The sequence below is a fragment of the Lactuca virosa genome, chromosome 4 (assembly GCF_052849685.1).
Source record: "Lactuca virosa cultivar CGN04683 chromosome 4, Lactuca_virosa_CGN04683_v6, whole genome shotgun sequence".
Lineage (NCBI taxonomy): Eukaryota > Viridiplantae > Streptophyta > Magnoliopsida > Asterales > Asteraceae > Lactuca > Lactuca virosa.
This window is the reverse complement of record NC_136429.1, coordinates 176273009-176417187: the sequence shown is the minus strand read 5'-3', so window position 1 is coordinate 176417187 and position 144179 is coordinate 176273009.

Sequence of the window (144179 nt, the reverse complement as noted above, 5' to 3'; positions counted from 1 at the left end):
ACATGAGCCTAAAGGGTAATAAGGACTTTCATGAAGGACAAAAGGTGCTACTCTTTAATTCAAGGTTAAAGCTTTTTTCGAGCAAGCTGAAAACAAGGTGGGATGGGCCTTTTGTGACATCCCCATTTTTAAGGCCAGAAAAGACCGATTTCGTTTATGCTTTTTAATAAAGATCAGAGTAACTTCTTAAGAAAAGTATTTCGGAATTTGTTCCCAAATCAAAATATGATATAAATTTATCAAAGCATTTCTTAAAGAAATGTATTTTCATTACATTACAAAAACTCGGGATGTCAATCATTGATACAGACCATAAGCATAAACCAAAAAGAAATAAACATCTTAGGCCACAAAACATAATCTGTCCTCAATTCCATAATCTCTCGTCAAGTCATCCAACTATGCTTTTGCCACTACTTGTAATACAAGAAACTGAGTGGGTCAGGCTGGGGAGCCTGTTGAGCATATAGGGTTTTCAACCCACAATAAATAAGTTTATTATTTTCGGATGGTGGTGCATGGCTCATTTTGGTCCACAGAAGGCAGTTGTATGATGCACGTAGTTACGTCGTACGCAGGGCGTACCTCGGTGCGCTTGGCGTCCGAAGCTACGCTGGGCGTACCTTCCTCGCACAGCTTCGTGATTTCCCACTCCAACTTCAAAAATTCATATATTTCACATCCGAGCTCCGTTTTCGACGTTATTTATGTCCACGCGTAGGCGGGAACGTACTCTACAACTTTCATTTAGACTCCGTCGGCTATTTTTGACTTTATTTTAAAAGTTATATTTTTAACAGGCCGGGACATGATTGGTCCGTTAAAAATTCATAACTCCTTCATCTGACGTCCGTTTTCGTCTGTATTTTTACCGTTGAGCTTCTATTGATGAGATCTTCGATTCTCGTTTAGGTTGTGTCGGCTGAAAATCATTCGATCTACAATTCGAACTCCGGGCTGTGCACTGCCGATCCGAAAATTAGCAAAATCATAACTTCCTCATACGAAGTCAGCTTTGGGCATTCTTTTTATGCACGCTCTCGGTTTACGAACACTACGGCTTCATGTAGATCACCAAGGCTAAAAATTCCTCTATCATAAATTCACCATTTACGTCACGCAGTGTCGTGCCGGTTCTGTCGTGAAACTTCGACATGCCATAACTTCTTCGTTATAACTCGGATTTCGGCGCTCTTTATATGTACGGAATCCTTGTCACGACCACTACAACTTTCTTCATAGATATCGTGTTTATCTAACATTTTATTTTTGACGCTTATTTTTATCCTTTATTTATTATATTGTTATAAACAAGTAATAAGCACACAAAAACACATAATTCACATAATATTCAAGTAATTCATCTTTATTACTTTAAAGTGGGTTACAATGGTTGCCCTAGACTATTACATCATCGCATCAATGCTTAGCCTCGAAACACGGGCGTTACACCTTTTGTGGTTAAACAAGTTTTCCCATATCGAGCTATCGAGCTTTTATCGAAAGATGGAACCCCTTTCAAGGTTAATGGGCATCGGGTGAACATATATGAAGAAGGAATCCCAATAGGCGAAGGACTTGAAGAAAGGCTCGATTTGGAGGAAAGCACTGCAACGTAGCACGGGAAGGAGTCCAGCTAATGACTCCTTAAAAAGAAGCGCTTTCGGGAGGCAACCCGATTTTAGAGTTTGCTTTCTTTTTACCTTTCTATTTCATTTTATTTTCATTTTTTTAGGATTTGTCTTTTTCAGTCTTCTTCTTTGCATAAAATGATTGCTTGAGGGCAAGCGAATCTCAAGTGTGGGGTATGGTGGCATAAAATTTAAGAACTCAATTTTTTTTCAAACATAATGAAAAACTCGTCGAGTCCAAGTACCTATTCGGCGAGTCCATTTGAAAAATCGCGATAATTCGTAGATTTGCGTATCTACTCAGCGAGTAGGTACCCCTAATCGACGAGTCCATGTATTAACCCGAAAAAAAAATAAATCATTTTTACATTCTGTAAATTAGCGTTTTCACCCTAATTGGTAAAACACAAGTGTAGCCACCAGTCGCTCGGCGAGCAAGTTCTCTCTCAAGCTCTCGTCTCGAATTTCGTGTGATTTCTTCCAATCTCACAAAAAAGGTAACATTTTTCACTTATAATCTCGTTCAAGTTTCCATCTTTGGAAGACTCATGACCCTAAATTGTGGAAATCCCGCTTTTGAACTTGACTTGGATTTCTAGGGTTTTGATTTTGGGCAAATTAGGTTGTCATAGACAAATTTTTTTTGTGGATTAATGCTTAATAGACGTACCTAGACAAACCCCTGGACTAAGTTATGGCTTTGGATGGATAATTTTGTCTAATTCAGAAGTTGCACTCGCACAGTTCATGCGACTCGCCGAATCGGTTCGTCTACTCGGCGAGTCCATGATGGAGTTAACATATTTTTTTGAATTTTGATGTTCTATGGTATTTTGGTGTGTTCTATTTTGTGATGTTTTGCATAAAAATGTCAAGGAGAGGTCAAAGTTCCAGAGGAAGTGGTCATGGGGACGTCCTATGGTTAAACTTCCCACAAATTACTTCAAGATCCTCATTAGCACGTCCTAACAACAAGCTGGAAACACTTAAGAGAAAGGAGATCTATGTTCCTAACGAGATTGATTGGCCTTGGATTGGCCAGGTGGGACTGGAGGAGGAACTAACCCCGTACTTGGTCAAGACCTTTGAGCAAAATGGGGTGACAATCCATTGTGATGGGTGGTACCGGCTATTTAAAACTCAAGAACCGGTCTATCAGGAATTGAGCTGGGAATTCTTCTCTACCATCTCCTTCCGAGGTGGTAGTGATTATTATGATACAAGTATCATAACTTTTTGTCTTGGAGGGGAGTTCTGCCAGTGCAGCATAGCTGAGCTTGCATGGAGGATAGGGATATATGACCAGAATGTGGTCATGTCTGAAGATTTCGATTCCTTCCGTGGACATTGCCACAAATACTTGCCTGAGGAAGTGGTTGCTGCTACCTGGTGGAACACTATCGCCAACCGGGTTTACGTTCCTTCGTCTGCTGAAGAGGGAATGATCCATTCTCATATTCATCGTTTGATCCACCGTCTTATTGCAAGCACCATTAATATATGGAAGGACGATGACAAAGTCCCGACCCTCGACATTTTCTACATGTGGAGCATCATTACCCCCGATGTTTTTTTGCAATTTGCCTTATTGTTTGGCAAAATACTTGGCGGAAGGGGCAGTCAAGGAGAGGACCACTTCCAAAATTAATGGCGGGATGTTTGTGACCAAGCTGGCTAGGACATATGGGATTTTGGAACGAGGGGCTGGAAATTTTTTGACAATGGTTCCTACCCCTCCTTTTAGCATTACACTATTTAGGAGGGCAAAAATCATTGAGGACTATGGTGGGGTGCCATATTGGTATTCCACATGCGGATGAGGTTTTGGTACCCGAGGAGCCGGGAAGGCGGGTGATACAACGAAGGGAACATGTCCGAGAAGACCCACCAGTCATTCCGGTGGACAACGAGCTACCATTGGACTGGTATAATGTGGAGATGAGAAGGTACCAAGATGATCTTGGAAAGAGCATGAATTACTACCATGGGTCATTTGTTTACTTACTTGAACAAATGAATATTGCGCCAAGACCCGGGCCCGAATATCCTTATGTCCAAACTTGAGAAGAGAGGGTGAATCAAAGAAGGAATCAAGCGAGTGGTAGCGGAGTTAGAGGAGATGAAGATTGAGTATCCAGTGATTTTTGTTTGTTTGGTTGTTTAAAGACTAATTTTATTTGTTTTTTTTTGTGTGTGTTTTGGTTGGTTCTTGAACTTAAAGTAATTAGGTTTAAGTAGGACTTTTTATTGTTATCTATCACTTGTGGTTGTCTTTTCATTTTGAAGCTTAGGATGCATGCAAGAGTCTAGAGTCAAACTAACCCAATGAGAAATCGAGTCTAGGCGAGAGAGAAAATGAAGTTTGAGTCGTATTATGAGTCCGACCGAGAGAAGAAGTATTGAGTGATTATTTTCTGGAGCAAAATAAGGGAAAATATTAGTCTAACATCACTCACATACCTCAAAATTGGACATGGACAGAATTCCCATTTTTTCCACTCAGCGATCTACTCGCCGAGTGCACTTTATGGACTCGGTGAGTCCAAGTGAAAAACCGAGACTTTTCTTACAATTGGACTACAAATCGGCGAGTCTACATACCTACTTGACGAGTTGCTCATTCTTTCACTTTCAAGCCTATGATTTTATGACATTTGATATGGGCATTGGTTATTTGCTTTGAAGATCATTTTCCGAGCATATTTTTTTAGACCATTTCCCTGCATATTTGGAGCTGTACCACATGAGATATGACTCCCAAGGAATGGATGAGCTGTTCCCATGTCTAAAGTCAATTGAAGATGGAGCTTAAAATAGAGAAATATCAACCTCGCCACTACTATCCTAGGGGAGTTTGTTCCAATTCCCTCTCTATTTTGTCATTTTCTTTATCATGCATAATATGCAATGAGGGCATAAATTAAGTGTGGGGTAGGAGGTTGATTAAGTGTGGGGTAGGAGGTTGATTTAGTTACATTAGAATCTTAACTTAGGTAAAAAATTCGAAAAATTTTCATTAAAATTGCTAGGAATAATTTAGAAAATTTTGGTAAAAGTAGGATTCCATGTTAGTATTATGTTTGATGATTGCATGAAGACCCAAATGTTTAGTTGAGCCTATATACTTTCTAGTGCATTTGTGGCCCCCTTTATTCTAGTGAAATCATGGGACAAAAACACAACCTCACTTAGTTTGAGGGATGTAATATGTTTAGCATCGTGTACTTGAAATGTATCCAGGAAAAATTAATATCTTTAACCAATAAAGGTTGAAGTTGAGCGCCCCTGCTTAAGCATGTAGGTATTGAGTGAAAAAAAATAGAGAATTACAAGAAAAGTTGTAAGAATTTTGGAGCAATCAAAGTGGAAATCAAAAGATTAAAATTCAAAAAGTTGAAGATACCAAAAAAATCAAACAACAAGGTGGTGAATTTAAAGAAATCAAAGATCAATTATCAAAGAAATGAAGAATTCTAAAAAGCTCCATAGTGGTATTAAAAAGTTGTAATTGTCTAGATTATGTATGCTTGGGTTGCTCAACCAAAAATACCTTGAGGTTAGGAAGTTTTATGCAGATGGATTCAGAGCGATGCATAAAATGAGCATTGTTAAAAAGAAGTGGGCGAGTGTTTATGAGGATTGTTAGTATTTAGAATTGAGGGGGGTCCTTAGGAAAAATTTTAGACACAAATGCATGCGTTGAGGTCTTGGCATAATGTCTGGGTTGGATTGGGATTGTTTTATGTGATGCTAGTATGATTAAAATTCAGTTTTTCTTGGGGGCAAGCAAAAGTCAAGTGTGGGGTATTTTGATTTGTGCATAGTTAGCTATATATTTCGATTAGAATTTTATTATTTTCTAGCAAATTTATTGTAATTTATGGACAAAAGGTACTTAATTATGTTTAAATTGTATTTTCAGTCTAAAAGATGAGCTCGGAAGCAAGTGGAAGCAAGAGGAAGCAGGGAATGCGATCGGGAACTCGAGAATTGAAGAAAGAAGAAAAGAGAAGAAAAGAGTTAAAATCCTGAAGGACTCGGTGAGTTGCATCGACTACTCGACGAGTCCCCACGAATGTTCGTGAAGAAAAATACAAAGTCCTTGCCGTATACAGATTCTTAAAGGGGACTCGGCGAGTTGGTTATCTACTCGGCGAGTAGCCCCTATTTTCTGAAAACTATAAATAGAAGCCAAATTGTTGAATTAAAACCTCTCTATGGAACTCTTGGGGATTAATCTGCGATTAAGGTGTTGCTGGAGCTTTGGAGTTCGTGAAGACAACCCTATACTTCAATTTTAAGGAGATTAAAGGAAAATTTAGTATAGTCTTTACTTTATCTTTTATTTGAACCATGTTTGAGTTATTAGACATTGTTTGTGAGCTACTATCTGCTGTGATTATGAGCTAAACTTTTCATCTTCTGTTTAGGGTAGATAAATTTACAACTATGGATTTATTTATGGTTGGATTAATTGTTTATTGGTGAATTATGTTTTATTAAGCTGCTTGAATGTCACACCCCGGCCGTCGGCGGAAACACCGGGCGGTGTAACGTCATTTCTTGTATCATAGTTATCAACATCCTGAAAACGCATGCAATTTAAAAGGTACGTCAACATCAAGTTGGTGATTCCATAGGTTTTGACTCCAAATAAAAATAATACATTTTCCAAGTTCAAAAGTATAGTTTTGAAAGTATTATTTTGATTCTCCAACGTTTAGTATATATATCCTAGGTATAATGGTTTACTTACCAAATAAGTATATACCTATAAGTCTCATATATTATAAATATAAATGTTTGTAATTCCATACAAACTAAGTTGCTACGTATAAATCTTATTTCAATTCTATACGAGTAAAACCGCTACGTATAAATTATTTCAATTCTATACGAGTATGTGTGTTAGGTATAATTATCTACTTAATATACAAGTAGTACCTAGGGTATAAGTAGGGGAAAACTTATACTTAACAGTAATACTTGTATAACGACGAAGTATAATGCTTTTAAAACGTTGCTACCATGAGTCTGTAACCACTGCTTGACAACAAAACCTCTGACAAAAACACACTCATGATTTACCATGAGAAACAATACACTCATGATTTACCATGAAAAACAACACCGCGCGCTTCATCGACGTCGGGCTAAACAATAAAAGGAACGGATCGTCACTCGCTTATCTTGGGTTGTAATTCACAACCACGAGTGAGGTTGTAATTAACTTCCACTAAGATCCCCAATCTTAGTTGATGAATGAGGTAGCTCATGTAGACTTTGACGGCGTTCTATAGTCCTAACAACAAAATCATTTTCGTGTCTAAAACCCTAAGTTATTAGACTATGCTTTTAAACATTACTCCTAACTTCATAACATTTAGGCAGTATAACAGCTATAACTTGAGGTAAAACCAGGTTTTATCTTAACATAAAACCAACAATAACAACATATAACGTTCCTAGTTTTATCTTGACATAAAACCAACAATAACAACGTACCTATCAATTAACATATAGAACTTCCGAATATAACTTCGGAATTATATCGCACACAACATATATATAGAATCCTAAGTATAACTCAAGATCTACATTAGTATACTACTATAACAATAACATGCTAACAAATTTACGATAGTTGTATATTTTCAAAATATTATATTTAAACAACTATCCCGGTTATTATAACTATTTACGTTGATACTAATATACTATCGTATAGACATAATAATAACATATATATATAATATTTAGCATGCATTTTACCCTGAAATATTAGAAAGTGGGGTTGTGAAACTCACCTTAGTAGCGTGATTTTATGTAATCTAAGCTGAAACGGTCAGCGTACGAGGTCGTCGGGGCTCGGGATGCAACAGGGCTTCAGCAAAGGAGAGAGGAGAAAGGGAAATGGTGTAAGGAATACATGAAGTCGGACCTGCTATTTATAGTAAGGATTTTTGACCCTCACGACGTGAGTTTTATAAGGCTCGCGTCGTGAGTTTCGAGCTTATCTCTTCGTAGACTTGCCATCCGTTTTCTAGCTTCCGAAGGTGGCCATATGACTCCTCACGTCGTGAAATATCAATGTTCACGTCGTGAGTTTGGATCTTATCACTTCGTAGCTTTGTCACGCACCTTCTAGATCTGAAATGTGGCAAAATGACTCCTCACGTCGTGAATTTTTGTGCTCACGTCGTGAGTTCAGTCAAATTAGGGCTTCTGACAGCTAAATCTTCGGAAGGTCGTAACTTTCGCATACGAACTCCGTTTTTGACGTTCTTTATATCCACACGTAGGTATTCACGAGTACTACAACACTCTTTTAGACTCCAATAGATAATTATAAGTCTATTTTTAATTCCTCTTATTATAGAGATTTATAGTGTTCGGTTTATCATAACTTCTTCACGCGAAGTCAGATTCAGACGTTCTCTATATTTTTGGAATCGTATGGACGTATACTTTGAGTTGTATCATAAATTATGTATGAAAGTTCATACTTTAACATGAATTACATAGTAAGTTTATCACATTACTAGTTTAACAAAAATCACATTACGTGATTGGCATAAACACATGTGATTGTTATTGACCTAATTTTGACTAGTGTTACATTCTCCCCCCGTTAGAATAATTTCGTCCTGAAATTTATCTTGTGGATGGGGTTTTGTTAAATAGTTGGGGGTATTTTTGTTTCATCTGATATTCACATTCTCAAGTAAATTCAGGTCCTCGTAAAGAGTTCCATCGAACTTTCACTATGGGAATACGACTTTGTTTTAATCGTTTGGAGTATCGATCCATGATTTCGACAGGTTCTTCTACAAAGTTGATTTTGGTATTGACTTGTATCTCATCGATAGGTACAACAATAGTGTCATCGAATAGACATCTTTTGAGATTTGACACGTGAAAAACATCGTGTACATTGCTTAGCTCTTGAGGTAACTCGAGTTGGTATGCGACATAACCAATTCTTGCTAGAAAAAGGTCCTATATACCGTGGGTTTAGTTTTCCTTGTTTCCTGAATCGAATTACGGCTTTCCAAGGAGAGACCTTCAATATTACTTTATCTCCAACTTGGAATTCTAAAGGCTTACGTCTTACGTCAGCATAGCTCTTCTGACGATCACGTGCTGCCTTGAATCGATCCTTAATTTGCACGATCTTTTGAGTTTGTCTCGTGGATTATTTCTGGCTTGGCACATAAGGTATCAGCTATACGTTCTTTGACCAATTGTGTGTCTCCAACTTCTCAATGCAAAAACTACAGCTCCCAATTCAAGGTCATGGGTAGCGTAATTATTCTCATGCACCTTAAGTTGTCGTGATGCGTAGGCGATAACTTTTCCTCCTTGCATCAACACACATCCCAATCCTTGATTTGATGCGTCGTAGTATACGACTAAATCTTCTGTCAAATCTGGGAGGGATAGGATTGGTGCAATACACAACATTTGCTTTAGTTTCTGAAAAGCAGCTTCTTGTTTGACTTCCCAATTGAACTTCATATCCTTCTGGGTTAGTGTTGTAAGCGGCTTGGCTATTTTGGAGAAATTCTATATGAATCTACGGTAATAGACAGCAAGTCCTAAGAATTGACGTACTTCTGTTGGCGTCTTTGGTGCTTCCCAATTCTTAGTTGCTTTAATCTTGGAGGGTTCGACATGAATCCCTTTGTTACTAACTACATGTTCTAAAAATTTGTATTTCTTTAATCCAAAATTCACATTCGGAGAATTTGGCATACAACTTTTCTTTTCATAGTAGTTCCAAGATTATTTGCAAGTGTTGATCATGTTCTTCCTTGGTTTGTGAATATATCAATATATCATTGCTAACCACTATCACAAATTTATCCAAGTACGGTTTGAAAACACTATTCATGAGGTCCTTGAACATTGTTGGAGCGTTGGTCAATCCAAAGGCTTAACTAGGAACTCACAATGACTATACCGAGTCCCAAATGTTTTTTTTTTCGGAACATCGTCTTCTTGTACTCCGAGTTGATGGTATCCTGATCTGAGATCTATCTTGAATCTCCTAAAATCTTCAGGTGTTTTAGTCTATCAACCACCGTATCCAAGATTAGTTGTGCATCGGTCTGACCATAATTAAACATAAGTGATCAGTCTACGTTTAGTTGTGGTTCGGCCCATGTACAATAAAACTCGACTAAGGAGTTTGACCTGAAACCTTGCGTTGAATTCTTATCGAGGGTTTCGGTTTTCTATATTTTTGGGTTATACATGTGTTCTCATCGCGGGACTGAGTTCATACATAACTCTATATCTTTGTGTTCGTTGTATTCACGGGTATTATTAATTATTGTTTGTTACTTCAGGTCTAGCTGATAAGGCACCGGCCAGTCATGACAGTCGGTGGGCAAGATCATTTTAGCATATAGCCGTTCTAAAATCCATCAACCCAAATCGACATGTCTATCCTTGTCACCGCTCCCGTAAGTAGTCCTTTAGTAGTATAATTTAATAATACTTTTTATTTGTAGGTTAAAGGATATACCTAAACCTAACAGAGTAAGCCCTAAACTATAGTCGTGCTTTCCTAAGAAAGTACTAATTCACTATAGTTAATAGCTCTGATACCAATCTGTCACACCCCGGCCGTCGGCGGAAACGCCGGGCGGTGTAACGTCATTTCTTGTATCATAGTTATCAACATCCTGAAAACACATGCAATTTAAAATACGTCAACATAAAGTTGGTGAGTCCACATGTTTTGGACTCCAAATAAAAATAATACATTTTCCAAGTTCAAAAGTATAGTTTTGAAAGTATTATTTTGACTCTCCAACGTTTAGTATATATATCCTAGGTATAATGGTTTTAATTACCAAATAAGTATATACCTATAAGTCTCATATATTATAAATATAAATGTTTGTAATTCCATACAAACTAAGTTGCTATGTATAAATCTTATTTCAATTCTATACGAGTAAAACCGCTACGTATAAATTATTTCAATTCTATACGAGTATGTGTGTTAGGTATAATTATCTACTTAATATACAAGTAGTACCTAGGGTATAAGTAGGGGAAACTTATACTTAACATTAATACTTGTATAACGACGAAGTATAATGCTTCTAAAAAGTTGCTAACATGAGTTTGTAACCGCTGCGTGACAACAAAACCTCTGACAAAAACACACTCATGATTTACCATGAGAAACAATACACTCATGATTTACCATGAGAAACAACGTCGCACACTTCATCGATGCCGGAATAACAAATAAAAGGAACGGATCGTCACTCGCTTGTCCTGGGTTGTAATTAACAACCACGAGTGGGGTCGTCAACCCATATCTTATTCATACACGACTTCCTCACTCACACGGGACTAACCGTTACAGGTCAGTCGACTTTCACTAAGATCCCCAATCTTAGTTTATGAATGAGGTAGCTCATGTAGACTTTGACAGCGTTCTATAGTCCTAACACCAAAAGCATTTTCGTGTCTAAAACCCTAAGTTATTAGACTATGCTTTTAAACATTACTCCTAACTTCATAACATTTAGGCAGTATAACAGCTATAACTTGAGGTAAAACCAGGTTTTATCTTAACATAAAACCAACAATAACAACATATAACGTTCCTAGTTTTATCTTGACATAAAACCAACAATAACAACGTACCTATCAATTAACATATAGAACTTCCGAATATAACTCCGGAATTATATCGCACACAACATATATATAGAATCCTAAGTATAACTCAAGATCTACATTAGTATACTACAATAACAATAACATGCTAACAACTTTACGATAGTTGTATATTTTCAAAATATTAAATTTAAACAACTATATCCCGATTATTATAACTATCTACATTGATACTAATATACTATCGTATAGACATAATAATAACGTATATATAATATTTAGCATGTGTTTTCCCCCGAAATATTAGAAAGTGGGCCGTGAAACTCACCTTAGTAGCGTGATTTTATGTAATCTAAGCAGAAACGGTCAGCGTACGAGGTCGTCGGGGCTCGGGATGCAAGAGGGCTTCAACAAAGGAGAGAGGAGAAAGGGAAATGGTGTAAGGAATAGCTGAAGTCGGACCTGCTATTTATAGTAAGGATTTTGGACCCTCACGACGTGAGTTTTATAAGGCTCACGTCGTGAGTTTTGAGCTTATCTCTTCGTAGACTTGCCATCCGTCTTCCAGCTTCAGAAGGTGGCCATATGACTCCTCACGTCGTGAAATATCAATGTTCACGTTGTGAGTTTGGATCTTATCACTTCGTAGCCTCGTCACGCACCTTCTAGATCTGAAATGTGGCAAAATGACTCCTCACGTCGTGAATTTCTGTGCTCACGTCGTGAGTTCAGTCAAATTAGGGTTTTTGACAGCTAAATCTTCGGAAGGTCGTAACTTTCGCATACCAACTCCTTTTTTGACGTTCTTTATATCCACGCGTAGGTATTCACGAGCACTAAAACTCTATTTTAGACTCCAATAGCTAATTATAAGTCTATTTTTAATTCCTCTTATTATAGAGATTTATAGTGTTCGGTTTATCATAACTTCTTCACGCGAAGTCAGCTTCAGACGTTCTCTATATTTTTGGAATCGTATGGACGTATACTTTGAGTTGTATCATAAATTATGTATGAAAGTTAATACTTTAACATGAATTACATAGTAAGTTTATCACATTACTAGTTTAACAAAAATCACATTACGTGATTGGCATAATCACATGTGATTGTTATTGACCTAATTTTGACTAGTGTTACGTTGAACATCTCTTAATTACTTATCTCATATGATTTGTGTGAAAAAATTGTTATGTGCCTAGGAATAGCGAATGTGAAACTAGGATTAACCAGAAAATGGGTAAATTAATGTGTGAGCTTGTGTGATAAACCATCAACAAGAAGTTAATTGAATTCGTAATTTGATTAGCTAATTACAAGTCATATTTAACCCGAAAAAATTAACTAGGAAATTCATTAGTTTAATCACTTGGTCACTGCTTAAATTAATCTGTTTTCTAAGGATTGGTTATAACGAATGTGAACCTAATCACTTTAATCGGTAGCCAATAACAATTAATCCATTACACTTGCCATAAAATCAACCATAGGAGTAAATGAATCGAACCTAAAAAGAAGTTTTATTATCATTGAATTTAGTTGGTCTTTACTTGCTTTAGCTGTTAGTTACTTAATTAGCATTTTAGTTACTTAATTAGCATTTTAGTTAGTTGTTTAAGTTTCTAGTCTTGCAAAACTATAGAAAACCCTTACTTTTATTACTTGCTTTAGTTAACTCTAGTTATTAGTTTAATTATCGTTCCCTGTGTTCTATACCCTGCTTATTCAACTATACCACCAATTGACAGGTCCACTGCCTTTGTGTGTCTAAATTATATCTTAAAAGTAGGACTAAAACTAGTGCATTTATATACACATCAACAAGTAATAAATGATATTAGAAAATCCTTTTCTTGAAATGATTATTGAAGGTTTCTATCGAACAGATACACTTAAAATATAAAAACGAAAGTAAAACTTAATCAAGGAGAATAAATAGTAGAAAGTAAATAACATAGAAAGTTCTTCAAATTGTTCTTTAACCAAGAAAGGGTTTTGTTTTCACCAAGAAGACGATTTATCACAAAGACGGTCACAAAGAAGAACACAACATTAGGGTTTACCCTAATATTGATTATATAATAATCTATACAAGTATATCCCTTGATTGAAGGAACTGCGTCTAATCTATTCTAAGAACTGATCTTGACACAAATATACTGGATCGGTGATATATTCTATACTTATCTATATCATTACCTAATATACAAAAGTTTACATAGAATAACTATACTAAGTGCTGACACTAAGAAGCTTTATACGCTAGCGCTGGTTGTTGTAACACCCTATTCAGGTATTGGCTGGAAAGTTGACAATTTGGAGAGGTTCATGCATGGACTCGGCGAGTTGGAGGACCAACTCGTCGAGTAGATTCGGGTATCTGGAACGCGGGACGGAGGCGACTCGGCGAGTCGGAAGGGTCGACTCGGCGAGTCCGATCTGTTTAAAGAAAACCCTAATCTTGGGGTTTGCCCCCTATATAAACATCATTATCCGCCCTAGTGGCCTCCCTTAGCACCTTAGAAGAACGTTTACGGCCACACACCCTCTTGTGAGTGAAGTAAGATCAATTGGGAGCTTAACCTTGAGATTTTGGGGAGGATTCCAAGCTTGACGAAGAAGTATCAAGGGGAAAACACTAGATCAAGCATCTAGCTCGTCTTGGGCATTGATTTGAGGTATGAATCTGTTACCTTAAGCATAAATTCTATTTGAGGGTTGTGACCAACTTTGAGGAAATGGAAGCAAGCCTAGATCTGGACCTATCACAAGGATATGGTTCCAGATCTGGACCTTCATAGGTGCCAATTATCATAAAGTTGCACCTTTTAGTAAGCTCATTCCCTCCCCATGCATGGAAACCTTGTTGAAGGTTAGTTTTGGTGATTATGGCCATGAGAGGCCTTGCATGCACGCAAAGTTTGCAGCTTTACCTGTATTCCACACTAGTAGAGTATAGATCTGAAGTTTGGGACCTTGAGTCCCACTGGAAGAGGCCGTAAACACAATGGACTAATAGGGACTCGACGAGTCGTGCAAAAGACTCGGCGAGTCGAAAGGGTTAACGGCCAAGGGTTTACGGCCAAGGGTGTACGACCAAGGGTTTATGGTTGGTGGTTTACGGCCGTAAACAACCAGGACTCGACGAGTCCTGCGGATGAGTTAAGCAGGGAACCCGACGAGTGAATGATTGTACTCGACGAGTCAAGGTCAATATGGACTGTTGACCTTGACTATAGACTTTGACTTTGACCAGGGTTGACCCTCGGGGTATTTGTCACACCCCAAAATGTGAACGGCGGAAACGTTCGGGGGCGGAGGACGTTATGTACAGTATCACAACAATACATAATAGTAAAACAAGCAACAACATCATCCATTGCATTAATAGTATAATTTAATACAAGTGTGTTCTGTATAGTTTATAAGACACCAAAAATATAAATCAAAATAAGAGATGAGTCTTGAACGTGCTCCATCATCTCAAAAACCTGACATCGGTACCTGTCTACAGATGACCTGAGAATACAAGTTATTTTGAAAGTATAGATCAGCATTAAAGCTGGTGAGTTCATAAGTATTTTAGTGTCAATGATTTTATGAAAGTGTTTGTAAATTTTCAATGTAAATGTTTGTAATTGTTTGTAGTAAATGTTTGTAAATGTTTGTATCTCCTAGAAAATCCTATATTTTCTACAAAAAGTAGCCTTCTACCAAGGCCCGAATGTTCTGTATGTTGTTTGTTTGTAAAAGTGTGTAACTTTCCCCAAAGACAGACTATCATTTACCAGAAATATAGTTTAGATTACCGTTTATGTGAGAAGATCACATTTTGAATGTAATGGGAAGTGATCACTATCTTTCTGTTTCTCATAATAGTAATTTCTTTCTGTTTCTCATAATAGTAAGTTCGTATTGACTCATGAATGAACTGACTCTTGTATGTTTCATTGTACTAGAAATAGTGAGTAGTGACTTCCTAAACTATACCTATTATAGCTTACTAGTAATGTTGTTTGTATAAATGAACATGTTTGTACACCTTTGCTACCAAAAGGTATTGAACTGAATGTAGAACTTTAATATCTATATACATACACATAATATATAACTAAGATTCAAACGACCTTCGGACAAACAACAGATACCCTAAGTCCACAACCAAACAAGGAAAAGGAAATAAGGCGAGTTATCAGTCCTAAGTCCTTTCAATCCTATTTATATAACTATATCTATATAGACATGATTTTGACAAAATATAAGTTTGAAAGAGTTTAATAAGGATTTTTGCATATCAAGGAGTTTGTAAAACGATTTGAAGCAGTTTGTTTGATAACACAGTTTGAAGTATAATAAATCTGTCTGTTTGATAGTTATTAATCACATGTGATTGATATAACAACTATAATGTTTCTACTTGTATTTCCCCCCCCCCCCCACAAAAGCATTTAAAATCATTTAAAAGCTAAGTTAAGGGGTATGAACTCACCTGCAGTGAGTGATACGAATGAAAGATCGATTTGTAGGATGCTAAGTGTCAAGTGAAGACTTGAGTACAACGGATCCTAATAAGCATATAATGACACATATATGTATATAATTAGTGTTTAAAGAACTAATGATGTAAGGAAAAACACCCTAGGACATAAGAACCACTTAGATTGAAGTGTTAAAAGTACCAAGGGTTTCATATAAAGGGTGTATGACCACACATTGGTGTGTACGGCCAGAATGGTATGTTTCATGTGTGTGTACGGCCAGAGTGTACGGCCCAAATGGGTTTGCGGCCGCACAATCATGGTGAAACATGCCAATGAGTGTTTTAAAGTCCTATTAAGTATCTAGGAAGTGTGTTTTGACCAATGCTTAGCCTTGATGGAAGTTTATTACCATTTTGGACCTCAAAAAGGGTGTGTACGGCCACACAAGGAGTGTACGGTCATACACCCTTGATGATCTGTATAAATGGTCTATTTCATGGTGAACATTAAGAGTTTCTAGTATGTAACAAGTTATGGAAAGAGTACTCACGTTTTAGAAGCTTGAAAGGGTGTTTAAGGTCCAAAAACTTAGTAGGTGTTCTTGGTGTTCTTGGTGAAAATGAAGAACACTTGAAGATCTAAACAAAAGGAGTAATTTCATGGATGAAATCATGGATCCTTACTAGATAGTGTAATGAATCATCAAATCAAAGGAAGAACACTTACAACTTGAAGATCTAGATGAAAAATCGGATGATACTTGAGAGAGAAGTCGATTTCTTGGCTTAGGAGTGTGAAAAGAGGTAAATGAAGGCTAAGTCTCTCATTTATACATGAGAGTGTACGGCCAGAAGGGGGTGTACGGCTGCACACCCAAGTGTACGACCGTACACTCCTCATGTTGGAGTGTTTGGCCATTTTGGGAAGTGGTGAACTTGAGGAACCCAATTCTATACCCTAACTTTGAAGGTACTAGGCTTAGAACACTCTAATTGACTCTAAACAATGCTAGAAGATAGCAAAATGAGTCTGACCTTGATTGATTTGAATAACAATACAAGGTAGAAATTTCGGGTTGTCACAGTATTTATTGGGTTATGCTGAGTTAATTACTCATTGATTATAGGCAGTTGGGAAGAGCATCATAGGACACACATCAATTCAGTTGCCAATTCGGCCTTGTGAGGTGAGTTTTCTCACCATACCAATGAGTGTAAGGCACCAAGCCGGCCCATCTTGTGATAGTTGGTTTACTTGTTATGTAGAGGTGTGATATGTATGTGTGTATGATATGTGGTAGAGATAGCCTTTGTGGCTAACGGTAGAGATGGCCTTATGGATAATGGTAGAGATAGCCTTAGAGCTAATGGTAGAGACAGTCTTTATGGCTGATGGTAGAGATAGCCTTTGTGGCTAACGGTAGAGATAGTTTCATGGCTAATTGACATGTGAAATGTGGTAGAGATAGCTTTATAGCTAATGTGAAATGTGGTTTGTGTGGGGTATGCTCTGGGGGACTTACTAAGCTTTTAGCTTACCGTTTGTGGATTTGTTTCAGGTACTTCAGAGTCCAAGGGAAAAGGAAAGACGTGATGATGCGGCGTGCACTCTATCTCTCTTTTCCGATATAGTTTAGGGGACACTCTGATGTTTTGAAAATAATAATGATGTAATGTTGATGATTTTGAAAACAATTATTGGGATCTTCATGTTTTATGAAATATGGTCGATTAATTAAAAATGAAAATTTTCTTTGAAAAAATTGGGTCGTTACAAGTTGGTATCAGAGCCTTGGTTTGAGGGATTCGGGCATACCCTCGGGTGTGTCAGGACTCAAACTAAGGAAAGGGTAAATTGTTTTCAAAAATAAAATAACAAGATTTTTGAAAGAAGGAAAAAATGGGAGTGCAACGTGCGTGATCAGCCGAGCCAAGTAAGTATATCCCCAATATGCTAGTCATGCTATTACGATATTTGAACTTGGATGATCGTATGGAATATGCTATGTGTATGCTTTTAAAAATATATACGGTTAGGAGCTTATAGCCTTAGAATGATCGATTTGGCCTTATTTCCTATTCCTTGTTTGGTTGTGGTCCTAGGGTAGAATCTTTTATTCGAAATTCTATTTGATCCTCTTCTGTATATATAATTTGCATGCATAAAGGCAACCTGTTATGATTGGTCTGTTTGATGTGGGTAGAGGAAATCTTAGAACAGCCTAGGATGTGGGTTATGCGATGGTTGGTAGCATATGGTTTATTTGGGATGAATAGGAATTATCAGGTCGAGTCGTGGGGAAAGGTGAAGGTAGGTGTAGAAGGTGGTATTGGGCCCGTACTACTAGAAACATAGGAGTTGTACCCGTGTGAATGTTAGATCTGACAATTTCGAGGAGGCCCGGTGTGGAGAGATTCGTTTTATGAAAATCCTGATCGCTATGATTTATGACATTCCAGTTCAGCATGGTAGTGACACATTTCGGGAGGGGAGGATCAGGATCGGGATCTGGATCCGGGAATGGATCGGGTGACACCAAAAACGGCATAGATGAGAGGTTGCGCGAGCTTATTGCAGCCGAGGTTACCAGGGGCATCCTTGACGCTACCCCAGTCATTTTTGGGACGGTCAAGGAGGGCATAATGGAGATCATGGAGGAGAGACTTAGATCATTGAGGATTGAGATTGTTGCGGGCCAGTTGGGGGCCCGAACTCCCTCGTTCTGGGAGTTCAAGGCGTGTGGGGCGACAGAGTTTTTCGGGGTCAGGGACCCTATTGTCAGCCGACACTGGGTGACGGATATCGAAAACGCCCAGCGCACGAGTTCTTGCCCATATGTGGTAAAGGTTGGGTTTGCTTCTTGTATGTTGAGAGACAGAGATGGGGATTGGTGGGGTGAGGTTACTAGACAAATGGGACCAGCCGGGGTGGCTGAGATGACGTGGGCCGAGTTTGTTCGGTGATTTGATCTAGCGTTCGCACCATCCATTGAGGTGCAACATTTAGTGCGAGAGTTTCATGATTTGCAGCAGACCACCGAGACTGTGGCGGAAATCACCGCCAAGTTTCGGGAACGAGCTTTGTTGATTCCATAATATGCTACCGATGAGGAAATGAGGCGGACCCGATATCATTCCATGCTAAGGGACGATATTCGGGAGTTTGTGAGCTTTACGGGGTGTAAGACCCTGAATGAAATGGTGGAGAAGGCCCGGGAACGGGAAATGGAGATGGAGTCCCGCACGAAGCCGAAGCCTGAGCAGGCTCAGGCAGCGGTAGCATAGGCTAAGAAGCCTAAGACGTCAGACACTACCAGCAAGGGTCAGCAGGGTCGGGGCCGATGTCCCAAGTGTAGCCGGGTACACAATGGAGCTTGCCGTATCGCAGGATCGGGATGTTATGCATGTGACCAACAGGGCCATATGAGTAGGGACTGCCCCGCGAAGGGCTTAATCTGTTTTCACAGCAACCAGACCGGCCATAAGCGGGTCAACTGTCTGAAGCTGCAGGGAGGAGGGGGAGCATTGGCGGCACCCGCGCCCGCCACAATGTGGATTACCGACGGTCGCCCTCCTAAGGCGGAAGCTCCAGCAGTGAGGAGTCGTGCATTTCAGCTAACTACCGAGGAGGCACGGGCAGCGCCAGACGTAGTAGCTGGTAGGTATTCATTCTTCCCTACTCTATGTAGTTGTTTCGCTTATGTATACTATATGCTTGTATAGGGACCTTTTTGGTCAATGGTATGTCTGCTCATGTCTTGTTTGATTCGGGTTCTACCCGATCGTTCGTATCTCTTGCGCTTAGCAAGAAGTTCCGGGACACGCTGGGAACTTTGGATTCCCCGCTAGAGGTGGAGATTGCGGATGACGACACCGTTAGTGCTACGAAGGTGTATCGGGACTGTGTCCTGAATGGACTTGGTGAGAGATTTCGAGTTGACCTAGTCCCGATACCGCTGCGAGGGCTGAAGGTGATTATAGGAATGGATTGGTTGGGAGCCAACGGGGCCATGATTGACTGCGAGCATCAGTTGGCGAGGGTTCGAACCCCAAGTGGGGGAGAATTGGTGATACATGGTGATAGGGCATCGCAGGGACCGACCTTCTATTCGGCTGCAAGGGCTAGGAGGTTCCTGCAATAGGGTTGTACAGGGTTTCTGGCATATATCTCGGATACAAGGCTAGAGATCGCGAAGGATGTAGGCAGTGTGCCCGTTGTTCAGGACTTTCAGGATGTTTTCCCCGAAGAGTTACCAGGGGTGCCTCCGGAGAGGGAGGTGGAATTTCGCATAGATTTGGTGCCGGGTGCCGCTCCGATAGCAAAGACAGCATATCGGCTGGCACCACCTGAGATGCAAGAGTTATCTACAAAGGTTCATGAGTTGTTAGACTGAGGGTTCATTCGTCCGAGTAGTTCTCCGTGGGGTGCACCAATCCATTTCGTGAAAAAGAAGGATGGATCCCACAGGATGTGTATCGATTATAGAGAGCTAAACAAGCTAACGGTGAAGAACCGTTATCCGTTGCCAAGGATCGATGATTTGTTCGATCAGCTGCAGGGTGCGTATTGGTTTTCCAAGATTGATCTTCAGTCGGGATATCATCAGATGAGGATTCGGGATGAGGATATACCAAAGACGGCTTTCAGGACTCGGTATGGGCATTATGAGTTTGTAGTGATGTCGTTTGGGCTCACCAATGCCCCAACAGCGTTCATGGACCTTATGAATAGGGTGTGCAGACCGATGCTGGACCGGTTGGTGATCGTTTTCATTGATGATATCCTGGTCTATTCTAAGACCAGGGAGCAGCACAAACAACACTTAAGGGAGGTGCTGGAGACCCTAAGCGCGGAGAAGTTGTATGCCAAGTTCTCTAAGTGTGATTTCTGGCTGTGAGAGGTACAATTCTTGGGGCATATGATCAATCAGGAGGGTATTTCGGTTGATCCAGCCAAGGTGGAGGCTGTGATGCGGTGGGAAGTACCAAAGAATGCATCAGAGATTCATAGCTTCTTGGGTTTAGCGGGTTATTATCGGAGATTTATTCAGCACTTCTCCAAGATTGTTGTGCCATTGACACGACTAACCAAGAAGAATGTGACGTTTCGGTGGGGTACGGATCAGCAGTTGGCCTTCGAGACCATGAGACGGAGATTGTGCGAGGCTCTGATACTTGTTTTACCAGAGGGATTAGATGATCTGGTGGTGTACTGTGACGCATCTATTTCAGGGTTAGGTGCGGTACTGATGCAAAGAGGGCACGTGATAGCATATGCCTCGCGACAACTAAAGCCTCATGAGGCAAATTACCCTACTCACGATCTGGAACTGGGGCAGTGGTGTTTGCCCTCAAGATTTGGAGGCATTACTTGTATGGGGTGCGGTGCACCATTTACACCGACCATAAGAGTCTGAGGTATCTGATGGACCGCAAAACCTCAACATGCGACAGAGAAGCTGGTTGGACGTGCTAAAAGACTATGATTGCGAGATTCTATACCACCCAGGGAAGGCCAACGTAGTGGCTGACGCTTTGAGCCGTAAGACGACAGGTTCCCCAATTAGAAATGTGTGTTTGAGGATGTCAGTGATCTCCCATTGTTGGAGATGATCAAAAAGGCTCAGGTTGAGGGAGTAAAGAAAGAGAATTGGAAGGTAGAAAGGATCTGAGGGCAGTATTCTTTGTTTGTTAAGGATAGTCGAGGCCTATTGACCCAGTGTGGTCGGGTGTGGGTACCGACGACTGGGGGAGTGAGACAAAAGATATTGCAGGAAGCGCATAAGTCCAGGTTCTCCATACATCCAGGAGCTACGAAAATGTATAGGGACCTGAGGCTGAATTATTGGTGGCCATGCATGAAGCGGGAAATTGCGTGGTTTGCAGAGTGGTGCTTGACCTGCAGGAAGGTCAAGGCCGAGCACCAGCGGCCTCATGGTAAGGTCCAGCCGCTACCCATTCCTATGTGGAAGTGGGAAGAGATCAGGATGGACTTCATTATGATGTTGCCAAGGACGTCGAAGGATGTGGATGCCATATGGGTGATTATGGATAGACTAACGAAGAGTGCCCATTTCATTCCGATATCAGAAAGTATATCCACGGAGAAGTTGGAAGATATATATATACGTAAGGTAGTGGCTAGACATGGGGTTCCTGTGTCGGTAGTCTCTGATCGTGATGTTCGGTTCAGATCCAGGTTCTGGAAGAAATTCCACGAGGCGTTGGGCACTCAGCTACATTTTAGCACGGCGTACCACCCTAGACCGGCGGTCAGAGTGAGAGAACGATCCAGACACTGGAGGATATGCTGCGGGCATGCGTGTAGGATTTTGGAGGGAGTTGGGATACGTATCTCCCACTGGCAGAGTTTTCGTACAATAACTTTATCATGCCAGTATCGATCGAGCTCCGTTTGAGATGTTATATGGTCGGAGGTGTAGGACCCCGGTTGTTGGGATGAGGTTGGATACCGGGTCATGGGAAGCACTGAAGTAGTGCTCAAAACTACTGGGTTGATTCAGCAGGTACGCGACCGATTGCGGGTCGCACAGAGCCGTCAGAAAAGCTATGTTGTCCGACGGCGATCAGATCTTGAGTTTCAGGTGGGGGATTTCGTGTTGCTGAAGGTGTCGCCCTAGAACGGGATCATCAGGTTTCGGAAGAGGGGCAAGCTGGGGCCTCGGTATATAGGCTCGTTCAGGATCACGGCCCGGGTGGGCAAAGTAGCATATCGCTTGAATCTGCCAAAGGAGCTTAGCCAGATTCACAACACGTTCCATGTGTCGCAACCATGCTTGATGAAGAAGTATCAAGGGGAAAACACTAGATCTAGCATCTAGTTCGCCTTGGGCATTGATTTGAGGTATGAATCTGTTACCTTAAGCATAAATTCTATTTGAGGGTTGTGACCAACTTTGAGGAAATGGAAGCAAGCCTACATCTGGACATATCACAAGGATATGGTTCCAGATATGGACCTTCATAGGTCCTAATTATCATAAAGTTGCACCTTTTAGTAAGCTCATTCCGTCCCCATGCATGGAAACCTTGTTGAAGGTTAGTTTTGGTGATTATGGCCATGAGAGGGCTTGCGTTCACGTAAAGTTTGCAACTTTACATGTATTCCACACTAGTAGAGTATAGATCTGAAGTTTGGGACCTTGAGTCCCACTGGAAGAGGCCGTAAACAAAATGGACTAATAGGGACTCGACGAGTCGTGCAAAAGACTCGGCGAGTCGAAAGGGTTCACGGCCAAGGGTTTACGGCCAATGGTTGACGGTTAAAGGTGTACGGTTGGTGGTTTATGACCGTAAACACCCAGGAACTCGACGAGTCCCGCGGATGACTCGGCGAGTCGATGAGTTAAGTAGGGAACCCGACGAGTGAACGATTGTACTCGACGAGTCAAGGTCAATATGGACTGTTGACCTTGACTATAGACTTTGACTTTGACCAGGGTTGACCATGGAGGTATTGATTGGGTTATGCTGAGTTAATTACTCATTGATTATAGGCAGTTGGGAAGAGTAGCATAGGACACACCTAAATTCAGTTGCCAATTCAGCATTGTGAGGTGAGTTTTCTCACCATACCTATGGCTCTAAGGCACCAAGGTCGGACCATCTTGTGATAGTTGGTTTACTTGTTATGCAGAGGTGTGATATGTATGTGTGTATGATATATGGTAGAGATAGCCTTTGTGGCTAACGGTAGAGATGGCCTTATGGCTAAGGGTAGAGATAGCCTTAGGGCTAATGGTAGAGACAGTCTTTATGGATGATGTTAGAGATAGCCTTTGTGGCTAACGGTAGAGATAGCTTCATTAGAAAGCCCTGACCTGACATTCATTAGTTTCGAATGAAGAGTGCCCTGCCGCACCCGCCGCCGTTCGGCTCGCGTTAGAGGGGAAGAAAGGGTGGGTTGCACCATTGCTTAGATTTTCTCACCAGGACCCCGTAAGGTGCCTAGAGGAAGGGCCAGACGCAGCAGAGCGACGACCCGGGAGCGGATTCTGATCGTCTTTCATTTGGATAGTGAGTTGTTTTTATAATAAGTCAAGTCAAGAATCATAATCGAACTGGAGGAGCTTGCCAACGCATAAAGGTTCCGATTCGAGCGAGAGCCCAAACGACCTTCATCCTTCGACCCTCAAGACCTCCTATAATGCTCTTGCCTTCCAGGGCATCGAGTGTGAAAAGTGTTGGATGGGACCGATAGCATGAGAGCATGATCCTAATTGACATGTGAAATGTGGTAGATGTAGCTTTATAACTAATATGAAATGTGGTTTATGTGGGGTATGCTCTGGGGGACTCACTAAGCTTTTAGTTTACCGTTTGTGGATTTGTTTCAGGTACTTCGGAGTCATCGGGAAAAGGCAAGGCGTGATGATGCAGCGTGCACTCTATCTCTCTTTTCCTATATAGTTTGGGGGACACTCTGATGTTTTGAAAATAATAATAATTTAATGTTGATGATTTTGAAAACAATTATTGGGATCTTCATGTTTTTTGAAATATGGTCGATTAATTAAAAATGAAAAATTTCTTTGTAAAATTTGGGTCATTACAGTTGTAGAGTATGTGAAGAGTGTTTGACTCATCAAATCATAAGGTTCAACCTTACAATCTCCCCTATCTAATGATGTCAAAACTAATCTTCAATGAATTCTTTAATTTGTGCTCCCCCTGAGACTGAGAATTTTAACTTTTTAGCTTTAACTAATGTTCCCCCTGAGAAGATGAATGACTTACCAAGCGATTGAGGAAACATTTATGAATCACATCGGACGGCAGATGAATAGGTTGACTCGACTAACGGATAATGTGAATCAGCTTGAATCGACTTCTTATTAGATTGTGCTTTTCTATATCGATTTTCTCCCCTTTTTAACATCAATAGTAAACAAAAATATATAGTTGATATAAGTTGTAGTTTTAGAAGATTGTGATGTCTCTTGATAGTATTGGCTTAAACTGTCATTCACCAACATATTTTTGCGAGATCTCGTCAGCGTGTGGTTTCATATGCTGACTCTTTAAGCACTTTTATTAGAAGAAAGGGGAAAGAGTGGTATGATGTGTCTGATAACATGTGGTGATTTAGCTTAACCGTCGTCACATATTTGTCAAGCTCTCATTAGCATATGGTACATTACGTTGAATGATACAACTTTAAAGAAGAATATCAGGGCAAAAATCGATTGGTGTGTGTGATAGCCTACGGTACTAGACTAACCATCGACACAAATTTTCAAACTTTTATCAGTGTGTGGTATAGTATAGTGAATCGTTAGGTTTTATTAAGGAGATAAAGGAGAGAATGGATTGTTTCACTCATGTTGAGGTGATATCAGCGTGAATCATTAACAATTTAACTCATCAACAAGAAGTGGTTTAAACTTTCCTATCATATAGTAAGTTGCAATCCAGAATCAAAGATTCACCATCAACTCATAATGGTACCATGTCATACCTTAGAATAGGTGGTCAGGGACATGAACAATCCTTTGTCATTTAAGGACCAGACAAGTAACTCTTTTGTTGATAACTATACAATCAGGGTAAGCCATTGGGTTTTGGTTATTGTTTCAGCAGAACATGAGACTTGATGAATATGACAAGCATGCGTGTAGGGACAGGGTCAGGTAAATGTGATTAATTAAAAAGAAACATCCAATCCTTATAACAATTTTCTTATTACGACAAAGAAATCTCATTTTGAAAGGTTAGACAATGTTAGACAGTCAGCGTGAGTGGATGACTCAATGTTCTCAGCAGACGGTGTCACTGATGAGAAACTTAGAGAGATTTAGTCACATGCAACAACATGCTTTTATGGACGATGATGTGTCAAAAGTTTCATACTAGGCTTAGAGTTTCCATCTTCAGATTCCTTTTAAAAATGGTACAAAAGAATAAACAATAAAAGAATACAAACAAAAGAGTTAGTCAACCGAGAGAATAGTTTAAACACCGAAATATATGAAACTTTTTCCAAAATGTGATAAAGAATCGTTCCATCAAATCTTTGGAATTTAATAGTCTTCAATGGACTTCCATTTTCCAAGACATCCGCCTCTTGAATTTTTGGCTATATAAGAGAGTAAACAAACAAAGATAATCAAATCAATATACTACTCATAATATACCACAATTGGTGAATCCTTTTATTATTGAAGCATTACAGACGGATTTGAAGCTTGATATTCATCAGCAACAAGAGAGAAATAAATATCAGTCTTTGTAAGCAACGAGTTAGCAGGCTCGAATCCATAAACCATTGTGTGTTCAAGCTCAAAGCGAGGCCATTTGAGGTCATATCATATTATGAGTTAGTAAATGAAAAAAAGACATATTGCATTAATGGTTGATCCTTCCATCCAAAACAGTGAGTGAAGGAGAAAGAGGGCATTCATAAGAACAAGAGAACATGATGCCACTATTTTTCTCAACACCAAGGGCATTGAGATCTTTTAGCTCTTACAAAATCTGAAGAAAGGAGTTGTAGATAAATATTAGATAGGCCTGGAATATGTATAAAGGAGAAAAGAATTGTTAGAAACAAGGCTTAAACATACTACTTAAATGTCTACAAACATAATAAAAGTAGCATTTGGTTTTTCGGTTTTTGTGTTTTTTAGCAAGCATGCCAATATCTGCAAGAAATTTGTTTAAAGTATTCTCATCTAATTTCTTAGTGAAAATGCCGGCTGTCTGATTAGTGGATAAAATGTAATAACATCACTTTTCCCTTTTGAACTATGTCCCTAATGAAATGATGATGGATGTCAATGTGTTTGGTCTTGCAATACTAGACTACATTATGTATCATCTGAATGGCATTGGTGTTTTCACAACAAATGGGAGTCTTGGGAAATTTATACCATAGGTCTAAGAGCCGATTCTGAATCTATAGAATTTGAGCACATAGTCTTCCAGTGACAACATATTCTGCTTCAACGGTAGAACAAGCCACTAAAGTCTACTTTGTGTTGGACCAGATTACCAATCTATTTCCAAGCATTTGATATCCTCATGAAGTGCTTTTGCGATCGATGCCACATCTACCATGATCGTAGTCAGTGTATCCTAACCTCTTGAACTTATAACTACGAGGATACCATAACACAAGATTGGGTGTAAGCTTTAAGTACTAAAAGATTCTTTTCATAGCGAGTAGATGAGATTCCTTAGCACTGGCTTGCTAAAAAGCACACAATATACTAGCAAACATAATGTTAGGGCCACTGGCAGTAAGAAAGAGTACAGAGCCTATCATTCCTCGGAACAAGGTTGCATTCACATCAACCGCATTTGCATCAACACCAATAGACGCTGATCAGGACATCAGTGTCTTTGCCAGCTTGCATTTAGAGAATCAATATTTCTTCAGCATATCTGCAATATATTTAGCTTGGCAAACAAAAATACCATATGTTTGTTGTTTGACCTGCAAACCCAAAAAGAAAGATAGTTCACCCATGATGCTCATCTCGAACTCTTTGGCCATGATTTCTATGAATTTTGAGCTTAGGTTTTCATCAGTGAACCTGAAGATAATATCATCGACATACACTTTAGCAAGAATGATATAGGATCCTGAATTCCTTATGTACAAAGTGTTGTCGATCCTCCCTCATTTAAATCCACTTGAAATTAGATAACTTGCCAATGTGCCATACCATGGCCTAGGCGCCTGCTTTAAGCCATATGGAGCTTTATCAAGACGATACACTTGATTTGGAAACTTTTCAATTACAAATCTTGGAGGTTGTTTTAGAAAAAATTCTTTTTGAAGCTCTCCATGCAAGAAGGCAGTCTTGACGTCCATTTGATAGACATTGATGTTTTTGGAAGAGGAAAAGGCAATAAACAGACTTATTGCTTAAATTCTAGCCACAAGAGGAAATGTTTCATCATAGTCTAACCCTTCAAGCTGACAGAAACCTTGAGAAACAAGTCTAACTTTGTTTCTGTTGGATAAGGTGTCTAAGTCCATAACTATATCTGGTATGTACTTGACCCGACCCGGCATGGTCCATTTGGGTTGCATGGCATCATGTATTTGGATAGACTAAATGAGAGAAATAACACTTGTGGTTTATTAATATATTTTAAGTTCTAATATTTTAATAGTATTATTTAATTAGTATTGATCAAGAATTAATCTAGAATTAATTAAGTGATCAAAAGGAGACTAATTAAATATATGGGTTGATTGTGTAAATCATCCATACGTGTATAGTGGGCTAGATGCTCCATGGATTATCAAGTCGGGCTAAGGTCCATAGGATGCTCCATGGGAGTTACAAACCCATGGGTCATGAAAATGAAGAGCCATGTTACATTAGAGTATACATGGTGTAACCCTAAGTGTAACACACTATATAGGGAACATAATATCCACCAAAATCGGCTACACTAAAAAGAAGAGAGCGCAAGCCGAATTTACAAGTGTTCTACATTCTCTCAAAGTCATTCCAAAGCACTTGATGTTGTGTGAAACATTTGAGGCATCACACTTGGGGTGCTAGGCTCTCAAGGTTTTTCAAGGAATCAAGTCAACTACAAGGTATGTAATTCTAGCTATCTTTTATGTTTAAAGTTCCCCATGTATGCTAAATAGGATTATGAACCTTGGAAAAAGTATTTTGCATGTATTTTAGACAAACTTAGATCCAAGGTTTCTAGGTTTGCATGTACACTTTGGGAGTGTTAGAATGCTCAAAACCCATCAGTGGTATCAGAGATTGGTTTTTTTGTTTGATACTTGATGCAAAATTGAAAAAAAACTTGTTTTTCTGCATTTCTGAAGCATGAACTCGCCGAGTCCATGGGGGACTCGACGAGTCCATGAGTAAACTCATCCTACTTGTCGAGTAGGTTCTTGCACTCAACGAGTAGGAGCCCCTGAGTGCAGTTTTTCGAGTTTTGCTGCTGGAAATGGACTAGAAACATTACCCTAAACTGTGTGGGTGTTTTAAAACTTGTTTTAGATGGTGTAATGTTTGTGCTAATCCATTTTCAATGGCTAATATAAAAATTACATGATTATATGTGTTCATATGTTCTTGAAATTTTGATATGACTATTCATGTTCTTATGAGTTCTTGATAGATCATAGGAATTACTTGTTTAATGGTTAGTTCATGATCTTTATGTGTTTTAATGGAGTCCATAACTTGTCCTCAAGTTATGGATAACCAAAAGTCACTTTGTATTAATTCCATTAAAAGAACACATAAGTTACAAAAAATGAAGAGTCTTCATTTTAATAACTCATAAGTTATGAATTGAAAGGTTTTGTAAAGTTACAAAACTTGCCCTCAAGTTTTGGAACATGTAAAGTCAACTAGTAAACTTTAGTTCCAACCCCTAGAATTTTAAAAGTTAAAATTCAACCCTTATACTTTATAATATTATAAGTTAATAATATATATATATATATATATATATATATATATATATATATATATATATATATATATATATATATATATATATATATATATAAGATCAAGTCGTTTTACCGTTAGTAGGCCTCATTCACGAAGTCGGTCTATAAGGGGGGTATAAGGTTGTTGCCTATAAAATGGCAGCTTAATGGGTGTCCACTCTCACTCACCGCTTCCTTGACTGGTGGAGGGTCGTTAGCCGAACGGGTAGGACAATGACTTAAAATTTTCATTAAAAGTATAATGATTATTATAAAGTAACTAAATGTTTTATAAATTCCCAATCTTAGTTTCTTTAGGAAAATGTGAATAAGGTGCTAACCCATGAAATTACACTTTACACTTTGATTAAGTCGTTAGTGGAGCGTGTGTGGATAACCGGCACACTAACTTGGACTTAACAAGGTAGGCAAAGGGTGACTTAAGGTTTTTCATAGGTCGATGGAGCGCGTATGGTTAACCGGCACATCGATTAAGCGAAAAACATTAAGGGTACCAAGTAATTTGCATGGTTACTTCACACCTTGTTTTGTGATCCTCGGTATCCCTGTCACAAAACATGAAGGGTACACTCGAGATTGAAACATGCCATTGCAAAGTTCAATGAATCTCAAAAGAATCTAGGAATTTCTAAAAACCAAATAAAACCTATTACTTATATATTTCGTTTTTCATGGTGGAAATTGGTGAATCGTCATTCACATACCTTTCAAATATGTTTTAGCTTAGATTACGGCATCCCTCTTCTAAGTTATAATATATTGTGATTGGGTCATAGCCTTAATATTACATTTGGGTGTTTTATTAAGGACTATCTTTATATCTAAACTAAGCTTGTCTTTTCTTCTTTTCAGATGTCTTCCAACAATGTTGCTCCTGGCTCGAACCCTACTGACTCCTTCTCTCTTATGAACCTTTGTGGGAGAGTCATCTTTGATGGATCCAACTTTATGGATTGGATCAGGAACATCAAGATGGTCACTCGGTATGAGAAAAAAGAATATGTTCTCGACAAGGAGCTTAAGGTACCCGAGCCGACTGCTACTCTTGTGGAGTTCGTTGAATATGAGGCACTTGAAAGAGATGCTACCAAAGTGGCATGCATCATGATGGCCACTATGACAGTCGAGCTCCGAAAGTCCTATGAGGACTACTATCCTTTTGAGATGCACCATGATTTGATGGACCGCTACCATCAGAGTGCTCGTCAAGAGCGATATGAAATCATCTCCTCCATGATAACAACCCGTATGAAGGATGGTGAACCCATCATGGGCCACATGCAGAAAATGCAAAGGTATGTGGACTGTTTGCTGAAGCTTAATGTGAACTTCCCTGAGGAGCTAGCAATAGATATCATTTTGCACTCCTTACCCTCGTGTTATGATCAATTCCGCATGACATACCACATGAACAAGGAAGAAGTCACCCTCAGCAAACTTCAATGACTCTTGAAGATCGCCGAAAGTGGTCATAAAGGTAAGTCGGTTGTTACCACTCCTACTCCTACTCAAAACTCCGCCCCGGCCTTGGCAATCGGGAAAAGTAGAGGGAAGAAGAGGAAGACCCCTTCGAAGGGTAGCAAGGGTAAGAACCTTGATGGCTCCTCTTCAAGTGGAACCAAGAAAGGTTTCGTCACTCCTTCTTCTGATCCAAAAGAGGCTGAATGCTTCTATTGCCATGAAAAGGCGCACTGGAAGCGGAACTGGCCAAAGTACCAGCAAGATTTGAAGGATGGGAAAGTAAAACCCAACCATGCAGGTACTTACACTATATTATCTAATAACTCACCCTATTCTAACTCTTGGGTCCTTGATACCGACTGTGGTATTCATATTTGTTCTGATTTGCAGGGACTAAGAGGAAGTGAGAATGTGGAGCATGGAAAGACAAACTTGATCATGGGGAATAGGAAAGTTTCACCTGTCACCAAGATTGGAGTTTATACTTTGTTGCTAAGTAGTGGGTTTACTTTAGATTTGAATAAATGTTGTTACTCGCCTGAAATGGCAAGAAATGTTATTTCCTTTCATGCTTTGTACAAACAAGGGTTTACCTTTTTTTTTATAATGAAATTGGTGGAATAAATGCTTTCTTTAATAATGTGTTTTATTTTAAAGCATTATCTTGTGATGGTGTGTATGAAGCTGTGTCTGTTGTAGATAACTTAGGAAATAATGTGTTGTGTATTGATTCTACTAATGGTAATAACTTGGATAAAGCACCGTTATGGCATTGTCGTCTTGGACATGTAAGCAAGAAACCCATAGGACAACTCCAAAAGGATGGAGTCTTGGAGTCATTTGACCTAAAGTCAGATGATAGTTGTGAATCATGCTTACTTGGAAAAATGACAAAGTCACCCTTTAGTGGTTCTTGTGCAAGGGGTGAAGGTTTGTTGGATCTCGTACACACGGATGTGTGTGGACCCTTCAAAAATGCCACAAGGGATGCTAATCGTTATTATTTGACTTTCACTGATGATTATAGTAGATATGGATATGTCTACTTAATCAAGCATAAGTCAGAGACTTTTGAAAGGTTTAAAGAGTTTAAATAGGAAGTCGAGAATCAATTGGGCAGGAACATTAAGATGCTTCGATCCGATCGAGGTGGTGAGTATCTTAGTTCAGAGTTCCTCGACTATCTTAAGGAGTCTAGGATTGTCTCACAATTGAAACCTCCCAGGACACCACAGTTGAATGGTGTAGCTGAGAGGCGTAATCGAACCTTGTTGGACATGGTTCGTTTCCTGATGAGTCGAGCATCGCTACCAATCTCATTCTGCGGCTACGCCTTAGAGACTGCCGCCCATATCCTTAATCTGGTCCCTACAAAGAAAGTTGCCAAAACTCCTCATGAGACGTGGACTGGAAAAGTACCCAAACTAGAGCACATCAAGATTTGGGGTTGTTAGGCTTTTGTAAGACGCGAGACTCACGATAAGCTCAAACCTCGAAGTGAGAGGTGTATTTTCATCGGCTACCCACATAAATCCTTTGGTTACCTGTTCTACAGACCTAGTGAGAATGTTGTCTTTATAGCAAGGAGGGCTGTCTTTCGAGAGAGAGAGAGAGAGTTCATAAGCCAAGGAAACAGTGGGAGGCAAATTGACCTTGAAGAAATTCAAGGGTCAAGTGGTGAAGGAACTTCAAACCCTAGCAATCAACCTGAGGAGGAAACTCTTGTTGATCCAATTAACGAGTTTGTACCTCTAAGGCGTTCCACAAGGTTTAGGAATGCACCTGAGCACTATTCTGGTTTCATATTACTGCGGAAGGTGAGACACTTATCAGTGATGAGACACTGTTAAGTCTGGATGAACCTAACAACTATGCGGAAGCCATGTCAGGCCTCGAGTCTGCTAAATGGAAAGAGGAAATGGACAGCGAGATACAGTCCATGTATGACAATCAAGTTTGGAACTTGGTTGACAATGTACCAGGTCGTAAGACAGTTAGGTGCAAATGGATCTTCAAGAAGAAGATCGACATGGATGGTAAGGTACACACTTATAAGGCACAACTGGTTGCAAAGGGCTTCTCTCAAACTCCAGGAGTTGATTATGATGAGACCTTTTCACCAGTAGCCAAGATTAAGTCATTTAGGGTCCTGTTAGCCATTGCTGCATTTCATGATTATGAAATATGGCAAATGGATGTCAAAACTGCTTTCGTTAATGGAAAGTTGGCTGAGGATGTTTACATGAGTCAGCCAGAGGGTTTTGTAAATACAGAGTACCCTAATAGAGTGTGTAAGCTTGAGAAATCTACCTATGGATTAAAGCAAGCACGTCGCAGATGGAATCTTTGCTTCGATGAGAAAGTCAAAGAGTTTGGCTTTTGGAGGAGTGAAGATGAATCTTGTGTATATGTCAAGGCTAGTGGGAGTATAGTCAGCTTTTTGGTACTGTATGTGGATGACATACTACTCATAGGAAATCACATCCCAACCTTGCAGGAAGTTAAGTCCTGGCTTGGGAAGTGTTTCGCTATGAAGGACCTTGGAGAAGCTGCCAATATCCTAGGGATAAGGATTCTAAGAGACCGGAGTAAAAGACGAATTGGACTTAGTTAGAGTACATACTTGGATAAGGTGCTGAATAGATTCAGCATGCAAGATTCCAAGAAAAGAGAAGTACCATCCAGAGTAACGCCAGATTGAGTAACACTCAAAGCCCGAGTACAGATGTAGCCTTTGCTTTGAGCATGGTTAGCAGGTATCAGGGGAACCCTGGCAAGGCTCACCGGACTGCGGTAAAGAACATTCTCAAGTACATGCAGAGGACTAAGGACTGGGTCCTTACCCTCGGTGGGAGTGCTTACTTGAGAGTATCAGGGTATAGTGATGCTAGCTTCCAGACTGATAGGGATAATTTCCGCTCTCAGTCGGGCTGAGTCTTTACCTTAAACGGAGGAGCAATTTCTTGGAAAAGTTCCAAGAAGGAGACAGTTGCTTATTCAACTTGCGAATCAGAGTATATAGCGTCAAGCGAGGCAGCAAAGGAGGCTATATGGCTAAAGAAATTCATTGCAGACCTTGGGGTTGTACCAGCTATAAAGGATCCTATATAGATTTTCTGTGATAGTGAAAGTGCAGTTGCCTTAGCCAAGGAACCAAGGGATCACAAGAGATCTAGACACATTGACAGAAAATACCATTTCATCAGACATCGAATAGAAGAAGGACTCCTCGTGGCAAAGAGGGTATCATCGGATGAGAACCCGGCAGATCCCCTCACGATGGGACTGGGCAGGGTTAAGCATCTCCAGCACGCAAGGAGCGTAGGGCTGAAGGATGATATTAGTTTTAGTAGTTAGGTAAATTTTGAAATTTGTAAAGTGTAATTGACATTTGATGATGAATAAAAGGTGTGTTTTATTTATGAGTAAAGTGTTGCTATCTTGTGTCAATGATTTACTATTATTTCTTTTGCATGTTTTGACTTCCAGAATATTTATGGTGTGTTTTATATATTATTCAAATTATCCACAGTCGGTCATATGTTGGAAGTAGATATGAATTAAGACTCTCATGAGTTGGTTTTAGAGGTCTAAGATGTTGGACATAGCCTCAACACTCATGAGTGCTCATAAGTTCTCAATATTGGATTCAACCCATGCTCGCTGGAATCACTTCATGGAATTTATCTCGAGTGATCATGAGACGGTAATATGATATAAGTCTTCAAACCTAGAGATATGACTTGTTGCCTGTGAGTTAGTTATGCATTGATCGTACGAAAACGCAATGGTAACTCGATGTTATAAAACATACTTTTGTGTGTGATTCAACAAGTAGTAGAACAAGCATATGAGTCGAAGTTTATCTGTTCCATCTTGGATTAGAAGCGATATCTGGGCCCCTCGATGATTTTGTTTTGACCTATGTACCGGGCCCGGTCAGAACTAAATTGATGTGTTCGAAGACATACTTGCACTTATAGTTAAGTAAGGCATTGTTCCATGTATTTGTCCGGCTGATATCTAGAACAGAGGATTATATGATCATTTATCTTAAATGGCGTAACATCATCTTCTCAGTTCCGAGAGACCTTGAAAAGATCTACGATTGCTGATCGGTTTCTGAAGACATACTTGCACTTATAGTTATTAGACTTATCCAAGTGGGAGACTGTTGGATAAGGTGTCTAAGTCCATAACTATATCTGGTATGTACTTGACCCGACCCGGCATGGTCCATTTGGGTTGCATGGCATCATGCATTTGGATAGACTAAATGAGAGAAATAACACTTGTGGTTTATTAATATATTATAAGTTCTAATATATTAATAGTATTATTTAATTAGTATTGATCAAGAATTAATCCAGAATTAATTAACTGATCAAAAGTAGACTAATTAAATATATGGGTTGATTGTGTAAATCATCCATACTTGTATAGTGGGCTAGATGCTCCATAGATTATCAAGTTGGGCTAAGGTCCATAGGATGCTCCATGGATGCTCCATGGGAGTTACAAACCCATGGGTCATGGAAATGAAGAGCCATGTTACATTAGGGTTTACATGGTGTAACCCTATGTGTAACACACTATATAAGGAACATAATATCCACCAAAATCGACTACACTAAAAAGAAGAGAGGGCAAGCCGAATTTACAAGTGTTCTACATTCTCTCAAAGTCATTCCAAAGCACTTGGTGTTGTGTGAAACATTTGAGGCATCACACTTGGGGTGCTTGGCTCACAAGGTTTTTCAAGGAATCAAATCAACTACAAGGTATGTAATTCTAGCTATCTTTTATGTTTAAAGTTCCCCATGTATGCTAGATAGGATTATGAACCTTGGAAAAAGTATTTTGCATGTATTTTAGACAAACATAGATCCAAGGTTTCTAGGGTTGCATGTACACCTTAGGAGTGTTAGAATGCTCAAAACCCATCAGTTTCATATCACAATCCCATATTCATCCGTTTTGTTCGTTAATTCCTAACGAGTGCCAATAATAGTCTTCCCTTGAGGTTTTGGAACAAGAGTCCACACATGATGATGTTCAAATTCATTTAGCTCATCCTGCGTAGCCTTGATCCAGCCGTCTTAACAAACATGCAGAAGTTGTTGCTACCTCTTCTGCGAGTGAGAATCCTAGAATTTACATCTCCAATGATTTGAGATTTAGGCTGATCTCGAAGGATTCTTGGATTAGAAACTTCATTTGTATTGCTTTGGGTAGAGTCTTCCTAATTGGATGGATCAACTTCTCCAGGGATGAAAGCCTGATCTTCAGAGATGGGTTGTGGATTGATTAATTGATCAACATTAGGAACAACAAGATCAGCATCATTTGGCAAGAACTCGGGAATAGGTTCTGAAGGAATTTAAGTAATTTCATTTAGAAGAGATGACGGGTGATCAACTTGGTCATGAATGAACAAATCCTTATCAAAGGTAAAATGAGTTGTTTCCTCAATAGTTTCCCTTGAAAGATTAAATACCCTGAAAGCCTTCGATATACTAGAGTAACCTACAAATACTCCTTCATCAGCTTTTTGATTCAAACTTCGAACACATCCAAGCACATGAAAATAATAGATATCTGGTTTCCTTCCTTTCTATAGCTCATAAGCAGTTTTCCCAAGACCCGTAAGAATGATAGACCAGTTTTGGGTAAAACACGTTATATTGATAGCTTCAACCCAAAATGACAAGGAAAGACCATATTCAATGACCAAAGTTATTCTAGCTTCAATGAGAGTTCTATTTCTTCTCTCTGAAATATGATTTTGATGGGGAGTTCTAACTACCGAAAAATGCTAGGAAATTCTTGATATTGAGAAAAACTCTTTCAGAGAGGAGTTTATGAATTCAGTTCCATGATCACTATGTAACTACCTTACTTTGTGATCATAAAGGACTTCCCACTGCTTAATGAGGGAAATGATTTCATCAGTGACATGAATCCTCTTTCTTAAAAAGGCTACCCATGTAACCCTTGAAAATTCATCAACAATGATGAGAGTGTACTTCTTTTCAGATCTTAACTTAACCGGAACTGGTCCAAACAACTCCATGTGAAGAAGATGAAAAGGGTTGACAATAAAAGAGCAAGACTTTAGCTTGAAGGAAGACTTGGTTTTATTTCCTTTTTCACATGTTGAGCACAACTTGTGATTGACAATTTGCAGTTTAGAAATTCCTCTTACAAGCTGGTTCCCAACAATTTTTGAAATGTTATTGAAATTTAGATGCGATAGCCTCTTGTTCCATAACCAATTTAGATGAGACTGAGCACGAGCGAAGAAGAAATGATGAAGATGTCGTTTTGTCCATTCGTAGTAAGAAAAGTGACAATCTTTTGATCAACAACCTTTCCTTATTTCTTGTTAAAGAGAACTTCATAGCCAGCGTCACACAATTGGCTGATAGAAAAAATATTACGTTAAAGACCTTTCACATAAGAGACATTCTTGAAGACAACAAAGTTTACTTGATGCATCCATATCCCTTTATACCTTTCTTGCCATTATATCCATACGTAACAGTCAAACCATCCTTCTTTATGAAGCCTTCCAGAAGCGACATGAATCTGCTCATATCTCCTGAGCATCCGCTGTCTAAATACTAAATATGTTGTTTACCCTGAAAATAAAATGTACAATAAGTCCTGACACAAAAGAAATAAAAGTATACACACAATATACACTGACCCAATTGCAATGGGTAACTCAAGAAAATATATTATAAGAATCATCATGGAGACAGTTCAACCAATTTCCCTTTTTGACCCATTTATCATTGCGAGTCATGATGTTGTCAGTGCGAACATAATTCTTTTCAAAGGTGCACTTGCAGACTTTGTGAGAAGCATCATCACATCAATAATAAAATTTGATTCCTGCATTCTTTCCTTGAGTATTAGCTTTTGATTTCTTTTCAATTAAAGAATCCAAAGAACTTTGATTATTTGATTTAAGCATTTTGGTTTTAGTTCTGGAACAAGGTGTGTCATCGATGGTAGGATCATATACTACCTTGTCTTGAGGCTCATGATACGTTGAAGAGTTATCTGAGGTAGAAGACTTTTCATTGACCTCCAGGTTCAGAATTGCTAACTGATCACTGAGGAAACATGTTAAGGATTTTGTTTACATAAGGAACTTCACCATTACATGTAGGAAACTTTAGTAAAATCTTAGTGGAGGGAAAACATATTCATGTTGAGAAGGTTGGTGAAAAGGATCAAGAGCAGATAATTTAGAAATACATTTGGTAATGCCGTTACAATCAGTAAGGCAACAACTATCAATTAAAGTTTGATTTATAAAATAAAAACTCACAAATATACTATTAGAATCTTCGTTTAAAGAGTCAGCTTTATAAAAGGTTTGTTTAGTTTCAACAACTTTGGTTAAGGAAATCGCACCTTATGTATCACCTCCAAGGATTTTCTCACACTGATCTGGGATCTGAACATTTATAATTCTTGTGACATTGAAGTGAGAAGAGACTTAGTTTTTCAAAATATGTGGAATGCTTTTAGCATAATCAAGAACTTTTTCTTTTTCAGTGTAAAGAAAATTATTGGTCAGAGATATACATGTGTTTTCCCTTTTTAACACAAAAGGAGATTTTTCAAGAAAAGAGAGTTTTTCATTGAATTTACATAACTCATGACTCAGAGAAGAATTTTATTTATTTGAGACCAATAAATCAAAACATAGGTTATCGACTGTGTCATATTTTTTAATATTCTCAACAGAGGAAGAATTAACAAGATTATTTACCTGATATTTTGGGGTATCATCCCATTCTGACCCTTATCAGCACGAGGAAGATCCACGTCAAGGGTTCCAACGCTGTCATGTGAAACATCAGCATGAGATTCAACAATCTTATCCATGAGACTTTTACCTTCATCGTCTGAGGAATTTTCCTTTTCAAAATCAGATGATAAAGCGATCATCATCTCTTGAGAAGTTGAGGAGTTTTGGACTAAACGATAGACAGAAAAAGGGAGTGAGTTACTAATAGCAATTCTCCAATTTACATCGTGATTCAACTTCTTTTTCTCCTCCTTGTTATATCTGCGAACAGATTACCCTTCAGCTTACTACCAGATGCACCATCATTGGATGACTTATGTATAGTGGTGATAGGACCTTTATTGATTACATCAAGCATATCAAAGCACATGAACTCGAGAGCTTCTTGGCCTTTGATTTAAATGTAGAGAAGTATTTTTTATCAAACGGAGAGATCTTGTTTGCAGACAATTGATTTTGGAGTGAGAAAGGTTGACATAATTACTTGATTGTATCAAAAAATTGATCTGATACCAATTAAAGGTTTGCATCGATCAGATACACTTCAAGTATAAAAACGAAAGTAAAACTTAATAAAAAAAAATAATGAACAAAAAGTAAATAACACAAGAAGTTCTCCAAATTGTTCTTTCACCAAGAAAGTGTTTTGTCTTCATCAAGAAGACGGGTTGTCACATAGACAGTCACCAATACGAACAGAACATTAGGGTTTACCCTAATTTTGATTATATCCTAATATATACAAGTATATACCTTGATTTAAGGGATTGTGTCTAATCTATTCTAAGAATATATCTTATCACAAAGATATCGGATTGGTGATATATTCTATACTTATCTATATCATTACTGAATGTACAAAAGTTTACAAAGAATAACTATACTAAGCGTTGACGCTGATAAGCTTTATACGTTGGCACTGGTTGTGGAGTACACATCGACGCTGATAGATGTAAAGAGTATTTGACTCATCAGATCATAAAGTTTTCCCTTCGAATTATACCTTTTCAAGTAGATGAAAAACGAATAATAGAAGAATACCAAGGTAATCAAGTTACATTTGAATTTATTATGAACCCTTATTCTAGATGGGTTAATAAAATTTAAAATGAACTAACACTAAAACATAATCAAATAAATTTCATAAAGGAAGAAATTCTTTCAGTAAATTTTAATGATCAAATAGAAAACCCTATATTATAGGATAAAATAAAGATTTGAACAAATCAATTTTCTTTTAGTATTTGTAATGATCATCCAAATGCATTTTGGGAAAGGAGAAACATATAGTTATGAATTATAAACCACTTAATATAGTTTTAAAATGGATCATCAATATCATAGTATGTGTACAAAGGAAATATCCTCTTTAATAAGTAAAAAAGTAATCCAACCTTCTAAACCTCAATGGTCTTATACGACATTCTATGTTAATAAACATAAAATTATAAACCACACAATAAAATTTTAAAATGGATAAGATATACAATTCCTTATAAGAAAGATCTATTAGATAGGTTACATGATTCCTTAATATTTTCAAATTTTGATTTAAAATCTAGATATTAGAAAATACAAATTAATGAGAATGGTAGATATAAAACTACTTTTAATGTCCCATTTGGACAATATGAAAGGAATGTAATGCCTTTTACACTAAAAAATGTCCCTTCAGAATTTCAAAATATAATGAATGATATATTCAATCCTTATGGTGATTTTATCATAGTGTATATTGATGACAAATTAATTTTTTCATAAATAATATAGACCCATTTCGTACATTTATATTTATTTTAAACAATTACTATAAAAAATGGATTAGTTATATATTAAACAAAAATATATTCAGTCCAAACAAATGTTAGATTTTTAGGACATAATATTTAACAAGGTAAAATAATTATTATCAATAGAAGCATTGAATTTGCTTCAAAATTCCCTGATAAAATAACAGACAAAACCCAACTACAAAGATTGTTAGGAAGTTTAAATTATATGTCTCCATTCTATAAAAATCTAACACAAGATACAACTATTTTGTGTGATAGACTAAAGAAAAAACTAGTCCCATAGACTGAAGAACACACAAGAATGGTTTAAAAAATTAAAAGAAAAGGTTAAAACTCTTCCTTGTCTTTCTTTAGTTAATCCAAATTGGCAAAAAATAGTAGAAACTGATGGTTCATATATTGGTTATCGAGGAATCCTCAAAAAAATACATCTTGAAACAAAAGATGAATATCTGATTAGATTTCACTCAGGAAAATAGATTAACAGTCAAAAGAATTATTCTACTACAACTAAAGAAATTTTAGCTATAGTAAAATGTATTTTAAAATTCCAAGAGGATTTATACAATCAACATTTTATAATAAAAACTGATTGTCAAGTGGATAAACTTATGTTTAATAAAGATTTTAAGCATGATGTTTCTAAAGAAATGTTTGCAAGATGGCAGGCTAACTTAGCCTGTTTAGATTCTAAAATCGAATATACAAAAGGAGAAGATAATAGTTTTCCAGATTTTCTAACATGTGAATAATTGTAGAATGATATCTCATGGAGGAAGAGGAGGCTACCGTAATAGATGTAACAGCCCAAAAACTAGGATAAAATTTTTCGTTTTAAATAAACACAAAAGTTACAATCATCACATTTTTCCAAAACCATCTGATAATAATAATGTCAAATCATCATAGTATAATATCATAATGCAGAAAATAGTGAGGAGTGAACACAACGCCATCAAGTCGGGTCGTTCCCTTTAGTACCGGAAGTACCTGAAACCACAAGTTATAAACTGTAAGCAAAAGCTTAGTGAGTTTCCCAGTTATACCACATACATAAAACATTTAAGTGCCATGGACTACCCCCATGGTCTTTTCCCACAATGTCGAGGGTCAAATCCCAGTCTTACATATGAGTTCCATGGGTTACCCCCATGGTCTTTCCTTGCTATGCCGATGGCCAAATATCGGTCTTACACACAAGTGCCATGGGCTACCCCCACGGTCTTCAATACGATTATCACGCAATCAACAATATTTCACATCACAAGAAATGGGCCGGCATTGGTGCCTTCAACCCTTGATCATGGTGGGAAAACTCACCTTAACTGCTGAAATCCCAGACAAATGCTCAGGCTGCTAGGCTGAATGAATTCCTGTGCTAACTAAACTATAAGGTCACAATACAGTTGTCAATATTTAGACTAAGACTTACAACATACGACTATTGTCCAAAGTGAGATGGGCCAAACTAGACCTAAGGCCCAATAAAATCCTAGGCCCAATCCAATGATGAAAAAAAGGCCTACAAGGAGTCCAAGAGCTGGAGTGGCCCATCGGGAAAGTGTCTAAGGCCCAATCCCAACAAACAAGCCCATCGATTAAGTCCCAAAACACAAATCCACCTTATCTGGGTCGTACGCTCGGCAGACACAATGGTACGCACAACATACAAGGTTGAAGTGGGAAATCATGACTAAGAAGGAAGTAGCATGGTGTACGCGACCCCCATGCAAGCCATGCAAAGACATCTTAATCAATTAAGACCAAACAACTAAAACTTAGATCTAGTCCCCTTAAGACCATTCATGCCATAAAGTTGCAAACTTTATGCCTTTGGGTGGATACAAAGAGCCCATACTCTAAAACCTAGCCTATCTCACCCCAATCTACATTCTAACACATTAATGGGGGCTCAACAAGGTTCTAGCTTGCACTTTCATGATATAAAATGACTAGAAACATCTGAAACTACAACTTGGAGGTTTGAGAGTATCTCGTGCTCACCAAGGTCTAAACATTAGGGAAAAAAGGGAGAAACTAGGGTCAAAATAGAACTTAATGGAATACACCTCATGTTTGGATGTTTTATACCTTCTAGTCGTATAAAATGAAGTGGAGATGCTAGATCCAAAGTCTTGAGGGCAAAGATTCCTTCTCGAACAAACTTCTTCAAAACAAAGCACCCACTATTACTCTAAAAACCTCCAATAATATCAAGATGCTCTTGGGTTTACTAAGAGGGTCGAGAAAGGGGATGGAGGTTGTGGTAAGGGAGGGTCTTGGGCCATAATGAGGTTTAAATAATGCACAAACCCTAGTTCTTAGGGTTTTGGTCCGAGCCCTGTACGCCCTGCGTACTGGAGTACGTACGACGTACTCAAACGGAAGTCATTACGCTAAGCGTACAAGGATGTATGCCCCACGTACACGAACAAGGCCAATTTTCAAGTTTTGACTTCGGGGATCTAATATGCAACATAATCAAAACTAAAGGTTTCAAAAGCTAACCAGATAATTTTTAGATGTTACACGTCTCCCCCACCTGAACTAGACTTTGCCCTCAAAGTCGGCTGCCTCGAACAATTCAGGGTAGTGCTCCTTCATCTTGCTTTCCAGTTCCCGCGTCCATTTTGAGCACTTTCGGTGCTTCCATTGCACTTTAACCAGATTTACCACCTTACTACGTAGAGATTAGTCTTCCTATAAAGTATCGCTATCGGATTCTTCACATAATTCAGGTGCTCATCCACCTGAATATCATCCAACGAAATCATTGTTGAATCATCGGCTACATATTTCCGCATCTGTGATACATCGAAAGTGTTATCGATCTGACTGAGCTCATCAGGAAGATCGAGATAGTATGTAACTCTGCCTACACAAGCAGTAATCATGAAATGACCAATAAACCGAGGACCCAGCTTGCCCTGCTTCCGAAACCAGATGACACCTTTCCAAAGCGACACCTTCAGCAACACAAAGTCTCACACCTGAAACTCAAGGTCCGAACGGCGTTGGCCAACATAACTCTTTTGATGACTCTATGCTACCCGCAACCTGTCACACACATGATGAATAAACTCTATGGTCTTAAGCACCACCTCGGTGCTTCCCATGACCCGATGACCAACCTCACCCTAACAAACCTGGGTCCTACACCTACTTCCATACAACAACTCAAAAGGTGGTTGGTCAATACTAGCATGGTAACTGTTGTTGTAGGAGAACTCGGCCGGAGGAAGGTATGTATCCCAACTCCCTCCAAAATCCAACACACACGCCCGATATCCTCGATTGTTTAAATCATCCTCTCACTCTGGCCATCGGTCTATGGGTGGTATGATGTAATGAAATTCAACTGAGTTCCCAACTCCTCATGAAACTTCCTCTAAAATCTGGAGGTGAAACGAACATCTCAGTCTGAAACCAATGATGCGGGCACTTCGTTCCTGCCTACCACCTCCCGAACATTAATATCTGCTAGCTTCTCCGCAGATATGCTATCGGCAATCAGGATAAAATATGCACTCTTGGTCAATCTGTCCACGACAACCCAGATAGAATCAATACCTCGCATTGTTTTGGGAAACTTTGTGATGAAATTCATGGTGATCTCCTTCAAATTCCACATAGGGATGGGTAATGGTTGCACCTTGTTGTGGGGCCTCTGATGCTCGACCTTGACTTTTCTACAAGTCAAGCACCGCTCAAAAAACCAAGAAACTTCCCTCTTCATACAGGGCCACCAATAACTCAATCTCAAATCTTGGTACATCTTCGTATCCCCTGGATGGATAGAAAATTTAGATATATGTGCCTCCTCTAAAATCGTATGTCTCACCCAACCTGAAGTCGGAACCTAGACTCTGCCACACTGTGTAAACAACACCTGACTGTCTCTAACAAGAAAAAGGATTTGCCCTCTAATCCGCTCGATCTTCCAATTTTCCTTTTTTAGAGGCGAAGTGACAGTCATCCTCAAACAAATGTTTCGAATCGATGAGCATACCGCCTTACAGCTCAAAGCATCGGCCACCACATTGGCCTTCTAGTGTTGGTAAAGAATCTCAAAATCATAGTCTTTCACCAAATCCAACCACTTCTGCTGCCGCATATTCAAATTCGGCTGATAGTAGACCGAACGCCGTAAAGATAGTGCCTCTAGATCTTGAGGGAAAACACCACAATCCCCAATTCTAAATCATATTTGGAGTAATTCAACTCACGAGGCTTCAGCTACCTCGAGGCGTAAGCAATCATGTGACCTCTCTGCATGAGAATAGCTCCCAACCCCAAAATAGAAGCGTCGCAATAAACCACAAAATCATCCAAACCCTCGGGTAGCGAGAAAATCGGGGCCTCACACAACCTCTGCCTCAATGTCTCTAAGGCCAACTCTTCTTGGTCAGGCCGGTCTGAGGCACCACGATCTTGGAGAAATCCTGAATAAATCTCCGATGATACCCCGCAAAACCCAAGAAACTCTGAATCTCTGATGCATTTCTCGGTACCTCCCACCACATCACAGTCTCGATCTTGGCCGGATCCACCAAGATTCCCTCCTGGTTGATGATGTGCCCCAAAAACTGCACCTCACGTAACCAAAACTCGCATTTGGAGATTTTGGCATAAATCCTATCCCCCTTCATGGTCTCCAACACCTCTCGCAAATGTTTCTTGTGCTGCTCCTTCATCTTGGAGTAGACCAAAATATCATCAATCAAAACAATCACTGACCGATCGAAAATCGGCCTGCAGACCCGGTTCATGAGATACATGAACGATGCTAGGGCAATGGTGACCCCGAAAGGCATCACCACAAACTCATAACTATCTGATGGTAACCTGACTGAAGATCGATCTTAGAAAACTAAGATGCAACCTGAAGCTAGTCAGATAGATTGTCGATCCTCAGAAGTGGGTAACGGTTCTTCATTGTTAGCTTGTTCAACTGCCGGTATTCAATACACATCATGTGCGTCCCATCCTTCTTTTTCACGAACATGATCGATGCTCCCCACGGAGAACTGCTCGGATGGATAAAACCATTGTCTAGCAACTCCTGTAGTTGGGTACACAACTCATGCATCTCAGGTGGTGCTAGGAGATATGGTGCCTTTGCTATCAGAGCCGAACCAGACAGCAAATCAATCTAAAACTCAACCTGCCTCTCGGGAAGCACTCTCAACAACTCCTTGGGAAAAACATAAGGAAAGTGCCACGCAATAGGTACCTTTCTCAACTCTGACATGGCCTCAACTCGCGTATCTAAAACATAAGCCAAAAAACGATAACATCCTAGCTGCAGAAATCTCCTGTCCATCACAGTTGAACAGAGAGCTGGTCCATGCGAAGCTCTCTCACCAAAAATAACCAGTTCTCCCCCACTTAGGGTTCAAACACTCACCAACCGCCGCTCATAATCAATCACGACTCCATTAAGCCCCAACCAATCCATCTCAATGATCACTTTCAACCCCTCAACCGAATCGGTAGCAAGTCAATAGGAAACCTCTCACTAAACATATCCAAGACACACCCTCAGAAGACTCTCGAAGAACTCACGGTATAGTCATCTACAATCTCCACCTCTAGAAGAGAACTTATACTTCCCAGAGCATCTTGAAATTTGCTGTCGAGCGCAAGAGGCAGGAAGTATCGGGTAACCCCTGAATCAAACAAGACATGAGCAAACACACCGTTGAGCAAAAAGGTGCCTATACAATAGCATAAAAACAAAATCAAAAATAAAGGAAACCATAAAAGATAAGGCGAGAACACATACCAGTCACAACATCTGGCGCGACACGGGACTCGTCGCTGGTCAACTAGAAAGCCCTACTTTTCACTACAAGGGCCTCCGCCTTGCCCTGGCGGCCGTCGGTAATCGTCAAAGTGGCTGGCGCGGGCACCACCACTGTTCCTCCAGACAATGTCAGAAAATCGGCCTTTTTATGGCCGGTCTGATTGCAATGTAAACAAATCAGACCCTTCTTGATGGGTTTTGAGCATTCTAACACTTCGTAAGTGTACATGCAACCCTAATAACCTTGGATCTATGTTTGTCTAATAATCATGCAAAGTTGAATTCCAAGGTTATATTCCTATCTAGCATACATGGGGAACATTTTTAACTTGAATGAAAGATAGAATAACTTACCTTGTTGTTGATTATGATCCTTGAAACCTTGTGAGCCTAGCACCCCAAGTGTGATGCCTCAAATGCTTCACACAACACCAAATGCAAAGGAGTAAACTTTGAGAGAATCTTACACTTGCAAAATCGGCTCTAGCCCTCTTGTTTCTTAGTGTGTCCAATTTTGGTGGAGAATGGGTTTCTTATATAGTGTTGACACATCTAGGGTTACACCATGTAAACCCTAATGTGTCATGACTCTTCATTTCCATGACCCATGGGTTTGTAACTCCCATGGAGCATCCATGGAGCATCCTATGGGTGGAACCCAACTTGATAATCCATGGAGCCTCTTAGCCCACTATATAAGATATGGAAGATTTACATAATCTACCCATATATTTAATTAGTTATCTTTTGATCACTTAATTAATTCTAAATTAATTCTTGATCAAACTAATTAAGTAATATTATTAATATATTAGAACTTATAATATATTAATAAACCATAAGTGTTATTTCTCTCATTTTAGTTTATCCACTTGCATGGTGCCATGCAACCCAAATGGACCATGCCGGGTCGGGTCAAGTACATACCAGAAATAGTTATGGACTTAGACACCTTATCTAACACTTCTTGGGGCAATCCCTGCTCATGTGGCCCATTGGCCACAATTATATAATACCGAGCCTGCTGCCACAACTGGAACACAGTGCGGCTTGCCACAACTGGAACCATGGTCCCACCCGTGGTGACCTTTGGTGTGGGTATTGGAGTTCTTGGGCCTCTTGGACGGACCCATAGCTGCCTGAACCTGTTCCAACTTTCGCTTCTCTCAGAGCTCCAACTCAATCTCCCACCTGTGAGCCTTCTCGATCATGTCATCCAAGGTTTTACACCCTGAGAAACTCAGGAACTCCCTAGTGTCATCCCTCAGCATAACATGATATCTTGTCTTTCTCATCTCCTCGTCTGCAAAATACTGCGAAACGAGCAGTGCCCTCTCCCTAAATTTGGTGGTGATCTCCACCATAGTCCACGTGGTCTGGTGAAGATCTTGGAACCCCCTCGCCAGCTATTGCACATCTATAGTTGATGCAAACTCCCTCTGTAATCTCATAACAAAGTCCTCCCATGTAATCTCAACCACTCTCGTGGCCCTCATGGCTCAGGTAACCTCCTCCCGCTAGTCCCACTCCCTGTCCCTTATCAAGCAGGATGTTGAACCCACATTTCCCCCTCGGGGAAAAAGCTCGTTCGTTGAGCATTCTCCAAGTGATCGATCCTACGTCGGCTAGCGATGGGGTTGTTAATCCCAAAGAACTCGTCCGCTCCACATACCTTGAACTCCCAAATAGTGGGAGCTCGAGCCATGAACTGACCAGCAAAAATCTCGGCTCCAAATGACCTGAGCCGCTCCTCCATGAACTCCAAAATCCCCTCCTTGGCGGTACCGAAAATCACCGGGTAGTGTCAAGGATGTCGTGAGTAACCTCGAATATGATAAGCTCATGCAGCCTGTCACCAATTGGTTTAACACTTGAACCTGAACCTGAAACAGAACCCGAACCTGAACCTGAACCTTCGCGAGTAGTCATCACCATCCTCAAACTAAAAATACAACATAAAAGCAATCAATAAAAGATATTTGAGGGGACTCCTCGATACCAGCCTCCTTAGAGTCTCCAGATCTACGCTCTTCTCAGGTACAGGTCCTATGTTTCCAGTAGTACGGGCCCAATACTACCTTCCACACATAGTTGTACCATCCCCAAGGCCAATATTATTCCTCTAAGTTACCACCCTACAACCATAACAACATATGCTACACAACATACACATCATAAACTCTTCTAGCAACCCTCAACCTCTATCACTAGCAATACCAAAAACCTTATCCACATCGATGGTTGCCCTATGCATGCAAGTTGTACACAAAATAGGATCACATAGACTGTTGAATGAAGATTCTACCCTAAATCCGCAATCAAACAAGGAATAGGAAATCAGGCCAAACTGATCATTCAAGGGCTATATAGTCCTAATCATATACAACTTTGAAAGAATACATATAGCAAATAACTGTGCCGATATCAATTCCAAGTAATACATAGCATCATTCCTATCGGACTATAAGGCATCACACAACTCAGGCAATTCTATCATATGATTCTTGAAGGTATCCTTAACCTTAGTCTAGCATTCAGTTCACATATCAATCATACTAATCATGACATATAAGTATGGTAATTTTGGGGAAACACTTACTTGAGCTTGACTGATTGCACGCATTGCACTCCCCTCTTTCTTTATAGAATTTTTTTCAAAATTGTTAGTTCTTTTTATTTTGAAAATATTATCATTTCCTCACTTTGAGTTCTGACACACCCGGATGTGTACCCGAATCCCTCAAACCAAGGCTCTGATACCAACTTGTAACAGCCTAAAAACCAGGATTTAGTTTTAAATGAATACAAAATTTTCAATCGTCACATTGGTCCAAAACCATCAAATAATAATGTCAAATCAATAGAGTATAATATCAAAATACAGAAAAAGTGAGGTGTGAACATTGCGCCATAAAGTCGGGCCCTTCCATTTAGTACCGGAAGTACATGAAACCACAATGTATAAATTGTAGACAAAGCTTAGTGAGTTTCCCAATTATACCACATACAAAAAATATTTAAGTGGCATGGACTACCCCCATGGTCTTCTCCCATAATGTCGAGGGCCAAATCTCGGTCTTACATATGAGTGCCATGGGCTACCACCATGGTCTTTCCTTGCTATGCCGAGGGCCAAATCCCGATCTTACACACAAGTTCCATGGGCTACCCCCACGGTATTCCATACCATTATTAGAAATAAACAATATTTCACATCATAAAAAATAGGCCGGCATTGGTGCCTTCGACCCATGATCATGGTGAGAAAACTCACCTCAACTGCTGAAATCCCAGACAAATGCTTAGGTTGTTAAGCTGAATAAATTCCCGTGCTACCTAAACAATAAGGTCCCAAAAAAATTGGGTCAAAATCTGGACTAAGACTTACAACATAAGACTAATGTCCAAAGTCAGATGGGCAAACTAGACCTAAAGTCCAATAAAATTATAGGTCCCATCCAAGGATCAACTAAGGCCCACAAGGAGTTCAATAGTTGGAATACCCTATCAGCAAAACGTCCAAGGCCCAATCCCAGCAAACAGGCTAGTCAATTTGGGCCCAAAACACAAATCCACCTCATCTGGGTCGTACGCTCGGCGTACACAATGGTAAGTGTAGCGTACAACGTTGAAGTGGGAAAGCGCAACTAAGGAGGCAGTACATGCGGCGTACAGGAAGTACGCATGGCGTATGCGTCCCCCATGCAATCCATGCAAAGATGTCTTAATCACTAAAGTACAAATTACTAAAACTCAGATTTGGACCCTTTGAGACGATTATGGCCATAAAGTTGCAAACTTATGCCTTTGGGTGATACAAAGAGCCCAAACTGTAAAACCTAGCTTATCTCACCCAACCTACATTCTAACACATGAATGGGGCTCAACAAAGTTCAAGCTTGCATCTTTATGATACAAAACGACTAGAAACATCTGAAAATACAACTTGGAGGCTTAGGAGTAGCTCATACTCACCAAGATCTAAACTTTAGGGACAAAAGGGAAAGACTAGCCTCAAAATAGAACTTAATGAAACACAGCCCAAGTTTAGAGCTTTATACCTTCTAGTGGTGCAAGATGAAGAGGTGATGTTGGATCCAGAGTCTTAAAGGCAAAGCTTCCTTCATAAACAACCTTCTTCACAACCAAAAGCACCCATTGTTACTCCAAAAAGATCAAGATGCACTAGGGTTTACTAAGAGGGTCGAGAAATGGGATGGAGGTTGCGGTAGGGGAGGGTCTTCGGCCATAATGAGGTTTAAATAATGCACAAACCCTAATTCGTAGGGTTTTGGTATGAGCGACGTATGCCGTGTATATTGGAGTACGTGCAACATACTCATACAGAAACCTTTACACTAAGCGTACAAGGATGTACGCCCCGCATACACGAACAAGGCCAATTTCCAAGATTTTGATTTTGGGGAACTAATATGCAACAAAATCAAGCCTCAAGGGTTCAAAACCAAACCTGATAATTTTTGGATGTTACGATAGAGGTGGTCGAGGTAGAGAACAATATCCTTTAATCCAACATGGGTGTAATAGTCTAATAGCGAAAAATATTGCTTCTATTTCAACAAATTCAACTTATGTTGCTATATTAGGGGATCGATTATATGACGATTTTCAGAAATTTCGAAAAGAAAAAGGATTAATAATTCCCCTAATTATGCATAAACAGTACTTGAAGGAGACAATGTCGAAGAGGACCACAAAATATATTCAAAGCTCATATAAAGAAAAAAAAAATCTTCTTTTAGAAAATAAAGTTGCAATGTTATATTTTGAAAATAACAATGACCCATGGTTCTTGATGTCCAAATATCTAAATACATCATCTTTTATGGCATTTTCCTATAAACCAATAAATTATTATGAGCATATACTCATCTCTACAGGATCTGCAGATTTTTCCCATTTTAAGATAGGCAATAACACAACCTACAATTTTAGAAATGCAATTATCAAAAGGATAATTGTTCGATTAAGGTGTCTAAGATAATAACTAAATTTGTAGATTATTGAATTAGAAGTAATGTACTTTTTTTGGGTTGCCCTCAAAACTAGTAACTAATTAGAATGACAGTTGGAGATAGAGCATAATTTGTTAGTTTATTGAATAATAAACTAATTGGAAATTAAAATATATGATTTATTAATATATTATATGATTAATATATTAATTGGAAATAGTTATGATTAACTGATTAATTAGAATTGATTTGGATTTAATTCTAAGATTAATTAGCATTAATCATTCAAAGGACTCTTTGGTTTCCATGGGAGTTTCTTTAAGCAAGTATAAATAGGACACCATGTATGCCATATTTTCCATACACATATACTTGCTTTCATATAGCCAAATTTATGCTCTAGTATCCTCTCTCCTCCAGTCTTCTCGATACTAGACTTTTGGTTACAAGCCATTTGAGGCATCTATTCCTTTGGTGCTAGTTATCCAAGAACTAGAAGAAGGATTCTACTTTGATTATTTACAATAATAATCAAAAGGTATGTAACCCTAATTTTATGTATGAATTTTGATTTCATAGCCTCTCTCCTAGGGTTTTCTTGATATTCATAGTTAGTTGCTATCAATAAAGAAAACATAGATCCTTTCTAGGTTGTATGTGAACTTAAAGGTTTAAGTGTTTTTTCGTCACATGTATTTTTTTGTTTATAACCTAGAAAACCCATCAGTGGTATCAGATCCATAGGTTTTCTATTTGATTGTGCACTAAAATGAATTGATCAAAAGAAGGATAAAGGATTAGGAATAAATTTTGCATTATTTAAATTAATTGTTTAATTGGTAAATAATTATATAATCCATGAAATTAAATTATTTAATTAATTTTTTAATTGGAAAATAATATTATTTGAATATGTCTATTTATTTTTTTTAATTAAGATAAAAGATTAAATTATAATTTAGTTTAAAGTTAATTATTATTAATTGTTTAATTCGAAAAAATTAATTTTAAGCCCTCGTATAATAAAAAGTTTAAAAACACCTTATACGATATATATGATTAAAAGTTTAATGTATTATATGTATAAGACAAGTCAGTCAAATAGCTAGTACGGCTCATTCACGAATCCATACTGTAAGGGGGTAAAAGGAAGCGACCAATAAAATGACTGTTGAATGGGTGTCCACTCTCACCCACCACTCCCTTGTATCGTGGATGGTCGTTAGTCGAACGAATTTGATAGGACATAATCACTTAAAAGTATGATACTATAAACTAACTAAACCTTTTATAAATCCCACTCTAGTTACTTTAGAAAAAATGTGAAATTATATGACAATCCATGAAAACACACATTGTTTCCTTATGAGTCGTTAATGGAGCGTGTGTGGTTAACCAGCATACTAATTTGGGACTATAAAGGTGAAATAGTGAAACAACTAATGTTTATGGTTGTTGTTGGATCATGTGTCGTTAACCGGGACATTAATGCGAGATCATAAATCGATTGAGAGTGTTTGAGCGGGTTTTCATGGTTATTCACATCTTCATTGTGCTCTTCGGCGTTGCAGTCACAATTGGTAAGAGCATAATCGAGATTAAACATGTCATTGACAAGATTCAATGAATCTCAAAAGATCTAGGAGTTTCATGTGATGGAGATTGGTGAGATGACTCTACCTACCTAAAATACATTCGAATGTGATTACGACATCCCTCTTCAAAGGTTGAACTGAAAATATGGATCCTAGCCTTAAATTAATTATGGGTTAATAATTAAGGATTAAAATCAACTAACTTGAATTCTCTCTTATCCAAATATTAGATGTCAAATCAAGATAATAATGGTCTTCCTCGTTCTTATGGAAATGGTTTTCCTCAATCTTCTGGAGATGATCTTTCACTTTTCAAGCCAAGGTGAAAATGTATTCCCTTCCTTAGGAAATAATGGAACCAGACAATGTCTCTCATCAACTATTCCATGAAAGACCCAAACTTTCGTACTTGACAATTGTTACTCAAAAACATGCTACATGCATATTTATAAAACAATATCTTACATTGATAAAGTGATTACAAAGGATTGGATACAAACCGACTATGTTTTAATATTTTAGATAACTACCCAGGATATTGTAATTTTATACAAACATAAACCGAAATACAAAAGTAATAGTAAAAACTATTCTACATCTTCCGACAGTATATAACCATACTGGTTACTTATCTCCTGTAATTGTTAAACACTGAGAGGGGTAAGCGATGACGCTTAATGAGTTCAATAATAGGTACAATATAACATTATGCCATATATATACTTCAATATGGCAGAAGCAAAGAGGAACAAGGAACAACAAAGGCATATGTGAATCATGTGACAAACTTTCCATATCAATCAATGATTTGATTCAAAGATATACGATTAATGAGACATGACAATTTCTATACTTGATATACACTAATAAACCTTCGGCCCAAATGGCACAGAAGACATACACTTTCTAATTTAAACATTTCGGTAGATTTCATGCTTATAGCCCTGTCTAACCATCTGCCAATGCTATAGAATAGAAGTCATTCTCTTACGGAGACATGCTCTACATGGCCAGAGGCTACATATCAGTACCAATGTGAATCTAAGTCCTTTCACTGATCACATAAAGGTATTACTTTGCTATCATAAATAGCAGAAATAAAAATAACACGGGAAAATAACCCGGAATAATAACACTGAAAAGCACATAGCACATATAACACATAACATACAATTGTTCCTCTATATTGAACTCACCGTGAAATAACCGGCGGTTAAAATAGTAATTTGGGCAACACTTCGTTACTATATTTGACTTTCTTAAATGAAAACCGGGAGTTTTCTTGAAAACTGGGCCCTACGAGGGTTGGGCTTCAAACCGAAAAGATAAATTTCTCGGGGTCCTCGGGCACTTCAGGGTGTGTTTCGGGTGTTAAAAATAATATCGGGGCTTCGGGGGAAGTGGAATTAGCTAAAATATGGAATTAGGGGTGAAAATGAGCAATTTTCCAAAATTATCCGAGAAATCTCGCATGGATAAGGTCCGGAATAGGCCACGTCATCGGATCCTCGCATGCATGCCCCGTGTCCGCCTCATGTCCGAAGCATCTTAGTCACCGATGCGCTGTGCAACCGAGACTCCGACGCGTGCCCGGTGACTCCACGCATCCGAGGCGCTGGACCAGTCCGAAGCCGACGGGTGTTGCGCCGGTGTCTGAACCTCGCACCCTCCACCTGGCCTTCGCATCTGCTGCCGCGTGGAGCCTTCTCAGCGATCGATCTTCGGTCTCGCACCCTATAAAGGGGGGGCGGTTGCGAGATCTCCTGGGTAATTTTGGAAAATTGCCCATTTTCACCCCTAATTCCATATTTTAGCTAATTCCACTTCCCCCGAAGCCCCGATATTATTTTTAACACCCGAAACATGCCCCGAAGTGCCCAAATACCCCGAGAAATTTATCTTTTCGGTTTGAAGCCTAACCCTCGAAGGGCCCAGTTTTCAAGAAAACTCCCGGTTTTCATTTAACAAAGTCAATTATAGTAACGAAGTGCTGCCCAAATTACTATTTTAACCCCCGGTTATTTCACGGTGAGTTCAATATATAGGAACAATTGTATGTGATGTGTTATATGTGCTATGTGCTTTTCAGTGTTATTATTCCGGGTTATTTTCCCGTGTTATTTTTATTTCTGCTATTTATGATAGCAAAGAAATACCTTTGACCATGTGATCAGTGAAAGGACTTAGATTCAAATTGGTACTGGTATGTAGCCTCTGGCCACGTAGAGCATGTCTCCGTAAGAGAATGACTTCTATTCTATGGCATTTGCAGATGGTTAGACAGGGCTATAAGCCTGAAATCTACTGAAATGTTTAAATCAGAAAGTGTATGTCTTCTGTGCCATTTGGGCCGAAGCTTTATTGGTGTATATCAAGTATAGAAATTGTCATGTCTCATTGATCGTATACCTTTGAATCAAATCATTGATTGATATGGAAAGTTTGTCACATGATTCACATATGCCTTTGTTGTTCCTTGTTTCTCTTTGCTTCTGCCATATTGAAGTATATATATGGCATAACGTTATCTTGTACCTATTATTGAACTCACTAAGCGTCACAGCATACCCCTCTCAGTGTTTAACAATTGCAGGAGATAAGTAACCAGTATGGTTATGTACTGTCGGAAGATGTAGAATAGTTTTTACTATTAGTTTTTTATTTCGGTTTATGTTTGTATAAAATTACAATATCCTGGGTAGTTATGTAAAATATTAAAACATAGTCGGTTTGTATCCAATCCAATGTAATCACTTTATCAATGTAAGATATTGTTTTATAAATATGCATGTAGCATGTTTTTGAGTAACAATTGTCAAGTACGAAAGTTTGGGTTTTTCAATCATGGTATCAGAGCACTAGTTTAAGCAAAGTAAATATCACAGATTGGTATTTAGACTTAAACTGTCTAACGTTCAATATATGAACGGAGTCATTTGTAAGTATATGGATACAAACCATAGGAAAGACTTAAGTGGGGTATTAGGTAGTGATAAACCCTAGTATTCTAAAATATTAAGTTACTTAAAAGATTTTCAGAGAATTAGTTTAAGTGAACTAGGAATTTTGACAATTTCTAGACATAAACATAGATTGTTAAGGGGCGATGATACGATGTGTATCTAGTATACTTTAGGTTGAATACCTAAATGGACAAGCACTAGAATATTAGAGGAGAAATGCCTTATATTCTAATATGTGCTAAACGATAAATGGATATAGCATGCCTTAGGTTGCTTACTTATATTGCTATTACTTGAGAAAGTTTAAGGTATGTTGCCGACCTTGGTCTTGAAGTGAAATTCCTTTCGAATTAGGAGAAATATTAGGATATGCTAGATCGAGCTTATGCATAAAAGAATTCTAGAAGATGAATTTAGGAAATCCAAGATATGCTTGATAGAAACGCAAAATCCCCAGTTGAGTCTAGGAGAAATTGTCGTATGTACTTTTTTGAACACATTCATGTGTGATAAGTTCCTTTGTAAAAATTCTTGATATGGTGACTTGGGGAATGCGATACAATACTTGGGACGAGTATGAGTAGGTGTGAATAGTAGTAGAGGCCTATACTACTGGAAGCACAGGACTCACACTTGGATCAGGGAAACTCACAAGGTTACCAAGAAGCTAGTAATCGATTCTGTTTTTGTTCGAGTGTGTCATTACCTTCGTTTCGGTGATGACTAAGAAGATGATTTTCGTTCAGACCTAAATGGTCGTAAAGAATCGAGTCCGAATAATATAGATCTGTGAAGTGAATTGATTGGTTCAGAGAACCATGTCTCGTATAGTGACGAAATTTCAGTCAGAGAATTGAAGAAGGAGATGGTCATACGGAGAGAAAAATCCAAATAGTAGAAGATATGCTTTGTGCATATCTCTTGGAGTTAGTGCGCGTCAAGTGGAAACACCATCGAGGCCCAACTTATAATTAGGAAAATAAGAATGAGACAAGAGCAAAATATTCCAAGTCATTTTTATCGCTATGATTTCGGGGACGAAATCCGCAAAACGATGAGGTATTTGTAACATACACGTTTTGAAATCATGTTTTAAGTAAATAATATTATGAAATATTATGTGATATTGAGTATTGAGTTCTAAGAGATAGTTTTTACTGGAAATGAAGTAAAACTATGTTTAAAATCACTCGAAAAATATTGGAAGTCTTATGAGATTCCAATTAAAAGTTAAAATATCGAAATTTAACGAAAATATAAAATTTGAAATAAGTAAAATTTTATTATTCAAACTTGTAGATAATTTCATTAGAAGCATTTAGGCGAAAACCTCATCGAAATCCGAGTTATAACGAAGAAGTTATGACCAATCGAAGATCCGCGACAAAATCGGCACGACACCGAATGACGTAAAAAGTGAGTTTTTGATAAACTACTTTTTAGCCTTGGTGATCTAAATGAAAGTCGTAGTATTTGTGAAACTGAGAATTTTCATAAAAAAAACGTCCAAATCTGACTTCGTATGCTCGGAAATTGTGCCCAAATCTTCTAAAATCCATAACTTTCGCATACGGGCTCCGATTTTTATGTTCTTTATATGCATGCGTACGTAAAATTATGCTCTACAACTTTCGTTTAGACTTCATCGGCTAATTTTGAATTTATTTTTAATATTATTATTTTTAACAGACCGGGGCAGGAAAATCCGTTAAAAATTCATAACTTCTTCATCCGACGTCCGTTTTCATCTGTCTTTTTACCGTTGCACTACTATTGACGAGACATTCGATTCTCATTTAGATTGTTTTGGCTGAATATCGCTCGATCTTTATTTCGAGTTTTTAGTTATCTACTGCTATTCTGAAACTTGGAAAAATCATAACTTCGTCATACGAAGTCAGATTTGGACGTTCTTTTTATGAAAATTCTCGGTTTAACAAATACTACGACTTTCATTTACATCACCAAGGCTGAAAAGTAGTTTATCAAAAACTCACTTTTTACGCCATTCGGTGTCGTGCCGGTTTTGTCGCGAATCTTCGATTGGTCATAACTTCTCCGTTATAACTCGGATTTCGATGAGGTTTTCGCCTAAATGCTTCTAATGAAATTATCTACAACTTTGATTAATAAAATTTTACTTATTTCAAATTTTATATTTTCGTTAAATTTCGATATTTTAACTTTTAATTGGAATCTCATAAGAATTCCAATACTTTCCGAGTGATTCTAAACATAGTTTTACTTCATTTCTAGTAAAAACTATCTGTTAGAACTCAATACTCAATATCATATAATATTTCATAATATTATTTACTTAAAAAACGATTTCAAAACGTGTATTTTCATTCCACTTCCTCCTCCTCCTCCTCCTGTGACTCTCTCAACGTCACGAGTTGAAAGATGTGAAACAACTGAACCCCTATTGGCATGTAAACATGAAGATGGAAATTTTATGTGTGCTCACTTTCTGAAAATGAAGTCGTACATTGACAAATTGGATAGGATGGGTGTCGTATTTCCGAAGGAGAAATCCACTGATTTGGTTCTTATCTCGCTTCCTAAGTCGTATGGTCAGTTTGTTGAGAACTTTCATATGAGGAATCTTGATGTCACCCTAATAGATCTGACCCAAACGTTGGTGGTTATTGAGGCAAAAATGCTTAAGAACACATCTGAAGCATATATGCTTATAGGGTTGATTCCAAGGTTTCCAATGACACTGGCAATGGTGACATTGTTGATCCAGAAAATATTTCTCTTCCGAATGGAAAGGGGTCATCTAAGGTCAAACCATTTTGATCATACGGTTAAGAGAAAGGCATGTTCTAGGATCGTTACATGTATTAAACCCATAGAGTCCTTTTGTTTCTATTGCCAGTTGTAGGGACACTGGTTGCGAAGCTGACTAAAGTACATGAACGATCTCAGAGATGGTAAAGTCAATTCATATGACTCTACTTGAGGTACATCCAATATCTAACTCCATTGCTTTATACTTTCCTATTCTTAGAATCTTAATACATAATGTGATAATCACATTTTGATGGTATATCAAGATCTAAAATGAAGAAGGAAGCTTAAGTGAATTCAGCTAAATATGATTATGGGAAATGGACTTTGGTCATGTGATTTGATTGTCAGAATTTGGAGCTACTACTAAGGAGTTAGGATAATTTAATAGATTACTATTACTCTTCAGAAATGTCTAGAAAAATATTTTTCTCATTTTATGCATTGTAAGGACAAATTCCAATTTTCTTTTTAGCAATAAAAATGAAGTTTTGGTTAACATATTTTCCTTATCTTATTTCCTTGTAATGGCATTAATGAAAGTGTTGGTTATGTTTCTAACAATAGCAATATTAATTTTGGATTTGATTCTTATGATATTGCTTGTGGTAATATCATAATAAACCAAGTGAAAGGAAATATCATTACCAACTAGACTGATACTTGGAATCGTACAATTCGAATTGTATTATATATGATATTCTTGTTCATTGGAAAATTATGAGTTAAATCATTGTTCACATGTTTATGTGAGGCAAGTGAATGACCAATGGATCTAGTACATGTTGATATGTACTCTTCAAATCCACCACAAGGGACGATAACTCTATTCGTCATGATTTACTGATGTTTTAATGAATATGGTTTTTTTTATAAGATTAAACAAACTTCTAATACTTTTGAAAAGTTCAAAGAATAGCCGAACGAATAGAAGAATCTTTCAGGCAGAAGGATAAAAGATTCTCTAATCTGAAAAGAAAGGAGAATGCTTTAATATCATGTTTTATGATCGTCTTAATAATTGTGCAATTTTATCACAATAAATCCTCCAAGAACATCTTAGTGCAATTGTGTGACTAAGAAGAAGAATCAAACATTGTTATAAATGGTTCGATCATAAGCCGATACATACTTTGTTCCTAATCAAAGTTTTAGAGGCATGCTTTAGTAAATATAAATCATATCTTCAAACTCATTTCAAAACTAAGAAGGATAACAACACCTCGTAATATGTGGACTAATAATGTTTTCTTAATCTAGCACATTTGGAATTGGAATTGTGATGTTTTTGTTGATTGAAAAACAAGCTGAGACTTATTCTATAAAGTGTTTTCTTATTGGAAATTCGCACAAACTTTTGAATATTTGTTTTAGCTCGTCAATGAATCTTTCTTGAGAGAAAAACTCATTTATCAAGAAGTCAGTGTGAGTCTTATTGTTCTTCATAGTTTCAAGAGTCAACTGAGAATGATCCTTTTAGTTATCACTAGCACGCGACCTGAGGTTGATAATATATTGTGTTTGTTGACACGCTTTAATTTCTGTGCACTTCCAGTTGAGTTGGCAACCCCTATGAGTTCTATGTTTTTCATTTAACTGCAAAAGGCTAACCACATTGGTCAATGAAAGTACATTGATCAATATGGGTGAGTTGCTAACAACGTGGAAGCACGGGTGGGCTTTTGAGCTGCCATAAGGCAAGAAATTTAGATTAAGCGGAGTTCAGTCCATGAAGGAGAACTAAATGTGATTTGGTTTGTCCTAACCTTGTCTCATAACTATATATTGAAAAATAAAGTTCTACATGGATGGGAACATATGCACATTCGAATCTAGGTGACAAAAGGTTTCGCTCTAGTTCATGAAAATGATTACGAGGAAACACATTCGTTGATAGATTTTAAAGATCTCATAAAGATCAACACGGATATTGGTTGTGTTAGTTGTATTCTCAAATTCACAATATCATTACGGCATCCCTCTTCATATTTCGAATTGTGAGGAACGGCAAGGAATTGTTTAATCTTTCAGGAGATATGTTTATCACTTCTTCAAAGAGGTTGAACACATACATTATCCAGATAAAATGCATAAGATCAGCAAGCATAATTGGAGGCTTCACGAAGCATCGCGAAATAGGAATTTGTACTTCCATGAGAAATTCAAAAGGTATTGATTTCTAGAAGTCCAGTTGTGTGACACCAGTCAAAATTTGGTCAAAAATAAATTGATCAATAATCATAATTGGGATGAACCAAGTGGTAGAGTTAGTAACAAGGTTTCCAAAAACATAAAGAACACTGAAATCCGAGTTATAACGAAGAAGTTATGACCAATCGAAAATCCGCGATAAAACCGGCAAAACACTGTTCAATGTAAAAAGCGAATTTTCGATAAAAGGATTTTTAGCCTTAACAATCTAAATGAAAGTTGTATAATACGTTAAACCGAGAACGTTCATAAAAAGAACGTAAAAATCCCACTTCGTATGAGGAAGTTATGATTTTTCGAAGTTTCGGTGTAGCAGTAGACAGCTAAAAATTCGAAATATAAATCGATCGATATTTAGCCGACGCAATTTAAACGAGAATCGAAGGTCTCGTCAAAAGTAGCACAACGGTAAAAAGACAGACGAAAACGGACATCGGATGAAGAAGTTATGAATTTTTAACGGATTCCCGTCCCGGTCTGTTTAAAATAATAATATTTAAAAAATAAAGCCAAAATTAGCCGACAAGGTCTAAACGAAAGTCGCATATTATGATTTTACCTACGCATGCATATAAGGAACGCCAAAAACGGAGCTCGTATGCGAAAGTTATGATTTTCGCAAGTTTTGGCACAAAAATAAAGAAAAATAGGAAAAACCGGGCAATTTCGCATGCCACGTCACCCTCGCACGTGGCGGCTGCTGATTGGACCGAAGCCTTGTGTGGCACCTCCTGATTCGACCAACTCCGCGGTCCAATCCCACTCGGACAGCCTCACAGGAGACACACCGCACGCCCTCCTCTGACGCTCCTCGGACCCTCGTGCCCTCCTCCTATTGGACCGAAGCCTGGTCCAATCCGAAGCTGCCAGATCCGAACCGACACGTGTCTCTTTCCCTCTGCTTCGGATCCGAGGTTGCGGCCTAGATAAGGCATGCGAGCCTTCTCGGATGGAAGGCATTTTCCACCCCAAAATTTACCCTTTTTCACATTTTAACCCCGTAAACTTTCTCACGACCCCCCAAGGCAACGGTATCGTGTCTAAAGCCCGAAGCAAGCCCCGGAGCCCCAGAATTCTCGAGAAGTCATCCTCTCTCCTGTCGAAACTCTGCCCGGTTTGAGCCGGTTTTTCGTCAAACAAACTCTTTTCCGGGAAACGAAACGCTGCCCGAATCACCGCTTATCAAAGTGAGTTCATACCCCTATAATTTACCTTTTCAATGGTTTTTAAATGCTTTTTAAGGGGGGAATACAAGTTTAACACAATAATAAATTGTGTTAATAACTGTGTGTGAAATAATCACACAGAAAGTTTCCGTATGCTTTTAAGAAGTACCAAATACTTCCAAAATAACGTAAAGCCATGTTAAATTCTTTGAAAAATGTTTTATAAACTATTTCAAATTATAAATGCCAAAATCATGTTTATATATGTATAAATATATAAATAAGACTTAAAGGGCTTAAGACTAATGAATTATCTTATATCCTTTTCCTTGTTTGGATATGGAATTAAGGTTGTGTTATTTGTCCGAAGGTCGTTTCCTTCTTAATTATATATATATTATACATATATGAGTCTAAAAGGTTACTCCTTTTAGTATCATTACCTTTGTATCAGGCTGAGCAAATGTGGTATTCCATGAGAATTCATGCTAATCAGATAGAACATATAAATTATAATAGGTATAATTTATGATTCAAAACTAAATATACAAGTATGATTCACGACTGTATACTTTCCAAGTAAATTACCAAAATTCATTCAACTATACCAAGATATGTATAATACCTTTAATATACAAACAACATATTAAAGAAGTAAAGATACATCATACCTGGTTTGCATTAGCAAAGGTACTATACAGAGTACCCGAGTTAGCAAACACGTGGTAATGTCGGGTTTGCATTAGCAAAGGTACTATACAGAGTGTCCGAGTTAGCAAACACGAGGTAATAATACATCCTGCCGGGTTTGCATTAGCAAAGGTACTATACAGAGTACCCGGGATAGCCAACACGAGGTAATAATACATTTTCCCGGGTTTGCATTAGCAAAGGTACTATACAGAGTACCCGAGTTAGCAAACACGAGGTAATAATTCATGATTCAAGTATACTAGAATACACTGTTTTACAAGAAACCAGGGTTTTGATTCAAAACAAATCAAGGGTTTACACTTATCAAATACATGTTAGAAATTCTAATTCAAGAACACACTGTCAATCATTATTTCAGAATGATTGGGATTTTCATAAATAATACACATGTAACGTTTATATGCTTTTTATGAGACACTAAGTTCAAATTGTTTAATTCATTTTAGACAACATAGGAAAAGCCCTGAAATTATAACCAGAATCTCCAGTCGGGGATCGAAACAAGTGTGTGTAGATCTATATCGGGATTGACAACCCCGCACTCAGGCTGCTAGCTACAGTCAACTTTATAAGCCTATGAGTGAGAATTGTTATCACCAGTTTAAACGCCCACAAAGCGTTTGTTTCAGGCCATCCGTCATAGTATGGTTATACTAACTCATTAAAAAGATATTAACAATACGTTAGTGTATAAACAACTAAACGAAAGTACACCTTCAAAGTACCAGTTTAAGGAATACAAAATACAATGGTTCAATACAGTTTTCAATAACAGTTGGTGGAGCCAGGCACACTCTCAGTTACAAGTTTTCATAAAGGAATACAAATACAAAACATGAATACAAAGAGAACGGTTTATGGGATTAAACCACTTTTACAAATAGGAATCTAGTCAGTTACTATCAGTAAACTAGTATAACATAAAGGACCTTTAGTGGTTAATTCTATAATTCCTTAGTTGCTACGCCATAGTTATACATAAGTAATATCCGATTGACTGTGAAATGTGTGACTTCCGCCTTACTTCCTGTTCCTTGTTTGGTTGTGGGCTTAGGGCAGATACACCCATTTGACTGTCCATTCGATATTGGGTTATATATAATCAGTATAAACTAAGTAATTACAGAGGGAAACTATTGAGGTTATTAGTTAATCACCTCAGGAAATGTAGGATTTCCTGGAGAAACCAGTGAACTTATCCAAAGAACATAGGGTATACTTAACAGAACTAAAATACTTATGAACTCACCACCTTAAATGCTGATCTACTCTTTTCAAATAACTTGTATTCTCAGGAATCCAGTAGACAGGTACACTCCTGAAGCTTTTGAGAAGACTACCTAGTACCGTACCGCGACTCTTGTCTTCTACTGTACCTACTTTAGTGTTTGAATATGTAATGTTTGAACACTTATGTAAACTTATACTTATTAATGCAATGGTTGTTTGTACTTTGATTACTATATTGCATGTGTTGTGATACTTACCTAAAGTCCTCCGCCCCCGAACGTTTCCGCCGTTCTGGTTTGGGGGTGCGACAGATTGGTATCAGAACAGTGTTTATAGTGAACTCAGTATATCAGTCATAAAAGATATACAACTATAAACCCATTGGGATAAAAAAAACTCTGACCAAGAGTTATACTTTAAAAATATATCAATATTTTATAAAAGTATAAGTACATGCAGAGTATATATACCAGAATGAGTATCACAAGAAGAACAAAACTAAAGTATTTGGATGTTGGACATTGCAGTTAAACCTAGACAATAACGTAATCATATCTAGGATCAATATAGCCTGATCAACTATATTCATCCGAGATATGACCAACATGTGTCTGGGGAGTGATTGTAGTGTTGCAACTGGTCTAAAACTTACCTAAGTACCAGAAGAATTCTAGAACCAAACATAAAGACTAAAATACGATGGGAGTATTTTAGGATGCTATAACAAGAAAACTGAAAATTTGTCAAGTTCTTATATCTAGAAGTCCAAGAATCAAACTCATAGCTAAAATAACATGGAGGTATTTTACATACCTTTGGGGAAATGTTAAAAAGATCTTTACTGATAAGACTATAATTACTAAGTGGATACATTAAGGTTATATATAGCCGAGATTTTATAGACTTAGAATATGTGATTTTCACTCTACTTCCTTTTCCTTGTTTGGATGTGGTTTTAGAGTAGGATTACTTATTCAAAGGTCTATTTGATCTGGATTATATATAATCGGTACACACCATGTGTAATGCCCGTGTTTCTAGGCTAGGCATTAATATTGACATGATAGTCTAGGTTAACCTTTGTGACTCATTTTGAAGAAATGAAAAGGAATTATGTGCATATTATGTGAAAATTATGTGTTTTATGCTTAATTAATTAAGATTAAAAATGAGTGTCGAAAATAAATATTAGATAAAGCCGATATTTATTAAGAAAGTTGTAGTGGTCGTGACAAGGATTACGGATATATAAAGAATGCCGAAATCCGAGTTATAACGAAGAAGTTATGACCTGTCGAAGTTTCGCGACAAACCGGCACGGTGCCGAATGTCGTAAAAAGTGAGTTTTTGATAAACTACTTTTTAGCTTTAGTGATCTAAATGAAAGTCGTAGTATTCGTTAAACCGAGAAGTTCGATAAAAAGAACGCCAAAATCTGACTTCGTATGAGGAAGTTATGATTTTTCGAAGTTTCAGCTTAGCAGTAGACAACTAAAAACTCGAATTTTAGATCGAGTGATTTTTAGCCGACACAACCTAAACGAGAATCGAAGGTCTCGTAAATAGTAGCACAACGGTAAAAAGTCTGACAAAAACGGACGTCGGATGAAAAAGTTATGAATTTTTAACGGATTTCCTGTCCCGGTCTGTTAATAATAATAATATAAAAATTAAATTCAAAATTAGCCGACGAAGTCTAAATGGAAGTTGTAGAGCCTAGTTTTACCTACGCGTGCATATAAAGAACGTGAAAAACGGAGTTCGTATACGAAAGTTATGGATTTTAGAAGTTTTGGCGCAAAAATCGAGAAATTATTTTAAAATCCGAGAAAATTCGCATAGGCCACGTGATCCTCGCATGCTTGGCTCGTGCCCGACTCGCGTGTCGCTTGCTGATTCGACCGAGGGTGCGGTCCAATAGGCTTCCGACGCGCATCGCTGCTGATGCCCCATGTCCGAGGAGCTGGCCCAATCCGAAGCCGGTACGTAGCCTCCTCGCATCCGAGCCTCGCCGAAGCTGCCACCTGGTCTGAACCTCGCAGCCATCAGCCTTCCCTCCGGATCTGAGGCTCGCATCTCCTGCCGCATGGAGCTTCCTCAGCCATTGATCTTCGGTCTCGCAGCCTATAAATAGGAGGGTGCGAGACCTCCCGGGTATACTTTGAAAATTTGTCATTTTTAGCCATTTTTTCAATATTTCTTTCATTTCAACTTTCCTCGAAGCCCCGATATCAATTATAACCCCCAGAATACGCCCCGAAGTGCCCGACAAGCCCGGATAATTTATCTTTTCAGTTTCGAAGCCCGACCCTCGCAGAGCCCGGTTTCTCAATAAAACTCCCGGTTTTATTAGAAACGATCGTTTTAGGAAACGAATTGCTGCCCGATTTTCATTAAATCAGGTGAGTGTGTAGTCACTTTCATCTTACACATAGATATGAAGTATTTTATATAAAATACATGCTATGTATATATATGTTGTTTGTTTATTCGAGATGGGTGTTGAATGAATGTTTTATACATGTTTAAAATGATTTAAAATGTATATATATTTTATCTTCCAATATGTTGGGTAAACACATGGGTAGATAAAGTATGAGGGATAGAAGTACAGTATAGATGTACGTTGGTAGCTATGAATTTAGCACAGTATAGATGTACGTTGGTAGTTACGGATTTAGTATGTTGGCAGCTATGGACTTATTGCCTGTTGTATAAACCTTGGCGACGATGTGACTTCGTGCCTATTTGACATAAATTGTTGAAGGAAAACAATGTTGTCACCCCGGTGTTTGTTTTATTTGACATAAATTGTTGAGGGAAAGCAATGTTGTCATCCAGGTGTTTGTTTTATTTGACATAAATTGCTGAGGGAAAGCAATGTTGTCACCATACTGATTGCTTTATGTCAGGTGGTCTTATTTGACATAAATTGCTGAAGAAAGCAATGTTGTCACCTATTTTGGTTGTTTATTTGACATAAATTGCTAAGGGAAAAGCAATGTTGTCACCCCGGTGTTTACCTTATTTGACATAAATTGCTGAAGAAAGCAATGTTGTCATCTTATTGGTCGTTTTGTGTTAGGTTGTCTTGTTTGACATAAATTGCTGAGGAAAGCAATGTTGTCACCATGTGAGTTTCCTTATTTGACATAATTACCGAGGAACCCCCGAAGCAAAGTTGTCACCCCTAATGAAAATCCTTAGGCTAGGTCCCTTGTGATAGTTGTTTTAGGGACGTAAGGTGAGGATAACGGGAATGGGTAATTAGGGTTGTTTTTGGTTGCTGAAATTAATAAAGTATTTGTTGATTGATAAACTTAAAGAGTTTATTATTTATTGTGGGTTGAAAACCATATATGCTCACCAGGCTTCCAAGCCTGACCCACTCAGCTTTTTATATTACAGGTAGTGGATCCCGAGCATAGTCGGATGATGATGATGAGTGATTTTTGGATTCTAGGCCAGTAGTTATAAATGACTGTTGTAAGGCTTATAATGTCTTGTTTATGCTTTTGTTCTATATCGGAACATGACATCCCGAGGTTTTGATATAAAAAGGAGATTATATATTTCTTAAAGAAAGGTTTTGACAAACTTTTATCATGTTTTGTTTTGGGGACCAATTCCGCAACATCTTTTAAAAAGATTTCTCTGATTTTATTTCAAAGAGCATAAATTAAATCGGTCTTTTCTGGCCTAGAAATTGGGGGATGTCATAGTTGGTATCAGAGCATTAGTTTAAGCGAATTAGGAATTTGTAGGATTTTAGACTTAAAATGCCCTTATGTGCTAAATGTTATATGTTTGCCATATATGCCATTATTTGTTCGGATCTATGGTCTGTTGTCGACCAGATCTGGAAACCTTATGTGTGTAGGATTCTAAGCGTATGATTACGAGATTAAAACTAACATGTAAACATTTCGGAGTGATAAGGGAATTGACATGTCTAACAAGGTTAAAGACCTAAATTCGCCTTATTCGGTATATAGATTATAATGGCAAGAACCCGAAGTTTAGCTGGAAATGTAAACAGAAACCAACAACCTCAACCCCAAGTGGTGGAACAGATGACTATAGTAGGAGCTGCACCAAAACCCATCACTATGGCTGGAGTACGAACTATGATTCAGACCATGTTGGCTGAACAAAGGGAGGAGTTGAGGCAAATGTTGCTGAACAACAGGGATGAACCTTCAGTTCCTGTTGAACGACGTGAACTAAATGACGATCAATCTGAAGAAGGGAACAACAGCAGATCGGTTGGTCATAATGAACCGCTTGTGGTTGGGAGGACTAACCACGAGGGTAGAGTGGAGAGAAATGGGTGCAAGTATAAGGACTTTATGATTTGCAAGCCATCGACCTTCACTGGAAAAGAAGATCCTGTCGGAGTAATGGACTGGATCTCGGAAATAGAGTTGGCTTTCATGACTTGTGATTGCCAAGGCAAGTTACAAACCACCTTTGCAGTACGTCAGTTCAGGGGTAGTGCTGCTCGTTGGTGGAATACATTGAGGAAAACCCTAAACCCTAATGAGCCACTGCAAATGACTTGGGCATAGTTCTTGGTGCACTTTAAGCACAAGTACTGCTCGGCCCAAAACATGCTTGAGTTAGAAAACCAATTTCTAACGTTGAAGAAGGGGAGTATGACCGTTGATGAATATACGAATAACTACACTGACAAAATGGAGTTTGCTTTGCGTATTGTCCCAAATGAGCTGGCGAAAATTGACAGGTACGCCAAGGGACTTCCATGGGAGTATGCGGTGCCAATACGTCAGGCACATACTTTGGAGGCAGCTATCTGGGCTGCCAAGTCTGTTGAAGATATGATTAAAGGGAGAACCGCCAGCAAGTTTGAAGTTGGCGAGAAAAGAAAGTTTGAAAAGACTTTAGGGTCCAACGAGAAAGGAAAGTTCTCGAAGGCTGGAGGAGGAGAAGGCGAAGCAAAATGGTGCGAGAAGTGGAAAAAGAAGCACTTCGGGAAATGTAGCGAAGAGGTGACCTGCTACAAGTGTGGAAAGATTGGGCATTATGCCAACGAGTGTCCGTCCAACAAGAGGATGTGCTATCGATGCAACGAGGAAAGGCACATTTCGAAAGACTGCCCAAAGAAGAAAGAGGTAGCAATGCCCAATGTTCCACCAAAACCAAAACCAAAGGCATTCCAAATGATTCTTAATGAGGCAGATGGAAATACAAGGGATCAGGAGTAAGGACCTTATATTCCCAAAGCTAAGATATAAAGTAGCAATGCAGTTAGTAACTTGTGGTGTAGCCTATTAGAGGCGTAGTATACGATAAACTCAAACCTCTGTGTAATTATTTTAAGAAATAATATAAACCCTGGTTTTGTCATCTGATGAATTGAATGACTTTGTGAAAATTCTTGTATGGTGACTTGGAGAACTGCGAGACAATACTTGGGACGAGTAGGAGTAGGTGTGAATGGTAGTAGAGGCCTATACTACCGGAAGCACAGGACTCGTACTTGGATCAAGGAAAGTCACAAGGTTACCAAAAAGCTAGAAATTGATCCCGTTATTGTTCGAGTACTTCATTACCTTCGTTTCGGTAATGACTAAGAAGATGATTGTTATTCTAACCCTAGAGGTCATATCAAATTGAGTCCGACTACGATGAGTTTGTTGCATGGTTCAGAGAACCAAGTTCGATGTAGTAGTTGACTTAAGCCGAATTGAAGTAAAGGATGTTAGCAGCTCAAGATCGTCAAAAGAGCTATGCTGACAAGAAAAGACAACCGATATCATTCGAAGTTGGAGTCCGGTTTTACTTAAAGTCTCGCCATGGAAGGGACTTATAAGATTTGGTAGAAGGGGAAAGTTGAGTCCATGATTTATTGGACCATTTAAAGTTCTTCAGATGATTGGGAATCAAGCTTACAAGCTAGAATTACCGGAAGAACTGGCGGGTATTCATAACACCTTTTGTGTGTGTTATTTGAAGAAGTTCACGGGAGATGTGGCCGACATAATTCCCATTTCAAGGTTGGATGAAAACAAGAGGTTAATTGAAGAACCTGAGGCAATCGTTGACCGTAAGACTAAGGAGTTGTGACGCCAGATGGTCGATTTAGTGCTTATGTATTGGAAACATACGAATGGGCCAAATCTCACCTGGGAAAAAAATGGACAGTGACATGATGAGTCGCTATCCGTATTTGTTTGCTGATGTGTGATTCCGGGGACGGAATCATTCTAAGGGGGAGAGAATTGTAATGCCCGTGTATCTACGCTAGGCATTAATATTGACATGATAGTCTAGGTTAACCTTTGTGACTCATTTTGAAGAAATGAAAAGGAATTATGTGAATATTATGTTAAAATTATGTGTTTTATGCTTAATTAATTAAGATTAAAAATGAGCGTCGAAAATAAATATTAGATAAAGCCGATATTTATTAAGAAAGTTTTAGTGGTCGTGACAAGGATTACAGATATATAAAGAATACCGAAATCCGAGTTATAACGAAGAAGTTATGACCTGTCGAAGTTTCGCGACAAACCGGCACGGTGCCGAATGTCGTAAAAAGTGAGTTTTTGATAAACTACTTTTTAGCCTTAGTGATCTAAATGAAAGTCGTAGTATTCGTTAAACCGAGAAGTTCGATAAAAAGAACGCCAAAATCTGACTTCGTATGAGGAAGTTATGATTTTTCGAAATTTCAGCTTAGCAGTAGACATCTAAAAACTCGAATTTTAGATCGAATGATTTTTAGCCGACACAACCTAAACGAGAATCGAAGGTCTCGTAAATAGTAGCACAACGGTAAAAAGGTCTGACAAAAACGGACGTCGGATGAAGAAGTTATGAATTTTTAACGGATTTCCTGTCCCGGTCTGTTAAAAATAATAATATAAAAATTAAATTCAATATTAGCCGACGAAGTTTAAACGGAAGTTGTAGAGCGTAATTTTACCTACGCGTATGCGAAAGTTATGGATTTTAGAAGTTTTGGCGCGAAAATCGAGAAATTATTTTAAAATCCGAGAAAATTCGCATAGGCCACGTAATCCTCGCATGCTTGGCTCGTGCCCGACGCGCGTGTCGCATGCTGATTTGACCGAGGGTGCGGTCCAACAGGCTTCCGACGCGCATCGTTGCTGATGCCCCGTGTCCGAGGTGCTGGCCCAATCCGAACCCCGCAGCCAGGAGCCTTCCCTCCGGATCCGAGGCTCGCATCTGCTGCCGCGTGGAGCTTCCTCAGCCATTGATCTTCAGTCTCGCAGCCTATAAATAGGAGGGTGCGAGACCTCCCGGGTATACTTTGAAAATTTGTCATTTTTAGCCCTTTTTTCAATATTTCTTTCATTTCAACTTCCCTCGAAGCCCCGATATCAATTATAACCCCCGGAAGACGCCCCGAAGTGCCCGAGAAGCCCGGAAAATTTATCTTTTCGGTTTCGAAGCCCGACCCTCGCAGAGCCCGGTTTCTCAATAAAACTCCCGGTTTTATTAGAAACGATCATTTTAGGAAACGAATTGCTGCCCGATTTTCATTAAATCAGGTGAGTGTGTAGTCACTTTCATCTTACACATAGATATGAAATATTTTATATAAAATACATGCTATGTGTATATATGTTGTTTGTTTATTCGAGATGGGTGTTGAATGAATGTTTTATACATGTTTAAAATGATTTAAAATATTTATAGTTTATCTTCAAATATGTTGGGTAAAACATGGGTAGATAAAGTATGAGCGATAGAAGTACAGTATAAATGTACGTTGGTAGCTATGAATTTAGTACAGTATAGATGTACGTTGGTAGCTACGGATTTTGTATGTTGGCAGCTATGGACTTAGTGTTTGTTGTATAAACCTTGGCGACGATGTGACTTCGTGCCTATTTGACATAAATTGTTGAAGGAAAACAATGTTGTCACCCCGGTGTTTGTTTTATTTGACATAAATTGCTGAGGGAAAGCAATGTTGTCATCCAGGTGTTTGTTTTATTTGACATAAATTGCTGAGGGAAAGCAATGTTGTCACCATACTGATTGCTTTATGTCAGGTGGTCTTATTTGACATAAATTGCTGAAGAAAGCAATGTTGTCACCTATTTTGGTTGTTTATTTGACATAAATTGCTAAGGGAAAAGCAATGTTGTCACCCCGGTGTTTACCTTATTTGACATAAATTGCTGAAGAAAGCAATGTTGTCACCTTATTGGTCGTTTTGTGTTAGGTTGTCTTGTTTGACATAAATTGCTGAGGAAAGCAGTGTTGTCACCATGTAGGTTGCCTTATTTGACATAATTACTGAGGAACCCCCGAAGCAAAGTTTTCACCCCTAATGAAAATCCTTAGGCTAGGTCCCTTGTGATAGTTGTTTTAGGGCCGTAAGGTGAGGATAACGGGAATGGGTAACTAGGGTTGTTTTTGGTTGCTGAAATTAATAAAGTATTTGTTGATTGATAAACTTAAAGAGTTTATTATTTATTGTGGGTTGAAAACCCTATATGCTCACCAGGGTTCCAAGCCTGACCCACTCAGCTTTTTATATTACAGGTAGTGGACCCCGAGCATAGTCGGATGAGGATGATGAGTGATGTTTGGATTCTAGGCCAATAGTTATAAATGACTGTTGTAAGGCTTATAATGTCTTGTTTATGCTTTTGTTCTATATCGGAACATGACATCCCTAGGTTTTGATATAAAAAGGAGATTATATATTTCTTAAAGAAAGGTTTTGACAAACTTTTATCATGTTTTGTTTTGGGGACCAATTCCACAACATCTTTTAAAAAGATTTCTCTGATTTTATTTCAAAGAGCATAAATTAAATCGGTATTTTCTGGCCGAGAAATTGGGCGATGTCACACCATGTGATTATAGGAGGACCAGGAAGGATCACCTTCGTAAAAATTCAAATTTTCTCGTAGATTCTTTAGACATTCCCATTCTCGTATAAACCCGTTAGATAAACATAGTTACTCCAACAATCAATAGAAGAGTCAAGGAGGATCCAACATGATTTCATTAGGGGAATTCCAAGAAAGAAACATAGGAGAAGTAAACAAACTATAGGAATCATTTAGTGCCCTTACCTTATTAAGGACACCAATAAGAGATTCACATGAACTTCCGAGATTCAAAATCTTCATTACGAAGTAATGGGGACCAGTGTCAGAATCGGAAGTAAGACAGCTCGGGAATTCAATATACCTATTGAGGAGAAGGACAACCTATAGATACCAGGAGGAAACAAATCATTACCACTCAGAATAGAACAAAGAACAAAAGAAAAGCACATGTGATTCATGTGAAGTGTTCAAGCACCTTTTCATCTAAGTAATAACTAGTAAATCGGTTCAACCTAGTGAGTTAGTGATTTCATTACTCACATTAGGTTTTGAGCTTATCCTCTTTTCCAGTCACAACTAATAACAATAACTCAGATCACGGAATCTTAATTGATAATGATTACTTCACAAATTCATAAGTCTATTTTATGCAGACACTGTTATGAATTATTTTCGAATATTTTCGAAAATTGGGAAACGATATCCACCAAATGAAGGTAACTTAGTTCGGATGATACTCGGTTCCTAACCATTCTAGAAACTTATTTCTATTCCTTACCAGGACTGTATCATAGGGATGCAGGTCGAATCATTCAGAACAATATAACAAAACGAAAGATTTATACATAGATACAAATAGTTAGAATACATCTAGAGACAACTATCGTTGCTCATGAGCTCATTTTCTTATCATGTAACAGAATCGTGTCTTCAAGGAAATATAACCAACCCACCAGCGAAACAACAATCCTTCAGATAGATGCGGCCACGTTTCAAGCTGCGGTCACAGTAGCTGTAACGGCTGTCATGGCACACCTTAATGCTAACCATGCAAATGTTAGTAGTAATGCTATCGGTAACCCCGATCGTAGTGATGGCCAAGTACAGCAACGAGCACCTACTTGTAAGAACACCTTGAACCTTAAGCCTAATATCCTTAAACGAAAGTTCAAGAACAAGAAAGGGATTTGTTCAACTCAAGAACCTAACAGAGGGCAACGAACTAGGGCAGTCAATACCCCCATCAGCCCTGTTATTCTAGCACCGACTAAGCCATATTTAGGAAACCTCCCACGCTGCAGCAAGTGCAACAACCATCATCATGGAGTTTGTCATAAGCTGCATTGCAATAGACGCAACTTGAAGAGGCATACCACCCGCTTCTGTAGAACTCTGGTTGAGTTCATCACTTCAACTGCCAATGTTGGAACCATTCCCATATGTTACCTTTGTGGTGAAATAGGACATTACAAGAGGGATTGTCCAATAGAGAAGAACGACGGGGGAGCAGGAGGAATTTGACCCCAATACATGGAGAAGTATCAAAGTACCCTCCTATATTTTGGTACGCTTCCAAACCCCGATAACTAGCTATAATTATGATTACTCTTCCGTTCAAATTAAATCACAACAATTATATAAAAATTGAAACCCTAACAGGTAAGCTATGATGACTTAGTATATACATAGGGGTCATTTATAATTAAGATTTGTAGACATAGAGTGAGTAATCCCGCCTCATTTCCTGTTCCTTGTTTAGTTGTGGATTTAGGGCAGGGTTGCTCAGTCAAAGGTCTTACCAATCTTAATTATACATGACTTGTATACACCAAGCGATTAGAGAGAGACCTAGTAAGGATCGTTTTATGAAAGTTCATAATTTCAAATTATCAGAACTCTCGTATTGGTTGTACCCGCCAATTTCGAATCAAAAAGGGGTTCGTAGTGATAATAACAGAATAAAACCAGAAGCGCGAAAAACTTAGGTACATAGGATATCATTCTAATAATCATTCGTCCCAGGATGACTTAATACCTATTTCATCGAGAAAATTCTGACATCCTCATTCGACATGGTTTGGCATGGCCCTTACCATGTGAAAATTCTTATGCTGTATAAGGGAATTTTTTCCTTAATCAGCCGTAATATGAAATTCTTTCAATCCATAACACAAAACCCTTAAGTTGACTCTCATTACAAAACTTCAGAAGTACCCATGCGAAGAGTACCACACCATTCTAGCCTACTCAGTAGACTGGAAACTTCAAACGAAAAGCACCGAAGTAGTCATAGAAGTCAGTAACTACCGAAGTACCTCAATAGATCTCATAGGAAAATCATTGTACCGCATGTCAAGTTCAAGAATAGAGACTAAGAACTCATTAAGTTAATCTATCGCTGCTAAGTGTATACACGAGAGTGGTATATAAGTTACACTTAACAAATTAAGGATGTGTGATTGCGCCCTATCTCCTGTTCCTTGTTTGGTTGTGGACCTGGGGCAGAGTCACCCATCCGAACATGGTGGATGAGCCAAGTATGAGTCTGATCATGAACTTCGGAGAAAAAGCCTGCATCATGTATTCTACTAGGTGGAATTCAACATGAGACCACGACGATGGGTCGAGCTACTAAATGACTATGAATTTGAAAATTCGTTATCATCTCGACAAATCCTATATAGTAGCTGACACCCTAAGTCGGAAACAGTACCCAGGTCATAGTGCCAATCATGGACTATGATAACCCTTTCAAATCTCTCCACACAAAGTAAGGAGGCTCAACAGGAAGCCAATATCTGTTATCTCCACTGAGATAATAGAATCATCTCCCAGTTCAGGCAGACACTCAAAAATCTCTAGGAACCAGAGTAGTCATGATTCTATGTGATCGACTATGGTAAAGAATGGGATATCCATTCACCAATTAGTTGAGTCCTTTAACACGCTAGCATTCAAGTTGCTCCATTCGAAACCTTCTGTGGTCACATGTGCGGATTATATCTGCACTGGACTAAAGTAGGTAATACGCAACTAGCTAGAGATCCAATTTCCACACAGCACCCTCGTTGATCTGGAATTCATCCGAGAAACTACCAAAGACAGAATACGAATAAGGAAGCGCCATAAAGCTTCTAGAGTTAATCAGAGAAGCTACGGCTTCGATAAAAGAAAACCCTTGGAATTGCAGGATTGATGACCTTGTCATATGAAGGTCTCACTCAGGAAGGACAAGATGCGCTTGAGAAAGCGTGAAATACAAAACTCAAAGTACATAGGACCATTTGAGGTTCTTACCAGAATCGGTCTTGTACTTTTAAACTTAAACTACCACCAAAAACTTAATAACATTCATCCCATATTTCACATATCTAATCTAAAGAGGTGTCTATCCGATAAAACACTTGTTATTTCACTCAATGAAATCAAGTTAAATAAAAGTCTACACTCTTTAGAAGAACCAATAAAAACCATGGATAGGGAATTCTAAAGAACCACGCTAAGTCTTATCCCGTTAGTGAAGGTTCTCTGGATTACAAACCAGGGACCTGAATTCACTTGGGAAGGGAAGATTAGACCTAGTCCATGAGTATCACTTTAGATTTAATTTCGGGACGAAATTCCCTCTAGCGGGGGGATAATGTTAACCCAGTCAAATTTTGGTCAAAAATAAATTGATCAATAATTGTAATTGGGATGAACCAAGTGGTAGAGTTTGTAACAAGGTTTCCAAAAACATAGAGAACATTGAAATCCGAGTTATAACGAAGAAGTTATGACCAATCGAAAATCCGCGATAAAACCGGCAAAACACTGTTCAGTGTAAAAAGCGAATTTTCGATAAAATCCTCGGACCCTCGTGCCCTCCTCCTATTGGACCAAAGCCTGGTCCAATCCGAAGCTGCCAGATCCGAACCGACTGTCCGAACCGAAGCCTCGCGAAGCCACCTGTCCGAGCCAAACCTCCATTTCGCCACCTGTCCGAGACACGTGTCTCCTTCCCTCTGCTCCGGATCCGAGGCTGCGGCCTATATAAGGCATTCGAGCCTTCTCGGATGGAAGGCATTTTTCACCCCAAAACTTACCCTTTTTCACATTTTAACCTCGTAAACTTTCTCACAACCCCCCAAGGCCCCGGTATCGTGTCTAAAGCCCGAAGCAAGCCCCGGAGCCCCAGAATTCTCGAGAAGTCATCCTCTCTCCTGTCGAAACTCTGCCCAGTTTGAGCCAGTTTTTCGTCAAACAAACTCTTTTCCAGGAAACGAAACGCTGCCCGAATCACCGCTTATCAAAGTGAGTTCATACCCCTATAATTTACCTTTTCAATGGTTTTTAAATGCTTTTTAGGGGGGTATACAAGTTTAACACAATAATAAATTGTGTTAATAACTGTGTGTGATAATAATCACACAGAAAGTTCCCGTATGCTTTTAAGAATTACCAAATACTTCCAAAATAACGTAAAGCCATGTTAAATTCTTTGAAAAATGTTTTATAAACTATTTCAAATTATAAATGCCAATATATGTATAAATATATAAATAAGAATTGAAGGGCTTAGGACTAATGAATTATCTTATATCCTTTTCCTTGTTTGGATGTGGAATTAAGGTTGTGTTATTTGTCCGAATGTCATTTCCTTCTTAATTATATATATATTTATATATATATATATATATATATATATATATATATATATATATATATATATATATATATTATACATATATGAGTCTAAAAGGTTACTCATTTTAGTATCATTACCTTTGTATCAGGCTGAGCAAAGGTGATATTCCATGAGAATTCATGCTAATCAGATAGAACATATAAATTATAATAGCTATAATTTATGATTCAAAACTAAATATACAAGTATGATTCACGACTGTATACTTTCCAAGGAAATTACCAAAATTCATTCAACTATACCAAGATATGTATAATACCTTTAATATACGAACAACATATTAAAGAAGTAAAGATACATCATACCTGGTTTGCATTAGCAAAGGTACTATACAGAGTACCCGAGTTAGCAAACACGTGGTAATGCCGGGTTTGCATTAGCAAAGGTACTATACAGAGTGCCCGAGTTAGCAAACACAAGGTAATAATACATCCTGCCGGGTTTGCATTAGCAAAGGTACTATACAGAATACCCGAGTTAGCAAACACGAGGTAATAATACATTCTGCTGGGTTTGCATTAGCAAAGGTACTATACAGAGTACCCGAGTTAGCAAACACGAGGTAATAATTCATGATTCAAGTATACTAGAATACACTGTTTTACAAGAAACTAGGGTTTTGATTCAAAACAAATCAAGGGTTTACACTTATCAAATACATGTTAGAAATTCTAATTCAAGAACACACTGTCAATCATTATTTCAGAATGATTGGGCTTTTCATAAATAATACACATGTAACGTTTATATGCTTTTTATGAGACACTAAGTTCAGGTTGTTTAATTCATTTCAGACAACATAGGAAAAGCCCTGAAATTATAACCAAAATCTCCAGCCGGGGATCGAAACAAGTGTGTGTAGATCTATATCGGGATTGACAACCCCGCACTCAGGCTGCTAGCTACAGTCAGGTTTATAAGCGTATGAGTGACAATTGTTATCACCAGTTTAAATGCCCACAAAGCGTTTGTTTCAGGCCATCCGTCATAGTATGGTTATAATAACTCATTAAAAAGATATTAACAATACATTAGTGTATAAACAACTAAACGAAAGTACACCTTCAAAGTACCAGTTTAAGGAATACAAAATACAATGGTTCAATACAGTTTTCAATAACAGCTGGTGGAGCTAGGCACACTCTCAGTTACAAGTTTTCATAAAGGAATACAAAGAGAACGGTTTATGGGATTAAACCACTTTTACAAATAGGAATCTAGTTAGTTACTATCAGTAAACTAGTATAACATAAAGGACCTTTAGTGGTTAATTCTATAATTCCTTAGTTGCTACGCCATAGTTATACATAAGTAATATCCGATTGACTGTGAAATGTGTGACTTCCGCCTTACTTCCTGTTCCTTGTTTGGTTGTGGGCTTAGGGCAGATACACCCATTTGACTGTCCATTCGATATTGGGTTATATATAATCAGTATAAACTAAGTAATTACAGAGGGAAACTATTGAGGTTATTAGTTAATCACCTCAGGAAATGTAGGATTTCCTGGAGAAACCAGTGAACTTATCCAAAGAACATAGGGTATACTTAACAGAACTAAAATACTTATGAACTCACCACCTTAAATGCTGATCTACTCTTTTCAAATAACTTGTATTCTCAGGAATCTAGTAGACAGGTACACTCCTGAAGCTTTTGAGAAGACTACCTAGTACCGTACCGCGACTCTTGTCTTCTACTGTACCTACTTTAGTGTTTGAATATGTAATGTTTGAACACTTATGTAAACTTATACTTATTAATGCAATGGTTGTTTGTACTTTGATTACTATATTGCATGTGTTGTGATACTTACCTAAAGTCCTCCGCCCCCGAACGTTTCCGTCGTTCTGGTTTGGGGGTGCGACAAGTTGATTTCTGAGTACCTATCAAAGCTAGTGGGAGCATAATTGTTATGGCTGGTATTGCATGTTGACAATACAATTGATATGGAAACATGTTTCTAATTTGCAAGTTGCAAAAGTTAGGAACTGTTACGCTATACTGGACATAAGGGGGAGGTCTCTCATACTTTGAATCTAAAGGTTTAGATTGAATAATAGAACTTACTCAAAGGCATACCATTTTAAAATGTTTCAACATTGGGTATTATATATATGGAAATATGATAGCGAGGAATTGAACAGATAATGGATCTTTGTAATAATGAGTCGAGTCCCATATAGTTCAGATATAGGATCGATTACATGTGCTATAATATTCGATTCTTCTATTTTTCAAATGTTTTTACCATCGTGTGAAAAGGATTAGAATTCCATGTGACTGAAGTTGTTAAACAAACTGTCAAGAACATTCTAAGGTTTACTGAAGATTGGTTGCTTGTGGACAGTTGGAAGTATGGTATTATTTTGGAAGAACCATAGAGACATGTATTGGATCGAGATGATTCTTGGTAAGAATTGATGGTGATATGCGAATATAGAAATGATTCTATAATGGGAGATGGGTATATGGAAATGTCTCCGTAATAAGAGTTGGCTATAAAATCTACATGTGAGTTGGAAACGTTAATGTAAGAAAGGTGTTCAAGGAGTGTACCTTGAATTTGAGACCTAATTACCATCGAATTGTTTCTAGTAACAAAGTTCCAATCGAATATTTTGTAATACCAGAGACTCAACCTTTGAGACTTTAGAATCTCGATATCACAAAAATCAATGCATGTAAAGTTGGAATTCCACCACATCTTGGATATAGATAAGAATTTAGATTCATGAATTGAGCATCATTGGACTAATGTCTAATCGATCTATTCATAAAGGAAGGACCATCGAGAGACATAGTATGCATGTTCAGAACATGGCATGACTGATGTTATCTAATTCAAGTGGTTAGTTGATTACTTGAAACATTATAAAATAAATAAATTCATAATTCTTTTGATGATTAAATAATAGAGATTTATTTATAATTAATGGGTATGATGTCATAGTTAATTAAATTTTTATTGTGTTTCACTTTGAATTTTTTACTTCCCTGAGTAATTTAAATATTATTCAAAACTCCACAGTCGTTCATACTTTTGGAAGTAAGTAGTGAATTAAGATTTTCATGAATTGATTGTAGATTGTCGATTGACGTTAAGACATTGCAATTGGAGTTTCTACAATATTTATGAGTACTTTGAGAATAGAGATTTTAATTATTGGATAAGGCCACACTTAGAAATTACTTCATCGATCTTGTCATGAATAATTCTAAGACGATAATATCTTCTATTCTTAAACAGCAATATATGGTTCATAGTTTAGAGATCAGTTGTGCATTGGTTTACTCAAACGCATCTTGTAACTAGGTGTTATAAAGGGAAATTCCACGTGTGATATGTTGTGTGAATTGTATGACTATATAGTCAAATTAATTCATTCCGTTTTCCCTAACAATTAAAGCGATATCATTGGGCCCCTCTATGATTTGATGTTGACTATATAGTGTTGGGCCCATCCAGGACTTATTGATGTGTTCAATTGTAAGTCCAATCAAGTCTTTACAAATCGGGAAATCGAGAAACATAATTTTGGACAATGAGATTGATTATGATCCATGTCTCGTATCCATACGATATCTTGAAGAATGAAGGATTTGTTAATCAGTTATCTTAGGGGAAAAAGTTTATTTGATTCAGAGTACGAAAGTGGCTTTGGAAAGCACTCTTTGTTGTTTATTTCAAGGACTATACTTGCAATTGTAGTTACAGACTTATCCAAGTGGGAGACTTTTGGATTAAGGTGTCTAAGCCAATAACTAAATTGGTATATTCTTGAATTAGAAACAAAGTCCTTTTTGGGTTGCCCTCAAAACTAGTAACTAATTAGAATGACCGTTAGAGATAGAGGATAATTTGTTAGTTTATTTGAATAATAAACTAACTGGAAATTGAAATATTTGATTTATTAATATATTATATGATTAATATATAAATTAAAAATACTTTTGATTAAGTAATTAATTAGAATTTATTTGGATTTAATTCTAAGATTAATTAGCATTAATCATTCAATGGAATTTTGTTTTCCATGGGAGTTTCCTTAAGCAAGTATAAATTGGACACCATGGATGCCATATTTTCCACACACATATACTTGCTTTCATAGAGCCGAATTTATGCTCTTGTCTCCTCTCTCCTTAAGTCCCCTTGTAACACTGGGTTCCTGGTATGTATTTAAATTATAATTTTATTCATTTTTAGTCAGGAACTCGACGAGTTGGAGGCCCAAACTCGTCGAGTAGGAAATGGATTTGGACGCGAGTCTTGAAGTCTACTCGACGAGCTGGAATCAACGACTAGGGATGCCAAAGTGAAACCCTAATTTCGGGGTTTTGCACCCTATTTAAGCATCTTTATCCCCTTATGCAAGCCTCATTTATAGCTTCCTAGTCCCAAAACCCTAGCTACAAAACCCTAGAGCCTTGTGTGAGCTTGTGAGACCTTTTTGAGAGAAATCTTGTACTTTTGAAGCTTGTGGAAGAAGAGAAATATAGAGGACTCAAGAAGAAGAGAGTACATCCAAAAATTTCACTTCATTTGCAGCATTTTCGGGTAAGCAAGTCTCAAACTTGCATAATGATTTTTTAGATCTCTTCATTTTGCTTTTATGGGGGTTTTTGGTCCAAGCATGTTAGCTTTTGGGAAATGGACGACCCAAGTGGGTATTCTTCCAGATTTAGGACCTTGGAGGGCTATCATGGCATAAAGGTGCAAACTTTATGGCCATTAAATCCCCATGCAAGCTTTAGGATGGGATTTTGGTCTTTTAAGCCCCAAAGGTCCAGACATGGAGATAAGGCATAAACTTTACGTGTTCAAATGATGCCTAAGGCCTACATCTCTGTTTGTATGCTTCAGTTTGGAGTGTGGATGACTTGTAGACCAATATCTAAGTCCTAAAGAGTTAGGGTTTGAGCCAAACCTATCAAATGAGGGTATTAACGGGTAAAGTTGGAAAGTTTACCCTTAAAAGAACGTTTTCAGTGTGTATGAATAGCAATAAGCTTAGATCTGAAATGTAGGGGCTTAATCCGTTAAGATGGACCAAACAGACAGAGGAACTCGTCGAGTCCATAGAGGAACTCCACGAGTTGAGTCGATTTTTCCCGATTTTCAACATGGTAGAACTCGACGAGTCTGAGCATGACTCGACGAATTAACACGCCTAATCGCGAATTTGAGTAGCCAGGGAACTCGGCGAGTCAGGGGGATGACTGAACGAGTTGGATCACGATTTCAGGGTTTTTGATCTATGGAACTCGACGAGTTGATAGGTCAACTCGGCGAGTTGAGTCAACCCATAATGTTGACTTTGACCAGACTGTTGTCTTTGACCAGGGGTAAAATGGTCATTTTACCCTAAGAAGGATTATTGAATTTTGACTAAGTGTTATTGTGATAATGATATTCAGGGAGTCGTTGGAACAGCAGTTGGAGATTCCTCACCACGAGATTTCACAGTCAGCTTTGTGAGGTGAGTTTCCTTCAGTAGGAACGAGTCGAAGGCAACAATGTCGGCCCATGTAGAGTATGTATGATGATTAGTAGCTAAGTGTGGGCAGGACCCATATCTTAGACTTGTTTATGATTAGCAGCTAAGTGTGGGCATGGCCCGTATCTTAGACTCATTTATGATTCGTAGCTAAGTGTGGGTAGGGCCCGTATCATAGTATTATATGAGTATGATTATGAATTGGTATATTATGGTATACTTGTTGTCTGCATGATACCTATATGTATGTTTAGATACGAGGGTTTGGGCGGGGGTCCTATCCTCCAGATAGAGGAGCGTGGGTGAGGCTCGTACCTCCTATCCAGCTGAGTGTGGGCGAGGCCTGTATCGCATAGATAGCTGAGTGTGGGCGAGGGTCGTATCTCATAGTTAGCCGAGTGTGGGCGAGGGCCCGTATCTCCTTGACTGTGGGCAAGGCCCGTATCTACTAGTTGCATGTTATATGTTATGTGTATGGTATGTGGTAGTTTGGGGAGACTCACTAAACTTCGTGCTTATAGTTTTCAGTTTTGGCTTCAGGTACTTACGGTAGCAAAGGGAAGATCTTGGGATGACTGCATTGCACACACAACAACGTTTAGCCTGGGGTGATTTACTCTAATATTTGGACATGTGATTTGATATAGTATTTTGATATGATGTTTTGAGATATTATAACTTATGTTTTTATGAGATGATTTGTATTATTATGGTTTCATTAATAATTTAAAACGAAATTTTTGGACCGTATTTTTGGGGTGTTTCAAGTTGGTATCAGATCCTTGGTTTGAGGGATTCGGGCACACTCTTGAGTGTGTATTGATGGGTTTTGCGCATTCTAACACTCCTAAGTGTACATGCAACCCTAAATACCTTGGATCTATGTTTTCTCTATTATACATGCAATTATGAACTTTCCAAGGTAGTACCCTATCTAGCATACAATACTTGATACTTGGGTAATCAAATGGATAGAATACATACCTTTGTTTGATGTAGCTTGTCTCCATGAAGCTTGAGTGCCTGGTGCCCCAAGTGTGACACCTCAAATGGTTCACACAACACCAAATGCACATGGAATGACTTGAGAGAAATGGAACACTCCTTGAAATCGTCTAGCCCTCATATTCACACATTAGTCCATGATTTCTTGAGCCATGTGATTCTTTTATATGGTGGCTATTAGGGTTACACCATGTAACTCATAACTTTACCCATTCCTTATGCTCCATGGATTTTAACCTCCATGGAGTATCCATGGGTCACCCCATGGACTTAGTCCAACATAAGGAATCTTGGATCACAAGCCCACATATATAAGAATGAATGATTTACACAATCAACCCATATATTTAATTAGTCTCCTTTTGATCACTTAATTAATTCCAAATTAATTCTTGATCAATACTAATTAAATAACCTTAATAATATATTAGAACTTATAATATATTAACCAACCTTAAGTGTTATTTCTCTCATTATAGTCTATCCAAATGCATGATGCCATGCAACCCAAATGGACCATGCCGGGTCGGGTCAAGTCTTACCATTTATAGTTATGGACTTAGACATTAATCCAACAGTCTCCCACTTGGATAAGTCTAAAACTATTATTGCGTATGACTTCAGGAACCGATCAGCAATCGTAGCTCTCAAAAGCTTCTGTCGAACTCTGACCTTGTCGATGAACTCTGACCTTTGTCAATGACTTGTCCATTAGATAAGGGATCATATATTCCTCCATTCTAGATATCATATGGACTGAGACATGGATTATCAATCATTCTCTCTGTCCATTTGTTGTTTCCCGATTTCCGATTCATGATGACTGACTGATTGAACAAATCAAATCAGTCCTGGCTTGGCCAAGCACTCACATGTATCATCTTTAAATCATCGAGGAGCCCACAGATATCGCTTTTATCCCGAAGGTAAAAGGAATGGATAAACTTCGACTCATATGGCTTATTCTACTACTTGTTGAATCATACACAAAGGCACGTTTTATAACATCGAGTTACCGAATGCGTTTTCGTGCAATCAATGTACAACCAACTCATAGTAAGAACTCATATCTCTAGGTTTGAAGAATATAAGATATTATCGTCTCATGATCACTCGTGATAAAATCCATGAAGTGATTCAAATGACCGCGGGTTGAATCCAATACTCAGAACTTATGAGCACTCATGAGTGTTGTAGCTCCACTTTGTCCACCAACTTGGACCTCTACAAACCAACCCATGACAGTCTTTATTCATATCTACTTCCAACATATGACCGACTGTGGATGGTTTGAATAACTTAATCATTCAGGAAGAGCGACTTAGTTATTCTGGAAGTCAAAACATGCAAAGTGAAACACAAGAATAAATGAATCAAATATGGTATCAAACCCTATGAATATAAATAAAGACTTTTATTTATCACCATACTGTTTACTCATTATTCATTGTTTCGGTTTTATCAACTTTATACTTGAATTAAAAACACTAGTTGTCCCATGCTCCAAGCATGTACACTATGTTTTTCTTAAACAATAGCATTGCCATACACCAAGTATGCACTCTATGTTTGTCTATGATCCTTACTTTGTGAAATAAACCAATTGAACATAATTTCAATGATTCTAATTTCACACTCCCAAATCCTTATCGAAAAATGTGAGAATTTCAAATTCCTATCATTTATCGAAATCTGTTTAGATTTTAAACTTATATGCACTGACCCTCCTGTAATGAATATGTACAAAGTCACAAAGACTTGTCAACAGTCATTATAAGGTATTCCAATGGAGATTAACTCCATGGAAACTAAGTCTCATATTCAAAGTACATTGCTTTGGACATGCTTCTTGCATTAAGTTTTCTAATCTTACACAGATAACTTCCACCTATGGAGACAACTCCATATTCTCATTTTGACTATCACTTCTGAATAAGAGATGCCTCTTTTCAGAATATGTCAATATGGTCCTTCCAAAATTAGCACTATACTTCCAACTGTCCCTGAGCAACCAATCTTTGGTAAACCTCAGATTGTCCTCGACAATTGCTTAATCATTAGTCATATCCAATTCTACATCTTTTCCCTTCTTAATGCCTCTGGGCATTTGGAAAAATTTAGAAATGACAAATATTATAGCACATGCAATCGATCCTGTACCCAAAGCAAATGGTACACGATTCATGATGTCTCACATAAAGATATGATTCTAGACCAGTCTTTTGCTACAATATTTTTATTTGCCATGTTTTCAAAATTTGACTATGAAGAGGGATGCCGTAATCATAATCGAATTTTGAGAACGCAATATATAGAATTTCCTTAAGTTGAACCAATCCAACATGAAATTTATATATATATATATATTCTTGACTAAAGATGATTAAGGTCTCAATCTAAGCCTTTAGAACTGAAATGAAGTATATCCTCTCCCTTAATTATAGCAAAACAACTTTTTCAATCCCTGCAGCCTCACGAATTGAAACTTTTGTTTTCTATAATTAACATTGCTAACTTGCAACAATAACAATAATTATCATGCTCCCACTAACATGATGATTATTAGCATAACACTTATGCTCCCACTAGCTTTGACATGTACTCAGAAATCAGCTGGACTTCTAGAAATCAATACTTTATTGACTTCCTTACCAAAGTTCAGATTTCTGATACGAGATGCTTTGATAAAACTTTATCAAAATCATACACCTTTCCTTAGATAGCATGCATGTGTGTCTAAACAATTTCAGAACTATGAAAAGGGATGCCGTAATCATAGTCTCAATTGTTTAGACCTTTTGCCATCTGCTTCAAATCTACTGCGTGGAAGTGTTTCCTCACCGTCATTTTCATGAATCGTAGAGAAACCTTATGACCCTTAGATTTTATGGTGTATGTGTTCTTATCCATGTGAATCGTCAAAACCATAGTCACAAGACAAGGATAATGACAAATCCAAACTCATATGGACTGAACTTATTCAATCTTAACTTCTTGCCACCGGGCAGTACAGGGCCTCCCATTGCTTCCAAGTTGTTATGCAACCAATTGAGAACTTTCAGAACTCCTATGCAAAGCCAACTTTAACTGGAATGGGCACATAATATGTCAACACGATAGGTTATAAACCTCAAGTCGTGTGCTAGTGAAGAACCTCAGGTTTTATTCTTGATTAGTTCTTGAAATTCTTTTTAGGATCTTTAAGACTCCCACTATCCTCTTGACATATAAGACTATCTTGCCAAATATTCAAGAGATAGTGCAGATTCTTTATCAAGACAAACACTTCACACAATTGGCCTTAGTTGGTCTTTGTTTTATCCAAAACATCACAACTTACCAATTTCAAATGTACAAGAGTAGGACACTTTTACTCTTACATTTGACAAGTGTTTTAAACCTTTCTTTAAGATATGTCACTCAAGTTACAATCTTGGAGTATGACTCTAAGAATTGTTTTGGAACGAAGTATGACTCATCTTCTTGATTTAACCATTTCAACAATTTATGACTCCTCTTCTTAGTCATAAGAATGCACTAAGATGTCCTTAGAAGACCAATTGTGATGCGGTTCTTTAATCATTAAGATGATCACAAAACATGATACTAAAGTACTCTCCCATCTTTTCAGATTTGAGAAACTTTTATCTGTCTGCCTAATTTGATTCTTCCCATTCGTTCTGCCATACATTGAGACTTTTCCAATGTTTAAGAATTATACTTAAACTTGTAAGTATAACCATATTTACTAAAATTTAGTAAATCATGACGAATAGTCTTAACGAGCTTTGTGGTGGACTTGACCAGTGCACAAGAATGTGTACTCGATCCCTTTAGTCCTTAACTTGACTCACACATCCATGTGAACAAGTCTTAATTTTCCAATGCTTGAAAGTTCTCATTCATCATACTATTCAACTTGCATAATTCCAAGTTTCGGTCCAATTGAAACTTGGGTGATGAGGAACTTTCCTTATTGGGTAAATTATGACACTACCACAAACGAAAGAATCAAGTCCATTTTTTTTCAAATATTGCTATCAATGGAATCATATGAACAACTATTTTTCACAAATGCCACTTGTAAGGATATTTAAAATAAATATAAAATTAAAAACTTTTATTTTATTTCAAAACTTTGCGGAAAAAACTTATCCTTATAGTGCAAATGCATACGGAAAAACTTGTTGTTATCTATTCCTAAGCAATATATCATAACTCCTAAGTAACAGCTTCAAAATTCTGATGCGATCGAAATCCACCTACGCGATCAGAATCAGCATATACTTCTTTTAAGCTTTCTCTCTATTGTTTGATTCTTAAAACATCAACATGTGACCCAGTCACATCATGTAATGAGGATCTTAGAATAGAAACTTAACAGAGTTAGATAATGGGCTCTACCTGAAGTAGAGTCAAACTTATTGACTTTAACATCCTTAGGTAAACTTGGCAGCTTTGCAATCAACGCCCCTTCCTTTAGCAAAATAAACATATGGACCCTTTGGTAATGGGACTATCTCAGACTTAGCCTTTCTCCTTATCATTTGGTCAACCGGGTTGACTATGGCCAATCCCTTTCCATTGGGAAGAGAATGCTTTTTCTGGATTTCCAGTGTCACCATTGTCACTGTCCATAAAGTTTTTGGGAAGTTGATCTTCTAATCAAATTTGCTTTACTATCGTTCCAAATCATTGCTGATTCAGCAGCACCAAGCAAATAGATATGATCATTAAGGTTCATGTCATAGTCTGTTTCATAGTAGTCCCAAAGGAACTCACTATGTGACTTAGAAAGTGATTGAACATCCAACTTTCTCAAGACTTTGACACCCAACTCTCCCAGCTTGTCAATATGTGACTTCATCTCTAAGATGTGATCACACATAGACCTTGCTTGCCATTAGGGCTTGAGTGACCTTGAACTTGTGGGTTAGGGAGAATAATTGGAGGAGGTGGAGGAACTAAAGTTCCAAGAGATTTGGGAAGATTATAGATGTCTGAACTAGACATCTTTTGGGAGATATTCAAGATAGTTGATCTAAAGTCCTTAATATAACACCCAATATGAAATATTAAGGCTAGGATCCAACAACCTATTTATAACTGGAAGAGGGATGCCGTAATCCGAGTTATAAAATAGTTGAAGGTAGGTAAATGACGATTTACCAATTTCCACCATGAAAAATGAAATAATGTAATTAGGTTTTTAATTGGATTTGAAACTCCTAGATCTTTTGAGATTCATTGAACTTTTCAATGGCATGTTTCAATCTCGAGTGTGCCCTTCAGGTTTGTGACTGGGATGCCGAGGATCACAAAACAAGGTGTGAAGTAACCATGCAAATATACTTGGTACCCTTAATATTTACCCCTCAATCGATGTACCGGTTAACCACACGAGCTCCACCGATACTATGATAAATATTAAGTTACCCTTTGCCTACTTTGTTAAATCCAGGTTAGTGTGCCGGTTAACCACACACGCTCCACTAACGGTTTAAACAAAGTGCAAAGTGTAATTTCATGGATTAGCACCTTATTCACATTTTCCTAAGTAACTAAGATTGAGAATTTATAAGTGTTTAGTTACTTAGTATTTATCATTAATACTTTTAATGAAGGGAGAATTATAGTCCTCCACCAGTGAAGGAAGTGGTGGGTGAGAGTGGACACCCATTAAACTGCCATTTTATAGGCAGTAACCTTATACCCCCCTTATAGACCGACTTCGTGAATGAGGCCTACTAACGGTAAGACTGACTTGCTCTTATACATATATTTATTATTAACTTATAATACTATAAAGTATAAGGGTTGAATTTTAACTTTTAAAATTCTAAGGGCTAACTTGGAATTAAAGTATTCATGGGGAAAACTTTACAAATTCCAAAACTTGAGGGCAAGTTTTGAAAATATTCAAAACTAATTAATTCCATAACTTATGTGTTTAAAGTAGTTTTAATTAAAAAAAAACTCTTCAAGTTCCATAACTTGAGGACAAGTTATGGAAGACTTTAAACTAATAAAAGAATGTAACTTTTCTTTATTTTTGTAACTTATGGAACTAATTAAGGTTACACATTTTATCATTTAATGAAGTGACTCTTGAACCTCCGTAACTTGAGGACAAGTTATGGAGTCATAAAACCATTTAATGAGGACAAGACTCTTCATTTTTGTAACCATTGCCAACTTTTTATGAGTTTTATGAAACTTAAATGTGACTTTTCATATAACTTGAGGACAAGTTACAAAAACACATTTTAGAATCAACTCTTAGATTAAAATGGATTGAAAACACATAATAAATTAACTTTTCTATTAATCTAATAAACTCATATGAACAAAGATAATTCACATCAAATTTTTTTTTCAAGTAATTAGCATAACTTTTAAACTAATATAATTCGATTTTTCAGCTAATTTTGCAAGTATAACAAGAAAACAAGTCTTGGCTCTGATACCACTGATGTGTTTTGCGCATTCTAACACTCCTAAGTGTACATGCAACCCTAAATACCTTGGATCTATGTTTTCTCTATTATACATGCAATTATGAACTTTCCAAGGTATTACCCTATCTAGCATACAATACTTGATACTTGGGTAATCAAATGGATAGAATACATACCTTTGTTTGATGTAGCTTGTCTCCATGAAGCTTGAGTGTCTGGTGCCCCAAGTATGACACCTCAAATGGTTCACACAACACCAAATGCACATGGAATGACTTGAGAGAAATGGAACACTCCTTGAAATCGTCTAGCCCTCATATTCACACATTAGTCCATGATTTCTTGAGCCATGTGATTCTTTTATATGGTGGCTATTAGGGTTACACCATGTAACTCATAACTTTACCCATTCCTTATGCTCCATGGATTTTAACCTCCATGGAGTATCCATGGGTCACCCCATGGACTTAGTCCAACATAAGGAATCTTGGATCACAAGCCCACATATATAAGAATGAATGATTTACACAATCAATCCATATATTTAATTAGTCTCCTTTTGATCACTTAATTAATTCCAAATTAATTCTTGATCAATACTAATTAAATAACCTTAATAATATATTAGAACTTATAATATATTAACCAACCTTAAGTGTTATTTCTCTCATTATAGTCTATCCAAATGCATGATGCCATGCAACCAAAATGGACCATGTCGGGTCGGGTCAAGTCTTACCAATTATAGTTATGGACTTAGACATTAATCCAACATGTATGAACTCAAACTAACGACTTGGTAAGAAAAATATTTCAAAAGAAAATCATTTTTACAAAAAGAATTTGAAAAGAGAAAATAATTTTGAAAGGAGAAAAGAACTTTGAAAAGAGACATAGGGTGTGGTGCATGCAATTAGCCGAGCTCAAGTAAGTACTCTGAAATTACCCATACAAGCTTATGTTATGATATGTTTATGAGAACTGCATGCTAGATTAGGGCTAAGGATCTAGGAAGGATGCCTTCTGTACCTGTTATACGTATATTAGCTTTATGAATTGCATGTAGTACAGAGTAGTCAGTGATATGATGACCTGATTAGGATATGTTTGATTATGGTAACTCAAAGCTCGAATGTTGCTTGCTTTGTGATTTTAGGAGTTCTATTTACCTTTTACTAACTAGTAAATGAATATGTTAAGTTACATATTGCGAGGACTAAATAATTTCAGAAGGTTAGATCTAGCTCTATTTCGCAGCTCTTGCTTGAGTCCAACCGTTGTAGGGTAGGATCTCTCATTCAAAGAATTATCTAGTGTTAGTGATATGTAATGGTATTCGCGAGCTAGTTAGGGGGATAGCAGGGACTTCTTATGTAGCTGATGGCGGAGAGTAGGTTGGTGATTACCCTAGGGAAAGCCTAGGATGAGATTATCAGACAGCAGTAATAGTGAAAGGGACTTGGTGGAGTCATAGCAGTTCTTGAGGAAAGTACGGATAGATGTGGAAGGTAGTATGGGCCCGTACTACTGAAAGCAGAGGATCTGTATTCGAATCAGGGAAGGCTGAGATGAATCCAGGGAACTTGTAATGTGTGTGATCCCTCGAGTTATGATGAGTATTCTGATGTTTGTTATTGGGTATTTCCATTTTGGTGACGCTACGTACTAGGACAGTCGGCAGTTCAGGTGCTGGTGAGGGATCAGGCTCGGGCTCTAGAGCCGGGCAGCTCGATGAGCAGATGAGAGAGTTCATTTCGTCTGAGGTCACGTGCAGTATTTTAGACCAGACTCCTGTGAACTTTGGTACGAGCAAGGAGGGTATCATGGATCTTTTGGATGAGAGACTGAGTACATTCCGCACTGAGGTGGCGGCCATGATGGGGTCGCGCACGCTGACGTTCAGGGAGTTCAGAGCTTGTGGAACTCCCGACTATCATGGGGCTTGGGAACCCATTGCTAGCAGCAGGTGGTTGGTCGATGTCGCCAATGCCTTCCGTACGAGCCAATGTCTCAAGGGGGACAAGGTCCGACTTGCCTCCTGTCTTCTGAAGGACAAGGCATGTGACTGGTGGGAGGAGGTCAGACATGCCATTAGTGATGATGCAGCTCTTGATGCTATGACTTGGAGTGACTTTTCGGCCAGGTTGAGGGCCGAGATTGCACATGTGACTGAGGTGCAACAACTTGCCAGGGAGTTACAGGATGTCCAGTAGACGACTAAGACGGTGACCAAGAGCATCGCTATGTTCAGGGAGAGGGCCCTTCTTGTTCTGCAATATGTGGCGGACGAGGAGATGAAAAAGGACTGGTACCACAAGATGTTGAGGAGCGACATTCAGCAGTTTTTGAGCTGATCTAGATGCAAGACGCTGGAGGATATCATGGCGAGAGCTAGGGAGAGGGAGATTGATTTAGAGATGGATAGGAAGAGGAATCCACATGATGCGTCTAGTGTGGAGGGTTTGTGCAAAAAGCCCAAGGTAGATTTCTGAGGGAAGGGCAGCAGGGCCAAGGGCGCTATGGCAAGTGTGGCAGCACGCATGATGGTGCGTGCAGGGCAGGTAGTTCGGGCTGCTTTAAGTGCGGCCGAACTGGTCATGTTAGCAGGGATTGTACTGCTACCACCACCACCACTACAGTATCAGATCTCATTTTCTTCCAGTGCAATCAGAGGAGCCACAAGAAGGCCCAGTGTCCATGTTTTTCAGCATCAGCAGGATGAGTGGTGGCACCCGCTCCTGCTACATTGAGGATTACAGACGGCTGCCAGGGTCGGGCGGATGCGCTAGTGGCGAAGAGCAGAGCCTTCCAGTTGACAGCACAGGAGGCACGTGCAGCACCCGATGTGGTGACAGGTATGTATCTTCTCCATATCTCCTTACTTATATTGATTATTGCTAATGGTTTTGTGTTTCATTATAGGATCGTTCCTTGTGAACGATATATCTGCTCTGGTATTGTTTGTTTCGGGAGCTACCCGATCTTTTGTGTCGCTCGTGCTCAACAAGCGCTTCATAGGGGCTCTAGGGGAGTTGGATTGCCCACTTGATGTGGAGATAGCAGATGACAGGACCGTTAGGGTTGCGAGGGTTCACAGAGGATGTACAGTGCAGTTGTTCGTTGAGCAGTTTTTCGTGGATTTGGTCCCTATTCCCTTGCGAGGGAATAAGGTTAGAGTTGGTATGGACTGGTTGAGCTCCAATGGGGCAGTGATTGACTGCGAGCAACAACTAGTGAGGGTTCGGACTCCTAGTGGGGGAGGGTTATTGATTCAAGGTGAAAGGTCGCGTGGTGGACTGACTCTATGTTCAGCCGCGAGAGCGAGGCGCTACCTACAGTAGTGTTGCGCAGGTTATGTCGCCTATGTCATGGATACACAGGAGAAGGGTATGGCGACAGTGGATGATATACCGATCGTGCGAGAGTACCCAGATGTATTCTCAGAGGATTTTCCTGGGGTACCACCAGAGAGACAGGTTGAGTTCAGAATTGACGTAGTCCCTGGTGCGGCTCCGATAGCCAAGGCACCATATCGGTTGGTTCCTCCCGAGATGCAGGAGTTATCTACACAACTGCAGGGGCTGTTAGACTAGGGATTTATCAGACCGAGCAGTTCACCATGGGGAGCCCCGATCCTGTTTGTGAAGAAGAAGGACGGGTCACATCGGATGTGCATAGACAACTGGGAGTTGAATAATGTAACGGTAAAGAACCGGTATCCCCTCCTAAGGATCGATTATTTGTTTGACCAGCTACAGGGTGCATCTTGGTTCTCCAAGATTGATCTACGTTCGGGTTATCACCAGATGCAAGTCAGGGACGACGACGTGCCGAAGACAGCCTTTCGGACTCGCTATGTTCACTATGAGTTCGTGGTGATGCCGTTTGGGCTCACCAATGCTCCTGCCGCGTTCATGGACCTGATGAACCACGTGTGCAAACCGATGCTTGACTGGTCTGTGATAGTATTCATCGATGACATCTTGGTTTACTCCAAGACTCAGCACGAGCATGAGGAGCACATGAGGGAGGTGCTGGAGACACTGAGGAGGGAGAGACTTTTCGCAAAGTTCTCCAAGTGTGAGTTCTGGTTTCGCGAGGTGCATTTTCTGGGGCATTTTGTCAACCAGAAGCGTATTTTGGTCGATCCGTCCAAGATTGAGGTCGTGATGCAGTGGGAGGTTCCGAGGTCTCCATCTGAGACTCGGAGTTTTCTTGGTCTACCGAGTTACTATCAGAGATTCATATAGGATTTCTCCAAGACCACTGTTCCTCTGACCCTACTGACCAAGAAGTCGGTGGCATTCTGTTGGGGGCCTAAGCAGCAGGCAGCCTTCGAGACTCTTAGACAGCGGTTATGTGAGGCACCGATTCTGACTTTGCCAGAGGGCGTCGACAACTTTGTAGTTTACTGTGACGCTTCGATCACGGGCATGGGTGCAGTATTAGTGCAGCGGCTTCACGTGATAGCTTATGCTTTGAGGAAGTTGAAGCCTCACGAGGTGAAATATCTGACGCATGATTTTGAGCTGGGGGCTGTGGTTTTCGCCCTCAAGATTTGGCGGCATTACCTTTATGGGGTTTGTTGTACCATTTACACAGACTAGAAGAGTTTGAGGTACCTCATGGATTAGCCAAATATGAACATGGGGGTGCATCGGTGGTTAGATGTGGTGAAGGAGTCCGACTGTGATATCCTTTACTACCTAGGAAAGGCCAATATGGTGGCCGATGCTCTTAGTCGCAAGGAAGTGGCAGCTCCGACTCGAGATATATGTCTGAGGATGATAGTGATTACTTCGTTGCTAGATCAGATCTGAGAGGCGTAGGTCGAGGGCCTGAAGGAGGAGTGTCGGAAGTGCGAGTGGATCATAGGCCAGGAGGCCTCATTTGATTATGAAAGTCGTGGGTTCTTAACCCTGCATCGGAGGGTCTGGGTTCCGTACTGGGGCGGAGTACGACAGGTTCTAATGGATGAGGCCCACAAGTCGAGGTTCTCCATCCATCCCGGGGCGACGAAGATGTATCGGGATCTTCGCCTTGATTACTGGTGGCCCTGCATGAAGCGGGACGTGTGACAACCGTCACTTTCTGGTCAAGTCAAAGTCAAAGAAAGTCAACAAGTCAAACCGGCCAACCCAATTAACCCTTGTATATTAGGGTTTACATTGTGTTTACTATTCTACAACACACCATCCTAATGCAAAGTATCACTTAGAGTTTTCATGTGTTAAGAAAATCTAAACCCCAATCGGGGTAAGTGATGGAACTACTCGATAAAACATTAATACATACCCTTTGGGAGCGTATAACACTCATAACAAGGCAAAACGGCGTTTACAAACCTGGCATTTAGAAGTTCAACACTCGCAAAGGTCACAAACAATGTCTCTCTCAATCTCTCTCACTCTATCTAAATCTCTCCCAAATCTCTCTCAAAATCTCTTTCAACTTTTTATAATCACTCGGGGAATCCCGACCCTTAATTTAGTCAAAAACAACTCGAAACGGGAAGAGTAATGGAAAAACAGCCTTAAAGGACTGAAACCTCTGAGGAACCGAACCTCCCTTAAAGAACCAAAGCCTCCTAGACCCGAAACCTCTTAGAACCGAACTCCCCTTTGAGGACCGAACTCCGCCTGCTCTAGGTCCATTTCGCTTTCGGTCCATTTCGCTTCCAATCCGCCTTCGGTTCCCACTCGAGCAATTTCGCACGCAAGTCTTCTCGGACCGAAACTACTTTCGGTTCCCAGCCCAAAGACCGAACCTACCTTCGGTTCTAAGCTCCAAGGACCGAACCCTCACCTCAGACCTCGGAAGTTCGCCTCCTTTTCCCGGTTTTCGACCACTTTCGCGTTTTAAGCTCGTTTTTCATGATTTTCGCGTGGGATTTTCACCCAAACTTATATTTTGACATATAAGACCCTGTATATTCATATTTTAATCACATTTTGAGGGAAACCTTTATCTAAGAATAATATCTTTTGTGCAAGATATTGGCTTTGAGTGTTGACTTCCCCATAAAGTAATAACACAAGCTATCTCCCATACCCACTCCATGACATCTTCTTGTCACTATTCACCTATGCTAGTCAACTATTTGTACTTTCACCACCCTTCTCCAGCAAGATACATTAATCAAGGGTTGAAAAAAAAACCCCTTATTTCTCCTCCAAGATTTTCTCTCTTTCATCAAAAGCAAACCCATTTCTCTCTCTCACTTTCTCTCTCTAAACTCGAGATTTCAAGGCTGTTCTTGAGCATTCTCCTTCAGTCTTGGTAAGTATCTTCATCCTACACTTGAATACTTTACACTCCTTCACTCAAATCATGAATCTCGTACACAGATATCGTCATATTTGTGCCTAGGATCTTCAAATCTTCAAGCACCTCCCAAGTGTTCTTGACTTGGAAACCTCTCTTCTTCCACATTCATCTCAGGAAATCACTCAAGGTGAGTTCATACCCCTACATTTTCATGTTTTCTTCAAGTTTTAGGGGGGAATACAAGTTAATACACCAAAAACTTAACTAAACTCAAACATCAGCTTTGATCAGAAAAGTTGAGTCCTATTCAGGGACTGTTTTGACCATCTTACGCTTAATATCTTTCAAAACTGTTTAATATGAAAGTAGTTCAGGTTTATACCTTTCTAATGACTACTTTCACATCTCCATACGACATTTCTACAATTTATGGTGATTTTTACAAAACTGTCCATCATTTCAGAAATGAATTCGGACCAGTCTGTGAATATGAACATTTTCACACAAGTTAGAGACTTATAAAAATCAAAATAAAAATTATGAATAAATTAGACACATTTTTTAACTCTCAGAATTTACAGATTCAGTTTTCGACTTCGTATGATTTTTCTATGATTTTTCTAAAATAGTGTTGAAAAGTTAAAAACTAGTTACATAGCTTACAATATTAACAACACTTTGTAGCATGTTGAGCAAAATGTATAACAATAAGTTTCTAAATTTTGAATGTATTTCTTGTTAGTCTAACATCATAAACAGAAATTAGTCATTCATGATAAGGGTTTTCATACACTTCAAAGAAGTACAATAAACTATAATAAGTATAGTTTATGGATTTTTACAATACAAACATACTACATAGAAAGGGGATTCAATTCTACCACAAAAAAGGGTTTTACTCTCAATACAAACGAGTTTTCATTTACCACATGATAGACTATAATATGTATAGTTTATGGATTTCACATTACAAACATACTACACAAAAGGGGATTTCAATTCCACCACAGAAAAGGTTTTACATGCATACTACACGTAAACTTGTTATCGTAATTTGTGAGACTAGTCTTCATTGTACTCTTAGAGTGCGGGTTAAAATTTCCTGAACAGTTATAACCAGAGTCTCTTGTAGGGAGAGCGTGATAATTGTGTATAGATCTATATTAGGATTGACAACCTACACCCATGCTGCTTGCAAAAGCCCGATCGGCCGATCGGGGTTTACAAATGTCATTTCGATTCTGACGCTTGAAGAACGTCGCAGCTGGCATCTCTGTTATAGTATGGTTATAACGACTCACATAGGGAGATAACGACACATATAGTTTACGGGAATTTCTACCTTAAAAAGGGGTTTTACCTATTTTGAAACTGCATATAAACACATTACAAGTACAAAACACACATACATTCAGTCGTGGGATTTAAGACTACATAACTTTTTATAAGGAATATATTGGATTTTTCTTGGGTATTCATTACAATTACAAACACATTACAAGTACAAAACACACCTACATTCAGTCTTGAGATTTAAGACTACATAACTTTTTATAAGGAAAATATTGGATTTTTCTTCGGTATACATTAGAATTACAAACATGTTATAAGTATAAAACACACACATACATTCGGTCTTGGGATTTAAGGCTACAAACATTTTATAAGGAAAACATTGGATTTTCTTGAAGTATATATTACATTTACAAGCAAAGGTTTTCAAACTCTACATCCAAAAGCTTATGAACTCACCAACTTAATTGTAGACACTTTTTCAAAACTACTTGTATTCTTAGTAAATCAGTAAAACAGGTAAACCGCAGCTTTTCAGAATGGGACGCTAAGGCATCAAACAATTCATTTTGTCATCATAGTATAATTGATTTTGGAATATGTAAACTCATACTATGGTGTAACGTTTTCAATTATATTATGATGGTTGTATTTGCTTTGGTCACTATTATACTCGTTGTTATGATACTATACATGAAGTCCGCCACCCCCAGAGGTTTCCGCCGTCGTTGGTTTGGGGGTGTGACAGGAAGTGACATGGTATGTGGAGTGATGCTTAACCTGTAGGAAGGTCGAGGCCGAGCACTAGCGACCTCACGGCAAGATACAACCGTTGGTGATTCCCGTGTGGAAATGGGAATACGTCACTATGGATTTCATCACCAAGCTTCCCAGGACCGCACGTGGAGTAGATTCAATATGTGTCATCATGGATCGGTTGACCAAGAGTGCTCATTTCATCCCAATCCAGGAGAGTATATCGGCTGAGAAGCTAGCTGAGATCTATGTTCGAGAGGTAGTGGCACGTCATGGAGTGCCCGTTTCGGTGGTGTCAGACCGGGATGTTCGTTTCACTTCTAGATTTTGGAAGCAGTTTCACGACAAGATGGGTACTCGTCTCCACTTCAGCACCAATTTCCACCCTCAGACGGATGGGCAGAGCAAGAGGACGATTCAGACTCTCGAGGACATGTTGCGCGCATGTGTTTTGGATTTCTATGGGAGGAAGTGTAGGACCCCAATATATTATGGCGAGGTTCATCATAGAGTCATGGGGAGTACTGAGGTAGTACTCAAGACTACTGAGGGTATCCAGCAGGTCCGGATTAGGCTCCAGACTGCTCATAGCTGGCAGAAAATCTATGCCGACAAGCGCCGTTCAGACTTGGAGTTTCACGTGGGCGACATGGTTCTCCTGAGGGTGTCACCTTTGAAAGGTGTCATCCAGTTCAAGAAGCGGGGCAAGTTGGGCCACAGGTACATCGGTCCTTTCAGGGTTATAGCCTGGGTAGGCAATGTGGCGTATGGTACGGATCTTACCCAGATCCATAACACTTTTCATGTTTCCCAACTGCGGAAGTGCTTAGTAGATGACTCAGCGATTGTGCCTTTAGAGGACATCCAGGTTGACGACGGCCTGAACTACATTGACAGGCCTGTGGCAATTCTGGATCGCAAGACGAAAACCTTAAGGAGCAAGGTTGTTCAGCTAGTGAAGGTGCAGTGGCAGCACCATAAGGGCTCGGAGTGGACTTGGGAGCCAGAGGAGGAAATGAGGGAGCAGTACCTAGAGTTATTCGAGGCAGCAGACTTCGAGGACGTTGTCTAAGACAAGTGGAGGAGAATTGTAACACCAGGTTCCTTGTATGTTTTTAAATTATAATTTTATTCAGTTTTAGTCAGGAACTCGACGAGTTGGAAGCCCAAACTCGTCGAGTAGGAAATGGATTTGGACCCGGGCTTTGAAGTCTAATCGGCGAGTTGGAAGCCTCAACTCGACGAGTAGGACTGCCAGTGTAAAACCCTAATATTGGCATTTTTCACCCTACTTAAGGATCTTAATCCCATTATGCCAACCTCATTTAAAGCCTCCAAGTCCTAAAACCTTAGCCACAAAACCCTAGAGCCTTGTGTGAGCTTGTGAGACCTTTTTGAGAGAAATCTTGTGCTTTTGAAGCTTGTGGAAGAAGAGGAAGCTAGAGGACTCAAGAAGAAGAGAATAGATCCAGAAACTTCACTTCATTTGCAGCATTTTGGGGTAAGCAAGTCTCAAACTTGCTTAATGATTTCTTAGATCTCTTCATTTCACTCTTATGGGGGTTTTTGGTCCAAGAATGTTAACTTTTGGGAAATAGACGACCCAAGTGGGTATTCCTCCAGATATAGGACCTTGGTGGGCTATCATGGCATAAAGGTGCTAACTTTAACTCTATTAAAGCCCCATGCTAGCTTTAGGATGGCATTTTGGCCTTTTAAGCGGCAAAGGACCATGCATGGAAATAAAGGCAGAAACTTTACATGTTCAAATGATGCCTAAGGTCTAGATCTTTGTTTGAATGCTTTAGTTTGGAGTATGGATGACTTGTGGACGAAGATCTAAGTCCTAAAGAGTTAGGGTTTGAGCCAAACCCATCAAATGAGGGTATTAACGGGTAAAGTTGTAAACTTTACCCTTAAAAGGACGTTTTCAGTGTGTATGAGGAGCAAGAAGCGTACATCTGAAGCGTAGGGGCTTAATCCGTTAAGATGGCCCAAACAGACAGAGGAAATTGTCGACTCCATAGAGAAAGTCGATGAGTTGAGTTGATTTGTCCGGATTCTAAACATGGTAGAAATCGACGAGTCTAAGGATGACTCGACGAGTTGACTCGCCTAATCACGACTTTGAGTAGCCACGGAACTCGGCGAGTCAGGGGGATGACCCGACGAGTTGGATAGCGATTTCAAGGTTTTTGATCTATGGAACTTGACGAGTTGATGGGTCAACTCGGCGAGTTGAGTCAACCTAGAATGTTGACTTTGACCAGACTGTTGACTTCGACCAGGGGTAAAATGGTCATTTTACCCTAAGAAGGATTATTGAATTTTGACTAAGTGTTATTGTGATAATGATAGCAGGGGAGTTGTTGGAGCAGCAGTTAGACATTCCTCACCCTGAGATTTCACAGTCAGCTTAGTGAGGTGAGTTTTCTTTAGTAGGAACGGGTCGAAGGCACCAATGTCGGCCCGTGTAGAGTATGTATGATGATTAGTAGCTAAGTGTGGGCAGGGCTCGTATCTTAGAGTTGTTTATGATTAGTGGATAGGCGTGGGCAGGGCCCATATCTTAGACTCGTTTATGATTAGTAGCTAAGTGTGGGCAGGGCCCGTGTCTTAGTATTATCTAAGTATGATTATGAATTGGTAGATTATTGTATATTTTTTGTCTGTGTGATACTTGTATCTATGTTTAGATAGCGGGGTGTGGGCGGGGTCCCATATCCTCCGGATAGAGGAGCGTGGGTGAGGCATGTACCTCCTAGCCAGCTGAGTGTGGGCGAGGCCCATATCTCATAGATAGCTGAGTGTGGGCGAGGCTCGTGTCTCATAGTTAGCCGAGTGTTGGCGGGGGCCCGTATCTCCTTGAGTATGAGCGAGGCCCGTATCTCTTAGCTGCATGTTATATGTTGTGTGTATGGTATGTGGTAATTGTTGGATATAGTGTCTAAGTCCATAACTATATTTGGTATGTACTTGACCCGACCCGGCATGGTCCATTTGGGTTGCATGGCATTGCAATACTTGGATAGACCAAAATGAGAGAAAGGACACTTACGGTTTATTAATATATTATAAGTACTAATATATTAATAAGGTAATAATTATACTTAAATAATTATTAAATATTGTTCTCTTGTAGTAATGCATATCATAAACTAAATCTGTCATAGTTTATATGTTTGTTCATGTATGTAATCTGAATTGGTAAAAGCTGTGTATTGAATTCCCCAAACTATACCTATTATAGTTTGTGTGTTTGTATATGTATAACCTTGTATGAATCCCCAAACTATACCTATTATAGTTTGTGTGTTTGTAAACTGTTCCGAAAACTATGTGATGGTAGTTCCGAAATAAAAGTGTTCCTTTTGCTCAGCATAGTACAAAAGGGATAAATATCTAAATATTTTATAAAACGTGGAAATCGTTGACTGTACTAATTTCATAAGTTTAAAACTTGATAAAATCATTTGTGTTTGGCTTGTATTCCGCCCCTGAAAAACATTAAAAATCGTAAAAGCGTAGGGGTATGAACTCACAGTTGATGTGTGAAAACGTCGACTGGAAACGAAGATCCTCGGGTCGTTGTACGTGGCACTTAACGGAATCCTAATATCAATAAATACATATATGCATCTAAATTAGCGATTTCGTTAAGTAAAGTGTTAGAAAAACACTTGTGTTCGGTTAAGGAAAGTTACCGGGACTTGATTGAATCGAGGAAAACAGGTTTTCAGCACTTAGGAAGAGTTTGCTGCCGTGAAGGGGGTTTACGGCCTTTAAAGATTCGATGAGTGTACGGCTGTAAACGAGTTTACGGCATTTGAAGATTTGATGATTTGAAGCATGTACGGCCGTAAACTCAAGAACAATGATGTTGGATTTCGATGAAAATGTGTTCTAAATGCTCCGAAATGACTCCTAACGGTGATTCTCGATGATTTCCGAAAGAATAAGGGTGTTTTTCGTGTTTACGGTCAAGAGTCTAGAGAGAGAAGGAGAGAGTTTTCGGCCAGAAAAGTGTAAATGAAGGGTAGGGACACATATTTATAGGGGGTTTTCGTGGTCGGTGGTGGGGTCCACCTGGCATTGACCGCAAACGAGTTTACGGCCGTAAACAGGCTTACGGCCGTGAACTCCAGTCAGGCCGTGAACTGTTGTTTTGTTCGAAGGAAAACTCGAATTTCGCGCGGTTTTGGTCCCTACCTGTATATAAAGTTCGATTATATAACCAAATGATTTTCCAAACCGAAGGAATTTGACGAGACTCAATAAAATTCAAATTTTTATTAACGGAAGCTGATTAACGGTAATGGAAAAAGTTTCGGGTTGTCACACAAACCCTATGACAGTTTAGAATCTCGATAACACAAAATTCAAATCGAATATTTTGTAATATCAGAGACTCGGTCTTTGAGAGTTTAGAAACTCGATATCACAAAAGTCAATGCATATAAATTTGGAATTCCACCACATCTTGGATAGTGATAAGAATTTAGATTTGTGAATTGAGCATCATTGGACTAATGTCTAATCGATCTATTCATAAAGAAAGGACCATCGAGAGATATAGTATGCATGTTCAGGACATGGCATGATTGATGTTATCTAATTCAAGTGGTTAGTTGATTACTTGAAACATTATAAAATGAATAAATTCATAATTGTTATGATGATTAAGTAATAGAGATTTATTTATAATCAATGGGTATGATGTCATAGTTAATTAATTTATTATTGTGTTTCACTTTGAATGTTTTACTTGCCTGAGTAATTTAAATATTATTCAAAATTCCACATTCGTTCATACTTTTGGAAGTACGTTGTGAATTAAGACTGTCAATTGTCGCTTGAGGTTAAGACATTGCAATTCGAGTTGCTACAATATTCATGAGTACCTTGAAAATAAAGACTTTAACAATTGGACAAGCCCACACTTATAGATTACTTCATGGATCTTGTCATGAAAAATTCTAAGACGATAATATCTTCTATTCTTAAACAGGGATATATCGTTCATATTTTACAGATCAGTAGTGCATTAGTTTACAAAAATGCATCTCGTAACTGGGTGTTATAAAGGGATATTACATGTATGATTTGATGTGTGAATTGTATTACTATATAGTCAAATTAATTCATTCCTTTTTCCCTAATAGTAAAAGCGATATCATTGGGCCCCTCGATGATTTGATGTTGACTATATAATGTTGGGCCTAGCCAGGATTAATTGATGTGTTCAATTAGAAGTCCAATCAAGTCTTTACAAATCAGGAAATCAGGAAACATAATTTTGGACAATGAAATTGATTCTGATCCATGTCTCGTATCCGTACGATATCTTGAAGAATGAAGGAATAGTTAATCACTTATAATAGGGCAAAAGGCTGATTTGAATTAGAGTTCGGAAGTGTCTTTGGAAAGCCCTCTTTTTTGTTTATTTCAAGGTCTATACTTGTAGTTGTAGTTACAGACTTATCCAAGTGGGAGACTGTTGGACTAAGGTGTCTAAGCCAATAACTAAATTGGTATATTCTTGAATTAGAAATAAATTACTTTTTGGTTTTCCCTCAAAACTTGTAACTAATTAGAATGACAGTTGGAGAGAGAGGATAATTTGTCAGTTTATTTGAATAATAAACTAATTGGAAATTGAAATATATGATTTATTAATATATTATATGATTAATATATAAATTGGAAAGAGTTATGATTAATTGATTAATGATTAATTAGAATTGATTTGGATTTAATTCTAAGATTAATTAGCATTAATCATTCAATGGAATCTTTGGTTTCCATGGGAGTTTCCTTAAGCAAGTATAATTAGGACACCATGGATGCCATATTTTCCACACACATATACATACTTTCATAGAGCCGAATTTATGCTCTAGTCTCTTCTCACCTCAAGTCTTCTTGCTACTAGATTTTGGGTACAAGCCATTAGAGGCATGCATTCATTTGGTGCTATTTTTCCAAGATCTAGAAGAAGTATTCCACTTGGATTATTTAAAATAATAATCAAAAGGTATGTAACACTAATTTTATGTATGAATTTCGATATCATAGATTCTCTCCTAGGGTTTTCTTGATATTCATAGTTAGTTGTGATAAATAGAGAAAACATAGATCCTTTCTACGTTGCATGTGAACTTAAGGGTTTTAGTGTTTTTCCACCACATGTATTTTTTGTTTATAACCTAGAAAACTCATCAATAATATCTACAGAAGATTGGGGATTGAGTACCCTTTGTGAAAGAGAATTTAAAGTACCTGAATCAAAATGTGTTTTTAAATTTAATTATTGGGATTATATTGATAGTTTTCATAAAGCATATTTATATGTAAATCCCAATGGAAAACATTCTTGGTTTTTTAATGTTTGTGAAAATGCTACAAACAAAATGTTCCAATATGCTTCAAAAGATGGTGGATATCATATGGTCCAAGTATTGATATTCTTCCTGAAGATCCATTTAGAAAATTATATGATGAATGGCTCTTAATCTCTCCTAAATATAAAGAGGCTTCAACTCAAATTAAGCATGGAATAGAAGTTATATCTTCATTACATTTCTTTATAGAATTTTCTATACCATGGACATGGAAATAGGTTCCTTAAGTAGATTATAGTCCAAATAAATTATCTTCAATACAAAGGTTATACCTTATCAAATTCTGGTCAAAAATGTTACAAAAAGATCCTAAAACAAAGGAATTAAATTCCAAGCAATTTGTTGATAATATCAAGAGAACAATCCAACAATATAGAGCCTAGACAGAATTCTCTAAGAAAGAGAACGATCAAGACAATCTTTTCTAGAAAATAGCATAAGATTTAAAAGCTAAAACTAATAAGGAGCCATCTAAATAAGATATGATTTAAGCATATCTTACTCGAGTAAAGGAAGACTTGATCAAAAATTTTGATCAACCAAAATCTACAAAATCAGATAGCTCAATGGTTTCAACTGAAGATGAGAATCAGTTCCAATGGTTAGTTGGAAAATTTGAAATGGAGGAGACAATTCCCTTTTATTACATGTTTGACATGATAGAAGACAATTTACTTAGAATGAATCTTTCAGAAGATAAGGGATCAACATCACAATAGGCCCCAATGGAAGAAAAGTAAAGCTTAATATTTAAACTTTACTATTTTGATGCTTTCCATTATCATAAAGATGGAATCATTTTATCAGATGTATAATTTTGTCGACCATATTATAAGGCTTCTCTATTAATTGTTTAAATTGATTTTAATTTTGGTTTAAAGTCCGCCCCTATATATGGACTTGTATGTTTTCATTTTGAGGGAGAGTTTTTCTGACCTCCCATCTATTTCTCTTGTAAAAACCCTTCTTAGTTTGTAATAAGTATTTGAAGTTCGGACTTCCAACATCCTATTGAGAGCCTTTTAATTTGTAAGTCTCCTATTTTATTTATATTGTTCATAATTTATAATTTTATTTATATTAGCCTAATGGAAGGCTAAACTTCTTAAGTGTTGAATTAACCGATGAAATTTGTTTCATGATTTAATTATGGAAAAGTATGAGGAAAATTAAAAGAAAAGTGTATTTTAGAAAAAAAAATCTTAAAAAGTTTTATCAAATTATCATTTTCGGACTTCACTGATCATTCGTGACCAATTATTCAGTATGGTAACCATAAGTTGTAAGTGGGCCCGGGGTATTGCTAAAAGGTGGCGTTTTTAAAGGGCCAATATTGATTTACTCGGAGATTCCATACTTTAGAGTATTCACGAAAGTACGAGTAGAATTAATTTTATTGAATTTTTATGAATAATTAATTTAATCATATTTCTTCATAATTTAATTTACTCTAATAAGTCCATTTATATGATTAATTTTATCCTCATACTTCATATGTTATATATATATTGTGACAACCCGAAATTTTCAATCGTAGGAACTCTATAGTCAAACACTTCAATTAAAAGTCAAATTCATCACTGCTAGTTTTTAGCTCGGTTTAAAGTTCGTTTGGGTGTTTTTAATATATTAATTTTTTCGAGAGAACAAATGAAAGGAAATATTTTTTTTAGAATTATTGGGGAACAAATAACACCTTAATAAGGTGTTACGGCCAAACATAAGGGGTAGGGCCGAAAACCCCCTTTTTGACCGAGAACTCATGCTTAAGGCATGAGTTTGCTCCTTTTTCCCTCATTTCTTACTTCCAAACTCAAGAACACCCACTTTCTCTCTCAAGTATCATAAGAGCTTCTTCCAAATCTTCCAAAAATGTAAGTGTTACTTCTCTTGATTTGTTGATACAACACTTCATCTAGTAGTTATACATGATTTCATCCATGAAATCTTCCTTTTTTTCTTAGATCTTCAAGTGTTCTTCAAGAACACCAAGAACACCAAGAACACCAAGAACACACACTAGTGTTTTGGGCCGAAAACACCCTTCTTTGCTTCCATATTGTAAGTATCTACCTCCTATACTTGTTATCTAGTAAGGATACTTGATTTTGGGCCTTGAAATCACCATTTTCCAACAACAAAAGGAGTTTTCGGTATAGTGCATCTCCTTAAACCGAAAACCCTAAAGAAAGGTCCCTTTAAGACCTTAAAACTCACTTAAGGCTTCGGATAAAGCTTAGAACCCCTATGCATGCTTGAAAGCCCTTGAAAATCACCACATGCACCAAAGATCTTGAGTTTCCGGTCTTAACCTCTTCGGACCGAGAACCTCTTCGGACCGAGAACCCTTCAGACCGAGAATACCATTAGGACCGAAAGCTTCTAGGAACATGCCACTTGGACCGAAAGCTCCATTTGGTGACCATACACTCCTTTTATGCAATCATTGTGATTGTAACACTTCCATATAAGTGTTTCCTAGACTATAGGAGTGTTATCCTTCTTAATTAGTTGTTAAATGACTAATTGTATTCATATATGTGTCTTTATATGTTAATAGGAGCCGTGTGTGTGTTCAAGTCTTCACTTGACACTTAGCATCCTATACCATCCGTTCATTCCAACCACTCACTACAGGTGAGTTCATACCTCTTAATAAAGCTTTGAAATGATTTTAAATGCTTTTATGGGGGGAATACAAGTTGAAACATTCTAGTTATTGCTATAATCTTATGTGATTAATAACTAGAACAAATAGAAAGATTTACTATTACTTTCAAAATTGCTATCAAACTTATGGATTTCAAGCACTTCAAAATCTTGTATTAAACTCTTTAAATGCTAAAACTGTTTCCAAACTCTTTTAAACTTACATTATTTTCAAACTCATATCTACACCAATATATTTATATAAGCAAGACTTGAAGGACTTAGGACTGATAGCTCACCTTATTTCATGTTCCTTGTTTGGTTGTGGACTTAGGGTATCATGTTATTTGTCCGAATGTTGTTGAAATCTTAGTTATATATCATATATATATGTGTTGGAGATAAAGGCTTTCACTTCAGTTCAGTACCTTTGTGTAACGAAGACATACCAAGAACATTACTATTTAACTATAATAGGTATAGTTAAGAGATTTCTACTCACTATTACTAATACAACAATACATGAAAGAGTCAGTACATTTATGAGTCACTACATAGGTACTACAGTCAGAAACAATACATTGTATACACTATACAAGAGAACATTCTATACACTATACAAGAGAACATACTATACACTATACAAGAGATTATACTATACGCTAGTACAGAGAAAACATTACTACACTAAGAAATACTACACAAACATTTGAATACTATAAACGGAATGTGACATACTACTTCTCGATACGACACTTCATAGTGGTATCACTTTGTAACCAGAGTCTCCTGGAGGGAGAGCGGGCATTGTGTGTATAGATCTATACGAGACAGACACTCCGACATCCCGACTGCTAGCTACAGTCCCAGCCGAAAGGCCAAGGGGTGACAGAATGTTACCTCACTACATATGACACCAGAGGGTCATCAGTTATACAGCCGTCGATCAGCATGGTTACATTTGAGTTCACATTCAAACCTTTAATTAACTATCTAAGAATTAAAGGCAAACGGACCCCCTCCCCCCCGGAGGTGTATTGTACATTTAATACTACCTGGAGTCTGCATTTTTATCATTTTCAGCCAGCAGTGCCACTGCTGAAGTAAAACATTATTTTCCCCTATTACATTTATTTTGTAATCACCTTACATGAGTGAAGTCTTAAACTATATTTTTCATAATGATAGTTTTATTGGGGAAAACTCTTACATTTACAAAAGAGCAAACATACAAACAATCGGGTCTTGGTAGAAGGCTACATTTCAATAGCAAATATAGGATTTTCTAGAGTGTTCAACTATTTACAAACAGTTACAAACAATTATGAACATTTACACTACGTTGTTACAAACACTTTTATACAGGCAATGACACTAAATACTTATGAACTCACCAGCTTTATGTTGATAAACTCTTTCAAAATAACTTGTATTCTCAGGTCATCAGTAGGCAGGTACCGATGAAGCTTTTGAGAAGATGGAGCACATACAAGACTCATCTTTTATTTTAATCATACATTTTGGTGTCTTACATACTATACAGAACACGCTTGTATTAAAATTATTCTATTAATGCAATGGATGATGTTGCTTGTCTTACTATTATGCATTGTTATGATACTGTACATGACGTCCTCCACCCCAGAACGTTTCCGCCGTTCCGGTTTTGGGGTTTGACAGATTGGTATCAGAGCACTGTTTATAGTGAATCAAGTATATCAACCCATAAAAGATATACCAACTATAAACGCAACGGGATTAAAACACTCTGACCAAGAAATTATACTTTTTAATGATAAATATTTAATTAAGTATATATACATCTAATCATACCAGGGTCGGTATCATACTAAGTCAGAACAAAAGTATTATGATTGTTGAACAACACAATTAGGCGTAGAGACATATAGTCAAAACTTGGGGGATATAGCCTCATCAACTATATTTTCCGAGGAGTGACTAGCATGTGCCTAAGAATGATTGTGGTGTTGAAACAAGTCTAAAACTTACCAATACCACTACAACAAGAACATTAGAACAAAACTTAAACCTAAAATACTATAGGAGTATTTTGTGTTACTATTATTACTTATGTGCAAACTAAAAAGGATCTTCATTAGTACGTCTATTAACTATTCTTTTCCCTTATTCTCGCGTAGATAACATGGTTGGTTTCCATCTCACCGGTGATACGTACTATCCTAACCAAGGCATTGGTGGGTGGCTTGATGAGGAGCAAGAAGATGATCACCCCATCCCTTTGGATGATCACCTCGCAGAAGGCTTTTCGGATAGCTTCGACTCCGAACCAGAGGCCAACAACCTTCTCCAAGAGGTTCCAATTCCAAACCTCAACCCCCGTCCGGCATTTTAAAGTCCCACTCCCTTGTGGGCAACAACCTTGAATCGATGGAGTGATGAGCAGGGTCAGCCCGTACCTTTCAACGGAGACCGAAGCTTTTACAATATAAGCGAGGGAGGTTCTGCTGACCGAGTCCTACCCATCATGGTCCGTAGGATTGCTCGGAACGTCGAGCAAGGTCATGCAGCCATTGACCGAGTAGTGGAAATTGACGCCAACTCTGGCCTTAACACGGTCCGCATTCGCCAACTCGAAGAGGCTATGGAAAGGACCAGGAGAACCAATGAGGCTCTAAAACAACAATTAGATGCATCCCGAGCAGAAGTCATGGAACTCCGAGTGCGTCAGAGGGCTCATGAACGACATCTTCAGGAAGTTGTGTGTCAACTGGCAGATCTGAGGGTTCGCCCGAGGGATACCCGTCGCCGGTAGAAGATGTCGACTCATCTTTTCTTTTGAGATAAGGAATAGCCTTTCTTTTCTGTGCTCTATGGAGCACTTGTCTGTAAAATATTCCTAACTTTCAAAAGTACTCTAACTAGACTTCTAAGCTACCAACATTTTCCCTTATGGTTTGATGTAAGACCTACTGTTAGGTCAATTTTCCCGAACTCATTTTACATCATTAATACCAGTAATATTGGCAGTTATCTAATCTATTGGAAAGTCATTACTCTTGTGTTTCCTTACTCTATTGTTATGTCTCTACCTAATAGTTGGACTATGGCGATTTAGTCCATGAAACACTCACACCATACTTACAATCGATTCTTACTATTATCATCATCTTTATACACTTTCAGTAAAAGATGTCGCCTCGAAAGCGTCCGACCAGAAACACGCCTGTGAATCAAACTCCACCACCACCACCCCCTCCGCAGTTCGATGCGGTGATGTTTCAAGCAGCGGTAACTGCAGCTGTGGCGGCAGCCATGGCCCAAGTAAACTCTGGTGGTGCAAGTGGAGCTGGAACGGGCACCAACTCTAGCCATGGTGAAATCTACCCACGTACACGGGAGTGTACCTATAAGGATTTCATCAGCTGCAAACCAACGTACTTCAATGGAACCGGAGGGATCATTGCACTGTCCCAATGGATCGAGAGAACAGAAGCAATCTTCGAGATGTGCTCATGCCCTGAAGGAAGCAAGATAAAGTTCGCTGCTTGCACCTTCACCGAAAGGGCCCTGACATGGTGGAATGGTCATGTCAAATCACTCTCATTGGTAGCAGCTAACGTCATGGGCTGGGATACACTGAAGGACCTAATGACAAGAGAGTACTGCCCGAGAGGCGAAATTTAGAAACTCGAAGAGGAACTATGGAACCTCAAAATGAAGGGTTCCGACATAGTGGCTTATACAGTCAGGTTCTGCGACCTGGTGACTCTATGTCCCAACATGGTCCCCACCAAAAGCATCACACCCTGCGACCTTTGATAGTGCCAAGGAATTGGCCCAAAGGATCATCGATCACGAGGTTGCTTCTACTCTAACAACAACTACAATGACTGCCCCCGCACCAACCAAAACAGCTGACAACAAGAGGAAGCGTTGGGACCGAAAGAAGGGCAAATCAGCTCAACCCTCTTCCAAGAACCAACAGACGGTGGCTGTCCATGCTGCCACTACTCCTGCTGCCCCTGTACCAGCCAAACCATACGCAGGGAGCCTACCTAAGTGCACCAAGTGCTCCTTCCATCATAACGGCCCCTGCCGGGAAATGCACTGCAATAATTACGACCGGAAGGGCCATACCGCCCGGTTTTGCAAAACACCACCCAAACCCGTCACCCAGGTTCCCGGTGCAGGAGTAAGTCAGGCCTGCTATGGGTGCGGCGAGACAGGGCACTTCAAAAGAAACTGTCCGAAAGCTGGGAATGCGGGAGGAGCCGGAAGACTACTTGCTATTGGCCACAATGAAGCCGTGGCAGACCCCACAGTAGTCACGGGTACGTTCCTTCTCGATAACTCTTATGCTTGTATCCTATTTGATAGTGGGGCAGAGAGGAGCTTCGTAAACCAAAAATTTAAACACTTACTTAATCAAGCACCGCAAGCACTAAAAGAATCCTTCGTCGTAGAAATGGCTAACGGAAAGACAGAGAGTCCTAACAAGATTTACATAGGTTGTACCCTCACACTAGATAATCATTCATTTCCAATCGACCTCATACCAGTAGCAATCAAGAGTTTCGATGTCATTGTGGGCATGGACCGGTTGAGTCTCCATCGTACCGATATTCTATGCTTCAAAAAGGCAGTCCGCCTAAACCTACCGAATAACGAAACCTTGTTAATCTACGGAGACAAACCCAGTACGAGTCTTCGTATCATCTCGAGTATTTAAGCCCAGAAGTACTTGCGTAAGGAATATCGTGCATTCCTGGGGCACGTTGTCGATACGAGCAGGAAAACAAAAGACCTAAAAGACCTCCCCATAGTACGTGATTTTCCTGACGTCTTTCCGGAAGAACTCCCAGGATTACCCCCGCAACGTCAAGTCGAGTTTCGAATTGACTTAATTCCTGGAGCGACCCCCGTAGCCAAATCGCCCTATCGTCTAGCACATGCTGAGATGCAAGAACTGTCCAGTCAACTTAACGAACTGGTCAGTAAGGGCTTTATAAGACCAAGCTTCTCACCCTGGGGAGCACCAGTCTTATTCGTGAAGAAGAAAGACGGATCGTTCCGTATGTGCATCGATTACAGGGAACTCAACAAACTTACAGTCAAGAATCGTTACCCTCTTCCTCGCATAGACGATTTATTTGACCAGCTTTAAGGGGCGAGCTACTTTTCTAAGATTGATCTAAGATCCAGGTATCACCAGTTGCGAGTGCTTGAGGAGGATGTTCCGGAGACAGCCTTCCGAACTCGTTACGGGCACTACGAGTTCGTAGTGATGCCATTCGGATTGACCAATGCGCCCGCAGTATTCATGGACATAATGAATAGGGTATGTCGTCCTTACTTGGATCAGTTCGTCATCGTTTTCATCGATGACATACTTATCTACTCTCGAAGTAAGGAGGAACATAACGATCATTTACGACAAGTCCTAGGAACCTTACGATCAGAGAAGCTCTATGCGAAGTTCTCTAAATGGGAATTTTGGATCCGAAGAGTCGAATTCTTAGGACACGTGATTAGCGAAGAAGGAATCCACGTGGACCCTTCCAAAATTAAAGCCATCGAGAACTGGTCAGCACCAAAGACGCCTACAGAAATTCATCAATTTCTAGGCCTCGCTGGCTACTAGCGTAGGTTCATACAGAACTTCTCTCGAATTGCGAAACCCCTTACGATATTAACCCAGAAGGGCATGGCCTTCGACTGGGAAGAGAAACAAGAGAAGGCGTTCCAAACGCTGAAGTGAGCCTTATGCACCGCACCGGTACTATCCCTCCCCGAAGGGATAGACGATTTCGTGGTATACTACGATGCATCCAACCAGGGGCTCGGCTGTGTTCTGATGCAACGAGGTAAGGTCATCGCCTACGCCTCAAGACAGCTGAAGACACACGAGGTCAACTACACCACACACGATCTCGAATTAGGAGCGGTTGTGTTCGCCCTAAAGATCTGGAGACACTACCTGTGTGGTAGGAAGAGCACTATCTTTACAGACCACAAAAGCCTACAACACATATTCAACCAGAAGGAGCTCAATATGAGACAACGACGGTGGGTCGAACTACTCAATGACCACGAATGCGAAATTCGTTATTATCCGGGAAAAGACAACGTGGTAGCAGACGCCCTAAGTCGAAAAGAATATTCTGGACAAAGAGTCAAGTCATTAACTATGACTATCTATTCACATCTATCCGCACAAATTAAGGAGGCTCAGTCCGAAGCCTTGAAACCTGAAAACGTGGCGGGAGAATCCCTACGTGGAATGGATAAGAACTTGAAAGTCAAGGGTGACGGAGCCTTGTATCTCATGGATCGGATCTGGACACCGAGACACGGTGGCTTCAGAGACTTGGTCATGAAGGAAGCACACAACACTCGATATTCCGTCCACCCGGGTTCAGATAAGATGTATCTGGATCTTAAAAAGCTATACTGGTGGCCTAACATGAAAGCAGAGATTTCTACCTTCGTGAGTAAATGCCTTACTTGCGCAAAGGTTAAGGTCGAATACCAGAAACCATCGGGTCTACTTCAACAACCAGAGATACCTGAATGGAAGTGGGAGCGGATCACTATGGACTTCATAACCAAGCTACCCAAGACAACGGGTGGGCTTGATACCATTTGGGTCATCGTCGACAGAAGCTTACAAGAACATACATTAGGGAGATCGTACGACTGCATGGTGTTCCTATATCTATTATCTCCGACAGAGATAGTAGATTCACTTCGAGGTTCTGGCAGTCACTACAAAGTTCCCTAGGAACTAGGCTGGACATTAGTACAGCCTATCATCCACAAACCGACGGACAAAGTAAAAGGACTATTCAAACATGGGAAGATATGTTGCGAGCCTGCGTGATTGACTTTCGGAAGGCATGGGATACTCACTTACCCCTTGTTGAATTCTCCTACAACAACAGTTATCACACGAGCATCAAGGCTACTCCATTTGAAGCCCTCTATGGCCGGAAGTGCAGATCCCCTCTGTGCTGGGCTGAAGTGGGTGACACTCAGTTAGCTAAACGACGAGTTCCTGACAGCACTCTCACGGGTCCGGAGATCATTCGGGAAACGACAGAGAAGATCGTTCAGATTCGTGAACTATTGAAAGCCTCTAAAAACCGACAGAAAAGCTACGCAGCCAAACGGAGGAAACCTTTGGAATTCCAGGTGGGAGACCGAGTCCTTTTGAAGGTCTCACCCTGGAAGGGCTTGATACGCTTCGGAAAGCGTGGAAATCCGAATCCAAGAGGCATAGGACCTTTCGAGATTCTTGCTAGGATTGGCCCTGTAGCATACAAACTCAATCTACCCCACGAGCTTAGTAACGTACATCCTACCCTCCACGTCTTGAACTTGAAAAACTGTCTATCCGACGAGACTCTTGTAATCCCACTCGACGAGATCGAGATCAACGAGATCCTCAACTTCGTGGAAGAACCTGTAGAGATCATGGACCGAGAGGTCAAGCGAACGAAACAAAGCCGCATCCCAATCGTGAAGGTTCGCTAGAACGCCAAGCGAGGACCGGAGTTCACTTGGGAGCGCGAGGATCAAATGAAACTTAAATATCCTCATCTTTTTACTTAGTTATTTGTAATAACTTAGTTGCTTGAACTCTACTTTCGGGACGAAATTCCCTCTAACAGGGGGATGATGTGACAACCCGAAATTTTCAATCGTACGAACTCTACAGTCAAACACTTCAATTAAAAGTCAAATTCATCTCTGCTAATTTTTAGCTCGGTTTAAAGTCTGTTTGGGTGTTTTTAATATATTAATTTTTTCGAGAGAACAAACGAAAGGAAATATTTTTTTTCGAATTATTGGGGAACAAATAACACCTTAATAAGGTGTTACGGCCAAACATAAGGCGTAGGGCTGAAAACCCCCTTTGACCGAGAACTCATGCTTAAGGCATGAGTTTGCTCCTTTTTCCCTCATTTCTTACTTCCAAACTCAAGAACACCCACTTTCTCTCTCAAGTATCATAAGAGCTTCTTCCAAATCTTCCAAAAATGTAAGTGTTTCTTCTCTTGATTTGTTGATACAACACTTCATCTAGTAGTTATACATGATATCATCCATGAAATCTTCCTTTTTTTCTTAGATCTTCAAGTGTTCTTCAAGAACACCAAGAACACCAAGAACACACACTAGTGTTTTGGGCCGAAAACACCCTTCTTTGCTTCCATATTGTAAGTATCTACCTCCTATACTTGTTATCTAGTAAGGATACTTGATTTAGGGCCTTGAAATCGCCATTTTCCAAGAACAAAAGGAGTTTTCGGTATAGTGCATCTCCTTAAACCGGAAACCCTAAAGAAAGATCCCTTTAAGACCTTAAAACTCACTTAAGGCTTCGGATAAAGCTTAGAACCACTATGCATGCTTGAAAACCCTTGAAAATCACCACATGCAGCAAAGATCTTGAGTTTTCGGTCGTAACCTCATGGACCGAGAACCATGTGGACCGAGAACCTCTTCGGACCGAGAATCTCTTCGCACCGAGAACCCTTCGGACCGAGAATACCATTAGGACCGAAAGCTTCTAGGAACATTCCACTTGGACCGAAAGCTCCATTTGGTGACCATACACTCCTTTTATGCAATCATTGTGATTGTAACACTCCCATATAAGTGTTTCCTAGACTATAAGAGTGTTACCCTTCTTAATTAGTTGTTAAAGGACTAATTGTATTCATATATGTGTCTTTATATGTTAATAGGATTTGTGTGTGTGTTCAAGTCTTCACTTGACACTTAGCATCCTATACCATCCGTTCATTCCAACCACTCACTACAGGTGAGTTCATACCCCTTAATCAACCTTTGAAATGATATTAAATGCTTTTATGGGGGGGGGGAATACAAGTTAAAACATTCTAGTTATTGCTATAATCTTATGTGATTAATAACTAGAACAAACAGAAAGATTTACTATTACTTTCAAAATTGCAATCAAACTTATGGATTTCAAGCACTTCAAAATCTTGTATTAAACTCTTCAAATGCCAAAACTGTTTCCAAACTCTTTTAAACTTACATTATTTTCAAACTCATATCTACACCAATATATTTATATAAGTAAGACTTGAAGGACTTAGGACTGATAGCTCACCTTATTTCCTGTTCCTTGTTTGGTTGTGGACTTAGGGTATCCTGTTATTTGTCCGAATGTCGTTGAAATCTTAGTTATATATCATATATATATATATATATATATATATATATATATATATATATATGTGTGTGTGTGTGTGTTGGATATAAAGGCTTTCACTTCAGTTCAGTACCTTTGTGTAACGAAGGCATACCAACAACATTACTATTTAACTATAATAGGTATAGTTAAGAGATTTCTACTGACTATTACTAATACAACAATACATGCAAGAGTCAGTACATTTATGAGTCACTACATAAGTACTACAGTGAGAAACAATACATTCTATACACTATACAAGAGAACATTTTATACACTATACAAGAGAACATACTATACACTATACAAGAGATTATACTATACGCTAGTACAGAGAAAACATTACTACACTAAGAATTACTACAAAAACATTTGAATACTATAAACGGAATGTGACATACTACTTCTCGATACGACACTTCATAGTGGTATCACTTTGTAACCAGAGTCTCCTGGAGGGAGAGCGGGCATTGTCTGTATAGATCTATACGGGACAGACACTCCCACATCCCGACTGCTAGCTACAGTCCCAGCTGAAAGGCCAAGGGGTGACAGAATGCTACCTCACTACATATGACACCAGAGGCTCATCAGTTATACAGCCGTCGATCAGCATGGTTACATACGAGTTCACATTCAAACCTTTAATTAACTATCTAAGAATTAAAGGCAAACGGACCCCCCCCCCCCCCCGACGTGTATTGTACATTTAATACTACCTGGAGTCTGCATCTTTATCATTTTGAGCCAGCAGTGCCACTGCTGAAGTAAAACATTATTTTCCCCTATTACATTTATTTTGTAATCACCTTACATGAGTGAAGTCTTAAACTATATTTTTCATAATGATAATTTTATTGGGGAAAACTCTTACATTTACAAAAGAGCAAACATACAAACAGTCGGGTCTTCGTAGAAGACTACATTTCAGTAGAAAATATAGGATTTTCTAGAGTGTTCAACTATTTACAAACAGTTACAAATAATTATGAACATTTACACTACATTGTTACAAACATTTTTATACAGGCAATGACACTAAATACTTATGAACTCACCAGCTTTATGCTGATAAACTATTTCAAAATAACTTGTATTCTCAGGTCATCAGTAGACAGGTACCGGTGAAGCTTTTGAGAAGATGGAGCACATACAAGACTCATCTTTTATTTTAATCATACATTTTGGTGTCTTACATACTATACAGAACACACTTGTATTAAAATTATTCTATTAATGCAATGGATGTTGTTGCTTGTCTTTACTATTATGCATTGTTATGATAATGTACATCACGTCCTCCACCCCAAAACGTTTCCGCCGTTCCGGTTTTGGGGTGTGACATATATATATATATATATATATATATATATATATATATATATATATATATATATATATATATATATATATATATATATAGGCGAGTTATTGTGAAAACCAAAAAAATCGTGAGAACCTGCTAAATAAAAGACAGTCGTTACATTAAAAACCAGATGGCTGATGATATTAGAGGGTACACAAAAAATACGAATGTGGACACCTCTAATAACAAAACAGGAAGGGGCACAATCATCAAAAACATAAAATAGCAATCTTCTACAAACAAAATTAACAAATATTGTATACGACCTTAATCTCTGTATATTTCTGAAATTCTCTCTCTCTCTCTTGATTTTAGAAGCAAACACCATCACAAAACCCTCATTTCGCATTCAATTTTGATCAAATTTTTTGAAATACAACATATGGAATATGTCGATTTTCAAAACAAGGTACGAAAACTATACTATAATCACATGTATAAGCTAATCTTGCTTTGTATTTTCGAAAAAAGTGCACCAAACACAATTTAGAAATGATAATCAACATTTTGAAAATAGTGAAATAAGCATAAATGTCTTCAAAGATTAAAACATTGAATATACATCTTTTCGTTTTTGTTTTTGTGCTCTTGAACTTGACAAGCCATCTTCGTCCTTTAATATATGAATTTATGATCATTTTCGTTTGATGTATAGGAGATTATTTTAGGGTTTTTATTGATTTACACAAATATTGAACATTTCATTTTCACTACAAGAAAAACGCGATTTTGCTTGGGAATGTTGCTATGGAATGTATTTACGTTGTTAATCTGCAATGGATCGTGCTTTGGAATGTCGTTCCATAGCAATGTTGTTACCACATTGTCTATGGATTTTATTTCTGGTAGCGAGAATGGGACTTGCTACTGATTCCATATTCGTTGGTATTATGCTACCGATATTTCTATGGAATAAAAATTCGTAGCAATTTTCCAACGACATTTGTTACGAAATCTCTTTCTGTTGTACTGCTGCTATGTAATTAATTATCGTGGTTACTATTCAACATACTTTGTGACGGAAACCAATTCCATAGTTGATTTGCTAGGGAAGTACCACTCCTAGGTATTTGCTAGGAAATTCTGCTATGGAATTTGATTTTGTTTGCTTGTTTTGCTATGGAACAAAAAGTCTAGCTAATTTGTGACGGCATTTGCTACGAAACTATATTCCATAGCAACATTGATTAGGAGTAGTTCAATTTCATAGATATTTAGCTATGGAAATTTGCACCGCCAATAAAACTCGTGGAATCATCAAGTTCATGATGGTATGTATGGTTTGTTTCTTTGTTGGGATGTTGTATGCTTAATTAATTTTCCTATTCTATGGATGAATTATTATTATTATCAATGGAATTTGTAAGTTATTGTTTGAATTATATGTTTTTGAATTGGTAATATATTTTGTTTGTTTTATTGTATTTTATATGTATTTAATACTAGGAAAGGTCAAAGATTTGCTATTATATACGTTTATGTTATCTTGAATAATTTTTTAGCATTTCAATGTAAAAAAAATTGGATTATAACATAAACGATTACTTAATTGGATATTTCAATGTAAAAATTTGGATTATAAGATAAACGGTTACTTATGGGTCAATGTGGTACTTTTACAGTTTAAATGAAAAAGACGAAGTTAAATAAAATTATTGACGGAAGTAGGATTCGAACCTGCGACTTCGGGAAAGAAGTAAGACGCGTCTTCCAACTAAACTAAAGTAACTTCTGTTTCTTCAAATTGAATAACCTTAATATTATGCTCATTAATATGGAAACCCATATACGTGTTACCATGACACTATAAGCATCTACCATGTTGACCAATGACCTGTATGTCATCCATGGGTGTTACCATGACACTATTAGCAAATACGATGTTGACCAATGACCCGTATGTCATCCATGGGTGTTACCATGACACTATAAGAACCTACCATGTTCACCAATGACCTGTATTGTAGAGTCAAAATATCTTGTAATATGTCGAAGTCTGTGTATTTGTCACTTTCGTATGTTTTCTATGTATTTGCTAAGGCATCTTTTTAACTAATCGTAATGTCTAGCCTTAGTATTTTTTGTACTTTCAGCCTCCTATAAATAGGAGTTGAACATAGAGTTGATAGAAGAGTTTTCCCATCATTTACTATCGGTTTTGTACTCTTGTTTTCCGAAAGTAATCTGACCTAAACCAGATCTTATTTACTTCTTGTGGTCATCTTTTACTCTGATTTGATTCTCATACTCGATTAAGCACTTCTACAATTGGTATCAGAGCATGAATCAATACTGCGAAGATCTGATTTTCAATTGAATCTCTAGTTTTTGAGTAGCGAGTTTGTCTCAAAAGTTTTCGCACTGTTTGATTCTGAAAATCATCACCGATCTACAGTTTTGATTTGATTATGCGTTTGAATTGTGTAATCGAGTAATCGATTTTGAGTTTCTTATCACTTCATTCATTCAATTTCAAATTTCTTCAAGTTTTTCTGAAAAATCTCATCCGTACGTTAATGGTGAATTTCAACATGAACACAATGACTTCATTTTTTTCATCTGTTAGGATCTTCTACGAAGATTCCTATGTTGATTCCTGAGTACTATGATCAGTGGGCTGATCGAATGTAGGATTAATTGAACGGATTGTACGAGGAACTCTGGAGCTGCATTACAGGAATCGCTCAACCTCCATCAAATGTTCAAACTATTGGATCATCTGGATTAACACATGCAGTTACTGATCAATCCACCAGGCTGAAAAACAACGAAAAACGTTGTTTGAGAGAATTGCGAGGTGCATTGCCACCTGTTGTTTACAATTGCATCCGTGGTTGTAAAACTGCAAAGGAAATATGGAACACACTTAAGGAAAAGTATCAGGGAAGCAGAAAAAGAAGATAAATTCTGTTAAGCAATGTCTTGTGGAGCTGAAAGAGTTCAGAAAAAAAGAGAATGAAAAAATTGAAGTTTACTATGATCGTCTTAATGAACTGATTTATAGATGCAATCGTTATGGAATCACAAGGTCATCAATGGAGAAGTGTCAGTATAATGGTAAAGAATCAACAAAGATTCGATACTTCATCTCTGAATGATTTGTATAATCAATTGAAAACTCACGCAAGTGAAGTGAATGAGATGGTTGAAGAGTCGAAACTGAGTTTGGGAGGTCCTTTAGCTCTTATTTCAAAAGTGTCTGAGAAAGAAGCAGTTGAGAAAGATGATTCTGATGAAGAAGGCTTTCTAATGAATTCTGATGATGAAGCGATTGCTTTTTACTCGAACAACCGAGTTAAAAAGTTTTTCAAGAAACCTTTCAACCCCAAGGTGAAGTAGAGTGATGTGAAAAGAAGTTTCATTAATAAGTCTGTGGGTGAGGAGAAGAAGAAATTCGAGAAGAATAATGTGATGGCAACTGAAGCCAAAATTGAGAAGAAACTTAAGGGAGATTCGGGAAATGACTGTCATTACTGCAACGGAGCAAATCATTTGGCTAATGATTGCATGCTTCGTAAGAAAGAAGAGAAAAAGAATATGGTCAAGGACGAAGCATACTATGTGGAAAAACTAGAAGAGGTACGTACAAAAGAAAAAGGGATGTCATTGGTTGCAAGAGGAGAATGTAAGGAAGATGGCACGTATCAGATTTGGTCTTCAGGATCTGATGACGAAGAGATGCGTAATCCGACGCATGGCGCTATGTTCGCACAATTTGAAGAGGATGAGGACGAAATGGTGACTGATCATTGTTTCATGACCAAATCAGGAGACAAATCACCGATGACAACGAAAGTACGTTCTATTCTTCAATCTGTTAACATACCTTTACAAGCTTATGATTCTGAAATAATTGCATTTGATGATACTGTTGCTTACTTTGATACAATTGTGGTGTCTGCTAGTAATGAAGCTAAGAAACTAAACATCCAGTTGCTAGAGACCCAAAAATTGCTAGATTCGAAACGAAGCAGGGTACAGTATCTGGAATTGCAATTGAATAATGTTAGTAAGGATAGGGAATGTCTAGATAATGAAGTTCGAATGTTACTTTCTTAGCGAAACATTTACTGTAATTCAACAAAAAGACTATTTGCTAAATTGACTTCGTTACATCATTCATCTGATATAAGAAAAGAACAACATAGGAAATTATTGCCTTTTCTTGTTTTTGAAAGAGAGAAACTTGATAGTTTGTCCTATGATTGTGAGAAAACCATAGCAGAATTCGATAAAGTGCCTGATAATCGATTTGCTTATGGTATTGTTAAGATAGACGAATATTTGAATGCTCATGAACTTGTTGAGATAGTGAATGAAACTTTGACAAAAGTGAACATATCAAAATTTTGAAAAGAACTGAGAATTCGAAACTTGACTCTCAATCTAATTTTGCTGATATCGATGAAAATTCTGATAGTTTTAGTGAAATCAGTGAAATTGAGGAAGAGGAAAGTATCGATTGTTCTTAGTTATCTGTCATTAATGTCACATCTAAGTCAAAAGGTAAAGAAATTTGTGATGATTCGATGGTTGAGGATGACACTGATAGACCCTCTACTTCGAATGTTTGTGACTTTGATCATGTTAGTATAAGAGACAGTCAAACGGATAGTAGTGATGATGAGAATGAAGAAGAAGTGCCGAACAATTCTGAAACAGAAAAGTATGTTTCAAACGAAACAACCATTAAACGAATTGTTGTTGACCAAGTGTTTGGGGACAATGAAAATTTCAACAAAGTGTTATCAGAAAAAGGTGCTTATTTTCTTGAAACGAACACTGTGGTGTATCCAAATTTTAAGTGCACAGATGATGTTGTATTTCCAAATCAAGTGTTTGTCACTACTGAAAATGTTCAAAACATCAAACCAGAGTTCAACAAAATGGTCGAAGAAGATAACAAGAAAACATCAGACGAAGGATTCTTTTCAAATCAAAGCACTATCGAAAATAATCTAAAAAAGAATTCGTATGTTTTTCAAAGACAAAAACCACAACGAAAATGGGTTGAAAAACAAGAAAATAATCTAATGAAACAAATGAGAATGTGAAACTTAATTCACAAGAATTTAAGGATCTTGTTGAAAAATTTTCGAATGAAAAAGCAATTTTGAAAAGACAGGCACGAAATAGATTTTTTTGGCAAGTAGTGTCAAATGAAAAGCAATCAAAAATACCAACCAAGAAAATGTCCGAAAAAGGGTTGTCTAAATCAGTACGAACAAAGTTTTCAACTCGTTCGGATAAAAAGGAAAATCCCTCTCAACCAATTTCGTCTAATTCTCAAAACTATTCAATGAAGTTTTCAAAATCAACATCTTCAAAGACTTTTCAATCAAATGTCCAACAAAAGAATTTTCAATCAAAACGCCAACAAAAGTTTTCAACTTCAAATTCATCTTTTCCAAAACCAACTAACGATCAAAACAGATTTTCTTCAAATAGAACAAATCGATATTTTACTAATGTTCGTCAATTTGAAAATGTTTGAAAATTTGAGAATGTTCGAAAATTTGATAATGTTCGTCAATTCGAAAATGTTCGAAAATTCGAGAATGTTCGAAAATTTGAAAATTTTCAAAAATTTGAAAACGTTCGAAAGTTTGCAGACAATCAAATTGTAGAAGAATTGAAACGAGTAATCGAAGTAAATCAGAGTAATTCAAGTAATGATCAAGTAAAGAACACACGATGTAAATATGATCTGGTTTCAGCTTCAATTACTTTCAAAGAACTTGAGTACAAAACAGATAACAGAATGGGGAAAACTCTCTTCATTTTCAGATCCTGCAACAGATATATTATCATTTAGGTCATGAAATTCATCATTTTGATCAAGATTTATGGTTTCTTTATCATCATGCTCCCCCTCGTCATAATTCTCATTTTGATGCTCCCCCTCGAAACTTTCATTTACTCTTCTATTCTCCCCCTCGAAAGGATGCTCCCCCTCAACATGCAAAGGATTATGTAAATGCTCCCCCTCCACATGAGCATCTTGCATACTTTCGCCATTAGCATATGTCTCTAATGTGATTGTCGAATCATCAGAATGTTTCGAAGATTCAGGAATTCGATTATCAGCAGCATGGACTTCTGTATCAACAGCCCTGTCTGGAACACCAAAAATTAATTCATAATCAAAGTCAGATGAATTAGATTCTTCAGTTTCATCAGTTGATTCATTAAGAATTGGTTTTTGTTCAAATTGTTTTTCAACTTGTTTCACAAAGTAATCATCAAAAGTGAGATTAAACGTTTCTTCAACTTTACGAGTTCATTTGTTTAACACTCTATATGCAACCGAATTGTTCAAATATCCCAAAAATATTCCTTCATCAGCCTTAGCTTGAAATTTTGAAAGATTATCTTTGGGATTCATTATAAAACACCTGCAACCAAAAACATGAAAGAATTTGACACTAGGTTTTTGATTATTGATTATTTCGTAAAGAGTTATATTGAAACGTCTATGAACAAAAGATCTATTCTGAGTAAAACATGCAGTCGAAATTGATTCTGCCCATAAGTATTGAGGGAGATCCGCATATGTCAACATTGTCCTCGCCGCTTCGCAAAGAGATCTATTTCTCCTTTCAACCACTCCATTTTGTTAAGGTGTATAGGGCGAACAAAAGTTATGCGAAATTCCTCTTTCCGTTAAGTACGAATCCAACACTTTGTTCTTAAATCAGAACCATTATCACTTTTCATTTTTCGAACTTTCTTCTTCAAACTTATCTCAATTTTCTTGATAAATTCGATCATTGTTTGAGCGACTTCAGATTTTAACCTGAGAAAACACACCCACGTAAATCATGAAAAATCATCAACAATAACCAAAATGTACCGTTTCTTTTTTAGTGTTTCAACAGTTGATGGTCCACAAAGATCAATTTGAAGAAGTTCCAACGGTTCAACAATTTTCGAATCAATGACAATTGGATCCCCTTTACGAAGCTGTTTTCCTTGTTCGCAAGCTGCACATAAAGTATCATTATCAAATTTTAACACAGGCAAACCTCGAACAAGATCTTCTGCAACCAATTTATTTAAATTTCGAAAGTTTAAATGAGATAAACGACGATACCATAACCAGCTAACATCTGTGGGAGCTTTTGAAAGTAGACAAACTGAGGGTTTTCCAACTATGGGTTTGATGTCAAGAGTAAACATATCTCCATATCTTTTTGATTTCAACAACACTTCGTTTGTCTCAACTTTTGAAATAATGCTTCCTTCTTCGTTAAACACAACTTGATTGCCAGTGCCCACAACAAGTAGTGAAACACTTATCAAATTATGTTGAAGACCTTCCACATAAGCAAGACGATTCACTGTAAATTGACCATTCGTTACTTTGCCATAACCTTTAACTTGACATTTATGATTATTTCGAAACTTCACTACACCAGCATTTTCTAAACTTCGGAAATCACGCAAATTCTCCTTCCTTCCAGTCATGTGACGTGAGCAACCACTATCAATATACCATTTATCATCATATTGCTCGTCACATAAAACCTGCAATTAAGGAAAGAATTAAGGTACCCAAGGTTGTTTAGATCCTTGGTTATTAGCTTTGAAAACTGAGTGAAATGAAAAACCTAAAACCCAATTACAAACTTTGGATTTGAAAAGATCAATTAAGTCGACATCATCAGGTAAAGGATCAGAAATATAAACTTTCGAAGGTTTAGATTTGTCACTGACATTCGCCTTTTTGTTCTCAGTTAGTTTCTCAACTGGTTTGTCTTTCGAAACTGGTTTCCATGTTTTCACAGGAATTTCGGATTCTTTGGAAGAAGAACTTCCATTTGAAGAATCATTCAAATATTTCTCATATGCTTCACGAATTTGTTGTTGAGAATACTTACAAGATTGAAACATCTTTCCTTGTCCTTCAAGCCAATGATCAATATTATTCACATTCGATGAACCCTTTGTGTATGACACTTTCGATTTCTACTTCCCAGAAGGATTTAGAAAATTTGGTTTTTGAGGATTAAACTTTATCGAATTCTTTGATTGATCATTCACCACTGTTTGATTGCCTGCAAACTTTTGAACGTTTTCTGATTTTCGACCATCTTCAAATTTTCGAACATTCGTAAATTTTCACCACTGTTTGATTCTCAAATTTTCTAATATTCTCAAATTTTCGAACATTCGTAAATTTTCGAACATTTTCAAATTTTCGAATATTTTCAAATCGACGAGTATTATCGAAATTTCGACTTGGTTTATTTGAAGAAAATATGTTTTGATTGTTTGGGGATTTTGAAAAAGATGAATGTGAAGTTGAAAACTTTTGTTGGCTTTTTGAATGAAAATTCTTTTGTTGATCATTTGGTTGAAATTTTTTTGATTTTGAAAGCTTCACATAATCATTTTGAGAATTAGACGAAATTTTGATGTTGATTTTGGAAGTCAAGGTATTGATGTCGATGTCGATGGCTCTGTAATACGAATGATTTCATGAAGATGAACAGATGGCTTGATTGGATTAGAACAGTTCGATGTGTACAGAGTGTTTATGTCGACTGATTGTGCAATCAATTCGAAATTGGGATGATGATTTCGAAGATTTGGATTAATTTCGATTGTTGAGTAACGAAAATTCTCGATTGGGAAGTCGACAATGTTGGGAATGGGATTGACGATTCGCTTTGGGATGAAAGAACAACGAAGAATTGATTTTGGTATCGACGATTTTTTATGTCGACGATATTGGAGTCGATGGCCTCAATTAACGAATTATTTGAGTCTGGGTTTGTTGTTGTGTATGGATCGGGAAACAGTGAGAAAAAAAAAACGAAGGTTTTGGTGTTATGAACGAAAGCTAGCCAGTTAATGTCGATGATTTTTTGTTCAAGGTTGCTAACGAAGACTTTTAGTCGGTTCAGTGACTAAATGATTCAGATGAGATTAAGCGGCTTCGAATGCCTTCGTTTTCGTTAAAATGGTGTTGGAAATTTTTTCGTTAGAATGGGCTGTGAATTCGTGATTGAAACTAACACAAACATTTGTGAATGATAAATCCAAAACATCTGCAAAGTTTATTCCACAAAAACCAAATTTTCCAAATCCATATGCGCACAAAGCCACTAAAGTTTCGTACACAAAAGGTTCATCTGGGGTGGAAACAATCAATCATTAGGTTGAGGAAAAAGGGAAAAAGTATCAATTGGGAAAGTTTTCACAACATCAAATCAAGAAGGCCTATGAACAGTATTTGAATGATACTTCATCTGGAAGTTCATCTTCGAAAGAATCAGATACTCCAGTTCAAAAATGGCAACCAATCTCAAAGGACAAGCACATTGAGAAGCATAAGAAAAAAGTAAGTGAAAGTCCAAAACTATCGAAAAATTATGTTTCGATATCTTAAACTGATGATGTCGACTTAATTGATACTTTCAAAACCAAAGTTCGAAATTGGGCTTTAAGTTCTAAATTTCATTCACTTTTTCAAACTAATGACAAACGACCCAAACAGCCTTGGGTACCTAAATTCTTTTAATGATTGCATGTTCTGTGTGACGAGCAATATGATGAGAAATGGTACATTGATAGTGGTTGCTCACGTCACATGTTGGTGTTGTGAAGTTCGGGAACAATCACAAATGTCAAGTAAAAGGATACGGGAAAGTAACGAATGGACAATTTACTGTAAATCATGTAGCTCATGTTGAAGGTCTTCCACATAATTTGATAAGTGTTTCACAACTTGTTGTGGGGACTGGCAATCAAGTTGTGTTTAACGAAGAAGGAAGTATCATTTCTAATGTTGAGACGCATGAAGTTTTGCTGAAATCAAAAAGATATGGCGATATGTTCACTCTTGACATCAAACCAATTGTTGGGAAACCCTCAGTTTGTTTACTTTCGAAAGCTCCATCTGATGTTAGCTGGTTGTGGCATCGACGTTTACGTCATTTAAACTTTCGAAATCTGAATAAGCTGGTAGTAGAAGATCTTGTTCGAGGTTTACATGTTCTAAAGTTTGACAATGATACTTTATGTGCAGCTTGCGAACAAGGAAACGACATCGGAAAGGGCATCCAATTATCATAGATTCGAAAATTGTTGAACCGTTGGAACTTCTTCATATTGACCTCTGTGGACCTTCAACTGTTGAAACACTCTATAAGAAACGGTATATTTTGCTTATTGTTGATGATTTTTCACGATTCACTTGGGTGTATTTTCTCAGGTTAAAATCTAAAGTCGCTCAAACAATGATCGAATTTATCAAGAAAACTGAGACGAGTCTAAAGAAGAAGGTTCGAAAAATCAGAAGTGATAATGGTTCCGAGTTTAAAAACAATGTGCTTGATTCATTCTTAACAGAAAAAGGAATTTCACATAATTTCTCTTCACCATATACACCACAATAAAATGGTGTGGTTGAAAGGAGGAATAGGTCTCTTTATGAAGCAGCACGAACGATGTTGACATATGCGAATCTTCCTCAATATCTATGGGCAGAAGCAGTTTCGACATCATGTTTTACTCAAAATCGATCCTTTATTCATCGTCATTTCAATATAACTCCGTATGAAATCATAAATAACCGAAAACCAAATGTTAAATTCTTTCATGTGTTTGGTAACAGGTGTTTTATCATGAATCTTAAAGATAATCTTTCAAAATTTCAAGCTAAGGCTGATAAAGGAATATTTTTGGGATATTCAAATAATTCGGTTGCATATGGAGTGTTGAATAAGCGAACAAGAACAGTTGAAGAAATGTTTAACCTCACTTTTGATGATTATTATGTGAAACAAGTTGAAAAACATTTCGAACAAAAACCAATTCTTAATGAATCAAATGATGAGTCTGAAAGTTATAATTCATCTGATTTTGATTATGATTTAATTTTTGATGTTCCAGATAGGGTTGCAGATGCTGAAGTCAATGATGCAGATAATCAAACTCATGAATCTTCGAAACATACTGATAATTCGACAATCACATCAGATACAACTGCTAATGGCGAAAGTATGCTAGAAGCACAAGTTGAGGAGGAGCACTTGCATATACCCTCAAATATTTAGGGGGAGCATCTTTCGAGGGGGAGAAGAGCAGTATGAATGATGTTTTCGAGGGGGAGCATCAGAATGACAATTATGTTGAGGGGGAGCATAATGATATTGAAACCATAAATCTTGATCAAAACGATGAATTTCATGAACTAAATGATAATTATTCTGTTACAGGATCCGAAAATGAAGAAATGTACGAAGATGCACCATTGGATTTTGATCCAGCATATCCACCATTGGAAAAATGGACAAGAAATCATCCAAAAGACCAATTCATTGGGAATCCACAAGATGGTGTTTTGACTAGAGCTCAAATTCGTGCGAAGAATGAAGTACTGAATACTAATCAAGAATTTTGCATGTTTAATGTTTTTATTTCGAAAATAGAACCAAAGACAGTGAAAATTGCAATGGAACACTCTGACTGGGTTGTTGCTATGCAATCTGAACTTGCTGAATTTGATCGAAACAAGGTTTGGAGACTAATTCCTAAGCCAAAAGATGTTTCGATAGTTGGATTAAAATGGATTTTCAAAAATAAAACAGACAAAGATGGTAATATTGTTTGAAATAAAGCTAGGCTTGTAGTAAAAGGTTATTCGCAACAAGAAGGAATAGACTATGAAGAAACCTTCGCCCCTGTCACAAGACTCGAGGCAGTTCGAATATTTTTGGCCTATGCAGCTCATAAAGACTTTGATGTTTATCAAATGTGTTAGAACAAAGTTCTAGTAGGATCGATAGATTCTAAGCAGATAAATAATTAAAGACGCAATTAAGCACACAGGAATGGCTTTAAAGATGTCAAATGATTAAACTTTAACACCTCAGAAGAGCTCGATTAAGAACTTCAACTGTAGAGGTGTTTAGGGTTACAAAAGCAATAATCACTATAATCACGTTAGTATCTAAGGCATACATGCATGCACTATTTATAGCTAAACCCTATAATAATCACGGATGGACAGGCCCAATCCGGATATACAAAATAAGCCCATGACGCAACATACAATACCCAACAATCCCCCCTTTTGCCTCAATGGAGCCGAAAGCTCAGTTCGGTTGAGCTATAGAAGACTTCTTGATGGTCTTGAACACCTTCGGTATGATGGCCAAAAGAGTACGACGAAAAGTGATGTACCACCGAAGCATGTCCGTGAAGTTCTTCTTGTCTGCCTCAGAGTTCTGCTTGCACCGATGAATGATACTGATAATGTGCTCTAAGCAGTCCGTTGAGAACAGATGTTTGTCAACAAGAGCGAACAGAAAACGATTGGCCTCGCCTCTTGTGAACATTATTGTATGATGTGTAGAATCGATTTGCCCCATCTTCATTTTATTCACATCTCCAGGTTTTGCTGTTGGCTTTACAGTAGGTTTCTTATTCATAACTTTAGCTATCTCCTGATCCATTGCAGCTACTTCATGGATATAGGAGGCAAACATCCTCTTCAAATGATCCAGGATCGGCTCATATCTTTCGGATTGGTGAGCAGAATGTTAAACAACAAGATCCAGTCATGAGGATTCAAATTTGGAAGATCTTCCAGGGAAATAACCGAAACCAAGTTTGCTGACCCTCGGGTGATTTTGAAACTGACATTTATAAATTTCCCGGCAGGCGAAGGTTTCAGTACCTTAACAGTAACAATCTTCTGTGCACTCCATGTCAAGTACTGAGGCTGACCGAACTTCAGATAAAATTCGATAACTTCACGATCAACTTTAGGATGAGGAAAAGGAACTTCAACAGTCGAATCAAAGGAATGAAATGTAAATGCCTTTCGTGTTATAGGCATATCGAACTGTAAATCCTTTGAATTTTCGCAGTCAAAAGAAGCGACAGGTTCCAGCCAGTAGACGCTTGGCAATTTTATTGCCTCTTTGATAAGCGTTTCTCTTGTCCAGAGAGGAAATAAGGCCTTTTTGCAGTCTAAGGCATCTTGTTCTTCCTTGTTCCTTCTTTCCCTTTCTTCAGCTTCCTTCGCAACCCGAAGGGTTTCATCCAATTCTCTGTCCCTTTTCTTTCTTTTTAGGGCCTCAACAATTGTCTCTTCTTCTTCATCACTATCATCATTTATTCCCTTCTTTTTATCTTAGTTACCAGAACCCGAAGCTTCATTACCCTTCGGTTCGGTTTTGACTGTGAGCACCTTCTCCCCCTTGTTTTGGAGGTACGAATCTCTCCGAAACACCCTTCATTTCATGCAAGAGAGCAAGGGCAGGAAAAAGCTTTAAAGTCAAATGATTTCGGATGGTCAGAGTAAGTATTGGATCATGAGCACTAAGAAGATTGGTAAGCATATTCTTGACATCCCCAGCACAGCTCCGAAAAACAGCTCGTTCAGTCTTCAACAGTGAGATTTCCTTTTCTGCTTGAGCCAACTGTACTTTCTGAACTTCAATAGTCGAGGCTTGGCGTGCAAGATCTTCCTTTAAAGCACTCTTCTTTGCTAAATCAGCTTGGAGTGTTGTAGATGAGAAGTCACTGAGCTAAGTAGAGAAGTGTTCTCATCTTGAATGGAAGAACGAACAGCCTCAAACTTAGTTTGCTCCTCTTGAAGTGACGTGGATAAGGAATCCACTGAAGCGTTCACTTTGGCTGTATTTGAATCAGCATGGCCTTTGAGTGATTCGAGAAATATCTGAATACTGTGAACAAGTTCTGCAACCTCAGTAGTGGCCTTCTTGCAAGAAGAAGTAGAATCCTCAACAGCCTTCGTCGATTTGTCAATAGCCCAAGTATATTTCTCTAAAGCAGTGTCCATAAAAGCTTTGAGCACAACATCATTGTAGGACTTGTTAGCGGCAAGCAACTGCAAGCTTCTCATCAATACTCTGTAGTTGTTGTCGAGTAACAGGAGCTTCATCATCGTCATCTGTAGCGAGCCGATAGGGACTCTAGTAAGTCGAGTCAAACTCAACATTATCACCACCGAGAGTGGCACCAGAATCGGTTGAAGGTGAGGGTGAAAGAGGTTTAGAAGTAACAGGAGGGTCGGTTTCAGTATTCGCCCCTGTATCAGATACGTTGACGGTAACTGTCGGTTCGGTTTTAGTGGTGGTAGTTGCTTGGGAAATAACAGGAGGGGGTAAAGGAGTTGTAGTAATTGGCATGGTACTAACTGGTGGTGGTGGTGGAATAGAAGTTGTTTGAGATGTGGTAGGTGGTGGAATTGGAGCAACCGAAATTGGAGATGGAGGAGGTGTTGGAACCGTGTCATTAAGAGGTTCGGTGGGAGTTGGTGATCGAGGAGGTGTGTTACCTCTCGGTGGGAGTTGGTTCGGTGGGAGTTGGTGGGAGTTCGTGTGATGATGGTGCAAAAGCGACCACAAGAAATTTCAGAGTGTCTCGTTGAAGTATTGAGACTTTGCACCACTTGTGACCAAATAATCGACCCATAGTCGAGATTTATCCCTTTGTAAAGACCATATAGAATGGTCAGAAAACCCTTGCTTGTACCATCAGACCCAGCACTCCTTTCCGCCAAACTCTTGTTGAGAAGAGTAAGCAATCCATTCCATTGGGGCGGCAAACACGATTTCTTAACCTTCGTGACTGTGGTTAGAACATCAGTGTAGCCCATCTCGTAGAGCATTGTGAATAGTTGGGTTATGGTTACGAAATCTGGAGAGATAACAGATGCATCAACAGCAAGCTTGAGCAGGGAACGAAACCGCCCTTTAGAAATTGATGCTTTGTGAGAGAAAATCTGGAAGTAGGTTCTCTCCTTGTTCTTGTCATAGGAGGAAGTAGTGTAGACTTCCGAAAAGAGAGACATCGGAACTGATTCCACCTGTGTAAGCGCAATCACTAGAGGTGAGTATTTGAGGCATTCAACCACTTGAAGCATGTATGAATCATACAGAAACGGGTTTAGTTGAATGATCATGTTCTGGTTGGGTTTGATCACGAGCAATGGGGACGATGCAGTTTGATCTTGAACAGATGAAGAATCCGCCATTGTTGAGGTAAGGAAGAAGATGAACAGTTGCAGATCATCTTGTGTATTGAGAAAAATTGAAGAAGGTAGGAAGGTACAATATGTGCGAGAAACCCTTTATATACCGTTTCCAGGAGAGAGAATGAATCTTCGTGATGATGATACGTTCACTGAAACGTCGCCTGAAAAAGCGCGATGTGACAGCTTGGTTTCCCCAGATAGACGTCAGCAAGCGTGGATTTAGGAACCGTTCAAATTCACGCGCCTAAAATCTTATCCACAATTCGTCGTTTGAAATTCATCCTGTACTCCAAAAATTAGGATAATCACTGTTGCTCAATCAGAATGTTGGAAAATCACAAAGAATTTTCGTGCAATATTGTGACAAAAGATAAAGAAATAAAGCAAAATGTGTATAGGATGTGAGTGATGTCTATTTGAAGACATAAAGCAGATGCTTCCGGGCAAGAATCGCTTCCTTCAAAGTCAAGAGAGACTTGAAGTGCTTGCGTGGTTTTCCGAGAAAATACGATCGAGTGCTTGTAAAGAAACACCGAAAAGCTTCTTTTAAATAATAGGCTAAGGGTGGCTTTTCTTCAACCGAACGTCGATTCTTAACATAAGACCGAATGTTGGAGGAAGTACTTGTGAGACCGATGTGGTCTGTTGAACAAGTAGGTTGGATATAATTTGCTTTGACTAAAGATGTTATATAAATCTCAAAAACAAAAACAAACTGGATCTTTTTGGGAAGAAATGCCTTGGTGTTAGACAATTTCATAAAACACCACTCAAAAATAAAATGAGATTTTGTTTGGTAACAAGTAAGATCTTGAATATAAAGATTCACCATCAATTCATTGTTGGTGATGGATTGTGGGTTTCACTCAGGACGTGGTGTACGTATCTAAGATCATAAACACAAATTTTATGCAACCATAAACCTCAGTGGTAAAAGCTGAGACTCTCAAGGGTTACCGTGGTGAACCGAAAGTTGATGGAGAATGTAAGGAGGGTGGTTAAGGAACCGAAAGTACCTCTGCTATATAAACGTGACAAAGCAGAAAACTCTTAACTCATTTGAGAAGAGTAAGGTAGCTCTTGACTTGAGTGTATTTTAACAGCCTGATTGGGAAGAAACGATAGGTATAGATCGAATCATTAAGGCTTAGCTCTTAGTCTTAGAGGCTTCGGTCAACATGCAGCAGCATGCTTCTAGGGACTCCTAACTAGTTCAGAGGAAAAGAATCATACCTGCCTTAGCTCCAAATTATGTTGCACTTAAGTACTTGGAACCTAATTAAAAGAACAAGCAAACAAACACACCACACAAACAAAACAAACAAACAAAAAAAAACTCTTAGAAAAATATTTTTTGGAGTTTTGAAATTTTCTGAAAAATAATAAAAACTGAAAGAAAAAGGGAAAAATATTTTTGGATTTTTGAAGTTTTCTGGAAAATAATAAAAATAGAAACAAACAAAAAGAAATTACCACATAACATTCTTTAAAAAATAAATAATAAAAAAAAGTGAAAATAGAGTAAGAAATAGACTTTAAAAAAAATAAACAAAATATACAGCCGAAACCAAACCTTAAAAGAATGAAGCAAAATAAGTCGACCGTTCGGTTCATTTTGGTTCCTTAAAAATCCGGAGCCGAAATAGACCGAGCGTTCTGTTCATTTCGGTTCCCGAAAATTATGGAGCCGAAATTGACCGAGCGTTCGGTTCATTTCGGTTCCGAAAAATCCGAAACCGAAATAGACCGAGCGTTCGCTCTATTTCGCTTGTATAATTTTTAGAGAGAGATTTGAGGGTTCGGTACTGACTCTGCTTCCATCATTCCCAAAGCTTGTAAAATTTTATTGAAGCTTGCTTCTGGTAAGGCTTTAGTGAATATGTCAGCCAGTTGATCAGAGGACCGAACGAAATGTACTTCCACGTTCCCATCTTCTACGTGGTCCTTGATGAAATGGTATCTCAGTGCAATGTGCTTTGTCTTTGAGTGTTGTACTGGATTGTGGCATAGTCTTATTGCACTTTCTGAGTCACAATAGAGAGGTATTTTCTTGATGCTTAGTCCTTAGTCCCTCAGTTGGCTTTGTATCCATCTCACTTGAGAGGTACAAGATGCTGCCTCTATATACTCAGCTTCGGCTGTTGAAAGAGACACACAGGTTTGCTTCTTGGACTGCCAGCTAACAAGTTTACCGTCAAGGAATTGGCATCCACCAATTGTGCTCTTTCGGCCCAGACCACATCCTCCAACATCGGCGTCAGAAAAGGCTTGAACAAAAAATCCAGATCTAGCAGGGTACCAAAGACCGAGAGAGGAAGTTCGCTTCAGATAATGAAAAATATTTTTCACTGCCACCATGTGAGGTTCTCTTGGATTAGCTTGAAACCTGGCACAATAACAAACAGAAAATATAATGTCTGGTCTACTAGCTGTTAGATACATAAGAGACCCTATCATTTGACGATAGAATGTTACATCAACAGCAGGTTTTTCCAAATATGGTGTTAACTTTGTGCCAAAACGCCATAGGAACCTTCACTTTTAAATCTCCCGTCATACCGAACTTTCCCAGCAAGTTCTTCGTGTAGGCCTCCTAGTTGATAAAAATACTTTCTGGTCCCTGTCTTATATTCAAACCAAGGAAAAAATTAATCGGACCCATTGCGCTCATTTCAAATTTAGTCTCCATCAACTTCCTGAATTCAGCCGTTAAGCTGGGATTCGTGGAGACGAAGATGATGTCATCGACAAAAATCTGAACTATCATCAGATGTTCGCCTTCTTTCTTTCGGAAGAAGGTTGGGTCAACCGAACCTTGCTTGAATTTAGACATTTTAAGAAAGCGAGTTAAAGTTTCATACCAGGCCCTCGGTGCTTGCTTCAGACCATATACAGCTTTATCTAACACATAGCAGTGATCAGGGTATTTCTCATTCACGAACCCATGTGGTTGCTCAACATACACCGTTTCTTCTAGTTCCCCATTCAAGAAAGCACATTTCACATCCATTTGGAAAACTTCGAAGTTTTTATGAGCAGCATATGCCAGAAAGATTCTAATTGATTCCAACCTTGCTACAGGAGCGAAGGTCTCCTCATAATCTATCCCTTCTTCTTGGCAATATCCTTTCACCACCAACCGAGCCTTATTGCGTATAACGTTCCCCTCTTTATCCAACTTATTACTGAAGACCCATTTTAAGCCGTCCACTGAAGCATCCTTTGGAGTGGGAATCAACCTCCAAACTCGATTACGTTCAAACTCATGGAGTTCATCTTGCATGGCTTGTACCCAGTCAGTGTGATCAAGTGCAGCATTTACCGTCTTCGGTTCGACTTTGGATACAAACAAATTAAACATACATAATTCAACATTAGAGAATAATGTAGTTTGTTTCGCTTTAAATTAAGAAAGTGTTAGAACCCGTTCAGATGATTCACCGATTATTTGTGCTTTAGGATGATCCTTAGTCCATTTCATTAGAGGAGGGTAATTTGGGTCATAAGTTGGATCCAACTCTGCATTTACTTCTTCTTCAAGTTTTGATTGATCACCTTCGTCATTTGTATTCTCTTTCTCCCCCTCGAATGGCGAAGCGTATCCCTTGTCAGTTTTAGAGTTTTCCTCTTCTGTGGGAGTTGGATTCTCCCCCTCAATTGGACTATCATTGGGTGGATTTGGAGTTGGATGCTCCCCTTCGCCTGGACTTTTATGGGTTGTGGATGGAATTGGATTCTCCCCCTCGAAAGACATATCGGTTGTCTTTAGTGCAGATGAACCCTCCCCCTTGAGTGTTGAGGTGTTGTTTGGAGGGTCAGTAGAGGATTGACCACCAGTCGGTTTATGAGGTTCATTTTCCATTTCTTTTGCAGCTTCATCTATGATCTTTTTGAGATTGTCGATTTTGTTGTCTGCTGCTTTCGCCTCGGAGTGTGCAGCCTTCTCAGGTTCATCAAATAGCCTTATGTACTCTTCAAACAGGTTGGAAATTGGAACCGAGACTTGTCCTGATTCAGGAAATATTTCCCCCAAGGCACTTTCGCTTCTTTAAACTTTCTTCATGCAGTTATCATCAAAGGTCACATAATATGTTTCTTCGATTCATTTAGAGCGTTTGTTCAAGACTCTGTATGCCTTTGAAGTGACTGAATAACCAAGAAAAGTTCCCTCATCAGCTTTGACGTCAAACTTGTTTCGGTTCTCTTTGGAATTGAAGATGAAACACCTTGAACCGAACACGTGGAAAAATTTGACGTTGGGCTTTCGATTGTTCAGAATCTCATATGGAGTGATTGATAAGCGTTTGTTGAGCAAGGATCGGTTCTGAGTATAGCCCGCGGTTGCAACTGCATCAGCCCAAAAGTATAGTGGAAGAGAAGCGAAGCTTAGCATGGTTCTGGCTGCCTCACATAAAGAACGGTTTCGTCTTTCAACAATTCCATTCTGTTGTGGTGTATAAGGGGCCAAGAAGTTGTGAGATATCCCTTTTTCAGCCAGAAAATCCTCAAAGTCTTTATTCTTGAATTCAAGCCCGTTGTCGCTTCTGATATTCCTCACCAGCTTTCGCAGCTGCACTTCCACTTGCTTGATGAACGTCTTCAACTTGGGAGTTGCGTCTGATTTCTGTTTAAGAAAGAAAACCCAGGTGAAGCTTGAAAAATCATCTACTATGACAAGTATGAACTTACTACCACCGAAGCTTTCGATAGCCGAAGGTCCACATAAGTCAATGTGCAGAAGTTTAAGAGCTTCAACAATATTTGTATTGATATGTGTAGGATGGCTCTTTCTGCTTTGTTTGCCCATCTCACACGCTGCACACAAATGTTCCTTATCAAACTTGAGAAGAGGAAGGCCTCGAACGTGATCACCAAGCACCAAATTATTAATGTCTTTGAAGTTTAGGTGTGATAGACATCGATGCCATAACCAGCTTTCATCAGTGTTAGCCTTTGATAGCAGGCATATTGTTGGCTTTCCTCGTATTGGATTGAGATTTAAAGGATACATCTCTCCCTTGCGTTCAGACTTCAACAGAACCTTTTTAGATTGCTTCTCAATTATTTCTGATCCCTCATCATCAAATGAAACCTTCAAACCTGTTCCCACAACTAATTGTGATACACCGATGAGGTTATGTTGCAACCCTTCCACATAAGCTACTTTTCGAATCGAGAAATCTCCATTGGTTATCATTCCATATCCTTTGATTGTACCATACGAGTTATTACAATACTTCACACATCCACCATCCTTTAGGGACCGAAACTCCCTCATCTCTTCCTTCCTTCCCGTCATGTGACGCGAGCAGCCACTGTCTATGTACCATTCGTCATTGAACTGCTCGTCACAAATAACTTGCAAATTCAACCAGATTTAGGAACCCAATGTTTCTTGGGCCCTGGTGAGTCTTTTACAGAAAAAGGAATTGTAGTAGAGATATCAACCATATAAGTTCTTTTTATTAGAGTGGATTGATCTTTTCTTTTGATGGTATACACCTTGATTTTGGTTTTATCTTCTTTAAATTTTGGTGTATTAGGTGGTGTGTTGTTAGATGGTTTTGGAATTTTCTTTTGAATCCTAGGGTTAGCTGACTTTTTCTTATTATTGAAATCATAATCTGAATCAAGCTTTCCCTTTCCTTTGATGTCCTTCACTGATTTCGGATTTCTTTGGGAGTAGGAAGGACCGAAACTTGACTTTCGGTTGTCGGCCTTGACGTTAGGACCGAAACTAGACGTTCGGTTCTGCGCTTTAGAATAGTAGGAGCTTGGACTAAAATTTTCTTTTCCTTTCAACTTTTCCTTTCCTTTGTCAATTGACTCTTTCTTTGAAGGAACGTAGTTAGGGTTTTGAGATTGACAATACCGTTTTCGCTCATTCAGATTTTTCATGTATCGTTGATTTCTTTGGCGTTTCTGTTCAGCTAACTCCTTCTGAGATTTGTGAATATTGAAGGTTGATTTTGGCTTCTCCTTTTGAGTTTCGGTTGTCTTAGTTGGAACATCCGGTGTTCTCTTTGGTTCTTCAGGGATCTCTTTTGTTCCACTTGTACTTGGTTTGTCGAAACTCGAGGGTTTGTTGATGGGTTCAGCAACGTATCTTCCTTTTACCCTCCATGAGGTTTGCTCTGATAAGCCGATGGTTTCGTCTGCGTTATCAATAGGGGCTGACCAGAAGTAATCGTCGCACCCTTCAACATTGTCTTTGTCGACCAAGATTTTCAATTCTGCTGTTTGTTTTGCAGTGACTCCTGTAACAGCATAGACCTGATTCGGCACAGTTTGAACCTTTTGATAAACCATAACTTTCTCTTTGAGTTTCTGTGGCTTGTCCTTTGACAGACGAGCGTATTCAACCGAATTTTCAGATATGAGGGGTTTCTCATTCTCAGTTTCGCTCTTCATAAACTCAGAGCAATCAACCACGTATTCTACTGAAATTTCGCTCATCTCACTTTCCTCATCAAATTCAGACGTATTTTCTATGTTCATTTTTTGTTCTGAAATTAATTTGGAGTTAGACGAGTCAAAAGATTGAATGGTCTCGGACTTAATTTCTAACCTATCATTTTCATCTAAAAGATTTTTGAGCATACATTTATGTTCTTTAGAGTCAATGAAGGTCTCTATCTTGTCCAGTCCAATTTTGTAAGCGATGGATGTCTCTTCTGAGGGCATTATTGATTCACATTCAGCGATGACCTCATCCTCCTTAAATTCAAGGAAGGGTAAAATCATTTTATGAATTTTTTTCCCTATTTCACAACTTAAGTGCAATTGAGCAATATTAGTATATAAGCGCTTAACAATTAAACAAAAAACATTCCTTTGTTTCAAAAACATTAAATTGTCTCGTTGCAAATAAATAATTTCATCCCTAGCCCTATTTAACTCCGTCTCCTTCAGCTCAATCCAGATCCTTCTCTCCTCACTCTTTGAAGACACCCTGCTGAGTTGGTCAGTTAGGTTAGAGTTCGCTAAGCGAGTTTGCATGAGACTACCATTTAAGTTAGAAAATTTAAATTTTAATTCATTTAATTCTTCTTCATAATTTGTTACTGGAACTTTAAGTGATTCAAGGATGGATTGTACCTTTTTTGATCAGCCGATCACAATCGTTGATCTTCTCACTTACGGGCTTGGCTGCAAAGCACTTGTCCTCAGTTAGGTTTGGCCCCTTACTTGCACTTTCGGTTGATCTACTAGCTATGACCATCAAACATCTTCCAGCCGAACCTGCATCCCTGGCCACATAAGCTCTTCCATGGGTGGGCTTTCTCACCTCTTCATCCTCATAATCAGTTGACCAGACTTCAACGCCACCGAATTCATCTTCATCTGCATTTTCCTGCACAATTAAGGCATTCATTGAACTGTTAGTTGCCTTATTTTCCTTGATCTCTTCCAGCTTTCGCATGTAGTACGCCTCATCATCTTCACCATCTCTTTTCTCAGCCATCTTCCTCAGCATACAATCTTTGGCAAAGTGGTTCTTGTCGTGACAGTAATTGCAGTCGAATCCAGAGTCTCCTGCAAGCTTGCTCTCCTTCTTGTCGTCATCGTTTTGAGAAGTATTCTTCGCTTCATCTTTCACCTTCTCAGAACTGTAGCTTCCCTGCCAGTTTCGGTTCTTATTGACAGGAAATTTCCTTCGTGCAAACTTCTTTGGATTGGTGACCATCATAGCATATTCTTCGCTTGTAAGGTCACACTTAGACATATCTGACTCCTCCTCTTCTTCTGTAACACTTTTTCCTTTTGAAACAAGGGCCAACGATCCCACACCCGAAACTACCTTCGCCTCCTTGGTTACCACACTCTCATGGGACTTAAGTATTCCCACAAGTTTCGCTAGTGAGTAAGTTTTAAACTGTTCGTGAGCTTTCACCGTTGAAACCACTGTCATCCATTATGGTCTCAAACCATTCATGAAGGTTACCTTTTGCTCGATAAACTTTCTTTCTATACCATGCTTGATCATCTTGCTTAGGAGATGATTGAAGCGATCGAAGGTTTGTATCAGTTTCTCTTCAGGTTTCTGTTCGAAAACTCCAAATTCTAAGAGTAGCAAGGTTTGAATAGAGTGTTCTAGATCTTCATCGGTTGAGTAAAGTTCTTTCAACCTATCCCAGATTTCTTTAGCCGTCATGCATGAACCAACCAACCGAAAAGTATCAGATTGCAGAGCGAATATGATCATTCTCATGGCCTTCACATTGCATAGTAACTTGTCCTTCTCATCCTGCGACATCTTATCTACGTCCGCCACCAGCTTATTATATTGTTTTTGAGTCTTCACAGTCGTTTTCGTTCCAGAGTGAACAAACGGCCCAAGCGTGATAGCTTCCCAGATGAGATAACCATTATCTTCATATCCAACCACGTAATCTTCAAAGTGATGCGCCCATACTTCATAGTCTTGAGTGTAAAGAATGGGAACCCTTGTAGTGGATCCAATGTTGTTAGAGATGTTGATGAGATTAGTTTGAGAATCTTCGTGAGACATGGTGAGCCTTTCCTTAGAACCGCTAGAATCTGACCTGTAAACTTGAGATTAGGGTTTTATCAAATACCAGAGTTACCGTCGACGGGAAGAAGACGACTTCTTTATATTCGACAAAACCGGAAACCCTAAAGAATTCTTAACACAGAAGGAATGTGTATAGATCACACAGTCTTCTGCTCTGATACCAATTGTTAGAACAAAGTTCTAATAGGATCGATAGATTCTAAGTAGATAAATAATTAAAGACGCAATTAAGAACACAGGAATGGCTTTAAAGATGTCAAATGATTAAACTTTAACATCTCAGAAGAGCTCGATTAAGAACTTCGACTATAGAAGTGTTTAGGGTTACAAAAGCAATAATCACTATAATCTCGTTAGTATCTAAGGCATACATGCATGCACTATTTATAGCTAAACCCTATAATAATCACGGATGGACAGGCCCAATCCGGATATACAAAATAAGCCCATGACGCAACATACAATACCCAACAAAATGGATGTGAAATGTGCATTTTTGAATGAAGAACTTGAAGAGACAGTTTATGTGGAACAACCTCCTGGTTTTGTTAATGAAGAATATCCTGATCATGTTTATATTTTAGTTAACGCAGTATATGGGTTAAAACAAACACCAAGAGCCTGGTATGCAACTCTTACCAATTTCTTAAAACAATCGAAATTTAAACAAGGATCAGTTGACCCCGTATTAATTCGAAAGAAAGTTGGGAATCATCTAATGCTTGTTCAAATTTATGTCGATGATATTATTTTTGGCTCTACTAATCCTGCTTTGTCTAGTGAATTCGAAAGTTTGATGAAAAGCCAATTTGAAATGAGTATGATGGGCAAGATAAATAACTTTTTAGGCCTGAATATTCATCAAAGCAGAGAAGGAATTTTCATCAATCAAGAAAAATATACCATGAATTTGCTCAAAAAATTTGGAATGCCAAATAGCACGAAGTTAAGAGTACCAATGCCGGTTGTAACAAGGCTAACACCTTCGTTAGACACACCTGCTGTTGATCTTACTTTATACAGGAGTATGATAGGTTCATTATTTTATCTTACAGCAAGTCGACCTGATATCATGTTTTCTGTATGTAATTGTGCTAGGTATCAAGCAAATCCAAGAGAACCACACTTGAGTACAGTGAAAAATATTTTTCTTTATCTCAAGGGAACAATTTCATTAGGATTGTAGTATCCTTCGAAATCAGGATTTTTCATTCAAGCATTTTCAGATTCGGATCTGGGAGGATGTACTCTTGATAGAAAAAGTACAAGTGGAGGATGTCAGTTGTTGGATGGGAAGCTTGTAAGTTGGCAATCGAAAAAGCAAACATGTGTTGCAATTTCAACTGCTGAAGCCGAGTATCTTGCAGCTGCCGCTTGCACTTCGCAAATCATATGGATCCAGAGTCAATTGTGTGACTATGCAATTAATATGAAAAAGATTTCATTGTATTATGATACACAAAGTGCTATACGCATTTGTTATAATCCAGTACAACATTCGAAAACCAAACATATTGCACTTCGTTATCATTTCATTAAAGATCATGTGGAAGATGGAAACATTGAAGTTCATTTTGTAAAAACAACTGATCAGCTTGCTGATATTTTTAAAAAACCAATGGACGAAAAATCATTTGTTAGAATTTTGCAAGGTTTGGGGATGACTGAAGCAAACTCTGTTCCAGGATTAATTTCGAAAGAATGACAAAGTGGTGATAAGTAAACGTGTCGATTTAGAGGCATTATTGAATGGTTCAGACGCGTATAGTATTAACCATTCAGAGGTTACTGTTCATATGCAGCGCTTCGATACGCTTCGTTTTCGACATTTGGGAAAGAAAAGTTTCGTTAGTATGGTACATTCTTAAATTTTCGTTTATTCTTGAATTTTGAAAATTTGGAAAAACCAAAAATATTTTCGTTAATTTGTATTCTTTTCAAAAAATTCAAAATCACAAAAATATTTTTCTTCTTTTTAAAAAATATAAATTCCGAAAAGATTTTTGTTCTTTTGTACTTTGTCTTTTCTTTCTTAGTACATAACCAAGGAAGTTTTACAAGGGCCATGCTTGCGTTTCTAGGGTAAGGTAAATTTTTGAAACTTTATACTGGTTAGAATGTCCCTAGAAGCATGCTGCAGCATGTCGAACGAAGCCTCCATTGACTCAATGTGTGATTTCGAAAGCCTTAATGAAATTTTTCATTACGAAAATTTCTTCCCAATCAGGCTTGCATTCACATTAGTCTACTGAGCTACCTAACTCTTCTCAAATGAGTTAAGAGTTTTCTTTTTGGTCCAAACATAACAGATGTATAGTTGAATTCGTGAAACAACCTTTTTCATCTCAAACATCTAACACATTTCACACACAATAACATATGTCCAAGAGGTCATTGATCAAACCAATCATGACTTAGACATATCAAAACTCTGTGTTTATGATCTGATTC